At 41.5% G+C, this 122,500-nt stretch overlaps 1 protein-coding gene across 1 annotated transcript; it reads right to left on the bottom strand.

Moving 5' to 3' along the window:
* Window positions 1-24,572: 24,572 nt before the first annotated feature.
* On the bottom strand, window positions 24,573-68,551 carry LOC147448099 (GTP-binding nuclear protein Ran1B-like). Its single transcript, XM_086523964.1, has 9 exons — window positions 68,368-68,551; window positions 54,372-54,478; window positions 54,191-54,257; window positions 54,057-54,113; window positions 53,862-53,979; window positions 53,634-53,723; window positions 53,273-53,452; window positions 53,099-53,176; window positions 24,573-24,955 (listed from the first exon to the last, which is right to left on the bottom strand). Exons 1-9 carry the CDS (start codon window positions 68,549-68,551, stop codon window positions 24,883-24,885), a joined length of 954 nt encoding a protein of 317 aa, XP_086380090.1. The 3' UTR covers window positions 24,573-24,882.
* Window positions 68,552-122,500: the final 53,949 nt, after the last annotated feature.

Here is a 122,500-nt window from a genome sequence, read left to right as displayed (position 1 = left end):
CAAACTGTTAGCCTTGATTCGAGAGCCACCATGTCGTGTGTGCCTGAAATAAGCATTTCTCGCCATGTAATGAGACTTTTCCATCCCTTGGGTATTCCATATTGCCAAGTTCCCATACTTCTGTATAAAATATGGCAAATGATTGAAGATGATGTGTTGGATATGAAAACAGATTAGTTAGAATGTTTTACAGTCACATATTTGCACATAAGAGAGAAAGAAATACATGATAATACCATGTAGTGAGTAATCTGGGTGTCTGTCCATGCTGTCTTGAATGATTTTTTCAGAAGGTTGAGATTTTCCTTGAACTTGTTCATATCACCTTGTGACCAGTCATCTTTGTCGCACATCAAAAATAGGATGTCTATTGATCGCCAAACCTCAGCCTTCGCGTTACGAGTAGTTGGTTCGTGGTCTTTGACTGCAATATGTAGCTTTTTCCAGCTCTGATACTCTACCTTGCTAACTTAAGATGTGTTATATATTTTTCCATGTTTTGTTAGCTTTGGATCTCTTGTACCTTGGGGCTTAGATAAAAACCTCCGTGCCTTCACCCCACCGATGGATGGTTTGCATGGGACATCCTTCTCAGCAATTGATCTCTTTTCATCCCGCTGGATTTTCACATTGCCACCATGAAGCCCCATATCCGACAGTACCATTTCTAAGCACTGTAGGGCTACTTGTCATTCTACGGAGTTCTTAATCTTCCAAGCAAACCCGATGTATAAGTAGACCAATTTCTCCACAATTCTACAAAGGGCATGCATTGTACAAATGTGGACATTCACAAGTGGTATTTTCAAAACCGATCGAAAAGCAGGATCCTCAATGTGACGTGTTGGAGCTTTTCTCCACCACTTTGGGTCCATGACCTTTGCAGGCTCCATGCAGAACAAACACGGTGACTTTGCCATTGCACCCATTCCACAATTATACATGCACTTTAATGTTTTAAGGTCACCTGCAAGATGCCACTGAACTTGAAAGTCTCCCCTTTCATCTAGACGTAGTACCTCTCCCTGGTTAGTCTGTCGATCAATCACCTCCAGAATATTAGTTCGATGGAACACCCAATATAGAATCTCATGATCTTCTTTCTTTACCTGCAACACAAAATAAATGAGACTTAAGTAGATCTGAACATTTGAGCTTACTTGAGAATCTCGCTTACCTCAAACGCACCAACCCACCATATGTTAGATTCTGATTGAACACTAAAATATAAAGGATCATCACTGGGACACTTTGAGAGGGCTCTATTCATTAAAGTAATAGTAACACGCTCTAGCTTTTTCTCTTTAACAAGCTCACACTCATCCAGTTTTAACACAAAATGTAATAGCCCACGTGACTCTTCAAATGTGATGTTGTAAAACTCCACCATTCTCTTCTGTAGTATCCGCAGGTCCATAAAAATATTGTTGAACTCATCATATGCCATGTTTGCTCCATGGCCACTGTAAGTTGCTTTAATATGAAAGGGCTGTCCAAGATAGTCTCCCTGTGCCTCGTTAAGCTGAAGCCTCTCTTTCCAAACACTTGAGGCTGATGGTAGAAGTTTGGATTTTATACCCTTCCTAACAAAGATGGATGAGACAGACTTTTGAATAGCTAAATATCCTCTTTTGCTTACACCAAGTGAATCAAGTGTGCCTTGTATCTCTTTTGCAGGCACTGAGTTCTCTGAAATAAAGCGGTCCACTACATTTCGTTGTAGGACCTTAAACTTCTTGTCATGTACTATATCTGCTGCCAGGCTTCTACTTATAAGTGGCTTCAATCTCTTTCCTATATTGGCTTTGGGGTCAATGTTTTCCTTGTCAGGATAGATTGAATCTCTACATGAAGACAATGCATAAGTAAATAACAGAAAATTTGCTTCACTAACACTATTTAGGCACATGAAAACAATGCATAACAAGAAAAAACAAAAAGATAACTTAACTAAGACAATGTAGCCAACCAAGAAGCATCACCTTAATGCTCGGATTCTTTTCTTGAGACCTCCTGATGCAACCTGCAATGTTTCAAGATTGCGCAATTTCTTCTTTCGGATACGACCACCCAAGATGGTGTCCTTCATTTGACAACTTCGCACCTTTCCTTTCAGTTCTTGTACCTCTGTTTTATGTTGCAAAATGGTAACCTGATCTGTAGAATGTAAATGTGAAAGGCGAACAATCTCACATTGTTGAGCTTGGAGAATGCTCTTGTAAGTTTCAGCTTCTCTTGTAAGTGATTTACAATAATCCAGAAGGCCCTTTTCTCCATCACCAGCAAAGGTCAAGAAGCTTGTAGGATTGACAAACGGTGGAGACGCATTAGTTATTGGATTCTTAGGGTAGAGAGAGCCTCTTGTCCAGATATCTATGTGTTTAGCTCCTTGAGCTCTGAGCGTGTCTATGGAAGCGGGAGGTATATGTGTGTTTGTTTTACTGCGCTTAATCAATGGTTGGTACTCATTGTCCAAATCAATGTGAAGGTGATATTTGGCTCGTTTCTGGGTAACATTTGTGCCATTTGAGGAGTGCGCCATTAGCCAAATGTGCAGGTTTAATGGAAAGTGAATAGCGGCAGCGGATTCATCCCTCCATGTTAGCCTCATTCCCTCCATATTGACGAGGTTCATTCAATGCAACTGAAAAGAGGATTATCCCTCAATCATTACGAACGAATGTTCAGAAGAGTAAGGAATCTACTTAAAGTACACTTTTTGAACTTTTACCATGAAAGACCCACCTCTATTATTCGCCATATTTTCTAGAGAGAGAGTGCGAAAAATACATTTTCTTAGAAGGCCCTCCAAATGACCTCCGAAATTTCCTAATGCCACCACTATATTGTCGTGGATGAAGGGGTGGAATGTGGTTGAGGATCTTGATGAGTGAGTGAGGAGGAACATGTTTTCAAATGACAAGGACCAAGTATCTCAGCATGTAGTCATTCATTGGTTATTATAGAGTATGAGACCCCGGAGGATAGGGAACTAGTGCAGGGGTGTTGTCATTCATAATTACACATACAAGGTGGTTGATAGACCCACTTAGATTTTGTAACTTATCTATGGTTGAAATGATAATCAATCAATACCTCCTATTATTTTTGCCTTGAGTTGGCCAATGGTGAACAGTTTAGTCACTCTAATTTACGTGAAAATGTCACTTTATAATGTGTATTCTTGCTCTATTTGCAGTAGTGTAATGTTTGGAGTGTACTGTGACACCTTTCGTAAGTGTTTCTATTCATTTTGTTTGGTTGATGCATAGCAGTGCATTTTGTGTTGTATTAAAGTGGGATACCATGGTGTTTTGCATGATGGTAGCATATCCAATGACAAGTGGCATTTGGCATGCGACAGTGAAAATTAATAATGTCCGTCACAAAATAATTTTATTCCACTTTGCTCCTTCACTATTGAGATGAACCTAAACCCTAAACCCAAGACATGTGGCATGTACATATGAGGCAACTAGCTACTTGGTAGTTAGTTATTTGGTACTGATAGGTAGGAGCTAGCTACTAGGTAGCTAGCTCTAATGGTTTTGTGCAGCAACCAAGTGAGCTCTTGTTTGAGACTATATTGCATGATGGTAGTACCCCCAGGTGAACCCCACCTGTGTACCCATGACAAGTGGCATATGTTTCTCATTTCTCATACACATATGGCAATGAAGCCTTTGAGAACACTTGAAGATCCCTAATCAACTGGTAGCTGGCTAGTATTTAGCTGCTGGTAGTTAGCTCTAATACTATGAGTAGACACCATCTAATCCTTTTGTTCCAAAATGTACTGCAAAATGATAGAACAATAGCCAACTTTCTCCAAATTCCTTGAACCATAGTCTAACTTATTTAGAGTTTGCAAACATGACACTTTTGTGCCTTGGGAAAGCTTTGCGAGTGATTATGTGTAGATTGCAATGAGACTATAGATTTTGATATGTTTTCTACTACTCAATAAATAGTTTCTCTTTCCCAAACTTGGACCAAGTTGTGGTTCAAGAAATAGACTTAACCATTACAAACGACTTCATGGGATATTTGTCATAGTATGAACTCAAGCATAAGAACATCATGAAAACATTTCCTTGCACACTTGTATTTGATAGAAAACCACAAAATAGAGTTCATCATATAAATTAACTACTTATCAAAGGAGATGCTATTGTAAATAGATTCATATACATCATGGGACAAGCTAAACCATCCGCATCCAATTTTTTCCAAGGGAAAGTTGATAGCTCTCACAAGGTGGGAAAGCATGTACAACTCTAGATTCATGTGCAATAGCTTATATTCAAGGGAATCTTTTTTATGTTGTTGATACCAAACTTCCTTCACCACATAAGACTCTCTTGGGCATTCATTGTCCCATGCATCAACTACTAGAGACTCCAAGTAGGTCTTCTCTATTGTGCACTTCAACAGATAGAAGTCTGCAAGCTCTTTATTTTGAGACTCGGCCACAACAACAAAATTATTACCAATATGCAACTCATCACTTAAGGCATCATGGTTTCCTTCATAGTCTTGATCAGCTATTCTTTATTTTTAACAAATTTATTCGTGGGCTCAAGAAGAACATAATCCTATGATGCCACATGCTTTGAATTGGAGCACCTCCTCCATTTTCCTTGCAAACATGCTCCTAGATTTTAGAGCTTTCTATTTTGTTAGCAAACAGTCAGATATGCAATGAAAACTTTGTGCTTTAGGAACAACCTTTCAATCCCACTTTTTGCTTCAATCAACATCACCTATTTTGATCTCCCCAACACTCGTGAAACTAGCATTTCTTCTGATTGATACGATGCTTCAGTGCGTGTGGACATGGTCTCTCCCAAGAATGCCACCACTTGTGCTACACATTGTAGTTACTCATTTGGTTTTAGTTGCTCATGAGTGAGATGGTGTTTGATAACAGCCCTTGTCCCATTATGCTCACCTTTTCCATGACCTGACACTAAAAATTCCTAGTCATTTTAACTTGTATATGTATTGTACCTAGCAACAAAGAAAAATGGGAAGCTATGCCAAGTTGTTGTATCCATAATGGAGCATGAAACAATGCTAAACAAAAAGGATATCATGAGTCTTGTCATCTGAAATATAAAAGTGATAGTATTTTTGGACCTATTAGCAGATGAACCCAACAGGCACCCTCCTAGCCGCCTCTTCACAAAGCCATCAGTTTTATATCCTGTTATGTTTTTCGCGAAAGCCTTGTAACTAAGAGAAACTTTGATTATTGAGCCGAATGATTACTGAGCCATATCTGTGTAAAATTTGAGTTGTAATCTTTCTCCTGAGTTTTGAGCCTTGTATGCCAACCACTGGCGAAAAGATCCATAGGAATACAGTTCAATTTTTCTAGTTTGAACACAATCCTTTTGTATCATTATCTAAAGTTTTGGAGCTTTTGAGCATACGATTGAGAGAAGCTACTCTCAAGCACCTTGTAATTGATTTTTCTCAAGCTCTGATAATCCAAATTTACTTCCAACAACTGCATTGTGTTCCTTGTCTTGTGTTCTTTAAGTTAACTGTAATCATTCTCAATTTCATTGAAGTTCATGATGGCTTGTTTGCGAGCTAAATCTACTCTTTTGAGAGCATAAATGGTTGTTTTTTTATATTTTGACCATAGGAGAATGTTCCTAGACCATAGGGAGATCGTTTTGGATAGTTCTATTGTAGTTTTTAGGACCTTGATCATGATGGATTGTGATTTTGGTACCTTATTGAATTGCCACTAGACTTGGTAGGATAGTTTCCTTGGACCTGTTAGACCTCCTCCTAAAGGTTTGCTGCATTCTAACTTCATTTGAGTGTCGTGACAACCTAGAGCGATGACACAAGACATAGGCAGATTTCCTAAGTAGAAAGTGATAGATTCGTTAGTGCTATCGATAGCTTTGTTCCGTAGGTTCACTTCTTGAGATTGACACACTCAAAGAGTCTCAATGCCCCATCTGAATCCCTTCCCTAAGTATTGACAGTATTTTAGTGCCAGACCAGCTGTGCTATAGATGTCCATCGCGGCCACCCGCTAACAGGACCCCTGATGTAAGATGAACATGCATAATGTGGACAAATAATGTAAATTGATCATAATACAAATGCATTTTCTAGATCTTGTTTTTCTCTTTGAATGTGTGATTTGTTGCAAATCCCTCTATAGTAAATACCACAGTTTTTGGAAAAACTCAAATCTCTTTGAACTGCTCAGCTTGTCATTTGTTTACAAAGTTATGTTGGATATACTTCTCCACGATGTGATCCTTAAACATACCCAATAGTTTTTTTTGGTCATCTTCTTGAAAGAAAAGACTTTTCTCTTGTTTTCCTTACCTGCATTTGTGGTTGGAACCTCAACATCCTCAAATACCTTGATTTTCACAACGCATTCTGTCAGCCATTCTTCCCTGGAGCATAGTAGCACCTTTGTAGGTCCAAAGTCAAAGCAATTTCCCATCAAACATTTTAATTTGTGATAGCTTGCACCATCAAGCCTTTCACAAACATTTGATTCCCATAGTATGGTTATACTACTATAGGTTTTAGTACATGTTGTGTAGTTGTTAGCCTCACAGGTATTGCATTGGCAACTACACCTAGACAAACACAAGCCAAGAGAACCTTGCCTTATCGAGTTTAGAGCATCTCTAAGAAAGTACATTTGCACATGTGTTATGAACCAACATCTATCCTTCAATTTTTGGACAAAGTAGGGCTTCAGCTTTTCAAAATCTTGTTGACGAATCTTCACATCTGGATGACTCCTCTGAAATTGAAGGAAGAATTCTACCTGCAGAATTCACGCAATGCTTATTCCATCAACCCAAGAAAACTCTTTAGCAAAAATGCATGATCACACCAAATGTTTGACATATACCACCATGTGCGTGCAACCAGTACAAGCACCATCACTTAATTACATGCAAGCAATTTGCTTTGTAGATTTGAGATAATTCATAGGAACCTACCTAATAGGTAGGTATTTTATCAAACAAAAATATCTTTCTATTTCCCATCATGTATATACCTCACTTTAAAGCAAAACCTCATACAAATTTAACCCACCAAAGTCCAAACTACCATGAAGGTTCGCAGCAAGTAGCTACCAAAGAGGAGATATCTAACAAGTAGCCACATGATAGGCATGTAGTTGATGGCAAGTAGTTTAAAGGTAGCTACCAAGAGGAGCTATCTAAAAGGTAGCTACATGATAGGCATGTAGCTATTGGCAAAAATTTTAGAGGTAGCTACCTAAGAGGATCTATTTGACAGGTGGCTACCTGAGTGGTAGCTACATGTGAGGTAGCTACCTAGGTCCTATTGGATACCTACCTCACTTGAAAATAAAAAGTCTTATAAGTGAAATCCACCAATGTCCAGACTACCATCAAGGTTCACAGGTAGCTACCTAAGAGTAGTTATCTGATACAATAGACATCTACTTGATGACATGCAATTTACAGGGAGTTACCTCACAAGAGCTATCTAATGGGTGGCTACCTCTCACTACCTGATAGGTAGCCACAATAATAGGGAGCTATCTCCTAGCTAGCTGCATGAGAGGTAGCTAGCTATTTTGCACCTACCTCACTTTGAAATTATACCTCCTACAAGTGCAACGACCAAAGTCCAAACTACTATCAAGGTTCAGAGATAGCTACCTAAGAAGAGTTATTTGATGTATCTCTACCTAGCTACATGACAAGCATATATTTGATGACAAATAGTTTATAGGTAGCTAGTTAAGAGGAGCAATGTGAGAAGTGGATACCTGAGAGGCAGCTACATGATAGGCATCTACCTGATAACAGGGAGCTACCTCTGAGCTCACAACATGAGAGGTAGCTAGCTATCTTGTATCTTCTTTATTTTTAAATTAAACCTCCTATAAGTGCAACCAACAAAGTCCAAACGACTATGAAGGTTCACAGTAGCTACCTAAGAAGAGCTCTTTGATGAGTGACTACCCAGCTACATGACAAGAAATTGGCTGATGACAAACAATTTACAGGTAGCGAAGATAGAGCTATTTAGTCCGTATAAGAGCTCCGATTCTAGTGAGTCATCTATTGAAGGATCCTCAACCAGCTCCAACTCTTTGGACCTGATTAAAAAGACATATCCAAGAATAGGAAGAAGGGAGCCTAAACTATGAAGATTGAGGCATTGTCTAAGAAAATCTATGAATTCTCTAAGACCAGACCTTCAATAGGGAAAATAAAGACGGTGTGTACAAAATGTAAATCAATAGAACATGTTCTGTTGAATGCTGCTAGTGCACTTACTTCAAATCTTTTTGGCAACTTTGGAATAATTGTAAAATCGAATGCATCAATATAAGGAAGATAAAGATGTTTTCATGATAGCTTTAACCTCAGCTTTAACAAACCCACAACCAATCAAGTGAGAGAGGCTATCTAAGAACATCGATAATGGAGCCAATACTAGTAATATGGTTGGGAGAGGATGCTATCAAAAAAAAGGTACATGTAGACGTAGATCTAACTTTACCTGATGTAATACTTTGCAATGAAATGTCCTGATAATCTAAAAGCTGAAGTGGCCGAGGGAAAATTAGTAGAGCCAGGTCTAGTGCGCATGATATTAGGAGCATTGGCATTGTCATTGAGGAACTTATGATCGTTCCAATTAAGTGAAGAGGATCATAAGTGGGAGAATCAGATATTTATTTAGACAGCTAAGGGAAAGGCCAAAGAAGTGGATGAGTGTCATGAGCAAGGGGTGCTAGTGAATTTTTGAAGTTTCTATTAGTGTCTATACTTTCAGTATCATTTTCTCTTGCAAGTTGTATTGGGTGTAGGCTATGAATTTTCTGAAGTTTCTAATAGTGTATGTACTTCCAACATCATTTTTTCTTGCAAGTTCATAGTTAACTAAATCATTAAACAAATAATCTAAGACACGTGGTAAGGCTCGAAACAATTGAAGCAAAGGTGGTCTCTTATTGCCCTCCTACGTAACATGGCCTCTCAAGTATGAGAATGTGAAGATCTAGACTCGTCCTCTACTCGAGGTTTTATACTACCATTTGATATTTCAAGTTTAGTGGCCTTTTTTGCATCAAGAACATCTACAAGATTTATAAATCGCAAACTCTAGAGTCTAGTCTTCATAGGGTTGTGCAAGCCTGACATGAATCGTACCACTTTGAGACTTTGATTTCCTGAGTCATCCTCGCTGAAGCACTTGACAAGGATCAAGAAATATTGATAAAATGACTCTATGTCCCAAGTTCCCTCAGTACAATCAAGAAACTCATATGGTCATAGTGATATACCTTGTTTTGATAATTCTTCTTTAATTGAGCTTTAAGGTAATCCCAAGTTGTTGTGTTAGGGTTAACATGATTTTCATCACAATGGTCCTTTCACCAATGCTTGGCCATCTTTTCCAAATTTAAACTTTACAATAATGGTCGTATTCTTAGTAGATGAATGATATAAATCAAAGTAATGATCCACACTCTCAATACAATCCTAAAGAACCTTGCATACATCCTTGCCTTCTTTGCTAAAGTTTCCAATTTGTCTTTTGAAGGATAGCATCCATGTCATGATCAATGATAGTTGGTTGAGGTGTGATTGGGACATTGACAATAGCAGCCACTCCATTTCCTCTAGGAGGCATGATTAATTAATGTATCATGTCAAATTCACAAACTTATATTCAATAATCTATATGAAAAATTAAATGATTGATAATATTTTACATTCATCTTCCTATATACATCAAAAAAGGTGGACAGAAAGAAACATTTTAAGCCCTAATTTTCTAAAGAATGGGTAGTCATTTATGCCTAACCGAAAGACAAGATCTAGCTATAAGGCATCAAAAGTCAGTTACACTATTCTCAAAACCTCCTACCTTTTAATTGAAGTAATCAAAAGTCATTATTAACTTAAAAAAATATTTAAAAATTCTTAAAGCAATCATTTCTTGCTCCAATGAGCTCATTGTAACCCAATACCATGGAAATCCACACAAGAAAATAATTGAAGCAGGCATCACCAATCAATGTCGCTCATAAGTGTTCATGAATATAATATTCTTTTCCAAACAGCATGCATGAATGCGTGCATGATGCATTACTAACCCAACTTGTCATAATAACTAATATCTAATTCTCCTAAATGATTTTCTCATGTTAAACTGATCATTTAATAAGGGGAAGTGCCAGGGGAGAAAAAGCTAGAATATTGGTTAAGCTGGCAGACCGGCCACAGTAGGGATCCAAAAGGGGGGCCATATGCAAAAGAGCTATGTGCAACAATGGGCTCCAAATACCTTAGGGTTTAGCCCATTAAAACTTCCAAAATGCTAAGGTTCCAAAATTCAAAGGTTGTGTCCAATGGTCAAAAGCTTAGGAAATTGGATGCTTTTTGTGTGTCCCAAAAAGTCTTCCCAAGTCCTACAAAGGAGGGGGTGAGCCCAAGAAGTAGGGGATGAGAGAAAAACTCACAAACACACATACACACACACACACACACACACACACACACCACAAGCTCCCTTTACACAAAGGGAATGAGGGACACATGTCAGCTCCCTAGGCCAGATGCCCACAAGGTGTACTCAAATCCTATTGGATGGCCATGGAGGTGCACCAATGAGAATTAGGCTAGAGTAAATCTATTTTAACTAATTTAAAAACACTTAATAAAAGAACCAATAGAAATTAAGCTCTCTAGAATACTATTGGACAGTCTCCCAAGGGGTCCAATGAGCGTTTAGCAGCCCAATGGCTTGCCTGATTCCTATTGGCCAAGAGGAAAAGGGGTCCCATGAGAGTTTATTTAAATTAATTAATTAACTAAATCTCTCACAAAAGGGGAAAGGGGGACACATGTCAGAAGACTATCACTTATGTTACTTAACTTTCATTGGCTAAGCTGGGAGAGGTCCAATGAGGTGCTAGCAAGAGCAACTAGCAAGAGGGATCGACCAAGAGAGGGAGGGGGACTGATTTTTCAAAGGCAATTATTGACACACACTCACACAAAATCATGTGTAGAGTAAGAAGACTCTCTCTCTCTCTTCTCAAGCTTTAATGGAAAGCTTATCACCTACTCCAAGCTTGTGAGAAGGGAGGCCTACACCAACAACTCTTCAATTTGTGATGCAAATCCAACCAAGAGCCAAGCTTCAATGCATGCTCATCTCCTCTACCATGCTAATTACTAAGCTAACCTATGCTAATATGAGTGATTATGTGAGGAGATGTACATCTTTCTTGTAAGACTACTCCTTCTTCCTCTCAATCTACTCTCATACCCCGCTCGCTCTCACCATCTTCGAAGGTATGTGAGGTCTTGGGTCTGAGACCATGAGGGAATTGATGTTGTGTTTGATAAGTGTTTTGCTTAGTGCTTGAAGTTTCCATCTTCATTGCACTAGCTAGTATTGAAGGAACACAAAGAACTGTATTGTAAAATGTCTCTCTTGATGGGAGAAACCATAATACAAAGCCTTTTGGAGGGGGGACCGGCTCCATGCAAATCCGGTCCTCAACTATTGTCAATTTCTTAATTTCTCGCTCTTTTGAAGTATGTTCATGCTATCTAACTAGGTGTTATACTTTTTGTTGCTATCTCCACCCAAGCACTCTTGTTATTCTCAATAGGAATCTATTCTAATGAAATGCTCACTATGTTCATGCTATTTTCCGCTACACACAAGTTACTAGACCATTAAGTGTTACATTGGTATCAGAGCACAAGGTTTCTCTTTTCTTGCTCAAGAAGGGAGGTCCTCAAGCTAGCTATAAATGGTTGGTATTATGAATTGCATGTGAGTGAGTAGAATAGGGATTTTTCAGCCTTGCAGTGCACCTGCCTTTGTGCAGTTAACCAGGCATCACCATCGAGATCTATGGTCTTAATATTGGAGTCCTATGGGGCTTGCCTACGGCTTAACCACTATTGAGCTATTAGAAGCTTGACAGGAGCCGGTATTGTTTTGGTGTTGAACGACCCTCTCTTCTATTCCTTGCAACGAATGGTATTTGAGCCACGGGTACAGTAGCTTGAGTGCTTTTTCTAAAGGGGTAAAGAGGAGTAGCAACTAGGGCTTGAAGTGCCAAAGTACACCTAAAAAGTTTACACCTAAAAGTTGTTAGAATGGCTAACAATAGTAAAGAGAGTGAAATTAATGTTGATAACTTTGGTTTTGCTAATGAGCAGGCTACTAATGATGCCCCTATGCTTGTTAACTACCTTGTTTTTAGGCTTCAACAAGCCATGGGCAATCCATCCCTCCAAAGTGAAGTGCAATGGCAGCTTCGTGCTCATGGGATTCTCCAAGCTCCCCACCATGATGAGAGAGCACCTAGGAAGCCTCCTTGCGAGACTTCCAAAAGATACCTCACTCCGATTCGGGAAGAAGAAGAGGATCCATATGAAGGGCTCAAAAATTTGCTCCTTGATGATGCGTCTCCTTCTCAAAGGAGAATTCAAGAGCCCCCACCGAAGGAACAAGAAAGAAGTGAGTCTCATGTCACCTCGATGGAGGTGGCTCCATGAAGACGGCAGGCTAAACGATGTCCATCACCTCCTAAACGGAGAAGACCATCGCACACTTCTCCACACCATAATTCAAAGAGGGATGACAAAAATCAAGAGAAGAAAAAGGCAAAAAAGAGGACACCCTCTTCTCCATCTTCATCATCCTCTTCCTCTTATGAAAGTGATGGTGAAGACAAAGAAGATCAAGGCAACAAAAAGGCAAGAAAGAGGTCACCCTCTTCTCCATCTTCCTCAAATTCTTCATCTTCTGAAGAAAGTGATGGTGCAACCTTTGAATCATCAAAAAGAAGAGGCCATAGGAAATCCTATACCGCGTGGAAGAGGTCATCCAAGCTTAAGAAGTTCAAAGAGGGAGGGAAGAGCATCTCTTTCCTTACCTACGATGGCACCTTTGGTGCTATGGACAAAGTATTGGCCTTTATCCAACAGTTTGATGCGGTGTTTGGAGATGAAGGCTTCACAAATTACTCTAAGCTATGCCATGTAGCTATGCACGTTCAAAATGCCGCCAGACAATGGTGGTCTAGCCTACGGGGCAACGGTGAAGCTCCACGAACATGGAAGGCTTTAAGAGCTTCCATTATGAAGCAGTTTTTGGCCATCGATGCCAAAGACAAAGTACTCACCGAATGGCGAAGCTTGAAGCTCTCTCCCTACGAATCCATTCACATATATGTAGACAAGTTTTGGGACTTACAACTCAAAGCCACTGTCTTCAAGAAGTTGGACTTTGGAAAGCAAAAGCAACAATTTTGTGCTGGCTTAACTGAAGAAATGGCGGAGTATGTCAACTCCCAAAGGCAACGCACCATATCGGCGGTTATACACCATACTATGGTGGCTTCTCGAATCAATTTCCAAACGGGGGCTAAAAGAAATTATAAGACCACAAAAAACAAGGGTCCTAATGAGCCTAAGGAAAAGGACAATGTCCAGAAGTCTCCTAAGGGCAACTCCAACAAAGCTCAAGAGAAGGAAGTTTACAAAGGCAATAATAAACTCCCTCCTGAAGAGCTTGAGCGTTATCGCAAGGATAACCATTGTTTCAAGTGCGGTGAGAAAGGGCATGCGTACCACGCTTGTCCCCAAAAGAACACCCACCATGAGCCTCATAGAGCTACCTTGGTTGAAATCCAAGAGGAGGTAACTCACCACAAAGGATCTCTTCTATGCCATGCTTGGGGAAAGGTAAGAGAGCATGACGCTTTTATTCTCTTTGACCCTGGTTCTACTCACAATTTCATATCCACAGAATTGGCCACCAAGCTAGGCATACAAGCCTACCAGATGGGAGATGTCCTACCCGCAGACGGTGCTTTCAAGGGCAAGAAGCTTCAGTCACTCCCTTAATCGGGAAATTGAGGCTCCATGTCCAAAGCTATGTGGACAAAGAGGACTTCTTTATCTCTCCTCTCAATCATGAGAATGTAATCCGAGGGGCACCATGGTTTGATCACATGGTTGCCAATGTTAAATTCCCTAAAAGGAGAATCTCCTTTAGGTTCATGGAAAAAGATATATACATAGATGCTAAGGAAATGGGTAACACCATACCCATTGTACATATGCAACCTTTCAATAAGTCAATAAAGAGCTCTATTTCCATGTACATAATTTTTGTTAAAGACTCTCAAAATGAACCTAATGTTTTAGCAAAAGAAAATATACACAATCAAAAGGAATTAGAGTTATCCAATTTTCTCAAGGGGTTTCAAGATGTCTTTATTGACAACATCCCTTGTGAGCTACCTCCTAAAAGAGGCAATGATGACCATGCAATTGAACTTATTCCAGGAAGTTCACCACCTAACAAACCTCCTTATAGAGTTTCTCAAGCTCAACAAGAGGAGATTATGCGGCAAGTGCATGAGTTAGTTGAGAAGGGCATGGTTAGGCCTAGCTCATCTCCATTTTGCTCACCTGTGCTATTAGTGCAAAAGAAAGATGGCACATATCGTATGTGTGTCAACTATAGAGCACTAAATAGGATCACTATCAAGAATAGGTTTCCCGTTCCACGGGTAGAAGACCTATTTGATAAGCTACAAGGATCGACCTACTTCAGTAGGATTGACCTAAAAAGTGGCTATCATCAAATAAGGATAGTTGATCAAGACATTGTAAAGACCACATTTCGTATTACATTTGGTCTTTACGAATACATTGTCATGCCTTTTGGCATGACCAATGCACCAGCCACATTCAACCGCTCGATGGAGAAGCTGTTCAGGCCTCATCGAACCTTCACTGGAGTGTTCTTTGATGATATCATCATCTACTCTAATTCAAACACAAGAAACATCTCCAGGTAATATTTCAAGTTCTAAGAGAGAATACACTTTATGTTAATCGAAAGAAAAGTGAATTTTTCTTACAAGAGATTCAGTATTTAGGTCACATTATCTCAAGATGGCATCCAAATGGATCCATCAAAATTAGAGGTAATAAAAGGATGGCCTAAACCAAGGAATCTTCATGAACTAAGAAGCTTTATAGGTATGTGTGCATACTATAGACGCTTCATAGAAAAGTTCTCACTAATAGAAGAACCATTACATGACCTAAACAAGGAAAACGTTAGGTATACATGGTCTGCTAAGGAGAACAATGCTTTCGAAAAGCTTAAAGAAAAGCTTATCTCTCAACCTGTGCTTACACTACCGGATCTCTCAAAGCCATTTGAGGTCCAGTGTGATGCTTGTGGTGATTGCCTTCGAGCTGTTTTGCTGCAAGAAGGGCACGCTATAGCTTATGAAAGTCGAAGGCTCGACCTTGTTGAGCAAGTTCTAGGCATATATGAAAAGGAACTCCTCGCAGTTCAACATGCCTTAGACTCATGGAAGCACTATTTATTGGGAACTCCTTTCATTCTACGGACGGATCACCAAAGTCTTAAGTACTTCATGATGCAGACCAAGATCTCCGACAAACAAATGAGGTGGGAAATTTTTCTTTCGCAATTTCATTTTCATATTGCTCACATTGCTGGCAAGCATAATCAAGTAGCCGATGCACTCTCAAGACGACCGAGAGTGAATGCGATTTCCATAATTACTCACTATGATCTATCTTCTATGATAGATGAGTATGCTATTGATCCCGATTTTAGAGATGTGACTTCAGCCCTTGCATTAGGGAAGAAAGAGGAACCATTTACTTTACAACATGGTTATCTTCTCTATGGCAAGAGACAATGCGTTACTACCTCACTATGTGAGAAAGTAATGTATGAATCTCATGCTCCACCTTATGCAGGGCATAGAGGGATTCAATCTACCCTAAAAGGGATTGAAACATATTTCTATTGGCCTACCATGAAATCAAACATACAAGAGTATGTTTCTAAATGTGTGGTATGCCAAAAGACGAAGTTTGATAGAGGGAAGCAACCCGGTTTGCTTCAACCTTTGCCAATCCCTAATTCACTATGGGAGAGCATATCCATGGATTTTACCTTTGGATTGCCTAAGTCTATCCATGGGAATACGGGAATATGGACGATACTGGACAAGTTTAGTAAACAAGCTCATTATATACCTATCAAAAAGACTATCAAAGCCCATCAAGTGGCAACCCTCTTCATTTCACAAATCTTCAAGTACCATGGCTTGCCAATGTCAGTGTCGGATAGAGATCCTAGAATGACCAGTAAGTTTTGGAAGGGTCTCTTTGAGAATTTAGGAACAAGGCTAAACTTCTCTTCGGCCTATCACCCGCAAACGGATGGCCAAAGTGAAATAGCTAACCGAACAATCCTTGGATCTACTAAAAGCCTATGTAACGAAAGTAGATCAAAGATCCCAATGGGAGAAGTACTTACCCTTAGTGGAGTATGCCTACAATAACACTGTACATACTTCCACGAGAAAAGCACCTTTTGAGGTAATACAAGGAAGATCAAAAAGTCCCTTGCTACCTAAGGTACACGGGAAGATCTTCGCTCCAGATGAGTATAGCCGAGACCTACAAGAATCTTTCCAAAAGATTAATGATGCTATCTCTATCTCACAGCAAAGGCAAAAGGCTTCTGCTGACAAGCACAGAATAGTCCAATCCTTTTAAGAAAATGATTGGGTCCTACTCAAATTTCCCAAGGCTCGATTAAGGCACACAACGGGCAAGAATCCTACGGGACACCAAAAGTACTATGCTAGTTAGCAAAAAGGTACTATGGTCCTTTCCAGATTCTTCGGCCAATCAATGAGATGGCCTATCAACTCAAGTTGCCCAGCCATTGGCTCATACACAATGCTTTTCATGTGAGACTATTAAAGCCTTACAAAGGAGAGCCACCTCAAGAACCAACTATTGAAGACCCACCGGAGATCGAGGACCAAGAAGAGGTGTTGCAGTTTGAGTCCATTCTCCGACATGAAGACAAGGTACTAAGAGGCGGTAAGACTATCCGATGATATCTTATTAAGTTTAAGAATTATCCTTTTGAAGATGCTAGATGGATGCAAGGCATAGAATTAAAGGATAACCTAAACCTTGTCAATGCTTACAATGCTTCCCAAGAGTAAGAAAATGTACAAATGTTAAAAATCAACGAAGTTTTTTGTCTTATAAGACTCTCTTTTTCTTTATTGTGCGCAAAAATGAAGTACTATGCATGCTTAGATCAAGTTTACGGAGACGACGTCTCCTGAACACCAAGTAGAGCTTGTCACTCTAATATGGAAGATTGATAGGACTAATGTGCAGACATGCTTGCACTAGCTTAGGCTCTCAAGCACCAACAAATGGACTAGTCATCCATTTTAAAACGATGTCGTAGGGTAACATAGGAATCTTCTACCCACTAGGAAAAGGACTAATGAATATGCTTTAGCTTTCCTACCCCATAGTCGAGGACGACTATGATTTTCAAGAGAGAGGTAATGTCATAATAACTAATATCTAATTCTCCTAAATGATTTTCTCATGTTAAACTGATCATTTAATAACGAGAAGTGCCAGGGGAGAAAAAGCTAGAATATTGGTTAAGCTGGCAGATCGGCCACAATAGGGATCCAAAGGAGGGAAAATAGGGATCCAAAAGGGGGCCATCTGCAAAAGACCTATGTGCAACAATGGGCTCCAAAGACCTTAGGGTTCAACCCATTAAGACTTCCAAAATGCTAAGGTTCCAAAATTCAAAGGTTGTGTCCAATGGTCAAAAGCTTAGGAAACTGGATGCTTTTTGTATGTCCCAAAAAGTCTTCCCAAGTCCTACAAAGGAGGGGGCGAGCCCAAGAAGTAGGGGATGAGAGAGAAACTCACACACACACACACACACACACACACACACACACACACAAGCTCCCTTTACACAAAGGGAATGAGGGACACATGTCAACTCCCTAGGCCAGATGCCCACAAGGTGTACTCAAATCCTATTGGATGGCCATGGAGGTGGACCAATGAGAATTAGGCTAGAGTAAATCTGGTTAAATTATTTTGAAAACACTTAATAAAAGAACCAATAGGAATTAAGCTTTCTAGAAGACTATTGGACAGTCTCTCAAGGGGTCCAATGAGCATTCAACAGCCCAATGGCTTGCCTGATTCCTATTGGCCAAGAGGCCAATGAGAGTTTAGTTGAATTGATTAATTAACTAAAGCTCTCACGAAAGGGGAAAGGAGGACACATGTCAGAAGACTATCACTTATGCTACTTAACTTTTATTGGCTAAGCTGGGAGAGGTCCAATGAGGTGCTAGCAAGAGAAAATAGCAAGAGGGATCGACCAAGAGAGGGAGGGGGGCTGATTTCTCAAAGGCAATTATCCACACACTCACACAAGCTCATGTATAGAGTAAGAAGTCTCTCTCTCTCTCTTCTCAAGCTTTAATGGAAAGCTTATCACCTACTCCAAGCTTGTGAGAAGGGAGGCCTACACCAACAACTCTTGGCTTTGTGATGCAAATCCAACCAAGATCCAAGCTTCAATGCATGCTCATCTTCTCTACCATGCTAATTACTAAGCTAAGTTATGCCAATATGAGTGATTATGTAAGGAGATGTACATCTTTCTCGTAAGACTACTCCTTCTTCCTCTCAATCTACTCTCATACCCCGCTAGCTCTCACCATCTTGGAAGGTGTGTGAGGTCTTGGGTCTGAGACCGTGAGGGAATTGATGTTTGATAAGTTTTTTGCTTAGTGCTTGAAGTTTCCATCTTCATTGCACTAGCTAGTATTGAAGGAACACAAAGAATTGTATTGTAAAATGTCTCTCTTGATGGGAGAAACCATAATACAAAACCTTTTGGAGGGGGGACTGGCTCCATGCAAATCCAGTCCTCAATTGTTGTCAATTCCTTAATTTCTCTCTTTTTTGAAGTATTGTTCGTGCTATCTAACTAGGTGTTATACTTTTTTTTGCTATCTCCATCCAAGCACTCTTGTTATTCTCATTAGGAATCTATTCTAATGAAATGCTCACTATGTTCATGCTATTTTCCGCTACACAAAAGTTACTAGACCATTAAATGTTACACAACTAGTATGAGCTTCAAGCTACAATCATAACCTTAGGCTCTGATACCACATGAAAGATACCCCTCCCCAAGGGTCTATGCAAAAATTATACAATTCGTAGTTTTATATAATTTTAATATACATCAGAGTTACAAAAGTGTTTTCATGGGGAGAAGTTTTGACCGTGTGGCCTAACATGGAGTTTAAGCCATGAATCGAACTACATCCAGAGGTACCTAACAATTATTGTTGCCCATGAATATGTAGTATGATAGAAAGCGTACTCAAGAAAATGATCAAGTGGAAGTTGAATATATGTAGACACCGCATTGCATGAAGAGAGAGAGAGAGAGAGAGAGAGAGAGAGAGAGAGAAGAATGGAGAGTAATTTATAGAGTGCAGAAAGATATAGAAGAATGATAAAAAAGAATCTTTAAATGCTCTTTCTAAATGAAACATGCAACCCATGCATTAATGCAATAACAAAATTTGGGTATATCATAACTTCGAAACATAAATGACTAGTAGAAGCACCGGATCCTCTGTAGAGATCGACTAGTCCACCCGTCCACTTTTGCTTCTACTATGGATAGAGAGAATTTCTCTTCGCATGGAGCAAGGCAAAACACCTCCAATTATCTAAGCCAAATATAAACCGAAGCTGCTTTGCCTCCCTCCATAAATCCGAGCTCTGAAAGGAATCAAAAGACTAATAGATAGTAAAAAATTAACATCAACCATACCAACTTAAGCGCTACAACGCCTCTAAGGTGTCCAACATTGAGTGGCTAAGGCAAGATCCCCGATATGTTAGCCATGTAAGTCGTTCAACCTCTAACGTACTAACCGTGTATATGAGCCTAACAAAAAAGAAGACAATCTATGCAGCACCTCAATCCAGCAAAGCCCCAGATCATCGACCCTTTCATGTAAGTTTAAGTGATATAGGTGATCCTATATCACTTAAACTTAGTAATGAAAGGGTCCTTGTAATGACGCTATCATGAGAAACATAACGCATGAGTTCAATCAAAAATAGCATTTTCGCATTATGCACAATATAATATTTTCCAAGCAGTCAGATTGTACAAGGTGTCTACCCTTATACGTCACAATAAAACATCAAGACCACTTCAAAAACAAGTAAACCATAATCCAATTCCATCACATGGGTAAGCAATCCACTCTACTCAGGTTGATGCATATCGATCGTGCAAAACCACTTTAGCACATAACATGGTTGCAAATATTTCAACAACAAAATCACAACTATAATCCATGAGGGATCTCAGTCCTTCACCATAAACCATATTCCTTATTGAACGAACTTCCACACTTAGAGTTTTGACTATACCCATTATAACCAAATCGAGCCAATACACAAAGCCCTTAAAGAAAAATCTTTTATGAGTGAAATAATTCTAACGAGCAACTAAACATAACTTCAAAATACCGTTTCGATGATGTTTAAGTGGTACACCATGACTGCACCTCAACTTGCTTGCACATAGTGCTAGTTTTGACATAGAAAGATAGAAAGTAGTATACACATGCACATGAAACATCCACTTCCATCTATGAGCTTCCATACATCATATGATATTGCTACAAAAACCCAATCATGATGTAAACATCCCAACCACTTTGATCAAGCATAAACCATAACTTTACGTATATACAAGAAACAATACTTTTCTATTTTCGGATGCTTGTATGACATGCAAAAGAAAGTATTTGGCCTCAAAACCAATGCATCAAGATCAGTCCCATAACATAGAATAACAACTTATTACATCAATTCTCCCTTATGAGATTTTATGCGAAGAACTCTGACATGAAGAAAAAACCACTTTATCCATATTTATCCGCACGATTTGGATTGACTAACCATATACCCACATATAAGTTTATAAACATCAAACACTTGAAATCAACTCACCAAAACAAACCATAAAATATATATGAACCACTCATCAAACTCACGTATCCATATGTTACTCCCCCTAAGCAGCACATCTACACACATAGGTAAATATGTACAAGGCACCATTAATAATTCGCACATAGGAAGTGATCTTGGTGATTTAAATATATTTACCAGCAAGTTTATTTTAGGTTTTGATTTAGTTAAGTGGGTTCCTTCATCAGATGAATCTATATAGTGGTTTCCCAAGGAGCCTGGAGTCCAAAAATATTGAATGTGCATTGTTTAGCAAGTTGCATCTTAACCATAACTCTTTACTAGTGCGGAATGTTCACATGACACACAAAAGAGAAAATGTTTTGAATGATATGTTTAATCTCTCGTTGAAAGGGTTTGACCCGATTCATAGCAGTTTAGGATATACAACCAAAACAGTGCCGCTACAAGTGCATGACGTGATACAAAAACTCTTGTTATACACCTTGGACCATAAACACCCCGTATGCATGTATCATCGTGCTAAACACGACGAAGCAAATATGAAGTATCCTGGTACACATCCGACAAGCCCATACGTGCCTAGGTATACCAAAAATCAACCACCAAGAGGGTAGTTTCTCAAAAATGAAGTATAAAGAGAGATGATGGCTATGGAGTTTAAAGCTTCTTACAGTGATTGAGGTGACTATCGGTGGTCGGAGGCTTCTTGCTTTCCCATAAGAGAGGAGTACCTAGAGGTTTTTACCACAAAGTCGATGAAGAGCACGTATCTCTTGATAGGAGAAGAGAGTATAATAAGCAAGTAGAGAGAGAGTGTGCTTCTTCTTCTCGTGAATGATTTCTTGTGGAGATGGTGATGGAGAGCTTGCACCACTCCTTATAATACGTATGTACAGCCTTGCGGTAGTAGAGGCAACCATCAACACTAAAAATTCATTAGAATTGTTTCTTATATGTTAATTTTGCCAAGCTGGAGTGTGTCCTAAGCCGCCTCCTTCTCAGCCAGATATAATCCCATGCTTTTGGGGACTTTGCTAAAAACAAGCCTTAACTTTTGGAAGTAAACTCTCACTTCTTTCCCTTAAACATTTGCTGCTGCAAATTGATTAATTGAAACGATATCCCAGCAATTAATGGGACCGTAACCAAGCTATGCTCCACTTAAACACAATAGCTAAATTACAACTTTCCTATATTGTCCCGACATTTTCGGTGATGCTTTTTATAACATTACTGACGGTTTAATACCCAAATGGTGACAAATATATTATTTTTATATATGGATCATTTTAAAAAGCGGTTTTTTTAAATGCCAAAAAGCACGAACATTAAAAAATTAAAAAAATCTAAAATTGAACTACGGCTTTTCCTTTTTCATCTGAACAAAGAAATGGATTCGGTTTTTATTGAAAAACATCAAAAATTATGAAAAAAAAAATGTCATGAAAAGAGCTCGAAAAACAAAGTTTTACAAAATTGAATCATAACATCATCGAGAATCATAATCAAGGATCCAACCCTATATTTCACCACCAAAAAGAAGCATCAAAAAGCAAAGAAAACAAGAAAAACAAAAAATACCAAGAAAAGAATTCATATAACAAATGTTTACAAAATTGAATCATAGTTCCAAAGCCATAAATCAAGGATCCAACTGTGCTTTTCACAAAATAAAAAAGCATCGAAAATCACAAAAAACAAGAAAAAAGCTAAAGAGCATTTTTTTTCAAAATTGAATCAAACATTCATCTAATCTAATGAAACATGAACGAAACCAAAAATTTAGGAAGTGAACATAGGAACGTATTTTTTTCCGTTTTTAGAAGACCCGAAAATCAATGATCTTACAATATCGATGGGTCAGCATAGAGGGTCGCTTTTGATGATCTTACTCAAAACAAATAACATCCGCTTTACTCCTTATTTGAAGTCCCTTCACTTTGTCTATAGTGTCCTTCAGCTGTTGTGGATGAGTGGAATGAAAAAAGTTACACATGTTTGCTAAAAGTATACTTCTTGTTTAGTCCAATCCACATACATTATACTTTCTCATCCACGACCTTCCAAGAACCGTCCGATCTAGTTTTTTAACAAATAGGACATAAAACATATGCGATGTACTACAAGCATTAATGTTAACCTTGACTATTAGTGATACAACTACATACGTACTTTCTCCAAAGAAGGCTTCCCATTTGGTTAACAATTACTTTTTCGAAAGTTTCCAATGATTCGGAGTTGATGAAGTTAATCATGACAAACATGAAGTATATAGATGAACAAGGTTTTCATCTTCAAGTGCTGGTATTGTGACAAACTTAAACATCTTTAAGCAATGAAAGAGTCTCCCATGCATCCACATAAACAAAACAATAGAATTTACTTGCTTTGAATCTGTATTACAAGTTTCAAAGCCTATCAGTTGTTATCAGTGTCAAGACTTACAAACAGTATTAGATTAATTATTACTTCAAACTTTTAGAAGTTCAAAGTAAAGCTTTATTTTTTTGTCAAGATAACAGTGAGTATAAAGAGGAGTTTTCCGTATAAGATCATGTTTTCAAGGCAAACTATAATCAGCTTAACCCAAAAAGACGGACTGTCTACGTGCTGACGCTGACCCACAAACATCCCCGATGGGGTCATACTGCCATCTGAACATGATGGCGCACAAAGCGCATTGGCTTTTCCCCACAAGGCCATGCCATTTTTTTGCTGCTGAATTAGATTTGTAGTGCTACCCAGTCATTGACATGCTTATTCCTCCTGTTGTCAACCAGTTCTAGTGGCAGAATGAAGGGTGCATCAAAAGACTAGGCAAATGCATTTTGAAAGGAACTCTAGTATGCATGTTTGAAAGCTCTCAGGCAAGATATCTAGGAGTGGTCCAATGCACATTGACCTCAAACTTACTATTGTTGAAGAGTCCATCTAGGGTCAGCATACATGCATAGTGAACATCCACACAACTCTCTGCTTGACAAGTTCTGTTTGATAAATCTAGACAGGTCAACATTAATGAACGAGCTAAATAAGGATGCATATTACCCAAATGTTTTATGCATTAAGCATGCAATCAATGAATTTCATTGCCTAACTGCCTTATTAATATATTATTAGTACAATGCATGAACCTAAATGACTTAAATTTGTATACTTTGAATGAGTTGCAATGCCCAACTGATTTGTTAAGAATATGTTAACAAATGAAGCATTACCTACAAACACAAATGTTTCAAGTGATTTTTTGATGGTATATGAGGTTTTCTTTCAATAGCACCACACTTTTGAAGCAATAACACCGATTGGATCATGGATGTGCGAACAAGTTTTCGCCTTGCCAACCTAGCTATTTATGTTCTGCTTAAGTAGCCACTTAGTGTTGTCAGATAGATACACACATATACACAAAACTCCCATCTCAGATTAAACAGACATGGCATTCACCAGCATTACATGTAAAGCTGGCCATACAACCAGGCATACTACTGAACAAAGAATATCCCTTCCTCACTAGTATCCCTTCCTCACTTTCTAGAAATACAATTTCAAGACTACCATAATGACAAACACCATAGTTGCAAATCGAAGCAGAAATTTCACACATTACAAGCAAAAACCTGCTGCAAATGATATGCTTCCATAACAGAAACTCACTACATTACAACTTACGATCACCGGCAATACAGCGAAGGGAAGCAAATGTACACCTGTACGAGAAAAGTCTGTAAAAGCAGACCTCTCCCAAACACATTCCTGCACATCTATACAGAATTTGCAAATCACCTCATGAGATGCCTGAAAAGATCTTCCAGACTCAGAAATTATCATGCCTGTTTTTAAGAGAAAAATCTCTTTCAATTACACTTCATAAATGCAAATTATATCTCAGCCTTTAAAAGAGGACATGAACCCAATCCTGTATAAACAACTAGCTCTCAAAATCTGCATCATCATCATCAGGTAAAGGTTGAGCAGCAGCTGCGGCCAATTCAGCCTCGTACCTGTAACAGACCCCAGCTCCTCTTAAGTTCACAAATTCTTGAAAGACGCTCTCTCTCTCTCTCTCTCTCTCTCTCTCTCTCTCTCTCTCTCTCTCAAAAGAAAGGGGGCTGATTTCTGTTCCTTGAAAGAACACCCAAATGGTGCCGATTCTGAAAGCAAGCACATCCAACTTCTTGAAAGACTCTCTCTCTCTCTCTCTTCCCCCACCCCAAGCTGATTTTTCTGTTGCTTGAAAGAACACCCAAATGGTGCCAATTCTGAGAGCTGTTTACAAAGCAGGCCCGAAGGCAGCTAGCTGGAAACTGCAAAAACTGGATAAAACGAGCCAGATGAGAAACTGAAATGAAAAGCTCTCCTAAAGAGCATATGCCCACCAACTGGTACCATTTGACAACAAAAGGCAACGGATAAACAAAAGGGAGAGAGCAATCGATGACAAAGATGATGGATAAGAAATACCTGACATCACCAAGAGACTACAAGGGGAGGCCCCAAGGTGAGTAAAAAGTGCTGCACTAGAGCAGACATGGAGCTATCAACTAGTATAGAGACCATTCCACTTCTGTAAGGATTCTAGGTACTAATCCTTAATTAAGTACTTAAACTCATAATTAAGACTTAAGAAACTTGAATTGAACACAGGAACAAGACTCAAAAGACTCTGTGTTTGATTGATGATTGCTTGAAATTGAGTACAATAGGCTCCTTATATAGGAGACGAAGAGACACAAATGAAATGTCTCTTGGTGAAGAGACGTGACTTCAAACGTAAAGACACATCCTTTCGGCGAAGAGCTGCAACTATTGGGCGAAAAGTCGCAATCGTAGAGCGAAGGGGTGTGACCAATCGTCGAAGGAGTGTGGCTTTTGGCGAAGAGGAACATCTCTTGAGCAAAGGGTCGTGACCATCCAAGCGTAGGTATCTGCAACTACGAGTAGATGTATAGTTGTTAACATAGTCACAATCGTGACATTCCCTCCCTCTTTCAATAAAACCGAGGGTAGGTGTAGAAACTCCGGGAAGAAGGAAATGTATTGTTGTAGTGTTCCTGCATCCAAAGCTCTTTCCATTAAGTCCCACGTCACGGCACTATTATTGACCATGACTATTTTGCCAAACTGAGAACTGATCGTATCTGCAACTTGACAAGTGCCTTTGTCAAAGTTATTCGTAACTTCAAGCTTTTTCCAAAAAAAGATTGAATCTGTATCTGCTTCGAGTGAAATTATTGGTAAACTGACTTGAGTTTTCTGTTGAGTGATGACCACTGGTTGGAAATTTGTAAGGTATTCCATTGGTTTGTTTATAACAATAAGATCCTCCTGAAGGGATGTCATAAACTGAGACAGAGTAGTGTTTGGATGTATTTCCATCTGTAAAGCTTTATCTGTGGAACAAATTGTGTCCAACGATTCAGTTGCAGCGACTAAAGTCATGCTGCAAGAGTCTGTATCTGTTTTATCCTTTGCATCGTTGAAGGCAAGGAATGGAGTCTTCAACTTTGAAGAATTATCATTCACCACTGCATTTGGTATCTGTTTAGAAACAAAGACTGTATTCTGCAAGGACGGTGACAAGGCTAGTTTTTCCGCCTAGAACACGGCCAAAGAAGGGGTTATGTGCTTGTTCGTTGTCACACAAGAACTGGAATCTTATGAATCTTCAGCTTTCTCAGCGGGTATTAAGGCTTCCAATTGACAAGGGGGAGGTTGAGGAAGTTGTTGCCTCTTAGACCTCTGAAGGATCCTCTTGCACAAGGAAAGGATCAATAAATCAGTAATTGTACCACCATCAGACAAGAAAGACTTAAATGTAGGGCTTGGCTTGGGAGGGGGAACTTGTCCAACGTCGCAACATTCACGATCGAGTACTCGACCCTAGGGTCGGATATATGTGCCACTAAGTAAGCCCATCTTGATATCGATGATGATCCGTTGGAAGCTTCATATTGCTGCTTTTGTTGCTGATGATTCGAATAAGAAGTTGGTTGCTTAGTACTGTAACTTTTCCAAGAATATTCATGCTAAGACTTTTGCTGCTCGCACGAAGCTACTTTGTGTCTAGTTGTCTCTGAGAAACCATGCTTTGGGTGAGAAAATTTCGGTTCCGAAGGCTTATGTTTGAGTGGTTCTTTCTGGTCGACCACTGAAGCGTCGAAAGATGATGCATGTATTATCTGAGAAGTTGTTGTTTGACTCCGAGAAGGGGTTTGCATTTGCATCTGATCCAAGCGAGTGTGAATCGATGAGAGGCTTGATGAAATTGCTGCCATCTCCTTTTTGAAAACTGCTATCGGATCTTCAATGATATATTGTCGTCGCCGTCTTGTCTCCATCGCCGATTATGTAGCAATAGCTACTGGGAGAAGAGAGTGTGTTGAACCATTGTTGGGCTCTCCTTGTCTGCAAACCAGGGGCACAGATGATGATGAAGCCATTCTATACGCCATAGGTGGTCAATCGACAAGAGCAAAGGGTGGGGTTGGGGAAAATATTAAACCCACACAATGATGCTGAATTTTGTACGCTAGAAGGGCAGAATTCGTGGGTTTTTTTATTAAAATATAAACTAGCTGCCCAAATGAACCAATGGCCAAACTTGTTTAAAAATTTGGTCCTGCTCTTTTAGCTTGCCCAACCATCCTCCATGTGAAGTGTGCAATAGGCACCTACGTAGGAAAATCACCAACGAAAGGCAATCCCAAAGAGCACATAGACTTCAACGAACAAAACACCAACGAACAAAACACCAGCGATCAGCAATTCAGAAATCTGGACCGAAAAGGTGGATGCAGAAGGTGCAATCTCCAGCGAAGAGGTCTGAGAGGGTGCGATCTTCTACAGGGGGTGCGAGACTTTGGGCAGCCACCAGCGGGTAGAGCTGCCAAGAGGTGAGAGGGTGTGTCCCTTCACCAAGGGGTGTGTGCCCCTTCACCAAGGAAGGCAACACATGAAGAGGCATGTGCGGAACGAGCACCTGCTGCCGGGCCACGCCTATAGAGAATCAGCAAGCACGTGAGCCCAAGCTTCGGGTAAGAGATGCACGTCATCTTTCTGCAAGGTAATGTTTGCTTCAGGAGCGGGTGAGGTTAAGTACGCCGGCTAGTATCCATCAGGAAAGCCCACCTTTCTTCTGCTTCCATACAACTGCGGAAAGAGAGTATAGTGTAGCGGCGAGGGTGAGAGGCTCACAACCTTAGGGTCCCAAAAAAAAATTTGCTATGATACCACTATAAGAATTCTAGGTGCTAATCCTTAATTAAGTACTTAAACTCATGATTAAGACTTAAGAAACTTGAACTGAACTCAGAAACAAGACTCAGAAGATTCTGTGTTTGATTGATGACTGCTTGAAACCGAGTACAATAGGCTCCTTATATAGGAGACGAAGAGACCCAATGTCACGTAACATCCAACCCTAAATGTCCGTGGACAAGCTACAGCACGACAAGGGTTCAATCAGTCCAATCAATCTAGAATAGGAAGTGATCTGGCACTTTTATGAGTCTGTTCGTAGACCGTGCATGCCCAAACACTCAATGTAGATGCATATCCTCTGGTTGCACACAACATGATCATAAGCATTTCCATTAGAATCCTTCAAGGGAATTTTCCAATGCATTTAGCCTATTTTCCCTATTTTTGACAACTTCCACTTATTATTTTTAAGTGACTTTTGTTGGAAAGTAGGTAGGGCAAATTGAGTAAGTTTGTATATAAGCAAACTTAGGCTAGCACTGATTGGCAGAAGAGGCAGCAGGAGCACCTTGCTCAACAGGCAACTTCTCAGCAGAACCCATCAGAAGGCCTTGCGTTTTGTAGATTGCAGGACCTAGCGTTTTTTCCCATCAAGATCAGCCATCGATTTGCTTTGTAGATTCTGGCGACAGCAAGACCACAAGCCTAGCGTTTTGATCCCAGATCTTCACCGCAAGTATACCCCAGCACCTAGCGTATTTGGAGACCCAGCACCTAGCGTTTTTGGAGATCCAACCTAGCGTTTCTGCAACAAGGCATCATCGCCAAGCAAGTCCTAGCCCTTGGCGTTTTTGCAACAAGTAGTCACCGCAGCAGATCCTTATGCACAGCGTTTTCAGCATTAGTATCATCGCCGGCAAATCTGCAACATCAGCGTTTTCAGCCTTTGCCGTTGCCAACAGTCCCCCATGCCCTAGCGTTTTCTGCAGACTCTCAAGCCTAGCATTTTCTGCAGATTTCAAGCCTAGCGATTTCAACAAATAAGATTGCCATTTTCAGCAGTAGAAAGACCATCAGATTCAGCCCCAAGAAACTTCAGTTTTCAGCCTAAAACCTGCAGATTTTCAGCGACAAAGTCATCAGAAAACAGCCCCAAAATCAGCGTTTTTGGACTTGCCGCAGATAAAAGACTACAGATTTCAGCCCTTATGTCGATGTCGTCATCCCCGTCGTCGTCGTCGACATAACCTAGACTTGCATCAGTCTCATGCATACCATTAGTACCAATTTGTGCAGACCACTCTCACCAACGAGAATGGGGCCTTCGGAGGAGGGTTTTACAATGTTTCTGGTGTCGTATCTCTCTTCTCTCTCTATCTCTCAGTCTCATACACTTGCACGCACAATGTCCATTCACTTTGTTTGTGATCATAGCATCTCTCATTAGAACGGAAGGCTCTACCTTCCATAAGAACAAAAGGAACCTTGAGCACAGTTTGGAGCACTCATCTTGAGCAAAGCACAAACATTCATTCCACTGCACCTTACACACAAATGAAAAGACATGTCTCCTGGTGAAGAGACATGACTTCAGACATAAAGAGACATCCTTTTGGCGAAGAGCTGCAACCATTGGGCGAAGAGTCGCAATCGTAGAGCGAAGCGGTGTGACCAGTCGTCGAAGGAGTGTGGTTTTGGCGAAGAGGCACGTCTCTTGAGCGAAGGGTCGTGACCATCCAAGCGTAGGGGTCGTCCTTGGCATGGCACTTCGCATATCTACAACTAGAAGTAGATGTATTGTTGTTAACATAGTCACAATCGTGACAACTTCTTGAAGGTGCCTCCTAAAGACTAGAGCTGGGAAGGGAACTCCAAGAAGACAGTGAAGGAGGCTATCAACCACTATAGAGACCATTCCACTTCCTGAAGATGGCTTTTGAAGACTAGAGCTAGGGAGGGAGCTCCAAAAAGAGAGTGGCACAACTGCTAGTGTGGATTATTGGCTGAAGTTGCTTTTCAGGGTTAGTAGCAAATTACTCAATTGCTTTAGGGTCACCTTGACCTACAAATAAAAGGCTAGGCTCCCAGCTGTAGACAAATAGTGTGAGTGGGCTCACAAAATGATTGTAACCACAATGTTCATTAAATATAAACAAGGTAATGGGTCATGTTGGCATTCTAAAACAATCAAATATGCGGTCATTACATGAAATTGAAATTCGAGGATTTGCGAATCTATTTGAATGGTGGTGGATATGATTCTCAAGCATTTTGCTCGCATGTTTCCAGACATGCTAATGAATTCTAGAGCATCATCTAGTTGTGGTTGGCCACATTTTCGCCAAGTGCGAAAAGGCATGAGATTCTTATCTAGCTGAAAATCTAACTTTGCTTCCCTTGACAACTTATCTCCATTTTGACAAATGATGTCACACTTCATCCTTTCAGAAGATCCTTTTGTACTATCCTTCCTTGTTGTGGTTGTTTGGATGTCATATGAGGCTCTAAAACAATAAAATGAAAAGGACGTCGTATAAGCCTCTAAAATGAAGGATTCAGTGACAAACTAAAAACCAAAGAAAATCTCGATGTTGTATATATGCAAAGGTACTGTCCAAAATATAAAATTTCATATGTATGCCCATCACTTGTTCAGTAAGGCTTGCTTTAGAAACCCAAAAAAGATAGAACCATTAAGGGACGCCTATAGAGGGGATAGTGCTTCTGGAAGAGGAAACCCACTCCTCTGTCTTGACTCAAAAGTTTATATCAACTTCAATTTGTCACTTCAATTCGATTGTTTGCACTAATTCCCTTCCTATTCAATTGGCCAACCGTCAACGAATTTCACAGCATCCCAACTTGATACTTGCTTATTGATTGAGTAAAAGCACCAAGATGGCCAAATTTGCGGGTCCTCAGTGGTTCTCGATATACGTGTCTATTGTAAAATCCCACCCTATAGGCTCTCATAGGTCCTATCAAAAGCATTCACCCCAAAAGCATACAATCATGCTCTGAAAGCTAGGGGCGCGGAAAGCAGCCTACACATAGAAAACAAAGCAGGAACATTGACCATTAACACAACATTGACCAGCGAGGACAAGTAGGTAGACAACTACCGGTGCAAGCACAGTCTATCCTTGTTTAGAGATGGGTAGTGAGACACAGGTTGAAGGAGGGAGAGAGTTACAAGCTTGGACACTCCAAGCGAGAAATCAATCGCAACACACAAACAAAATCTGCAAATTATTGAACTTGAATAGAGAGAGTAGACACTATATAGCGAAATTCCATCCCCAATGCACTAGCCCCAAAGATTGGTGCCCCTTCCGATATTTCTTTATTATTACTTCATAAAGGTACAACTCCCTTAGAGATGTTTTGGGACCATTTTATTTTGAGCCTTTTGGCCACTTGGACAATATGAACATTGTACAAATAGTTCAAGTGGCCCAAAGGCCAATACATGAAGTATAATGTCTGTTCAGGCCCGAAATGGTGGACTAAAAATATACAAAAACTATATTTGCGAAGCTCCCAAGTAGAGATACGCGATAGAAACGGTCCGGAGGAGAACGGGAGTGACGTCTGAGCATTTACCCCCAACAACCTCCCACTTAAAGGCCCAGAGGGTCGCCTTTAAGCTATGTAACTCCCACTATCTGTAGGCAATGCTCATGTTGTGCCTTAGCGAGACCTTTGGTAAGAGCATCTGCAACGTTCTCATGTGTACTGATTTTAATCAATAAGACCAAACCATCATAAAGCATTTGTCTAATGAAGTAGTACTGCACATCTATGTGTTTGGTACGCACATGAAACACCGCATTCTTAGACAAAAAAAAAAACACTCTGGCCATCACATCCAAAAACAAGCGTGCCATCAGGTAGTCCAAGCTAATCATTTCAGCTTTTTACCGATTTGAGAAGTCACAAATGCATGAAGTTTTCCAAACGCAGCAAAGGCTTCATCCTTCCATAATTTTCTAGAACAATCATCTACAAAAGAAACAAAATATGAAGCACCCCCCAAAGACTTGGTAGGCATGCAACAAACATCAAATGCACAAGTTCAAGAAGACCTTGTTTGCGAGAGACACCAGGGTAATAAGAATTTCTCACTTCTTTTCAACATTGACAATCATTACAAAAGTCAAGGTTTGTTCCTTTGGCATCAATTCTATGCATAGAAGATGAGCTCATATGGCCCAATCTTTTGTGCCAAAGGTGCCAAAGCTCCAAGTGAGAATGAATCTGCGCAACAGCAATGAATTGGCCAGGCAAAGCCTTTCCATGTAAACAATACAGAGTACTTTTCTTAGTGCCTTTTACAACCACCTTCGGTCAGTTTCCATGAACCTTTTGCAAATACAGTGCTATAACCATGCATGTCCATTTGTCCAACAGAAAGTAGACTCTCTTTAATGCCAGGAACATATCTGACATCCTTCAAAACAAGTTCTTGGCCATCATTCAAGGCCAAATGCACAGTGCCAATACCATTGATAGAGCAAGCATGATCATTGCCCAAATAAATTTTGCCAAAGTTACCCGCATTGAATGTGGCAAAACACTCCTTGGTACGAGTTACATGAAAATAAGCACCCCAGTCTATAATCCATGTCTTTGACGAGGCATCATTCACTGTAAGCAATGCATCAATCACATCACCTTTAATGATCCTCATATCTTGTACATGGGAGTGTACATGCATCAGTAGTTACGAAGTAGTTGCGAAGTAGCACATAGAATATCGCCTGCATCTGACAACTCCTCAATGACAACACTGGAGGCCACATTGGCCTTCTCTTTTTCGTTTTTTTTTTTTTCAATTTTCTTGTGTGTCAGTCTTGGTCTCCTTTTTCTTCTTATCGCCTGCATTCTTTTTTCTTTCTTGCTTCTTCTTAAAATACCTGTAATCCGGCTTCTTGTGACCTTTCCTCCCGCAAATCACATCAGACTGCTTGCCTTTGCTTTTATTTCTTCTTCTCTGTCCATTACCTGTTTTCTTCTCAGATCTCCCCCTCTAGACAAGTTGGCAAATCCACTACTTTCACCACTGGCCTTTCTCCTAATCTCTTCGTTGAGTATGGAACCCTTTACACCATCAAACGTGAGGAATTATTTGACAATGAGACCACTAGAGTCTCTCAAGAATCAGGTAGTGTCCTCAACAAGAAAATAGCCTTCAGCTTGTCATCAAAAGGAGGTAGGCCAGAATCTTGCAACTATGAGAGAGTGCTTGTAAAAGAAGCGATATGCTCTGCTGCACTCTTAGACTCGTCGAGTTGCATGGTAGTCAACTTCCTCATCTGGTAGACAGAGTGTTATTCTCATAGGTTGCCTTCAACTTCTCCCATACATCATAAGCAATGGCAAGACCTTTCAAGTCCACAAGAATCTCGTTAGACACAACCATCTTAATGTAAGCAATGGCTTTCTTGTTCAGATTCACGCAAGTAGCATCCAACATATCATCAGGTTTCACCTGCCTCATCACAATATTTAAGGAATAGAATGCCCTACATTCTCTCTTTCCAAAGATCAAAACTTGTACCCTCGAATCTCTTTATTTAGAAGAGATTTTTACCATCAGAGGAGGTAGAGGCCATCCTTGCACCAAGGGATTATGAAATTCAAGAAAATTAATTTATGAAATTTATTACAGAATAAAAACTGAATTTCCAGCCAAATTGCAAGGTTTTTGCAAAACAAGTGTATCCCAATGTGCACAAAGGCGGGCTTAGAACCAAAGATGATGCATAAATTTGCAGTTTGGAGGGGGTTTTGGAACCCCATTTGGTGTTAGTCTCCTCTCTCTCTCTCTCTCATTCACTCACATAACCTTCACTCACAATATCATTCTCTTCTCTCTCTCTCTCTCTCTCTCTCTCTCTCTCTCTCTCTCTCTCTCTCTCTCTCTCTCTCTCTAGTCTTTGCACATCTCTCATGACGTAAAAGGAACTCGCTCGTGAAGAGAAAGGAACCTTGAGTGCGCATTGAGCACTCATCTTGAGCATTCGCCATCAATCACTTTCGCTACACATTACACCAAAAGATCTGATCCCCAAAAGCATTGCATAAAAACCGCTAGCCTCAGCCAATGCAAAATGCAAAAGCCCGTATAGTAATGCTACATCAACACGAGAACGTGATTTGCAAAAATTAAACCAAGTCTACGTTTTTTCCTGTTAGGGCTAAGGCCCCTGGGTTGAACTCTTCAAGTTGGTCTAGGTTAGAATTTCTTAACTTTAAACCCTTTAGTCCTCTCTGCCCATCTTTTAAGTTGGGCATGCCACGTCAGAGACAGACCTCCGAGGGAGAGGTTACCCGATCAGGATCGAAAGGGGGTCTTAAGACAACTAGACAAACGCATAGAGCATAAGAACCAATAGTTGGAAAGCAAGATTTTCTCTACCTAGAGAGAGAAATTTACTTAAGAGAGAGAATACCCACACTTTTGAGACAAAATCTGCCCGGTCTTGAGAGAGAGAGAGAGAGAGAGAGAGAGAACACAATGTTGATTAGAGACAGAGACAGGCATGTAGACAAGTACAAGTAGAGGCACACTTTATCCTTGTTTAGACAAGTTGGAGGAGGCAGAGCAACCCCCAGACACACCTCTTGGGAAGATCAAGAGGAGGTCTTAGAACAACTAGATACATAGTGCACGAGAACCAACATTTGAAGGTAGTTCAAGGTCAGGTAGTGAGACAGAGATTGGAGGAGGCAAAGCAACCCCCATACAAACCTCCTCGGGAGAGATTATTAGATCAAGATCAAGGGAGTCTTTGTGTCACCAGCGTGTGACTACTATCTATCCTTTTTGTCGATTTCTTTCTTATTATTTATTTACTTTCACTTTTTGGAAACACCCATCGAGAAATCTAATTGCCCTGCATTGCATAGCTAGTGTGGAACTGTCCAGAGGGAGTCCAGACCTGAGGGCAAGAGAGCACTAAGGTTGGACAAAGACTATGGTTAGCCAAAGTGGGGTCATTGACTAGCCAAAGTGGAATCCTTTGCTACAGAGGCTACATTTCAATTTTGGGTGTGGCTGCAGTGTACAAAGGGGGTCAGATGACCTAGAAAGATACAATGGCAACATCTCCTAAAATTTAGGGAACTGCTATTTTGGGACCTGAAAATGTGTTTGCGTCATTACCTCCGGAATGACAAGGGGAACATTTTCTTACTCTGCCGTGAATGTCAATTGGGCAATTGGTTGGGAGATTTTTAGGCGGCAAACCCGAAACGGGAAAATGCTTGTAAATGTGCCAAGTGGCACCTTCTGGTGCACTTTCCTTATGCAACAAGAAGTGGCGCTGAATTTAGGAGGAAGAGGGCTCATTTTTCAGTTTGGTCACAGGTTAAGAGCTATGGAGTGTTTCCTTTCCCTCCTATGTACAGTGCGGTGCCAGGAGTGATGCCCTGCACGCTGCGCACTGCTCTCTCTCTCCTCTATGGCAGTATGTTATGCACCTCCAGTGGGCTCTTCAATTGACCAATGTAGAGTTGTGTGGGTTCATGCGCGATTGCCGAGGCAAGAGCCTCTTGTACAAGTACTGGATTAGCTAGCGGCTAATCCCCCGCAGGTACGGGTGAATTCGGAGAGGTTTCACACCAGGAATCTCGTCCGATATTAAGGGCAAGTAGCCCTACAGGTGCGGGAGCAAAAAGAAAAGAAGTTGGAGAACAGTTACTATAGGAATTAGGAGTCTCTCCACTGAGAGGTAGGATTGGAAGTTGAGGACTTGCTAGGGATGCGACCGGCACGCGAAACGGAGCCCGAAACAGTAAATTACAGCCTGCTGTATTTTTGCAGGTTTAGGGTTTTGGCCCTAAACGGTCCCTAATACCCCCAGGAAGTTCAAGGACGCGAGGGGACTGCTGTACAGGTGATCTGGCGCATTCTCGGGGCCGAAGACAGAGAATTCAGCGTGCTGCACATTCTCGCCAGGTTTTGCAAAGTGCCCGCATGCGTCGGGAAAGTCATTCAATGCGTGGGAATACTAACTGTGAAGGATCCTAGTACACTTATGCTGCCGAAATCGGGCTGGAACAGTTGAAATTCGGCCGAGCTTGTGCGGGGCAGCTTGTAGGGAACCACAGCGTTTATTCCCTCTTGTTAACAATAAAGAAATACCAAAAGGGGCGCCTAAGTTAGGGGCCAATCTAGTGTCGATCTACTCATACAAGTGCAATCTAGCAGCCTGTATCCCTCTCCCCTTTGTTGTGTCTTGAAAGTACAGGTAAAGTGGGCGACAAATTAAATGGGTGAAAGCAAATAAGGTTTAAGTCTAAAGTCTACCGCCCTTTTTGAAGTTAGCAGGCCAGTTTCATGATTCCATCCCCGGGATTAAATAACTTTTTTCCATAGAAGTGAGCCTTGGTCAGGTTGGGCTTGTAGACACAGGGGATCATAGACCAGACACAGGGAATTGCAATTATGGCTGACAAACCAGATGATGTGACTGAAGAGGTTTCCTCTTCGCAGGGTCAACAGACACATGAAGTGGGTGAGTCTTCAAGACCACCATAGACGGATGATGATATATTCAGGACCCAATTGGCTACTGATGTGGCTATGTTCACACAAGTAATGCAGAACCCGAGGTTTTTAGCCTTTCTGCAACCTCCTCTTCCGTCTCAGCAAGTTGGGTCACTGGATCATATTCAAAATCCTGTTAAGGCTCGAGCACGGGTGATTCATACTGCACAGTCAATGGAAACACCTGTACACTTGACGGAGAACATGCAGTCTCCACAACCTATGCCTAAGGTGCAAGAACAGGTGGCTGAGATGCGAGTCTTTCAAGTTGTACCAGTTCAGCCAGCCACTTTTCAGCAGCCTATAGCTGGTTCTAATGGGCAAGGAAGCAACCTACAGGCTATGCAACAAGTCTTCCCACCACCATCAGTACACCCTGGCTATTTTGGAGGTGGATCGGTATTCCAGAGCATGGCTGGTCATGCATCTGGAAATCAGTTTTACACGCAAGGAACAGTGTTCAGGGGTGCTCAAACGATGATGCCTAACCCCATGTATGGTGTCACGGGCATGCTACCGGGGTTTCAAAGCACTCAGGGCCAATTTGGGATGCCACACGCAAATTTTGGTATGGCTGGAATTACAAATCAGCAGCCAAATATGGCATTCCCAAGTCAAGTTAATTGCGGTCAGGGAACACAAATAAACCCTAACAGTGTTCCCATGTTTCAGTCACTTCCATATGACAATTTAACGCCGCTGGAGAGGCCAACTCCGTACAAAGAAGGTGGCAAAGGTGTGACATTCACGACCTTTACAGGGTTTGATGACAGTAAGAAGGCTCTCTCATTCCTCCAGCAGTTTGACAAGGCCTATGCAGGGGGAAACTTTATAGAGGCTTCAAAGGTCCGCAAGGCAGCCACTTTCTTGACAGGGAATGTGGGACAATGGTGGACAACTTTATTGCTTCAAGGGCAAGCTCCGTCCACATGGATTTACTTCAAGCAGATTTTTGCAGCAGCATGGTTATCTGATGACTTTGAAGCAGATGTCATGACAGAATGGCACCAGCTTAATGCTGCTACTTGCAAGAATTTGGATGATTACAATCGGAAGTTTTGGAAAGCTCTACTTCCAGTAACTTCCTATAGGTTTGTGCCATTGACAGAACAGATTGAAAAATACTGTTGTGGCCTACCCAAAGGATTGAGAAAATACTGCACGAAGACCAAAGTCACTACTTTGACGCAGCTCATTGAGGTAGCAAACACTCGCAATGGTTTGCTCAAGGGAGAAGATTGTGAATTCAATACTGGCGTCAAGGAAGGATCAGCCAAGAAAAATTCAACGAAGAAGTATGTTCCCAAGGAGACTCCGAAAGTGACTCAGGAGCCAGCCAACGCAGGAAAAGACAAAGTTACGGCTCAATCAGAAAAGGGACCAGCAAAGAAATGGAAAAGACATTTTCCTCGCAAGTCGGAAGAGCAAAAGAAGGTCCTGAGGTCAGAGAACAAATTCTTTATCTGTGAGCAACCTGGCCACATTGCTTACAGCTATCCTACAACTGTCATTTTATCAAGGATACAATAATTGCTTCTATTAAAGGGTACATGTGTAACTGCATTCTTAAACTGACGGTTTGGGTATGCTCGAAAGTGTTACTAGGCCCAACGTGTACTATAAGACAGTGGCAAAATGTGTAGCTACCATTTTGTCATTGGAAAGTTAGTGACTCAAAGCAATGGCAAAGTGCGAAGCTACCACTATGTCATTGGGACACGGTTCACACGCAGGCAATACATGTGTCGACGAGGTGTTGAATACACCAGGGTTGACAATGAGCATGTATGTGTCGTACATGTGTCGACAGGTGTTGAATACATCAGTGTTGACTGTGAGCATATACGACATAGATGAAAACAAGGACGTTTGAGATTTCAAGAGGGGGTATGTCACCAGCGTGTGACTACTATCTATCCTTTTCGTTGATTTCTTTCTTATTATTTATTTACATTCACTTTTTGGAAACACCCCTCGGGAAATCTAACTGCCCTGCATTGCATAGCTAGTGTGGAACTGTCCAGAGGGAGTCCAGGCCTGAGGGCAAGAGAGCACTAAGGTTGGACAAAGACTATGGTTAGCCAAAGTGGGGTCATTGACTAGCCAAAGTGGAATCCTTTGCTACAGAGGCTACATTTCAATTTTGGGTGTGGCTGTAGTGTACAAAGGGGGTCAGATGACCTAGCAAGATACAATGGCAGCATCTCCTAAAATTTAGGGAACTGCTATTTTGGGACCTGAAAATGTGTTTGCGTCATTATCTCCGGAATGACAAGGGGAACATTTTCTTACTCTGCCGTGAAGTCAACTGGGCAACCGGTTGGGAGATTTTTAGGCGGCAACCCCGAAACGGGAAAATGCTTGTAAATGTGCCAAGTGGCACCTTCTGGTGCACTTTCCTCATGCAACAAGAAGTGGCGCTGAATTTAGGAGGAAGAGGGCTCATTTTTCAGTTTGGTCACAGGTTAAGAGCTATGGAGTGCTTCCTTTCCCTCCTATGTACAGTGCGGTGCCAGGAGTGATGCCCTGCACGCTGCACACTGCTCTCTCTCTCCTCTATGGCAGTATGTTATGCCCCTCTAGTGGGCTCTTCAATTGACCAATGTACAGTTGGTGTGGGTTCATGCGCGATTGCCGAAGCAAGAGCCTCTTGCACAGGTACTGGACTAGCTAGCGGCTAATCCCCCGCAGGTACAGGTGAATTCGGAGAGGTTTCACGCCAGAAATCTCGTCCGATTCAAAGGGCAAGTAGCCCTACAAGTGCGGGAGCTCGAGGACTTGCTAGGGATGCGACCGGCACGCGAAATGGAGCCCGAAACAGTAAATTACAACCTGCTGTGTATTTTTGCAGGTTTAGGGTTTTGGCCCTAAACGGTCCCTAATACCCCCAGGAGGTTCGGGGACGTGAGGGGACCGTTGTACAGGTGATCTGGTGCATTTTCGGGGCCGAAGATAGAGAATTCAGCGTGCTGTAGATTCTCGCCAGGTTTTGCAAAGTGCCCGTATGCGTCGGGAAAGTCATTCAATGCGTGGGAATTTTTTTACTTTTTACTTTTTTGGGCTAGAGCCGGCAAGCCAGCAAGGAACTGCCTTTGCTTCGCGTGCACACAAACGAGTCAAAGACAAATTACCTTGCGGACTTGCCGACAAAGGGAAAAGCGCTTCCATGCCGTATCGTGGCATGTCAACGGGGAATGGAAGCAAGTTTCCCCCTCGGGGGAGTAAAAAGTCTTTTCATGCCATGTTAGTCAGTCCATGTTCCCTTGTTAGTCACGCCACCCGGGGGTAACGTCGGGAAATCACCAAACGAATTCAGTGATGCATTTAAGGACCAAGGCTGAGAGAGAGGGACAAACCCTTGTAACTCATAGACCGTACTGAATCTTGCCCAGGTACTCCAGGATTTTCGCCTGGTAGAAAAAGGCCCCCGTCCAGCGGATGTCCGGTAGGACTGCCATACCCAAGGTGGGCGTCGGCTCAAAGGAGGCATCCCGATCCGGCCAACCATGGTCACCAAGGCCCGCTCGGAAAGCCCCAGGACCATGTTAGGCGGGACCGCACCGTACGCAATAACTACAAGCCCTACGAGCTTTCAACACCCTCACGGGCCAGAGCATTGTAGTATCGCGGTACGGCCCCGCAGAGGAATGCTGCAACGTTATCCGCATAGGCACTCCTCAGCTGCGGTCCACGACGACCATTATGGGCCCCACGGGGGACAACCCATCCTGGCAATCGCTTTCCGCTAATCTCCCCTCCCAGGAGTAACACTTCGGTATCTTCACCGCTCGGATTGTTTAACAGCCGTCTAGCATGTTCCAAACAGGGTCGTATTGAGCTTCTGAGATTGTCCAGCTCAGGGCACTGTACCAACAAGTGCGTAAGTGACCTTGAACCTTCTTCCATTCCGCATAACGGGCAAGTCCTCGACTGTGCCCGTTCAATCTTATCCTTAAGCCTTAAGCCATCCACTCTTGCTAGTAACAAGACTTTCTCCTCCATCCCACCGGGGTTCTTCCCAATGCTCTGCCTATAGAGGTATCCACGCGTGTCCTCATACTTCCTCTCGATATAAGGATCAAGGGAGACACATTGATGTGAGTGTTCCCAGAGCTTCCAGCTCTCCTGTCTTGCGGTTTCGACAGAAGCGCCGTTGATATACCTCTGCCCCCAAAACTTTGTCCTTTTACACCAGGTCCACTTCTTGAATTGGTTCCATTCTGGTATATTATTAACCAAATCTGCAATCCAAGTCTTTAGACCTGCGTACTTAGTAAAAGCTCGTACCCTCTGTCCGGCACAGTAAGCTGGTACGGGGGGGAGCCCTAACTCCCGGTGAAGAGTTGCTGCTGCCACAGAACTCGACTTCGCGGCCTTACCGACTACCCACCTCATTCCAGTTGCTATAAGCGTCTCTAATGGGTTCAACTTCCTCATGTCATGTGAGCCCATAATCTCCGCTCCATAAGTCGCCACTGGGAAGACGCACGCCTTGAGAAAGGCCAACCTTGACCACATCGGAATTTTCTTAGAGCATAGAAGGTGTTTATGGGCATATAAAGACTTACGTGCGCTCTCAATCCTATCTTTAAGGATAGTATCGATCGAGACTTCGCTGTCTATTAAGATGCCCAAGTATCTATATTCCGAAGCTACCTGAATCTCCTCAGGTCCGATGTGGGGTTTGAAGGCAATAAGTTCCTCAAGGTCCCCGTTGAACACGGTCGCCTGGCATTTCTTTATGCCGAACTTCATCCCCCACTTCTCCGCCCAACTATGCAATCTATCTAAACTAGCCTGCAACTCCTCCTTAGACTCCGCAAATAAAACTAAATCATCTGCAAAAAGCAGGCCCTGGATCTTCAGGAGTAGGCCTGGAATAGCCACCCCAAGGTCAGTCGCACTCTCATCCAAGATGTCATTAATGAATATGTTAAAGAGAGTAGGCGACGCGGGACACCCTTGACGCACGCCACGGGCGATTTGGACCTCCTCACTCAACTTCGCTCCCACCCGCACTCTGACCTTGGAAGATTGGTACAAGGCTCGAAAGAAATTCAAGCAGCGACCTCCAATCCCTATGGCCTCCATCTTTAAAAAGAGCGCCTCGTGTGGCACTGTATCGTACGCCTTTTCAAAGTCAATATATGCCGCAAACGTCGGTTTCTTAACAACCTTTCGTCTGAGCACAATCTCTTTCAAGGCAATCACTTGTGCCACACACTCCTCCTGAGTCCGAAATCCGGCTTGACCACGCAAGAAGAAGTTTCTTTCCTCAAGTTTCACTGAGATCCTATTGATCACACGTGAGGTCAAGAGCTTCAGAGAGATTGGAATCAGAGAAATCCCTCTGTAGTTGTCCGGATTAGAAAGATCACCCTTCTTCGGGATATACACCACTACCGAGGTAGATGATGCCTCCGGCAACTTCCCTGAATCAAACCAAGTACATAGCAGTTTGAAGACTGCTCTTCCCATGTCTGTATTTGGTTTAAATCGATCCGATCTAGTTCCCTTGTCTTGCATAAGGATCTTGAAAAATTCAGGGGGAATGGCATCTATCCCAGCTGCTTTATGCCGCTTGATCTTGCGGCATACCTCTCGAACTTCAGTCCATTTAATAGAGTCATTGATGTCCTCTATTCTAGGCCAAAGTCGCACAGCATGGTTTTGCCAGTGTTCTGGGTCCTTGCTGTGTCCGGAGGGATCGGCGAAGACGCGAGAAGCATGATCCTTCCAAATGTCTCGGATCTTCTCTTCGTCCGCCTGCAGCTCGCCGTTCTGGTCTCTTAGGGGTTGAGCGGGCCCTCCTTTTCTGCTCCCCCCTAGAACAGCTTTCATATGCTTCCACCAAGCATACCATTCCTTGCGTCTTGCCAATTCGACGCTCTTGAGCATGAATCGTTTGAGAGCCTCTCTCTCGCTTCTCTTCGTTTCAGCTCGCGCCTCCTTTCGGCATTCAACAAACTTCCTCCACGCCCTATCTTCCCTAGAGGAATCACTCTCTGCATCCCGCAGAGACTTCCACGCTTCCCGTCTTCGATTGATGGATCTCCGGGCTCTCGGGTCTAGCCTAAAGCCTCTATTAGGCCTCTTGGGGGGCCTTACGGAGAACGCACCAACATCTCGAGAGACTCTTTCAGCTGCCTCCTCAAAGCTCTTCGACTGACGGTTCACCGCCGCCTGCGTGATTTCCCCCTCCTCCGCTGCTTCTGGTAGGGAATCCCAGAAGTTGTGGTGTAAAAAGAGTTGAGCCGCTGGCTCAATTCTAGTCGCATCAATGGAGGGGGGGGGTGGTGGGGGAATATTGACTGTGAAGGATCCTAGTACAGTTAGGCTACCGAAATTGGGCTGGAACAGTTGAAATTCAGCCGAGCTTGTGCGGGGCAGCTTGTAGGGAACCACGACGTTTATTCCCTCTTGTTAACAATAAAGAAATACCGAAAGGGGCGCCCAAGTTAGGGGCCAATCTGGTGTCGGTCTACTCATACAGGTGCAATCTAGCAGCCTGTATCCCCCTCCCCTTTGTTGTGTCTTGAAAGTACAAGTAAAGTGGGCGACAAATTAAATGGGTGAAAGCAAATAAGGTTTAAGTCTAAAGTCTACCGCCCTTTTTGAAGTTAACAGGCCGGTTTCACTTTGACCAACTAAACACACAGACATGAGAACCAATAGTTGGAGGTAGTTCAAGATCAGTCCAAGGTGTCTCAAGATAGGCTAGTTCAAGATCAGTCTAAGGTCCCTCAAGATAGGCTAGTTCAAGTTCAGTCTAAGGTGTCTCAAAATCTCCTCAATTTGCAAAGGAGTTTAACTATTCAATAGGTTTTGCATCACTAGCAGATATCCCAGTAACTGAGATTTACAAAGGAGTTTAACTATTCAGTAGGTTTTGTATCACTAGCAGATATCCCAATAACTAAGATTTCGCCTACCTGGTTCTTCGCGGTTGATCCATGGAGATTTCCACATGTATCTTTGAGGAGTAAACCACTTTGTGTTGACATTTTCTTGCAGTTGTCAGGGGGCCGTCAGATTCTCCTTGGTCTAGAGAGAGCGCAGACAATCACATTCAAAGTGCAGGTTTTACATAAAGGGTTTCTATTGGATGAGAGGCTATTTATGATACCATACAAGAGCGGACGATGTTTGAGGCCAACTACTTTATGGACATCAGACTGTTTGTAAAGTTGTTTGAGAGGTGGGCAAATTGGTTTGGTTAGAGAGAGAGAGAGAGAGAGAGAGAGAGATGCATCTTCATACCTTCCCTTGGCTTTTGTGGTGGACGACTCCTCAATCCCTCTGGCTCTCTTACAGTATAGCTATGACAACATATCTTTATCTTTTGATCTATCCAGTGGTCCGTTTTGGGATTTGTCCCCATGATCTCATTGTATATCTTCCCATATCTTTTGTATTGTATATCTTCCCATATCTTTTGTATATGGACCTAAGGTTGATTTTCATGAACACTTTTTGCGAGAGAGAGAGAGAGAGAGAGAGAGAGAGAGAGAGAGAGAGAGAACAAATTCTAAACTGAAAACGTTTTTAAAATCCCAAGATTTTAGAGAGAAAGTTGCACTTTTTTGGACGAAGAGAACTGCTCTGTACAAAGAAAGCGATAAAACTCACGATTAAAGAATTAAATAGCACGGAGGAGAGAGAACCTAGAGAGAGAGAGAGAGAGAGAGCAACAAATAGAAAGCTTACTATGACTCGAAGATCGGCTTGAACCACCTTTCATAAAAGAAAAAGTCTCTGACTAGATACAATGATCAGTTGCATCTCCGGTCTTGTCGCAATAAGCCTAACCCTAGAACCCGTCACATATTGCCCTCTAAAATCAAAGCAATTGTCCTCTATTGGCGGTATTAGCAAAAGAATGAGAAAACCCAAAATTAAGTGAAAGAAAAAATAACACACACCCATCAAAGATATGTACAGTGTATGCTCGTATGCAAGCTTGCAAGCACCAACTCTAGTACTATGTGTGGTGGCAATTCATAGAATGAAGCTAGCTAGAGTGAAACCGGCCCATAGGACGGTAGACTTTGGCTTTCACCCAAAACTTTACATTACTTTAATACACATAGAAACTTTGCAAAAGAAACCTGTAACAGAGCCCCAAAACTCGCCCTGAACAAATCCAAGGACTTAAACCTCTGTTTTCAGCCCGAAAACAGCAATTACAGCTCGTTATATTTACTGGTTTTTACCTTGTTTTCAACCCTCAACAGTCCCGGAACTATCCTCTAACAGTGGGACATTGTTCCCAATGCTTCTGGCATCCATACGGTTGCAAAACAGTCCAAAAACAGCACATAATGAACGTTGAAAATGCACCTGTAAGATGAAGTTCTCACGCTCATTGGTGCCTGCATTTGGAGTAGCCATTAACTACTCCTGCTCCTGTTCAAAGACGCTCTTGCCTCAGCACAGAAGCATAAGACCACACGACTGTACATAGGTCAAATGAAGAGCCCTCTTGTGGGGCATCACGTTACTGCACGTGGGGGGGGGGGGGGGGGGGGGGGGGGGGGGCGAGAGAGAGAGCAGTGTAGAATGTGTAGGACATCATTTCTTGCACTACACTGTATATGAGAGCAAAAGCTTGCACACAATAGCTCTTAACATGTGATAGGTTCTCAATGAAGCATCCCCCCAGCATAAATCGAGTGCCCCCTCTTCTGCGCTTGATCTGTAATGCATCTATGAACCAATAGATGCAAAAGGGAAGAGTTCCATGGCTGCCAAAACTTGCGTATCGCTGAAAATGCAGCAAAACAGCCCTGTAAACACGCGTCTGATGCCTTCCAATGCTGAAAATGAGCTCCTTGGTCCTAGGTAAAGTCATGGGAAGCTCAAAAATGCAGAGAAATGATTGAAATTCAGAATTATCAGCCTCCCATACTGCTCCAAAAAGTCAGAAAGTCAGTTACGAGTTCTGTTCTCCTAGACTTGGTAAATTGGCCAAAAAGTGTCACTTGACACTCATGCATGCAATTTCCCCGCATTGGGCTTCCCGCTTAAAAATCTCTCAACTGGTGCGTCAATTGACTTTGCAGCAAAGTACTAAAATGTTCCTCTTGTCATTTTGAAGCTAATGACGCGAACAAATTTCGTAGCCCAAAATAGCAATTCCCTAAATTTTAGGAAATGCTTCCATTGGACTCTCACTGGTCATCTAATCATCTTTCACCACTGAGATGACGTCCAAAAATGCAATGTAGCCCAGTTCTTGGGTGTTTTTCTCTGGGTGACCCCACCTTGTCATTGTACCTCCATTGAGTTAGTTTCCTAATATCCACCAACTTATTAAGTGTGGCGATGGGACCTAAATGACTTTGAACTGAGCCTAAACACCTTTTTACTATTGGAATTCTAATGCCGACCAACTTCTCGTCTGCGAGTGAAACTACTGTTTCAACCATACTAGCCATACAATGTCCGACCATTTGCAACTTCAAAAAGAGAGTCCCAACAATTAAACAAAAATCATTAGAAAGAAACCAATAACTCGAGTTAGCAATTGCCACGTCCTGGTGAAATACCACCCTCTTAAAATCGCAAACCTCCTCGATTGCGTGCCATATATACATGCCATAGATGATTTAGTGCGGTAAGCATCCTTTTATCATCGCATGTATCCGCAAGAAAGTCAAAACATGTGTACAAACGACTTAATGAGACCTTTATACTTTTGTCAAACAATGTACACTGCTATTGCACTGAATCCATGAGTACATTTGATGTACTCGTTCTATCATTACCTCTCCTTTGCACACGTTGTGTTGGGACATACATAGGTTGTAGCCCAAAGACCTCAAGGTAAAACTGCATACATTTGGTGACTCTGACAGTTCATGCTCTTCCATCCGCTTTGCATCCATAGGTGAATAGTTCTTGAACTTCACCAAATAGCGTCTTGCAATCTCTCCCTTAACTTTTTACATGTGCAAGAGGCTCTTGCCTTAGCAAACGAGCATAATTCCACAACACTGTAGCGTACTACCCACGACCAAGTAAGCTCAAATTTCAAGATGATTATTTACCAATGTGTCAAAGAATCCAAGCAATCGCCTCAGAGAATCGGCGAGCAACGTGCCACCTGGCAAACCCACATCACTCCTGCAGGAGGTCTAGTGGCCAGTCTACCACTGTGAGACCTCTCCCTATCTCATCTTGGTTCATACTTGCAAACCCTAAAAACGCAGCAGAAAATCAGCCCTAATTTGACGACTTTTTGGCAGAGCGAACACTGAAAAGGTTTATAGGAACATGAGGAATTTCCTGTGTGTCCTGTAAAGAAGAACCCTCTTCCATAATGCCAGTCCCTTTGTCGGCCATAGTGTAATTCCAAGCTCCTATACTGTGTCTTCACCAAACCAACCGAGGTTCACTTCTTGAGGAAAAAGAAATTCAATCCCCACAACGCAACCATGAAACCGGCCCGTAGGGTGGTAGACTTTGGCTTTCACCCGAAACTTTACTTTACTTTAATACACATAGAAACTTTGCAGAAAGAACCTATAACGAGAATTAACACTTCAAAGCACACACGGCTCGAAAGCTAGAATGCTCCGAGCAGATGCCGACAGCCTGTAGGCTCCAAAAATTCGCGACCCTTTTGGTATTTCTTTATTCCTTTAGAGGGTAAAGTTACAAAACTAGAGTCCTAGGGATCTTCACCTGTATCCAACTAGATCACACCTGTTCTGGCAAAATTTCAGCAAGATAATGTAACAAACTGCTGACGTGTCAAAGCCTAAAGAATGGAGCCAACTTACAGATGATGTGGCTGCCCGAGAGAAGAAACCCTAACCCTAATTTTTGCCAGAAACCCTATTTGCTGAAACCCTAATTCTGGAAACCCTAACCCTAAAACTTGCAAACCCTAATTCTGGAAACCCTAACCCTAAAACCTGCAAACCCTAATTCTAGAAACCCTAAGAAGAACAAGCAACAAAAGAAGAAGTCCTACCAACTTATGGGAACCCCATCTGATGGGGCCCCAAGTGACATAAAGGCATTAAAAATAAAGCAGAACACACTCAAAAGACTTTACACATCAAAATATGATGATGTGGCACCTGTACGGACGTCCCGGAATTCGCGGCGGATTTTTAGGGAAATCCCGAAATTTTAGGAAAGTGATTTTTTGGGGTCAGCTTTTCATATTTGATGCTTTTAGGCTTTGGGCCTTTAAATATGAGCCTTGGGTGCCCTCTCTTGCACTTTTTAGCGTGCAGATTGCAGAGCAGGTACTCCTCGACTGTTGTACTTTGCGACTCAGCAGTAATATAAAGAAATACCGAAAGGGGCGCCAAGGTTTGGGGCCAATACTCTCTGGGGTGGAATTCCGCCACTCCGTGTCACGTCGTCTCTCTCTCTCTCTCTCTCTCTCTCTCTCTCTCTCTCTCTCTCTCTCTCTCTCTCTCTCTCTCTCTCTCTCTCTCTCTCTCTCTCAGTTCAGTTGTTATTGAAGTCCTAAAAGTCTGTTCAGTCTGTTCTTTTCTATTGGCACGTGGTGCCCGTCTTGTGACAATGGTATCAGAGCATCAGGCGTGTGCTTTTCTGAAAGCATACCGGTCCTACAAAAGAGCAGACAGAGCTATTGGAATTGAATTATATTTGAGGTATCAACCACTCCCACCCTTACTTCATCGCGCATCAAGCGCGCTCCCGTCTTCACCGCTCTTACAGGGCATAAGCATATTAAGATCACTTGCAACAGAAGGATCCAAATTTATTTCAAATCACTGTTTTTCTCAGTAGCAGTGCCATGCAGATGTTGATGTCTACAGCTACCAAGCAGCATACTCCAAGTACTTGGCAAGCTTTCAAGAAAAAAAATAAAATTTGCCCGAAGTTATATGGTTTCTGACATCTTCCTTCGGAGTGCAACTTCTGGCAGAATGGGGTATCCTGAAATGCTTGCCATGGAAACCCTAGTAGATTATATCTTGAAATTTCTTGATATCTCTCAGTAGCTGTCTCTTCTCGAGCTGATAACCTTGGAGGTTCGGTGTGATTGCTATCTCTTGGGACTACCATCGCCGCCAAAGAAACATTGTCTGTCTAAGAGTTGATGGACCATGTTGTGCTTGGCTACGACCTTATGGAATGAACCTAACCCAAATTTTTGGTGCAGGTTTCAGGATGGAAAGTCAGTCGACTTTTTGAGCTCGAATGATGTCCAGATTGCTTTTTAAGTTTGAGTTCAGTTTGATATTGTTTGGTGATCCTGTTTGGAATTTGTTTGAAATGGATGGTATCTGTTTTGAACCTGTTTTGGTGCCGATTTGAATTGTTTGACTCTGGTTTGATACTGGTTTCAATGATTGGGGATTTTACTCCCGGGTGGAGAAGTGAGAAATTATGTTTGAGAATGCTTGTTCATACTCATGGCCCGATCCCTTGTGGTTATTTACGGGGGGAGTATTGAATGATTGAAAAGTGATGTGTTTACTCATGGCCCGGACCCTTGTGGTTATTTGCAGGGGGAGTATTGAATGATTGAAAAGTGTTGCTTTTACTCATGGCCCGGACCCTTGTGGTTATTTACGGGGGGAGTATTGTTGTTGTTACTCATGGCCCGGACCCTTGTGGTTATTTACAGGGGGAGTATTAAGAAGTCTGAGCAATGGTTACTCTCAGCACCTCCAAACAACGCAGGCTGCGGTCTGGGGGGCGTTTGGTTGTAAAAGGCCTCTATATCTCATGGCCCGGACCTTTTTAGGTTATTTGCGGGAGGAGTGATGAGGGAGTCGTTGAACAGCTCATGGCCCGGGCCTGGATGGTTATTTGCGGGGGGAGTGTTCATCGGCGGCTTAGTGTTTCTATGTCTTGTAACATGCATATGTGAGCATTTGTGTTGCATTGTGATGTGCCAACCACTGAATATTCCTAATTGGATGAGATTGCCTGGGGATGTAATTTTAGTGCATCAAGACACCTGTGGAAGATCAATACGGTCTGGGTGTGATGGCTAATTTTACTACGCCGGAATATCAAGACTTTCGATCTGGACGAAAGGAGAAGCTAACTCCTTGATCAAAACAGCCGATCGGAGCAGCTAACTCCTTGATCAAAAGAGCAGAAAGGAGAAGCTAACTCCTTAATAAAAAGAGCAAACTGATTGTTCCTCGGAATGACCATCGAAAATTTTTGAGCTAACTTGAGTTGTTTTGCAGATATGTTGTAATCGCAGACGATTACTCTCTTTCAAGAAGGGGAGATGTAACAAACTGCTGACGTGTCAAAGTCTAAAGAATGGAGCCAACTTACAGATGATATGGCTGTCCGAGAGCAGAAACCCTAACCCTAATTTTTGCCAGAAACCCTCATTCTGAAAACCCTAACCCTAAAACTTACAAACCCTAATTTTGGAAACCCTAACCCTAAAACCTGCAAACCCTAATTCTAGAAACCCTAAGAAGAACAAGCAACAAAAGAAGAAGTCCTACCAACTTATGGGGACCCCGTCCGATGGGGCCCCAAGTGACATAAAGGCATTAAAAATAAAGCAGAACACACTCAAAAGACTTTACACATCAAAATATGATGATGTGGCACCTGTACGAACGTCCCGGAATTCGCGGCGGATTTTTAGGGAAATCCCGAAATTTTAGAAAAGTGATTTTTTGGGGTCAGCTTTTCATATTTGATGCTTTTAGGCTTTGGGCCTTTAAATATGAGCCTTGGGGGCCCTCTCTTGCACTTTTTAGCGCGCAGATTGCAGAGCAGGTGCTCCCCGACTGTTGTACTTTGCGAATCAGCAGTAATATAAAGAAATACCGAAAGGGGCGCCAAGGTTTGGTGCCAATACTCTCTGGGGTGGAATTCCGCCACTCCGTGTTGCGTCGTCTCTCTCTCTCTCTCTCTCTCTCTCTCTCTCTCTCTCTCAGTTCAATTGTTATTGAAGTGCTAAAAGTCTGTTCAGTCTGTTCTTTTCTATTGGCACGTGGTGCCCGTCTTGTGACAGATAAAGGCCCCAAAACTCGCCCTGAACAAATCCCCTTGCTGAAACTCACATCCGAGGACTTAAACCCTCTGTTTTCAGCCCAAAACCAGCAATTACAGCTCGCTGTATTTACTGGTTTTTACCATGTTTTAGGCCCTAAACAGTCTCGGAACTGTCCTCTAACAGTGGGGGCACTATTCCCAATGCTTCTCGCATCCATACGGCTCAAAAACAATCCAAAAACAGCGCATAACGAGCGCTGAAAATGCACTTATAAGATGAGGTTATCACCCTCACCGGTGCCTGCTTTTAGAGTACTCATGTTCTTGCTCAAAGAGGCTCTTGCCTCGGCACGGAAGCATAAGACCACACAACTGTACGTAGGTCAAATGAAGAGCCCTCTTGTGGGATATCACGTTACTACTGGTAGGAGAGAGAGAGCAGTGTAGAGTGTGCAAGACATCACTTCTTGCACAACATTGTACATGAGAGGGAAAGCTTGCACACAATAGCTCTTAACATGTGACAGGTTCTCAATGAAGCATCCCCCAGCATAAATCGAGCGCCCCCTCTTTTGCGCTTGACTTGTAATGCATCTGTGAACAAATAGATGCAAAAGGGAAGAGTTCCATGGCTGCCAAAACCTGCGTATCGTTGAAAACACAGCAAAACAGCCCTGTAAACAAACATCTGATGCCTTCCAATGCTGAAAATGGGCTCCTTAGTCCTAGGTAAAGACGTAGGAAGCTCAAAATTGCAGAGAAATGGCTGATAATCAGAGTTTTCAACCTCAAAAACTGCTCCAGAAAAACAGATACGAGTTCTGTTCTCCAAGACTTGGTAAATTGGCCAAAAAGTGCCACTTGACACTCATGCATGCAATTTTCTCGCATTGGGCTTCCCGCTTAAAAATCTCTCAATCGGTGCATCAATTGACTTTGCAGTAGAGTAATAAAATGTTCCTCTTGTCATTCTGGAGCTAATGACGCGAGCAGATTTCATGGCCCAAAATAGAAGTTCCCTAAATTTTAGGAAATGCTTCCATTGGACTCTCATTGGTCATCTGACCAATCTTTCACCACTAGGACCACGTCCAAAAATGCAATGTAGCCGAGTTCTTGGGTGATTTTCTTTGGGTGACCCCACCTTGTCACTGTGCCTCCATTGAGTTAGTTTCCTAGTAAAACCAACTTATTAAGTGTGGCAAGGGGACCTAAATGATTTTGAACTGAGCCTAGACACCTTTTTACTAGTGGAATTCTGGCAACGATCAACTTCTTGTTTGCGGGTGATATTGAATACATACTCTACAAGGGTCGAACTACTGTTTCACAGTGGCCATACAATGTCCGACCATTTGCAACTTCAAAAAGAGGATCCCAAAACTTAAACAAAAATCATCACAAAGAAACTAATAACTCGAGTTAGCAATTGCCACGTCCTTGTGACATACCATCCTCTTAAATTCGCAAACCTCAAACCTCCTCGATTGTTGCCATATATACATGCATAGATGATTTACTGTGGTAAGCATCCTTTTATCATCGCATGTATCGCAAAGAAAGACTATCAAAACATGTGTACAAATGACTTATTGAGACTTTCATACTTTTGTCAAACAATGTACACTGCTATTGCAATGAATCCATGAGTACCTTTGATATGCTAGTTCTATCATTACCCCTCCTTCGCACCGTTGTGTTGGGACATACGTAGGTTGTAACCCAAAGGCCTCAAGGTAAAGTTGCAATACATTTGGTGACTCTTGACAGTTCATTCTTTTCCATCCACTTTGCATCCATAGGTGGATAGTTCTTGAACTTCACCAAATAGCATCTTGCAACATGTACCTTAACTTTTTACCTGTGCAAGAGGCTCTTGCCTCTGCAAACGAGCACAATTCCACAACACTGTAGCGTACTACCCAAGACCAAGTAAGCTCAAATTTCAAGATGATTTACCAATGTGTCAAAGAATCCAAGCAATCGCCTCAGAGAATCGGCGAGCAGCGTGCCACCTGGGTCTGAAAAGTCTTCCACAACCAAAATCCATCTTTCAGAGTAGTCATTCACCCAAAGCCATATCGTCCAGTGCACAGTATATCCTTGAATCTGTACACCATCAAGGCCTTAGGCCACATCTTTGGAAGCGATATTCATCTAAAGCCATTTGGGGAGCCACCGAATTCAGCATCCATCTCATAGTATGCCAAAAGCCGTATGTGTGTGTGTGTGTGTGTGAGTGAGTGAGAGAGAGAGAGAGAGAGAGTATGCATGTGTGTACAGGGGATGCACAATTGTACATGCACTACTATAGATTTGATCTCGAATATACATGCAATAGTACATAAATCGCTACTCATAATCAATTGAGCCATATAAAAAACATAGATACTATCAAAAAATAAGAGAATCTATCAGTAATACTTACTGTGCTTGTGCAGCAAGATCAATTTGCACCTCAGGAGGAGCCAACGCAGGAGACTCAACAAAATGAAGGTTTGGATCTCTAAGGGCAAAACATTTCAAAAAATTATCATCGTCAATTCAATATTACACAAAAAAAAAAAAAACAAGTGAGAATCGGCTTAAATAACACACTCACCCAGCTAGTTTTCTCGCAAGATAAAGAAAAGGCTTTTCAAAATTGTAATTGCTCTTTGCCGAAATCTCGTAATACTGGAGGTTCTTTTTTCTGTGAAAGGTAACCTGCTTAGCTTTTACTTGCCTGTTCTTCACATCCACCTTGTTACCGCAAAGAACAATTGGAATGTTCTCGCAAACCCTGCAAGAAATAAATGGTTTGTAGATAATATCAGAGAAATAAAATGGCATACAGCTCAAATCAAACAATGAGGATTTACACGGAAACTTGAAAAGGAAGTAAAATGTAGGCTTCTACAGATAGCCCTTTCCTTGCAATAGAAGACTTTACATTACAGCTAGAAAAATACAAATATGCTTGCCTGCAAAGATCTCTATGCCACGTGGGAACATTCTTGTAAGTCAACCGGGAGGTTACATCAAACATAATAATGGCACACTGACCATGGATGCTGCCCAAAAAAAAACAGAATACTTAGCTCTCAACTAACATGTGTGAGTCTAAACAAAAAACAACAATGAGGACGACAATGAAACAAAAACTATGACGAGACCACTCAGCAACTGAATAAGCAAAGATTAAGCCGTACTAGTAGCCATCACGAAGTCCCCCAAACTTCTCTTGCCCAGCTGTATCCCAGCATAAGTAGCGAATTTTCCCGCAGTTTGTGAAGAAGTCTAAAGGATGCACCTCCACGCCAATGGTAGCTGAAACATCAACATGTTAATCCCATAACAGGCAAAGCAAGCCACAGCTGCCACCAAAGACAACTTCAGCTACATACGCTCATATCTCTTTTCAAATTCTCCAGTCAAGTGGCGCTTGACAAATGTAGTTTTCCCTGCAGTATTGATATTCAGAGGAGTGAGCTAAAAAACATGGGGTCAATTCATTCCTAACATATTGACAATTACACACCTGTCCCTCCATCACCCACAATAACTAGCTTAAAACTAGGGCAGTCTGCTTGCTGAACAGGAATAGCCTGCAGAAATGAACGACGACCACCATCACAAAAGCACACCAAACTGAAGCTTCTCCAATATGCATAGTAAACAGCAAGAATGAACCCCCTTTGGCAAAATCAAATCAACCATACTCTGTGATAGGCCCTCAGTTTCAGCAGTTTGATGTTAATTACATAGTACACAAAAATCCAGTGCGCGTATGTTGGCAAACTGTATGTAGCTCGAGACAGCTCTGCACCTGAGTTACATAAGCACACTAAAGGCCATCGCACAAAATTTGTTTCACACATAAGCACCATGGAAAAGACCAGTAATGAATGAGCACTGAAGCATCACAAAGAGACTCACCTTCTCTGGATGCACATGTATCATACAACAAAGACGCAGCTTTCTTATGTTTTTCCTGTGAGCTATAATATTGCTCTCTTAACTTGCCCATGGACAGTGGTGTCCATATCCAGAACAAACTCATCTGCTCGGATATCTTATCGGTGGAAGCAAAGGCTTACCCTAAAGTATCTCGAAGGGTGCCTTCCCCGCAGATGAATGTACGGTATTCTTATGCGCGTACTCAACAAGAAGCAAATACTTTTCCCGGTTAGAATGTATGTTCGACACATAGGATTTCAACATATCCAATACTACGAAATTAACGATCTCAGTCTACCCATCCATTTGTGGATGATATGCAGGACAAGAATTCAACTTCGTGCCAAGGTGCATCCCATGATGCTTTGCTAGAAAAACCCTAGCCATATGATCTGCATTTATTGCTTTCTTGACTAGAATAAAGTGAGCTTGCTTGCTAAATCTGTTCAGAATGATCCAAATCGCATCATTTCTAGTCTGAGTCTTAGGGAGATCCATAAAAAAATCCATGGCAATACTCTCCCAACGTTGATCAGGCACAGGTAAAGGTTGGAGTAACTCAGGCATCTCATGTCGATCATACTTGACTTTTCGGCAAACCAAGCATTCCCTGACACACTGATCGATGTCTGCTTCACGCCTTTGCCAAAAGAAGTATATTTCCAATGCTAAGGTCGTAGGGAGAATACCCCAATGACCTGCATAAGGCGAAGCATGTGCTTCATCCACGTTTTTCTTCTTCAATGGAACCACGCAAATTGTTTGGTGGTGGTAGAGGTAACCATCCTGAATTGAAGAGAAGTCTAGGCCGTTTGGGTACAAATCCGGAAATGATTTTAATTCCTAGTGATGTTCAGAAATGATTGCTTTCACACTTGGCCATCGAAACAGTGCGTCTATAGCCACGTTCTCACTCCCAACCGTATGAAGGATCTAGAAGGGAAACATAGACAAAAAATTTTATATCGGTGTCACAAACTGTTGACATGTCAGGCCACTAAAGAACGGAGCCAACTTGCAAGTGAAGAAGCAAAAGTAGGAGAAGAAGTTTCACCAAAGTCTTGTTGAGTAGCCTATTTTTATAGAAGAATTCCCACCAACTTATGGACCCCGTCCAATGGGGCCTAAGTGACCTAAAGAGATTAAATAAAGCCGAGCCCACACACACACACACACACACACAAACACTCAATTGCGTGGAACCATGATGATGTGGCAGCTATACGAACAACCCGAAATTTGCGCTGACATGCTGACGTGGCAGACAATACGAAATTCCGTGTTTTACGTTGCAGTTGCTAACATGGTAGCTATATGTATTTCCGTATTTGCGCTGGTAACTTTTTAGCTTTTGGGCCAGATGCTTTTAGAGTTTCATGCTATTCATGTAACTGATTTTCAAGGCCAAGGGCCTTTAAATATGAGCCAAGGGCTCATTCTCTGGCATGCTTCTTGGAGAAAGTGCAGAGTCTCGACTACCGGCCTTGTACCGAGTTTAAGCGATATAAAGAAATACCGAGAGGGGTGCCAAGGTTTGGGGCCAATGCTCTCTTCAGGTTGAACTCTGCCACTCCCCATCTCGTGTCGCCTATCTCTTTTAGTTTAATTGTTAGTTGAAGTGCTTAAAGTTGCTAAGTCTGTTCTTTTCCATTCGCACGTGGTGACCGTCCCCGTTACAGTGGTATCAGAGCATCAAGCGTGTGCTTTTCTGAAAGCATATCAATCCTACCAACAAGGAGACAGAGCAAGATGGAGCTTCCAAGCTTTACATACAATTTTATTAAAGAATCTTCGTGTCCCGACCTCGTACTTATGGATTCCGGACTTATTAGGCACTCCTACCCTTAATTCATCACGCATCGGGGACGCGCTCCCGTCTTCATGGCTCTATCTTACAGGGCATAAGCCATAAAGATCACTTGCAAGAACAGGGTCGAGGATTTCTCAAGCCGCTGTTTTTCTCAGAGGCAATGCCATGCAGTGGTGGATGTCTATAGCTACCAAGCCGCACACTCCAAGGACTTGGCAAGCTTTCAAGAAAATCTTTGCGCGAAGTTATATACCTTCAGATATCTTTCTTCAAGGTATAGCTTTTGGCAGTGTGATTGGACTATCATCACCGCCGAACACTATCTGTCGAGGCTTATTTCAACTATTCAAGAGCTTATGGGCCATGTTGCGGTCGGCTACAAATTTATGGAAGAAATCTAACCCAAATTTTGGCACAGGTTTCAAGATGGAAAGCCAATCGTATTTTCAAGCTCGATTGATGTTAAGATTGCTTTTTAAGTTTGAAATTGTTTGTGAAATTGTTGGTGATCCTGTTTGATGAATCTGTCTTGGTTCCAATTTGAGTTGTTTGACTCTGGTTTTAATACTGGTTTCAATGATTGGTGATTTTGCTCCCGAGTAGAGTAGGGATGAGAAATGATATACCTAGATGAATCCAGGCTAAGCCTAGATTCACCTTTAAAAGGAAAGTGCAAGGTATAGACCCATGGTAGTCACCCACAAGACAATATAACCATCAGCTTCATCATGCATAGTATTGACTAAATACCACGACATCCCCACTAACGTCGTTAGTGCCCAATAGTGGGTGTAGAACTAGGTACTAACATATGCTCCCAAACACAACACACACGACACCCACACACACGAGCATACATCAACACAATGTTCAACGTACTGAGTTTCTGTCATGACTCTGGAGATCAAGGGATGAGAAATGATGTCTGAGAATGCTTGCACATACTCATGGCCCACACCCTTGTGGTTATTTGCAGGGGGAATATTGAATGTTGAAAAGTGTTGTTTTTAGTATTTACTCATGGCCCGAACCCTTGAAGTTATTTACGAGGGGAGTATTGTTGTTGTTACTCATGGCCCGAACCTAGGTAGTTATTTACGGGGGAGTAATAAGAAGTCTGAGCAGTGGTTACTCTCAGCACCTCCAAACAATGCAGGCTACGGTCTAGGGAGCGTTTGGTTGTAAAAGGCCTTTATATCTCACAGCCAGAACCTTTGTAGGTTATTTGTGGGAGAAGTGATGAGGGAATCATTGAACAGCTCGTGGCCAGTGGCCTGGACCTCGATGGTTATTTGCGAGAGGAGTGTTCATCGGGGACTTTATGTTTCTACGTCTTGTAAGATACATATGTGAGCATTTGTGTTGCATTGTGATGCGCCAACCACTGAATATTCCTTATTGGATGAGATTTTTATGAGAAGCCAACAACCCAGGATATCAAGAGCTCTAATCTGGAATGAGACTCCTTACTAGATGATATTTTTCTAGGAAGCGAACGACCCAAGATATCAAGAGCTCCTATCTGGAATAAGACTCCTTATTGGATGAGATTTTTTTGAGAAGCCAACAACCCAGGATATCAAGAACTCCAATCTAGATTGAGAAAACTGATTGTCGCTCGGATTGTTCCTCAAAATGTCTCTCGGAATGACCCTCCGAGATTTAACTTGAGTTGTTTTGCAGATATGCGATATGCTCTAATCGCGGACAATTACTTTCTTTTACGAAGGGGGGATGGCACAAACTGCTGACGTGTCAAGCCATTGAAGAACGGAGCCAACCTGCAAATCCAGGTCGAGGAGCCTAAATGTCACATGACACATCCAACCCTATGTGTCCGTGGACAAGCTACAGCACGACAAGGGTTCAATCAGTCCAATCAGTCTAGATTTAGAAGTGATCTGGCACTTTTGTGAGTCTACTCGCAGACCGTGCATGCCCCGTCACTTAGTGTAGATGCATATCCTCTGGTTGCACACAGCATGATCATAAGCATTCCCATCAGAATCCTTCAAGGGAATTTTCCAGTGCATTTAGCCTATTTTACCTATTTTTGACATTTTTCACTTACTATTTTTAAGTGACTTTGCTTCGAAAGTAGCTAGGGCAAATTGAGTAAGTTAATATATAAGCAAACCAGAGTTAGCACTAAATGGCAGAGGAGGCAGCAAGAGCACAAGCTCCACAGGCAACTTCTCAACAAGAACCCCCTTGGTGGCATTTTCCCTCCAAGCAAGACTCAGCACCTAGCATTTTCTTCATCTGCATCAGCCTAGCGTTTTCATCATGAAGACCTTCACAGCAAGAAGTCCCAGACCTAATGTTTCCAGATGGCAGCCCTAGCGTTTTGCACACCAGATCGCCCCCCCTTTCTGGCTGGCATTTTTCAGCAGTAAAGCCTCATCGAACCAGCGTTTTCAGCCATCTATAGCAGCCCTTAAGAACCTCAGTTTTCAGCCCTAAACCTGCAGATTTTCAGCGACAAAGATCAACAGACTCAGCCCCAAAACCAACTTTTCGGATTGTAGCAGAATTCAGCCCAAAGCGTTTTAAACAACAGATAAAAGGTTGCAGATTTCAGCCCTTGGGTCGGTTTCGTCATCCCTGTCGTCAACACCGACATAACCTAGACTTGCATCAGTCACATGCATTCAGTTTCTACCAGTTTGTGCAATCATAAGTAGACCACTCTCGTCGACGAGAGTGGGGCCTTCGGAGGAGGGTTTTACGATCTAGTGTCGTATCTCTCTTCTCTCTCTCTATCTCTCAATCTCATACACTTGCACGCACAGTGTTCATTCACTTTGTTTGTGATCATAACACTCTCTCATTAAGAACGGAAGGCTCTCCCTTCCATAAGAACAAAAGGAACCTTGAGCATAGTTCGGAGCACTCATCTTGAGCAAAGCGCAAACAATCATTCCGCTGCACCTTACATTGGTATCAGAGCTTTGGCAGTGTTCTATATCACTCAAGGAAAGAACCACAAGAATCACAAGAATTTGTTTTGCTTGTTGAGGTCGCACGAACCAAGTTCGCTTGGGCGTGTCGATTCCTAATCGTGTTTTTGAAGAGTGACAGGAATCCCAAGAAAGAAGGGCTTGTCCAGCCTCCCCTTGTGTCTCTTTTCACTCATTGAGAGCGGACCATGCACTTAGCGGCCGGCCAATCGACGTGAGATGGGAAAAAGCAACCTTGGTGTGAGAGCAAGGCCACCAAGAGGTGCGCCGCGGAAAAGAGTAGAACTGGGTGAAGAGAAGATCCTTCTCAAACACAGATTGCAAACGAAAGAAAACCCTCAAGAACCTCCATAACCTCAAGAACCAAGACCCCAAGAACCTAAGTTCCTCGTGAACTCAAGAACCCAAGAACTCAAGACCCCCAAGAACCCAAGTTCCTCGTGAACTTAAGAACCCAAGACCACAAGAACCCATGACTTCAGTGGATGGTTATCACTCGAAGCGGAATGGATACTTCGCTTGGAGGTGATGAGCATGAGAGAGGCGAAGAAAAATTTTCCCCACCGGGAGGTTTTTCCGACCCTCCCCCTTCCCCATCTACGTCAAGGATTGCGCTAACTCTTATGGAGGAGTTGGACCAAGAAAGAGAAGCAAAAAGAAAGGCGTACGAAGAAGAAAAGGCAACCATAGACGAAGAAGAAATGGCAACCATAGAGCGTCAATACGACTTGGAAGAAAAAGAAAGTCAAGCAAGATTTGATCGCCAGCACAAAGCAAGAATGCAAGAGATGTTGCGACTCTTTTCTCAAGTGCAGGCACAAATGCAAGAGATTCAAGAAAAGGAGACTCTCTCAGTCTCTTCTTCTCCAAAGCATGATACTCAGGATTTGTATGATAATTTGAATGATAATGATGAGCATGATGATTTGGATGCCAATGACAAGCATGATGATTTTCATGAAGATGATGTGATTGTTCACAAGGATGATGTGTTAGTGGATGCTTTTTCTAGCGAAGCTAACCTCGTTGCAGATTCGATCAATCACAAAGAATCGATCTTGGCTTTCAAGTCGAGGTCCACAGATCCCCCACAAGAAGATTCGATAGATCCCGAAGAACCGATCCTGGCTCTCGAGCCTAGGTCTAAAGAACCCTCACAGGAAGTATTATGTGTTCACATGATTGATACGCATGCATTGTTCGAGTATTTCATTCGTGATCGTTTCCTGTATTTTAGTCAGCATCTTTATGTGGTCCCTTTTATTAGCCATGACATATTGTACGTTGAGCACGTTCCACTCATGAATGAGCACGGATGTATGAGGATTTCTCATGAAAAGTTGAAAAGTATGTATGTAAGGAAGTGACATTCCATGTCTCTTCCTTGGCATGACACATTTGTAGAAAGAGCACATGAAAGTATGAGCACAAGCATGGGCATTTCCGTTGTGAATTGCCACAGTTGATTGCTTTCGATCAGAAGAGAAAGATTCGACCTCATTGTTTGCGTGTGTGTGGTGAACGGTTTGGCACTCCGTCTATTTGTTCATCTACATTGCATGCACAGTCTTTGAGGAAGACAACATTTTTTCCACTCACTTTACATGGAATGGGTATGTTCATGGTTTTGTGTTGGAAGAATTTTCAGCCATGGAGATTCTTGAAGAAGGAAGAAGCATGACTCTAGACGAATCCCATCAAAATCCATCAGAATCCTTCAGGGGAATTTTCCAGTGCATTTAGCCTATTTTTGACATTTTTCACTTATTATTTTTAAGTGACTTTTGTTGGAAAGTAGGTAGGGCAAATTGAGTAAGTTAATATATAAGCAAACTAAAGTTAGCACTAATTGGCAGAAGAGGCAGCAGAAGCACAAGCTCAACAGGCAACTTCTCAACAAGAACCCCTTGGTGGCGTTTTCCCTCCAAGCAAGACTCAGCACCTAGCGTTTTCTTCATCTGCATCAGCCTAGCGTTTTCATCATAAAGACCTTCACCGCAAGAAGTCCCAGAACCTAGCGTTTCCAGATGGCAACCCTATGAGTTTTGCACACTAGATCGCCCCCCCTTTCTGGCTGGCGTTTTTCAGCAGTAAAGCCTCGTCGAACCAACGTTTTCAGCCATCTATAGCAGCGATTTTCAGCCCTTAAGAACCTCACTTTTCAGCCCTAAAACCTGTAGATTTTCAGCGACAAAGATCAACAGACTCAACCCCAAAACCAACGTTTTTGGATTGTAGCAGAATTCAGCCCATAGCGTTTTGGACAGCAGATAAAAGGTTGCAAATTTCAGCCCTTAGGTCGGGTTTCGTCATCATCGTCATTATCATCGACATAGCCTATACTTGCATCAGTCACATGCATTCAGTTTGTACCAGTTTGTGCAATCATAAGTAGACCACTCTCGCCGACGAGAGTGGGGCCTTCGGAGGAGGGTTTTACAACGTCTCTGGTGTCATATCTCTCTTCTCTCTCTCTATCTCTCAGTCTCATACACTTGCACGCATAGTGTCCATTCACTTTGTTTGTGATCATAACACTCTCTCATTAAGAACGGAAGGCTCTCCCTACCATAAGAACAAAAGGAACCTTGAGCACAGTTCGGAGCACTCATCTTGAGCAAAGCGCAAACAATCATTCCACTGCACCTTACACTAAACCCTAAGTGAAGAAGTAGAAGCAACAGAAGAAGTTTTACCAAAGTCTTGCCGAGTGGCCTATTTTTAAAGAAGAGTTCCCAGCAACTTATGGGACCTAAGTGACCTAAAGGGATTAAATAAAGCGGAGCCCATGCACACACACTCAATTGCATGGAGCCATGATGACAATCAATTGTACAGACAGCCCGAAATTTGCACTAACATGCTAACGTGGCAAACAATACGGAATTCTGCGTTTAACGTTGTCGGTGCTGACATGGCTACTGTACGGATTTTTGTAATTTGCACTAGCAACTTTGTAGCTTTTGGGACAGATGCTTTAGAGTTTAATGCTTTTCATGTAACTGCCTTTCAAGGCCAAAGGTCTCTATATATGAGCCAAGGGCTCATTCTCTTGCATGCTTCCTAGAGAAGGAGCAAAGTCTCGAGTACCAGCTTTGTATCGAGTTCAAGCAATATAAAGAAATAGCGGAAGGGACGACAACGTTTGGGGCCATGCTCTCTTGGGGTGGAACTCCCCGTCTCGTGTCGTCTATCTCTTTCAGTTCAATTGTTATTTGAAGTGCTTAAAGTCGCTCAGTCTGTTCTTTTCCGTTGGCACGTCGTGCCCGTCCTCGTTACAATCGAAAAAGTTAGCACAAAAATGAGGTAGTTGATATAACATACGCACCAAAGATAAAAAGAATTAGCACAATATCAACTGGTCGTAACTCGAACGAAACTTCACAATGTAAAGTCCGAATGTCCACCATACGACTAAAAAATATACCTAGATGAATCAAGGATAAGCCTAGATTCAACCTTAAAGCAAAGAGCAAGAAAAAGACCCATGGTAGTCACCCACAAGACAACATAACCATCAGCTCCATCATGCATAGCATTGACTAAATACCACCACATCCCCACTAACTTCGTCAATGTGCAATAGTGGATGTAGCACTAAGTACTAACATATGCTCCATACCATATACCTTCATAAGTTCAGAATAGTCTGAACTCACAAATCATAAGAGGGAATAAAGCACTCATAAAACTATAAAAGCAAGGGACTCAAAAAAAAAAAAAAGAGAAAAAAAAACACTTTTTTTGCTATGAAACAAAACTAGATAAAATAGAAGATTATTAACTTAAAAATGTTTTCAGAAAAGGCATGCGCAAAATAAGTTGATGTAGCTTACTTGGCTAAAACTTAAAAGAAGTACTCAACTTTAAACAAAAAAGGATAAGGCATCTTAAAAACTTAATCCTAGAAATCAAACTTCACACAACTTCTGAAGGAACAAATTCTTAATTCTTAACGCAAGCTAAATGCGGAATCGAAAAATGAATACTACTACAAACCTACAAAGAAAAGGCTGCAAATAACCAAAGAAGTACAAAATCCAAACTTGACAAAATCTCACCTCAACTTCGCTGCTTGTCAAGACAGGAAGAATAAGATTATCACCTTTATCATGCATAGCTTGGAAAACAGCTATGACATCCCTACTCACGTCGTCAGTGCCCAAGAGTAAGTGCAAGTTTGTCTAGAGCTCATTCATGCTTTGAACGTACTCTACACAACCAATGAGCTGAGTTTCTATCCCCTCCGGAGGTGATGGGCATACTCAACCATGATTAAGGCTAACATTTGTCAAGCTAGAGTAAAAATACTAGAAGCGCTAGAGATCAAAACAACAAAATAGTGTGTTACTAAGTGTCACGAGGACGTGGCAGTTATTAACCATGTCACAGAGATGTGGCAACTGCTAACCTTGGTTGTTGGTTTCTTTCCAATGGGGTTTATTTTATTTGTTTAAGACCCTCTTCTTGAAGTAGCAAACGGTCGGACATTGTATGGCCAATGTGAACGGTAGATTCACCCGCAGACGGGAAGTGGTCGGCACTGGAATTCGTATGGTAAGAGGATGTCTAGGCTCAGAGCAAGATCATATAGGTCCCCCCATCGCACTTCGCAAGTTGGTGGATGCTAGGAAGTGAACTCAATTAAGGCGTAAAGTCAAGGTGGGATTTCCAACAAAAAGTATGCGACAGTTGGGCCACATTGCATTTTTGGATGCGGTCCCAATGAGGATAGATGGTCAGAAGACCAGTGGGAGCCCAACGGAAGCATCTCCTAAAATTTAGGGAACTGCTATTTTGGGCCGTGAAATGTGTTCGCGTCATTACCTTCGGTATGACTAGGGAAACACTTTATAACTCTGCCGCGAAGTCAACTGACGCGTCGGTTGGGATATTTTTAAGCGGCGAACCCGAAACGGGAAAATGCTTGTAAATGTGCCAAGTGTCACATTTTCAGGGACTTGCCTCTTCCAAAAAAATGGGCGCTGATTTTTAAGCTGGGAGAAGCCTCATTTGCAACCTGTCACAGGTTAAGAGCTATGGAGTGCTTTCTTTCCCTCTCATGTACAGTGTGGTGCTAGGAGTGATGCCCTGCACACTACACACTGCTCTCTCTCTCCCCTACGTGCAGTTATGTGATGCCCCACAAGAGGGCTACTCATTTGACTGATGTACAGTTGTGTGGGTTCATGCTTTTGTGCTGAGGCAAGAGCCTCCTTGAGCAGGAACAGGGGTAGCTAACTGCTGCTCCAAAGCAGGCACTGGTGAGGGTCATAACCTCACCGTACAGGTGCAAAATCAGCGCTGTGTATGCGCTGTAAATTCACTGTTTTTCAGCCATACGGACGCCAGGATCATTGGGAATCGTGCCCCACTGGCAAAGGACAGTTAGGGGACTGTTTGGGGCTGAAAACAGGGCAAAAACCAGTAAATACAGCGTGCTGAATTTACTGTTTTTGGACAGGAATCAGAGGGTATACGCCAGTGCAAGCGAGTTCCAGCAGGGGAATTGGTTTCGCGCAAGTTTTGGGGCTGTTATGCTCCCGAAATTTGGCCAAATCAAATGGTATCTAGGTGGATACACGTGAAGGATTCCCAGGACCTTACCTTGTAATTTACCCTCCTAAAGAATAAAGAAATACCGAAAGGGGCGCCAATTTTGGGGCCTACAGGTTGTCGGCGTCTACTCGGAGCATTCTAGCTTCCGAGCCGTGTGTGAGTTGAAGTGTTAATTCCCATTACAGGTTCTCTTTGCAAAGTGCTCTGTGTGTGTGTATAAAGTAAAGAATTTCGGGTGAAAGCCAACACCTACCGCCCTACGGGCCGGTTACACTAAGTGAAACAATAAGCGGGCTTTTAAGCTCTCCACTTTTATTGAATTTACTATTGATTATCTTGAACATTCCAAAGGAAGAAACACTAAAAATAAACTTACTACGATACAAAAATGAACGAACGTTTTTCATAATTCTTTTGAATGAGTATCCTTTCTCAACGAGTAAAGAAATAAGATGGCACGATTGACCAACAAAAGCAAAGTTACTAGAATAAAGACAAGAAAATCTAAATAACTGAGAGCAAATGACACCGTATTTAGCTAAAAGAGAAATGTTCAAAGAAATGTGAGGTATACAGATGATATGTAGATTGGCATATTCTAGTTCAAAACGCTTATCATAGATATCTACTTCTAATCCCAAGGGAATCTGAAAAACCTTATCTAAAAAGGCACAATGATCACTATTTGTGGTACAACTAAGTTCACAAAACTCCTTAGGATAAATTCCTCGCCACAAATTGGTGACGGGACAGAGACATTTCTGCGACGGAATTCTGCGATTTTCGTTGGTTGTTTTTTGCGCTGGCAGCTTTTGAGATTATTGCTTTCTTTTGGGGCTTTGCTTTTAGCATCCCTTGTAAATTGTTTAAAAGAATTCTCAGAGCATCTGGACACAGAGTCTGAGAGCGAGCACACGCGGGCTCGATTGTACTTTGGATAAAGATTAATATAAAAATAAATACCGAAAGGGACGCCAATCTTTGGGGCCAATATCTCTTGACACGGAACTATGCCAAACCGTATCGTCTCTCTTGTGAACTGTGAAATAATTTGAAGTGAATCTCTGTTGTGTCACGGTAGAATCTTAACTTGGGGTGTCCGCAAAGGTCCCTTGAGAGTCGTACATTGCAATGATTAATAACAAAGAAATACCGAAAGGGCCCCCAGAGCCAATAAGACTAACAAGGAACTATGTTGGGCTCTCTCTCTCTCTCTCTCTCTCTCTCTCTCTCTCTCTCTCTCTCTCTCTCTCTCTCTCTCTCTCTCTCTCTCTCTCTCTCTCTAAGTTCAGTGATTTTGAAGTTTCTGTTCGTGTGTTGCTATTAATTTCTCGCTTGGAGTGTCCAAGCCTATTGCGCTAAGGACTGAGAAACTTTATGCTAAGGATTCTAAGTGCGAATTCTTCTAAAAAGAACTTCTGTATTTGGGTCTATCATTACTCGCGATGTAATTTGCGTCGACCCTAAAAAACTGGATAAAGAGTAAAAATGGACATTCTAATGAATACACGAAGTAACTTCCTTTTCAGGCTTTACATAATTCTTTCCCAGATGAAGTAAAGTCTTTTTTAGGCTTTACATGATTCTTTCTCAGATTTATCAAGAATTATTCTAAAGTTGTTGCTCCACTTACGCAACTATTAAAAGGAGGGGTGAAAGGACCGAAGACTTCAGGTTCTCACCGTAAAGGTAATCTCCCTATTGTCCAGAATCAATGTCTCAACAAGAGCTTTCGGACACTAAATGTCACAAATTGCTGACGTGTCAAGCCACTGAAGAACAGAGTCAACCTACAGATCCCAACGGAGGAGGCTAAACCCTAGGTGAAGAAGTAGTAGCAACAAAAGTTTTGCCAACTTGCAAAGTTTTCCCGAGAGGACTAAAACAATTTCAACAACTAGTCATTTAAAATTAGACTAAATCAGGTGTGCACGTGGTACTTCCTGCAACCAAGCCAGCTCTGATACCATGAAACGAACAAGCGGAGTGGATCTCCTGGCTACATAACACGACCACCCAGAGAGGATCTCCCGACTACACGAAACGAACACGTGGAGAACATCTCTTGACTACACAGACCGCCTATAGACACGCGTCGGACAAACCACCCGACCATAGCCACTATCCCATAGCACCCCCGTGCTCAGGCCGGCGCCGGAGAACGTAGACATGCACCTATAAGACAAAGCGTCCCATTCCAACCGGCCTCACCTCGAGGAGGTGACCTCGTGCACTCCTAGCCTCATGGGCTAACCACTAGCACTTTGCAAGTGGAGGTTGATAACTACAAGTGAGGCCTTGGCCTCCCTTTTAAAATGGTGGCCTGCCACACTGGCCAGGTTCACACTACGTCCGCCCGGACACTGGATGCCTATCTTGACAACGTCTTAGGCCGGATTCCCGCTCTTGTGAGTGGTTTGCACCAAGCCAACCAAAAGGTTTTTAGGATAGTGGAGCTGCATTAAAATTTTTACTTTTTTTTTTAGCGAAGATAAGAAGAAAGTCTTGCAAATCCTACACTAGTCTCCCAACATCTATGCCTTATGGAACTACGCTGAAGAATCAAAGATCTCTCGAGCTGCAAAATTTCTCAAAGATAAAGCTATACAGCATTCGCTACTCAACCGCATGCTCCAAGGATTTGGCAGGCTTTCAAGAACTACATGAACTCCCTCTTCGAAGTCGAGATTTTGTCTAAATGGGAAACTTAAAAATCTTGCCACGAAAACCATGGAAGACTACAACCAAAGGATCCTTGATGTTTACCTTCGGTGTCTTTATTCAAGCTGATTCCCTTGAAGGACCAATGTGAGCGCTATACAATTGGACTGCCATCACCATTACGGAAATATTGTCTCCCTAAACAAGTATCAACAATGCAAGAACTTCTGGACCATGCTGCAATCAAATACAAGCTTATGAAAGGGAGGTTAGAGTTCTACAAAAGATCTATACGTCGTCAAAAGTTCAAAAAATTTTGAACTCACGAATTATAAGAGGGAATAAAGCTCATAAAACTATAAAAGCAAGGGGAGAAAAGAAAATGAAAAAAAAAATGACTTTATTTGCTACAAAACAAAACTAGATAAACAAAACATTGTTAATTAAAAAATGTTTTTAGAAAGGACATGCGCAAAATAAGTTGACATAGCTTACTTGACTAAAACTTAAAACAAGTACTCAACTTTAAACAAAAAAGGATAAGGCATCTTAAAAACTTAATCCTAGAAATCAAACTTCACACAACAACTTCTGAAGGAACAAATTCTTAATTCTTAACGCAAGCTAAATGCGGAATCGAAAAATGAATACTACTACAAACCTACAAAGAAAAGGCTGCAAATAACCAAAGAAGTACAAAGATCCAAACTTGACATTATGTGACATCAACTTCGTTGCTTGTGCAAACAAGAAGAATAAGACTATCACCTTTATCATGCATAGCTTGGACAACAGCTATGATATCCCTACTCACGTTGTCAATGCCCAAGACTAGGTGCAGGTTTGTATAGAGCTCATTCATGCTTTGAACGTACTCTACAAAACCAACGAGCTGAGTTTCTATCACCCTCCGCAGGTGATGGACATACTCTACCATGATAAAAGCTAGCATTTGTCAAGCTAGAGTAAAAGTACTAGAAGCGCTAGAGATCAAAACAACAAAAAAGTGTGTTACTAAGCCAAACAATAAGTAAACTTTTAAGCTCTCCACTTTTATTGAATCTACTACTAATTATCTTGAACATTTCAAAGGAAGAAACATTAAAAATAAACTTACTGCGATGCAAAAATGAACAAACATTTTTCATGATTCTTTTGAATGAGTATCCTTTCTCAACAAGTAAAGAATAAGATGGCACAATTGAACAACAAAAGCGGATTTACTAGAACAAAGATGAGAAAATCTAAATAGTTGAGAGCAAATGACACCGTACTTAGCTAAAAGAGAAACGTTCGAAGAAATGTGAGGTATACAAATGATATTTAGATTGACATATTTTGGTTTCAGGGCACTTATCATGGATATCTACTTTTAATCCCAAGAGAGTCTAAAAAATCTTAATGTCTAATAAGACACAACAATCACCCGCCGACTAACAATCACAATCCTCAATCGTAACGAACAAATTCCTAGATTCTCGTGAAAGCCCTACACAAAGACCTCGTATGACACTACAAAAACAAGAAACTCTATTACGAGAAGAAGGATATTTTGGATATTTTCAATATAATTATCCCCAAAAGAGCAAATAGACCCTCAAAGCATCTCCTGCTCAGACACGAGATAGAACCTAAGGACCACCTCCGGCTACAAGAACTCAAGCTGTGTCTTGTGACGTGGCATAACCCTAACACACACACACTCTTGCAAGGGAAATTGCAACCAAATGATGATGTGGCTGGCTCTACGGTAGCCATGGAAATGGCGGAGACAGGTGGCAATTGTACGGACGCCCGCAAATTGCAGCGGATTTTCCGACAGCTTTTGCGTGGGCAATTAACGGAAGCTTTTGGGCATTGCTTTTGGCTACGCAATGGGCGAGAGAGAGAGAGAGAGAGAGAGAGAGAGAGAGAGAGAGAGAGAGAGAGAGAGAGAGAGAGCTTTTTATTGCCTTGCTTTATTCTCTCATGAGAAAGAGAGCCAGTGAGAGAGAGAGAGAGAGAGAGAGAGAGAGAGAGAGAGAGAGAGAGAAAACAAGCTTTTGAGTTTACCAGCTTTTCGGGCTTTGCTTTTAGCATCCCTTGTACTCTTTAAATATGCAGATAGGCTCTCATAACTCAGAGCATCTGGACGCAGAGTCTGAGTGTGAGCGCAAGCCTGCACTCTTGTACTTTGAGCACGGATTAATACAAAAAGAAATACCGAAAGGGGCGCCATACTTTGGGGCCAATATCTCTAGGCATGCAGCTCCGCCAGGCCAGTGTCGAACCAATTGTAAACTGTGAACTGTTTTGAAGTGTTAATTTGTGTTGTCGCAGTAGATTCTCAACTTGGAGTGTCCAAGTCTGTTAGAATGCAAAGCGCGGACGATTTCTCTCCTACAGGAAATCTGATCCTTTTACACGGCACCTATGGCTTTAGGCAAAGATCAGTCGACTTCCTCTGCATCCGGCGATGCGGGAAGAGATCACAACGAAGATTCTGGCGAGTATGGCCCGCCTCGGCCTACTCAGGCGGAGCTCAAAGAGATGGCGCGTCGACGATTGATCTGCAATGCAACAAAGATGATGCTCAATTTTGTGAAGGACCCAAAATTTGCAAAATATATGAGCGAGACCTCTTTCGATGAGGTGCACACACAATGGTGGAAGACCACAGAGCCATCCCTCAAACCGGCTCTCAAGAAACATCCTACGCCCAGGATGTACACAGAGCAAGAATTGGAAGAGGTAATTGATGCACGAATTGCTCAGCTTTTCGACGCACAGAACAAAGCTAAAAAGCACAACAAAAAGCGAAAGAAAGGCGTTGACTTCTCGAGTTATTTGGGTCGTCAGTCGACGTTTGAATCGTCAAGAAAGCAGAAGAAGCATGTTCGGTTTGAAAGAGTACCGAGATCTTCTTCTTCTTCTGACAGTTCTCCTAGCTCATCTGACTCGAGCGAAGAAGACAAAAAAAGGCAAAAAGCAAAGCAAAAAGCAAAGCTTCGGAAAGGGCAAGAAAAAGGCAAAGAAGCCTAAATCTTGCCCCGTGCTTGACAATTCTACAAAGTACTCGTCTTCAGATAGTTCGAACTCTGATGAGAGTAGCTTTTATGCAAAGAAGAAGAATTTTTATAAAGCCAACCAGTATGATTTAAGGAAGGTGGACAGTCAATTTAATTTGACACGTTTTCTAGTTATAGTTATAGAGATGCTTCGAAGGCTTTGTCTTTTATACAGCAGTTTGACATCGCTTTCTCAAGAGGGCATTACTCAGAGCACTCTAAGATTCGGAGAGCTGCCTCTTACTTTAAGGGGAATGCTCGAACTTGGTGGTCCACGCTTCTATTAAACAAGACAACGCCAGTTAAATGGCTGAAATTCAAAAGGCTTTTTATTTCTTCTTGGCTGACTCGAGTATAAACGCGACATACGAACTGCTTGGAACCATCTTCGGATAACCAAGAAGGATACAGTGGACACTTATTGCGAGAGATTCTGGAGCTCTTTTCTACCCGCCTCTTCATTTAAGAAGATCTCGTTCAAGGAACAGATCGAGCGGTTTACCTTGGGTCTTCCTACAGAGATCCGAGATCATTGCTTAGCACAAAAGTCAGCTTCCATTCAGGAGTTGATGAGTCATGCAAAACGGGGTTTTGTCATTCACTGTGGCAGTCTAACCTACCTCACAGATGAGATCGTGACGCAAAGAGCCAAACAGACTTCGAAAAATGAAAGTAGAAAGAGAAAGAGCAACTCAAAACAGAAAGAAAAGGATGCACGACCAAACTTACTCCTCAAGAAAGGGCTCGCTACATAAAGGAGGGGAAGTGCTTTGGATGCAGGGAAACTGGGCACATCTCTGCGAAATGCCCTAAGAAAGCACAGAAAGAACAAAACGACAAGGACGATGAAAGGCCTGAGAGTTCGAGAGCAGTTGAGGACCGTGGAAGAAAAGGCAAGACGAAAACAGGACTGGTTCCAAATTACATGGGTACCGATCCCAGCACGATGGACGAGAGTACAGAACTTTGCCGAGTTTGGGGCAAAGTGAATTTGCAAAACGCCCTAACCTTCTTTGATGGAGGAGCCAAGGCCAACTTCATTTCACCAAAATTGGCGACGCGGCTCGAGATCACTCCCGATTGGATGGGACCACTTGCAGAGGCAATTCTAGCGGCACTCGACAGGGACGTAGCCATAACACCTGTCATTGGCAAACTTCGGTCGCATTGTCAGGGGTATTTGGGGCATGAGGACTTTTACATAAGCCTTTGGAAGGTTGTGATGTCCTCTTGGGAATTCCCTGGTACCGCAAGAACAACGCAGTAGTCGACAATCGGGCGAGAAAAGCGACTTTGACAACAGAGAAGGGCAGAACTATTGTACTCAATGTAAAACTTAAGGGCGAGTCTGTCCCTATAGTATCGGCTTCGACCATGTCTAAATTAATGAAATCCAGTCTCTTTGTTTACTTGATCTTTTTGAAAGAGTTGGGTGAGGAGGATAGGACAAATATGTTTGAACTTGATAAAGAACGCCAAAATTTTCTCCACGCTCATGCCGATTGCTTCTCAAAGGGCCTGCCAAGCGAGTTACCACCCGCTCGTCCTGAAGATCATACCATTGATCTAATACCTGGAAGCATACCACCGAACAGGCCACCTTACCGTGTGAGCCGAGCCCAGAACGAAGAGATTATGAACCAAGTGAAAGACCTCTTGGAAAAGGGTCTTGTCCAACCTAGTACTTCACCGTGCTGCTCTCCTGTGTTGTTGGTTTTGAAGAAAGACGGATCTTGGAGAAATAGAGCTCTCAACAAAATCACCATCAAGAACAAATTTCCGATTTCTAGAATCGATGATATACTTAACCGACTTCAAGAATCCTCGTACTTCAACAAGATCAACTTGAAAGTGGATATCATCAGATCCGAATCAGACCGGGAGATGTCTACAAGGCAACCTTTCGGACGACTTTTGGATTATTTGAGTTTTTGGTGATGCCTTTTGGCTTAACCAATGCTCCTGCGACATTTAACCGGATGATGGACAGGATTTCGAGAGTACAGACTATTCGGTGGCACTTTCTTTGACGACATCATTGCTTTCTCCGAGGATGAGGCAGAACATAGAGTACATCTACTTCAAGTCTTTCAGGCATTACGAGATCACAAGTTAGTGATTAATGCGAAGAAAAGTGAATTTTTCTACCAGAGATACACTTTTTGGGACACATTGCGTCAACAGCTAGAGTGCAGATGGATCCGGCCAAGATAGAGACTATCCGTGATTGGCCCGAGTTGAAGAATGTCCATGAAGTTAGAAGCTTCGTGGGATTGTGTTCGTACCGTACTACAGGAGGCGGTTCATTAGAAAGTTTGCAGAGGTTTCTTCCCCTTTGAATATCTTGACACACAAAGGAGTCCTTTTCTCGTGGGGACCCACAGATAAAGAGAAATTGACTACAGGACCAGATTTGACTTTGTCGGACTTGCAGAAGTCATTTGAAGTATATTGTGATGCTTGTGGTCGTAGTCTAGGAGCGGTCTTAATGCAAGAAGGCCATGTCATTGCTTACGAGAGCCGATTGTCCTCAAGGCCGGAATTGACAGCAAAGATTTATGAGAAAGAGCTTTTGGCGGTTATCCATGCTCTTACTCAGTGGCGGCACTACCTACTCGGAGCGGATTTTACTATCTTCACAGACCATCAGAGTTTACGCTACTTCTTGTCACAGAAGCAACTATCAGAAAAGCAGATGCGGTGGGCGAACATCTTGTCACAGTTTCACTTCCAAATTGTCCATGTGTAGGGACAGAAGAATTTGGTGGCAAATGCTTTGTCTCGGAAGCCGTTGGTTCTCGCTATTTCCGCAATACACCATAGGAGCTTCGAGGATATGGTCGATCACTATGCAACAGATACACATTTTGCAGACATTTTCACACGAATACAAGATGGCAAGACAGTAGCGGGATATTTCATTCGGGATGGTTACTTGATGAGGAAAACCATATTGTGCGTTACACAGCCGTTGTGGGAAAAGGTTATGACTGAATGCCACTGTCCACCGTTTACGGGTCACCGCGGCATTGCTACCACCTTGAAAGGGGTCGAGAGAGATTTCTTTTGGCCGAGACTCAAGAAGGATGTGAACGACTTTGTGCGCAATTGCTTGGTATGCCAGAAGGTCAAGTTTGACAGGCATAAAGCACAAGGATTGTTACAGCCTTTGCCCATACCCACCCGTCCATGGGAAAGTATTGCAATGGATTTCATTTTTGATCTCTCGAGAACACAGAGTGATCACGATGGTATCTAGACTATTATTGACAGATTTAGCAAGCAAGCTCATTTCATTCCAGTGAAAAAAACAGTTAAGCCAAATCACTTAGCGAGATTGTTTATGGCCCAGATCCTTAGATTACATGGCATGCATGAGACCATTGTCTCCGACAGGGACCCCAGATTTATGAGTTTGTTTTGGAAGACAATTTGGGAGAACACTAGCACGCGGTTGCAATTCTCGTCATCTTTCCACCCGCAGACTAATGGGCAATCTGAGATTGCCAATTCAATGGTTTTAGATTTATTGAAGTATTATATCTCAGATTAGAAGACTCAATGGGAAAAGTATCTACCTTTGGTGGAATTTACCTTCGACGAGGAAGGCGTCATTTGAGATTATTGAAGGTGCTTCCTGTCCAAAAACAGTAAATTCAGCACGCTGTATTTACTGGTTTTTGCCCTGTTTTCAGCCCCAAACAGTCCCCTAATTGTCCTTTGCCAATGGGGCACGATTCCCAATGATCCTAGTGTCCGTATGGCTGAAAAACAGTAAATATACAGCGCATACACAGCGCTGATTTTGCACCTGTATGGTGAGGTTATGACCCTCACCAGTGCCTGCTTTGCAGCAGCAACTAGCTACCCCTGTTCCTGCTCAAGGAGGCTCTTGCCTCAGCACAAAAGCATGAGCCCACACAACTGTACATCAATCAAATGAGTAGCCCTCTTGTGGGGCATCACATAACTGCACGTAGGGGAGAGAGAGAGCAGTGTGTAGTATGCAGGGCATCACTCTTGGCACCACACTGTACATGAGAGGGAAAGGAAGCACTCCATAGCTCTTAACCTGTGGCAAAAACTGAAATGAGGCCTCTCCCAGCATAAAAATCAGCGCCCATTTTTCTGCAAGAGGAAAGTTCACGAAAATGTGACACTTGGCACATTTTCAAGCATTTTCCCGTTTCGGGTTTGCCGCTTAAAAATATCCCAACCGACGCGTCAGTTGACTTCACGGCAGAGTTATAAAATGTTCCCCTAGTCATACCGGAGGTAATGACGCGAACACATTTCATGGCCCAAAATAGCAGTTCCCTAAATTTTAGGAGATGCTTTCATTGGGCTCCCACTGGTCTTCTGACCATCTATCCTCATTGGGACCGCATCCAAAAATGCAATGTGGCCCAACTGTCGGATACTTTTTGTTGGTAGTCCCACCTTGACTTTACGCCTTAATTGAGTTCACTTCCTAGTATCCACCAACTTGCTAAGTGCGACGGGGGGACCTATATGATCTTGCTCTGAGCCTAGACATCCTCTTACCATACGAATTCCAGTGCCGACCACTTCCCGTCTGCGGGTGAATCTACCGTTCACATTGGCCATACAATGTCCGACCGTTTGCTACTTCAAAAAGAGGGTCTCAAAACAAATAAAATAAACTCCATTGGAAAGAAACCAACAACCAAGGTTAGCAGATGCCACATCTCTGTGACATGGTTAATAACTGCCACGTCCTCGTGACAGTTCCACCCTTCCTAGGCACAAAAGATAAGATTTTTGAAGTTGATGAGTATACGCGCGACTTAGACACGGCTTTTGCCAAAGTCCGCGAGGCTTTGAAGAAATCTCAAGAAAGACAAAAAAAGGTAGCAGATCACCACCGTCGCGATTTGAAATTGGAGGATTATTGGGTGCTCTTACGTTTTGAGAAGGCACGCCTGAGAAAGAAAAAGGGAAAGGAGAGGCTTTTTCCAAAGCTTAGTATACGATACTACGGACCTTTTGAAATCTCCGAAAAGATCAATGATGTCTCCTTCCGACTGAAATTGCCTCACACTTGGAGGATTCACAATGCATTTCATGTGAGTCTCTTGAAACATTTTAAAGGTGATGTGCCCGAAGATGGGAAACCTGATGAGCAACCGAAGGGAGGAAAACAAGGAGATCCTTGTTCCTAAACAGATATTGGCACATAAGGACAAAAAGAATAAGGGTAAAGTCAGAAGACAGTTCTTGGTTAAATTCAAGAACTATCCTGCATTGGATGCCAAGTGGATGGAGGAGAAGGAGGAGGAGGACCTAGCAGATACTCCTCAGATTGTGAAACTTTACCTTGAAGCTTTTGGGTTAGCATGGTCTACTCCAAATGAAACCCCGAATTCAACTTGGCCGGATATCTGGTGCAGTGGGTTGCACAAGAGGGGAGTTACTCCGCTCCTTTGTCAACAGATGCCTCGATTTTTGAATACTAAAGTCATTGATGTCTCTTTGAGCTTCAGGAATACTGAGAGCTACCAATATTCAGTTGTACGACTTTATGAAATGAAATTCCTGAATATGAAACTGATTTGTTCTTGACTTGTTTTTAAGTGGAGGAACTGATAAACGAAATGACTACAACATTTTGGTCTAAATGATCTCGAATAGACATGGTTGCAATAGGGGTTAGTCAATCAGGCATCTATGAGGTCTTGAGATGCGATTGCTAATTGCATTGCCGATAAATCATGGTCTAAGATCTGAATGAATGTTGAATGTGATTTGTCATGTTATAACCTGTGATGTCAAGTGATGTCCTGTGATGTGACTGTCAATTGGTACATGTGCTAGATGTGTGTTACTAGTGCGTCGATACTAACAGTCAGCGTTTGCTAAGACAGTTTATGGCCTCTGTCTGTTTTGCAGGCGTAATCGAGGGCGATTACAATGATTTCAAGAGAGGGGTATGTCACAACTCTGTGACGTGGCATAACCGTATAACTCACACTCTCTCTTGCAAGGGGAAATTGCAGCCGAATGCTGACGTGTTGGTTGTACGATAGCCCCGGAAATGGCGGACACACGTGGCAGCTATACGGACACCCGCAAATTGGGGCGGATTTTCCAACAGCTTTTGCGTGGGCAATTAACGGCAGCTTTTGGGCATTGCTTTTGGCTACGCAATGGGCAAGAGAGAGAGAGAGAGAGAGAGAGAGAGAGAGAGAGAGAGAGAGAGAGAGAGAGAGCTTTTTATTGCCTTGCTTTATTCTCTTATGAAAAAGAGAGCCAGTGTGTGTGTGTGTGTGTGTGTGTGTGTGAGAGAGAGAGAGAGAGAGAGAGAGAGAGAGAGAGAGAGAGAGAGAACAAGCTTTTGAGTTTACCAACTTTTGGGGCTTTGCTTTTTGCATCCCTTGTACTCTTTAAATATACACGTAGGCTCTCATAACTCAAGAGCATTTGGACGCAGAGTCTTGAGTGTGAGCGCCTGCCTGCACTCTTGTACTTTGAACACAAATTAATACAAAAAGAAATACCGAAAGGGGCGCCAGACTTTGGGGTCAATATCTATAGGCACGGAACTCCGTCAGGCCAGTGTCGAATCAATTGTGAACTGTGAACTCTTTTGAAGTGTTTATTTGTGTTGTCGCAGTAGATCTCGACTTGTAGTGTCGAAGTCTGTTACAAGCTGTGATTGGACTTGTTCTTGACACTTATAGAAAGTTTCAATAAATTGTACAAAGCCTACGAAAAAATCAACGCCTTCAAAGCACTTATCTTCTCTGCCTCGAAAGCCAGAGAGAATTTTATCCATCCAAACTTCTTGAAGCAGAGGGACTTCCAAGGGACTTCAAGTATGACCAAGTTGCTGGAGAAATAAAAGCCGAGTTAGCCATAGGGCAAACGCAAAAGGTTTTTTCCCTCATTGGTTCCCTTTCAGTCACTATCCAAGGGTACCAAGGAAAGGCAGACTTCCACATTATGACGTTAAGCAATTACGACGCTCTCCTAGGCATGTCTTAGCAAGACAAGAATGACATGAGTATCCAACCGTGCCATCACTTTGATACAAAAAAACAAGCCAACCGTCTTTAAAGTTCAATTGTCATAAAGAGAAAACCCTGAATGAATTTTACAAATGCTTCGTAATAGCTACTTTTAAACTTTGTTGAAAACACTATTTGAAATTAGTTTGCAATAAATTTATTTAGTTTGAACTTGTATTGGTACCAAGTTGAGATTGCTTGATTCAGGTTTTGATGTTGGTTTCAATACTCTTGGATACTCATGGCTCATGCTTTCCTGGGAGGAGTATTCAATGATTGAAAGTGGTGCTTTACTCATGATTGGACCTTGTTGGTTACTTGCGAGAGGACTTATTGAAAAGAACATTGGCTTTCGTTTGAGAAGTATTTACTCTTCGAACCTCCAAGCGAGGCAGGTTACGATCTGGGAAGCGTTTGGTCGTAAAAGGCCTCTATATCTCATGGCCCGAACCTTTTTAGGTTATTTGCAAGAAGAGTGATGAGGGAGTTCTTGAATAGCTCATGGCCCAGACTTGGATGGCTATTTACAGGGAAAGTGTTTATCAGTGACTGCATGTTTTCTGTGTCTTGTAACATGCATATCTAAGCATCAATGTTGCATCGTGATGTGCCATTCATTAAATATTCCTAATAGTATGAGATTGCCTCCGTGTAATTTTAGTGCATCAGTAGACCTGCTACACATCAACGCGGTCTGGGTGTGATGGCTTATTTTGCTACACCAGGATATCAAGAGCTCCAATCTAGAATGAGAAGACTAAATGACCCTCAGAATGATCCTTCGATATTTTGTTGATCTAGCTTGAGTTGTTTTGTAGACATAATCGCAGACAAAAACTCTTTTTTTAAGAAGGGGGATGTCACAAACTGCTGACGTGTGCAGACATTGACAACCCAGAGGGTTAGGACTCCCAAGCCGTAACCCTAGCCGACTTGCAAATCCAGACCAAGAGACAAACCCTAGCAGAAGCAAAAGAATTTACCAACTTCCACATTCTCGTCGAGTGGCCCAATTATTAAAATGGATTAAGATATAAAACCCCAACCTATGGAATCCCAACCAGTGGTGCCTAAAATAGCAGCCACACACCCCACAACTTACTTTAAAAAAGATGACATGGCAAGCTGTACAGACAGGCCACATTTCTCGATGACATGCTTTTGTGGCAGCTATGGATTTTCCATCATTTTTGTTGACAACTTTGGATGCTAGCTTTTGAAACCATTGCTTTTAGACTTGATGTTTTTCATGTATCTGCTTGGAATGGCCAAGGGCCTTTATATATGTACTCCAGGCTCACTCTCTCGCATGCTCACTTTCTGACATTCTCCCCACCAGAGATGCATAGCAAAATCGCCACTGTTGTGCCTCATTAGTGTGATCTAGGAGCACCACAGTTTGGGACCGCAGTTTGGCCAGAGCACTCAGGGGTGAAACTACGCCATTCCATGTCTCGAGTGAAGTGTCCCTTTCAATTTTTTTGAAGAATCTAAAATTTGTTCAAATTTATTCTTTTTCATTTACATGTGGAGTCGTCTTTACAGGACACATTGTTGAACTTTTCAAAATTCTAGGCCTATAGATCTCATACTTAGCTTCGAATTAACATGGCCAGTCCTATGTTCATGAAGTAACCAATTGGCAGTTGGCTCCCTAGAAGTATCGATTATTCGTTAACTTGTCGTATCGTCAAGGTAGAAGAAATTGCTTTATTTGGAAATGAGAAACCTCTCCTTACGCTTCTTCCTTCTAAGGCTTTCTCAAATCAAGCACCCTATCACCTTCCTTCCTTCAACCAAGGACAACATTTTCATAGCATATTATTTTGAACAAGATCTTGATTCTACTTGTTCAAAGGTAAAGGAGGCTCTCAAGAACAACATAAGAGAGCAGCAAACCACAGAACCTATCAACCACCCTCAATAATCCCAAATGATAACTTCCTCAATGAAGTGTGAACAATGTTGTATAAGGAAATTCCACCAATGATATATATTTCTCCTATTGAAACTTCCTTTCATAGACATAGCACTTCAACAAGTCTAGAACCTGTAACAGACACATTCCAAGTTGAGAATCTACCACGACACCACAAAAATTCACTTCAAAACAATTCACAGTTCACAATTGATTCGACACTGGCCCGACGGAGTTCCGTATCTAGAGATACTAGCCCCAAAAACTGGCGCCCCCTTCGGTATTTCTTTTTGTATTAATCTATTGCAAAAGTACGAGTGTCACCAACGAGAGCGCATAACAATATAAAATACATTCGGATAAATAGGATTTATCACTTATTACTGAAGCCAGAGGATATAGAGAGAAATAAATAGAGAGAGAGAGAGAGATAGAGAGTGAGAAGATCGACACAATACTGGGGACCAGAAGATGGGTTGGTCCCCCCTCGTAATAGTATCTTTATTACTTAGGAGAAGTCTATACAAGCACTTGAACCGAACGTATTACCACGTTCGTTCTAGAATAAGACTTGATGGTTCCCGGAAGCCTCAGCTTCCGATTCCTAGGGCAAAACCCTATTCCAAGGAACTTCCGTTCCTTATTCCAATTCCTCGAGAATCAAGGTTCTCGCCTCTGGATCTCACCTTCCAGACTCAGGGCATGGCATCCCTGCAACTCTTTTCGGATACGAAGTCCTTACTTGGGAATCCCAACTTCCGGATCACAACTTGAGAGACTACCTCTCTCCGATCCGTGGATCTACTTCCCAAACTCGGGTACGAAACCCTTGGGCTGATCTGGCTCTAGTTCCTCAGAGCGCTTTTCTCCTGCAGAGGCTCATACCTTCCTCTGCTCCTACTCCCTCACTAAGAGGTACTACACCTGCAAACAAATACTCAGAGTTCATAGCATGGAACTCGTTACCTTCAAAGTCTCGACCCTCGAAACGCAACTCCGTTCTCGAAAAGCAATTCCTCGGAAGAGATCTCTCCATAGAAAATCCTCTCTTCCAATCCTACACGCAAAAGAGGTGTGTTCTCGGGTTCCTTCTTGTAAATCAGCCCCGTATACGACGTTTATGGGCTGAAAACAGAGAAAAACAGTAACTTGTCGCGATGGAAACACACTTCGTAGGCACTTCTTCGCGAGGGAACTCGTGCACTAGGGCTTGGCGATATCCAGTATACTAGGGGCAGCCATGGGCATCACCGGCAACGTCTTCTTTACGGCTGAAATCTGCAACAGCATCTCCTCCTTGCAAAGATTGGTCCTCCCCTCTGAGTGAGGACATGTGACACTTTTATAGCTCCTAGCCACGGGTACGAATAGCTCCTCACGTAGAGATCGCGGCGGTTTTTTTTTTTTTCTTTTTTTTTTTCTTTTTGTTTCTGTTCTGCCAGAAAAAGAGAGAGAGAAAACGCTAGCTGATCTGTTGCCTTGTTTATCAAATAGCTGCCCACTTATTAAGTGGACGGTCGACGTATTTTAAAAAATAGTCTGAACCTGCCCAAAAACTCAATAAAACCTTATAAGTTAAAAACAATGCTTTCAAAGCACTTCCCAGGCGTCCCTGGATGCAATCACATGCACAGTTGCAATGCAAACATAGACTTCCTCGCGGGCAAGCAACTGCTTTCCCGAAAAGCAATCCCGCTTTCTCAAAAAGCATCTGTTTTTCCTCAAAGTTTCCTTTGAACCTATCTTCATTCAAGTGCTTGCTTTTTCCTTGTGCACAATTCTAACACAGATCGGAATTTCCTCTCGACTATGGATATTCTCTTTCCAATGCACCCGTCGCCCACCTTGTGACGCATCAGGAATACCCATCACCTAGTCCTTTCCTACCGAACTTACGGTACAATCTCCTTCACGATGCTCTATGTCACCCATTCTATGACGCGTCAGAGATCTCCGTTCCCGGATGGTCGGATACTTCTTTCCGATGCTCCCTGTCACCCATCCGATGTGACGCATCAGAAGCACTCGTTCCAGGTGGCCTTACAGATATTCCCTTTCACAGTGCTCCTGTCATTACTTTGAATGACGCACTAGGAATACTCCGTACTCGGATGTCTCCAGTGAGAAAAACCCTCTCACTTAAAATTCCAATAATTCATTTAGAATGATTTTTCCTTGATGTTCCAAGCGAGAAAACCCTCTCACTTATAATCCAATAATTCGTTTAGAATTCTTTTTCTGTTAAATAAAGCCAATTTAGCAACAACAAGCGAGTGGGAGGCTCTCACTCTCAGACTCTGCGTCCAGATGCCGGAGGCCTACCCACTTATTTAAAGAGTTTACAAGGGATCCCAAAAGTTGAAAATCAAAAACCTAGCCAACTAAAGTAAAAGCTCTCTGTCTCTCACAAGCTCTCTCTCTCTCTCTTGAGAGAGAATAAAGCAAAGCAAAAGAGCTCTCTCTCTCTTTCCAATTGCGTAGATTTAAAGCAAAGCTGCTAATGGATTTCCGTGAAAAGCGCCGCAAAAAGCGAACGTCCGTACAATCTGCCACGTGTCTACATTTCCACATTTCGTGGGCCTGTCCGTACGATGCAGCCATGTCATCATCAGCGGGTTTTCCGAGGGCTGTCCATGTAGGGAGGGTGTGTGTGTACAGGGCAACCACATCACCAGTTTGTGACATGAACCACTCAGTTTACCGATTAAGTGAAGAGGTAAACTTGAGCATCGGGCCAACGATTCCACACTCTACTCCAAGACAAATTGATAAATCAAAGGTCTGACGCGATAAACGTCGACATCCCATGCAACCAAAAGATGTGCAAGCCAAATGGTAAGCTTAAAGTATAAGAATCTCCTTGGTTTCTTCTCTTCAGATTGCTCCTCTGGATTCCTATCCTCCAGCATCTAACCCTTGCAGATACTCACATAGGAAGCAATGTGAATCCTAGCAACTTCAATCGAAAGCAAAATCTTCAACACTCATTCCATCAGATGTCCTCTTTAAGGACCGCAACAAAGATCGTCATTTCTAGATGAGCTATGTCTTTGACAGTCTTTGACAAGCATTAACCTTCAAAGGAAGCTTTGACGAGACAAAAACCAGTAACTACCCTACATGCCTACAAACTAGTTGAATCTCACAGCTTAGCTCAGCCAAGAAGGAAGCCCTCTCACTAGATCTAAGTGGAAGACCTAGGAGAGATACCTCCAAAAATCCAAGAAGATTCACATGAACATGAATACATTCTCGCTAGCGTTTTTAATGTACAATGCACATGCACAACTTCACAAACTCATAACAAATAGCTTAACAAAATCAATCAATAATTTATGAGTGTACATGGAGGCACAAAAGGGAAATCTAAATGCAAAAGAACCTATAAAATTACCAGGGCCAGATACCTTACAAATCACTTTGAGATACCTTACAAATTACCAAAGTGCAAGCAGAGGGAAGAGCCGCAATCACAATCACTGGAGTGTCAAGAAATATAAACTCCACAATCCATTAAAAAAAAGAATCTATCAGCAATAATTGCTTGAGCTACAAGACAAACGATGAGTGATTCAAGCAAGCATACTTGCCTAATCATAGAGCGAGACCATATCAGGTAATAACAATTCGCACACTCAGAAACGCAACATCTGAAACAAGAAAAATAACAAAAACCGCACATTTGGCAATGCATGAAAGCCAGCGCTGTTACGGGTGTTTTAAGAAGCATGAGTTGCTCTGCTACTCGGCCTTCTAACCAGCACAAAGAACAACCGACTTCTGAAGGGCAACTTGCACAAATTGAAAAAAACTATGATCAAGTTTTGAAGCGTTTTACATCTCAGGCTTCAACACAAATCTAAAGCAACATGAGCAAGAGCTTGCTGAGCAGGAAACAAGTCATCCTCCGCTTCATCATATTGATGATCATTATCACGATGCACAGAAGTGCATTGCTTCTAATAATCTAGATCCCACGCAGTTCAGGCAGTGGGCAAGAACAGCGAAAGAAGTCATGCATAACACAATCGTTTACCTTTCACGGAAAAGTTCTCTCTCTCTCTCTCTCTCTCTCTCTCTCTCTCTCTCTCTCTCTCTGTGTTTGAGTGTGAATGCGCGCGCGCGAGGAGACGCTTACCATTTCAGAATGAGCAAAACGAGGATCTTCGCTGAGAGATTGCACACACATACACACTGAAAGGGTTAGCGGCAAACGCCCACGCACGGCTTATGAGCTAGCCCGCAGGACAGCAGTCGGTCAGCAGCATAGCTTTGCAAGCACGCTCCAATAGAGTCATACCACGTGTCATCCTAAAGATTTTTTTTTGGGGGTCTTTCCACAAAACTGTCACATTTGCCCGACACTGTAGATAATAGAAGGGAAAATTACCAAAATACCCCTCTAATTTGTGGAAATACTCTTCAAATTTCAAAAATTTCCAAAATACCCCCAATATTTTGTCATAATTTCCCAAAATACCCCCGGTTGTGAGATTAAATTTTTTCAAAGATTAAAGAATTTGTACCTTTCATAAGAAGACTGATTGTCTATCAATACAAGATAGTAAAACTAGAATTTGAGTAGGTTATGTAGGCTTTGGAGATGAATTGCTTCGTTATTTTTAGATATAATTGCCCTTTTTTGCGAGGTAATTTGTGAAAAATTACATGCTAAGCGCTCAAAAACAAATCTTGATTGTCAGAAAAGAATAAAGGAATGATAAGCTTGAATAATTCAACCAAGATAGAAACAAGGGTATTTTGGGAAGTTTTGAAATTTGAAGGGTATTTTGGGAATTTCCACAAATTAGAGGGGTATTTTGGTAATTTTCCCATGATAGAAAGTCATAGCACAAAGAACTGTTGTAGGTGTCAAGAGAACTAAGAATTAGGGAAATCTATGCATGTTCTCTCTCTCTCTCTCTCTCTCTCTCTCTCTCTCTCTCTCTCTCTCTCTCTCTCTCTCTCTCTCTCTCTCAAAGTCTGTTTTCAACAGTTACGAAGGTCAAGAGTTGTTCAAGAAAGGTGTTTTCGGGCCAGGGGGAGGGGGGGGGGGACGCGATTCATGATGAGATTGGTAGTGGGGGAGGGAGGGGCCTTGAGAGGAGGAGACTCAAAGGAAGGGGGGATAAGAGGGGAATCTAACGAAGTATTGAATAGTTTTATTTCTTCTAAAGGATGCTACAAGCTTGCTAAAGGATTCAAATCTCTACCAACCATGGTACACAATTGTAGGTGGCAAGTTTGGAAGAAAAGTATGGCCCAAGTGTTTTAGGCATGGAAGAAAAGTATGGCCCGGGCATATTCAGCCAAAAGACTACATATGAAGGGAGGCCTACTACAAGACTTATAACGATGTGGATGACTCTACCACCTCCTCTATGTTCATCTACTAATATTTTGCTTTTGGGCTCTCTCTCTCTCTCTCTGGAAAGGTTGTTTTCAAATGCAAGGCTTGTGCCATCAGAAGGAAGGCCCCTTTGGACCAATGGGTGGCTTGGTAACTCTTCAAGGTGCTACCACTTGGTTATGAATACAATTAGCATCCTAGTGAAATGATGGAAGGTTAGCGGTCCCTTAGAAATCTACTCAGTTTTGTTCTACATAGGTGTAGTTGTCTCCATGTCCAAACATATGCTAGGTCTGCTCTAGATATCGATGCCATTTTACCTACCAATTGTTGTATCCCATTTGAGTCTAGTGTATTTTATGCTCATGGACATTTGTCATTAAGGCTTAGAGATTTGTATGAGTCATTGGGATGTATGTGGGTCTACTAATCCTAGCCCCCCCTTACAATCATTTTCCCTCTTTGTATCCTTATGATGTCCTAGGTTATTCCTGCTTTAACCAAAAACAAAATTTCACATGAAAGCCTTCGCACATGCATGTGACAACTCACCGAAGCAACAATAATTTTTTTATGTGGCTCGAATATTGCCGCAGATGCATAAATGTAGGGATTAGTATGTAGTTGGACGCTCCAGTTCTAAAAATTATGGTGTGAAGTGAAAGGGAGAGAAAGCAAGCTATCTACTCCACACCAAAAAAAAATAAAAATGGGCAGTAACTTCCTTACTACGAGGCTTCCTTGCAACCAAGCTTCATGTGCGCACCATTTGTTGAGGTGGGCCATGGCACAATGTGAAGCATGAGAGCCTTGCAACCAATTGCCTTCCCATTGGAGTGTAGGTTTCTTTGTCTCTCTACGATTTGCATTTCATGGCAAGTGCCCAAGAAGCATATTTGGTGTGTGTGTGTGTGTGTGTGTGTGTGTGTGTGTTGGGGGGGGGGGGGGGGAGGCAACATGCCTTTCACTCTTTCTATGTCATTGGCTCGTCTAACAATGCATCATAAAAAACAATCAATCATTACTTCCTATTTGTGCACAAGCACGACACTTTTTTTCCTTGTCCTCCACCTCGCATGTAATGTTAGGTGCTGCAACAACATATAGTGTGAGAGCACTTTTAGGGCTTGATTCTTTTTATGTTTTTTGCTCATCTAAGTATGTGTAGGGTGGTTGCCATTTGGTTATCTAGGGAAGTTGTCCACATCATTAGATTGGACCTTTGTTGTCCAATTCATGTTGTTAATGGTTAGATAGCCTATCCTCGACACCAAGATTCATTAAAATTGGAAGCCCGAAAGCTTCTTTAGTTGACAAACAAGTAGGTAGCATTGGGTCATCTTTCGTAGTTATTAGGATGGTATGGTAGTAGGTTTCAATATCGTAATTAATGATCAATTATGTCTCTTGAGATTACATAGTGCCTGGACAAGCCTATGTATGCCTCCACGCCCTATTTGGATAGACTCCCTATGTATTTGTTAAGTGTGAGCTTTGTTGCACCTTGTGTGTGTGTGTGTGTGTGTGTGTGTGTGTGTGTGTGTGTGTGTGTGTGTGTGTGTGTGTGTGTGTGTGTGTGTGTGTGTGTGAACAACCTCTACTTATGTAGAAGCTTATGGGGACAAAGCCATGGGAAGCCCATATGAAACTATATGAGTGGCTTCTATGCCTAGTCAACAATCTTATTTTAAAAATAAGCCTATACCATATCTACCTTGTTATCTTACATGTAATGTCACCCATTGTGAGTGTGAATGCCTAGCTCAGGGTATAAAAGGAGCTTATGTGCAAACTTCTCAGTAACCTAATAAACCGATTTTTGTGTCAAATTTTGCCTCTTTTACATTGAGTTACTAATGTGTTAATTGGTCTCCCTAATTAATTTAATTATGCACCCTATCATGAATGGTACAATACCACCATAGCCATTGATTCCATCAATGGGGTATGATTTTGTAACATTTAATGGCCTAATAACTTATGTGTAGCGGAAATTAGCATGAACATAGTGGGCATTTCATTAGAATAGATTCCTAACGAGAATTACAAGAGTGCTTGGGTGGAGAGAGCAACAAAAAGCATAACACCTAGTTAGATAGCATCAACAATACTTTCAAAAGAGAGAGAAATTAAGCTATTGACAACAGTTGAGGACCGGATTTGCATGTAGCCGGTCCCCCCTCCAAAAGGCTTTGTATTATGGTTTCTCCCATCAAGAGAGACATTGTACAATACAATTCTTTGTGTTCCTCAAAGACTAGCTAGTGCAATGAAGATGGAAGCTTCATGCACTAAGCAAAACACTTAACAAGCACAACTTGAATTATCCCCGTTCTCAGACCCAAGACCTCACACACCTTCGAAGAGGGTGAGAGCTAGCAGGGTATGAGAGTAGATTGAGAGGAAGAAGGAGTATCTTACGAGAAAGATGTACATCTCCTCACATAATCACTCATATTAGCATAGCTTAGCTTAGTAATTAGCTTGGTAGAGGAGATGAGCATGCATTGAAGCTTGGCTCTTGGTTGGATTTGCATCCACATGCCAAGAGAGTGTTGAGGTAGGCTTCTATCTCACAAGCTTGGAGTAGGTGATGAGTTCTCCATTAAAGCTTGGGAAGAGATAGTCTTCTCTTTCTTCACACTTGAGATTGTGTGAGTGTGTGTGTGATAATGCCAAGCAAAAATCAGCCCCCCCTCTCTCTTGGGCGAGCCCACTTGCTATTTGCTCTTCCTGCAGCCTCATTGGCCCTCCCCAAGTCAAGCCAATTACAATTAAGCAGCATAAGTGATAGCCTTCTGACATGTGTCCCCCTTTCCCCTTTTGTGAGAGCTTGAGGTAATTAAATAATTAAATTAAACTCTCATTGGACCCCTTTGCCTCCTGACCAATGGGAATCAGGTAAGCCATGGGGCTCCTGAATGCTCGTTGGACCCTTTGGGAGACTGCCCAATAGTCTTCTAGGAGACTTAATTCTTATTGGTTTCTTTTATTAAATGTTTTTAAATTAATTAAACTAGATTTACTCTAGCTTAATTCTCATTGGTCCACTTCAAGGGTCATCCAATAGGAATTGGGCACACCTTGTGGACATTTGGGCTAGGGAGCTGACATGTGTCCCTAATTCCCTTTGTGTAAAGGGGCTTGTGTGTGTGTGTGTGTGTGTGTGGCTTTCTCTCTCATCCCCTAGAAGAAGGGCTCGCCCCCTCCCACGTAGGAATGTGCATTGACTTTGGAGAGCACACAAAGCATCCAATGCCCCCTAAGCTTTAACCCTTTGGACACAACCTTTGAATTTTGGAACCTTAGCATTTTGGAAGTCTTAATGGGCTGAACCTTAGGGTCTTTTTAGCCCATTGTTGCACATGGCTCTTTTGCAGATGGCCCCCCCTTTGGATCCCTATTTTCCCTCCTTTGGATCCCTACTGTGGCCGGTCTGCTAGCTTAACCAATATTCTAGCTTTTTCTCCCCTGGCACTTCCCCACATTAAATGATCAGTTTAATATGAGAAAATCATTTAGGAGAATTAGATATTGATTATTATGACATTACCTCTCTCTTGAAATCATAGTCGTCCTCGACTATGGTGTAGAGAAGATAAAGAATATTCATGAGTCCTTTTCTTAGCGGGTAGAGGATCCCTATGTTACCCTACGACATCATTCCATAATGGATGACTAGTCCATTTGGCGCTTGAGAGCCTGAGGCTGCCGCAAGCATGTCTGCACATCAGTTCTATCAGTCTTCCGTAGTAGAGTGACAAGCTCTACTTGGTGTTTGGGAGACGTTGTCTCCACAAACTTGATCTAAGCATGCATACTACTTCATTTTTGTGCACAAATTATAAAAAAAAGAGTCTTATAAGACAAAACTTTGTTCATTTTTTTAAACATTTTGTACATTGCTTACTCTTGGGAAGCATTGTAAGCATTGACAAGGTTTAGGTTATCCTTTAATTGTATGCCTTGCATCCATCTAGCATCTTCAAAAGGATAATTCTTAAACTTAATAAGATATCGTCGGATAGTTTTACCACCTCTTAGTACCTTGTCTTCATGTCGGAGAATGGACTCGGGCTGCAGCACCTCCTCTTGGTCCTCGATCTCCGGTGGGTCTTCAATAGTTGGTTCTTGAGGTGGCTCTCCTTTGTAAGGCTTTAATAGGCTCACATGGAAAGCATTGTGTATGAGCCAATGATTGGGAAACTTGAGTTGATAGGCCATCTCATTGATTGGCCTAAGAATTTGAAAGGGACCATAGTACCTTTTTGCTAGTTTAGCATAGTACTTTTGGTGGCCCGTAGGATTCTTGCCCGTCGTGTGCCTTAATCGAGCCTTTGGAAATTTTAACAAGACCCAATCGTTTTCTTTAAAGGCTTGGGCTCTTCTGTGCTTGTCAGCAGCAGCCTTTTGCCTTTGCTGTGAGATAGAGATAGCATCCTTAATCTTTTAAAAAGATTCTTGTAGGTCTCGGCTATACTCATCTGCAGCGAAGATCTTCCCATGTACCTTAAGTAGCAAGGGACTTTTGATCTTCCCTCAATTACCTCGAAAGGTGCTTTTCCCGTGGAAGTATGTACAGTGTTATTGTAAGCATACTCCACTAAGGGTAAGTACTTCTCCCATTGGGATCTTTGATCTACTTCCGTTACATAGGCTTTTAGTAGATCGAGAATTGTTAGGTTAGCTATTTCACTTTGGCCATCCGTTTGTGGATGATAGGCCGAAGAGAAGTTTAGCCTTGTACCTAAATTCTCAAAGAGACCCTTCCAGAAATTACTGGTCATTCTAGGATCTCTATCTGACACTATGGACATTGGCAAGCCATGGTACTTGAAAATTTGTGAAATGAAGAGGGTTGCCATTTGATGGGCTTTGATAGTCTTTTTGACAGGTATAAAATGAGCTTGTTTACTGAACATGTCTAGTATCATCCATATTCCCGTATTCCCATGGATAGACTTAGGCAATCCAAAGATAAAATCCATGGATATGCTCTCCCATGGTGAATTAGGGATTGGCAAGGGTTGAAGCAATCCAAGTTGCTTCCCTCTATCAAATTTTGTCTTTTGGCATACCACACATTTGGAAACATACTCTTGTATGTTCACTTTCATGGTAGGCCAATAGAAATATGTTTTTATTCCCTTTAAGGTAGACTGAATGCCTCTATGGCCCGCATAAGGTGGAGCATGAGATTCATACATTACTTTCTCACGTAGTGAGCTAGTAACTCATAGTCTATTGCCATAGAGAAGATAACCATCTTGTAAAGTGAATGGTTCTTCTTTCTTCCCTAATGCCAAGGCTGAAATCACATCTCTAAAGTCGGGATCAATAGCGTACTCATCTATCATTGAAGATAGATCATTGTGAGTTGCTATGGAAACCGCATTCACTCTCGGGCGTCTTGAGAGTGCATAGGCTACTTGATTGTGCTTGCCAGCAATGTGAGCAATATGAAAATGAAATTGTGAAAGGAAATTTGCCCACCTCATTTGTTTGTCGGAGAGCTTGGTCTGCGTCATGAAGTACTTAAGACTTTGGTGATCCGTTCGCAGAATGAAAGGAGTCCCCAATAAATAGTGCTTCCATGAGTCTAAGGCATGTAGAACTGCAAGGAGTTCCTTTTCGTATATGCATAGAGCTTGCTCAACAGGGTCGAGCCTTCGACTCTCATAGCCTATGGCGTGCCGTTCTTGGAGCAAAACAGCTCCAAGGCAATCACCACAAGCATCACATTGGACCTCAAATGGTTTTGAGAGACCCGGTAGTGTAAGCACAGGTTGAGAGATAAGCTTTTCTTTAAGCTTTTCGAAAGCATTGTTCTCCTTAGCAGACCATGTATACCTAACGCTTTTCTTTGTTAGGTCATGTAATGGTCCCGCAATTTGTGAGAACTTTTCTATGAAGCGTCTATAGTATGCACACATACATATAAAGCTTCTTAGTTCATGAAGATTCCTTGGTTTAGGCCATCCTTTTATTACCTCTAAGTTGGATGGATCCATTTGGATGCCATCTTGAGAGATAATGTGACCTAAATACTGAATCTCTTGCAAGAAAAATTCACTTTTCTTTCGATTAACATAAAGTTTATTCTCTCTTAAAACTTGAAATATTAACTGGAGATGTTGCTTGTGTTCCTCGAATGAATTAGAGTAGATGATAATATCATCAAAGAACACTCCAGTGAAGGTTCGATGAGGCCTGAACAGCTTCTCCATCAAGCGGTTGAATGTGGTTGGTGCATTGGTCATGCCAAAAGGCATGACAATGTATTCGTAAAGACCAAATGTAGTACGAAATGCGGTCTTTACAATGTCTTGATCAACTATCCTTATTTGATGATAGCCACTTTTTAGGTTAATCCTACTGAAGTAGGTCGATCCTTGTAGCTTATCAAATAGGTCTTCTACCCGTGGAACGGGAAACCTATTCTTGATAGTGATACTATTTAGTGCTCTATAGTTGACACACATACGATATGTGCCATCTTTCTTTTGCACTAATAGCACAGGTGAGCAAAATGGAGATGAGCTAGGCCTAACCATGCCCTTCTCAACTAACTCATGCACTTGCCGCATAATCTCCTCTTGTTGAGCTTGAGAAACTCTATAAGGAGGTTTGTTAGGCGGTGAACTTCCTGGAAGAAGTTCAATTGCATGGTCATCATTACCTCGTTTAGGAGGTAGCTCACAAGGATGTCGTCAATAAAAACATCATTAAACCCCTTGAGAAAATTGGATAACTCTAATTCCTTTTGGTTGCTTTTATTTTCTTTTGCTAAAGCATTAGGTTCATTTTTAGAATCTTTAACAAAAATCATGTACACGGAAATAGAGCTCTTTATTGACTTGTTGAAAGCTGGTGTATGTACAATGGGGATGGTGTTACCCATTTCCTTAGCATCTATATACATGTCTTTTTCCCTGAACTTACAGGAGATTCTCCTTTCAGGAAATTTAACATCAGCAGCAAGGCGGTCAAACCATGGTGCCCCTAGGAATACATCCTCATGCTTGAGAGGAGAGATAAAGAAGTCCTCTTTGTCCACATAGCCTTGGACATGAAGCCTCAATTTCCCGATTAAGGGAGTGATTGAAGCTTCTTGCCCCTTGAAGGCACTGTCTGCGGGTAGGATATCTCCCATCTTGTAGGATTGTATGCCTAGCTTGGTGGCCAACTCTATAGGTATAAAATTGTGAGTAGAACCAGGGTCAAAGAGAATAAAAGCATCATGTTCTCTTACCTTTCCCCAAGCATGGCATAGAGGAGATCCTTTGTGAGTTGTTTGGTGAGTCTCCTCCTCTTGGATTTCAACCAAGGAAGCTCTAGGAGGATCTTGGCGGTTGTTCTTTTGGGGACAAGCACAGTACGCATGCCCTTGTTCGTCGCACTTGAAACACCGGTTATCCTTGCGATAACGCTCAAGCTCTTCAGGAGAGAGTTTGTTCTCACCTTTGTAAACTCCCTTCTCTTTAGCTTTGTTGGAGTTGCCCTTAGGAGACTTTTGGACATTGTCCTTCCCCTTAGGCTCATTGGAACCCTTGTTTTCCGGGGGCTTATTATTTCTTTTAACCCCCGTTTGGAAATTGATTCTACAGGCCACCATAGTATGGTGTATTACCGCCGATATGGTACGTGGCCTTTGGGAGTTGACATACTCCGCCATTTCTTCGATTAAGCCCGCACAAAACTGTTGCTTTTGATCTCCAAAATCCAACTTTTTGAAGACAGTGGATTTGAGTTGTAAGTCCCAAAACTTGTCTACATATTTGTGGATGGATTCATTGGGAGAGAGCTTTAAGGTTCGCCATTCGGTGAGTACTTTGTCTTTGGCATCGGTGGCCAAAAACTGCTTCATAATGGAAGCTCTTAAAGCCTTCCATGTTCGTGGAGCTTCACCGTTGGCTCGTAGGCTAGACCACCATTGTCTGGCGGACTTTTGAAAGTGCATAGCTACATGGCGTAGCTTAGAGGACTCCGTGAAGCCCTCATCTCCAAACGCCGCATCGAATTGTTGGATGAAGGCCAAGACTTTGTCCGTAGCACCAAAGGTACCATCATAGGTAAGGAAAGAGATGCTCTTCCCTCCCTCTTTGAATTTCTTCAGCTTGGACGACCTCTTCCATGCGGCATAGGATTTCCTATGGCCTCTTCTTTTTGATGGTTCAAAGGTTGCACCATCACTTTCTTCAGAAGGTGAAGAATTTGAAGAAGGTGGAGAAGAGGGTGACCTCTTTCTCGCCTTTTTCTTCTCTTGCTTTTTATCATCCCTCTTTGAATTGTGGTGAGGATAAGAATATGATGGTCTTCTCCGCTTTGGTGGTGATGGAGAGCGTTTAGCCTGCCGTCTTCGTGGAGCCATCTCCGTCGAGGTGGCAGGAGACTCGCTTCTTTCTCGTTCCTTCGGTGGAGGCTCTTGAGTTCTCCTTTGGGAAGGAGATGCATCATCAAGAAGTAAATTCTTGAGCCCTTCGTATGGATTATCTTCTTCTTCCCGAATCGGAGAGAGACCTCTTTTGGTAGTCTCACAAGGAGGCTTCCTAGGTGTTCTCTCGTCATGGTGATGAGCTTGGAGAATCCGGTGAGCACGGAGTTGCCGTTGCACTTCACTTTGGAGAGATGGATTGACCATGGCTTGTTGAAGCCTAGAAACAAGATAGTTAACAAGCATTGAAGCATCATTAGTAGCTTGCTCATGAGCAAAATCAAAGTTATCAACAATAATATCACTCTCTTTACTATTGTCAGCCATTCTAACAACTTTTAGGTGTAAACTTTTTAGGTGTACTTTGGCACTTCAAGCCCTAGTTGCTACTCCTCTTTACCCCTTTAGAAAAAGCACTCAAGCTACTGTACCCGTGGCTCGAATACCATTAATTGCAAGGAATAGAAGAGAGGGTCCTTCAACACCAAAACAGCACCGGCTCCTGTCAAGCTTCTAATAGCTCAATAGTGGTTAAGCCGTAGGCAAGCCCCGTAGGACTCCACTATTAAGACCATAGCTCTCGACGGTGATGCCCCGTTAATTGCACAAAGGCAGGTGCACTGCAAGGTTGAAAAATCCCTATTCTACTTACTCACAAGCAATTAATAATACCAACCATTTGTAGCTAGCTTGAGGACCTCCCTTCTTGAGCAAGAAAAGAGAAACCTTGTGCTCTGATACCAATGTAACATTTAATGGCCTAATAACTTATGTGTAGCGGAAATTAGCATGAACATAGTGGGCATTTCATTAGATATAGATTCCTAATGAGAATTACAAGAGTGCTTGGGTGGAGAGAGCAACAAAAAGCATAACACCTAGTTAGATAGCATCAACAATACTTTCAAAAGAGAGAGAAATTAAGCTATTGACAACAGTTGAGGACTGGATTTGCATGTAGCCGGTCCCCCCTCCAAAAGGCTTTGTATTATGGTTTCTCCCATCAAGAGAGACATTGTACAATACAATTCTTTGTGTTCCTTCAAGACTAGCTAGTGCAATGAAGATGGAAGCTTCATGCACTATGCAAAACACTTAACAAACACAACTTGAATTATCCCCGTTCTCAGACCCAAGACCTCACACACCTTCGAAGATGGTGAGAGCTAGCAGGGTATGAGAGTAGATTGAGAGGAAGGAGTATCTTACGAGAAAGATGCACATCTCCTCACATAATCACTCATATTAGCATAGCTTAGCTTAGTAATTAGCTTGGTAGAGGAGATGAGCATGCATTGAAGCTTGGCTCTTGGTTGGATTTGCATCCACATGCCAAGAGAGTGTTGAGGTAGGCTTCTATCTCACAAGCTTGGAGTAGGTGACGAGTTCTCCATTAAAGCTTGGGAAGAGATAGTCTTCTCTTTCTTCACACTTGAGATTGTGTGAGTGTGTGTGTGATAATGCCAAGCAAAAATCAGCCCCCCCTCTCTCTTGGGTGAGCCCCCTTGCTATTTGCTCTTCCTACAGCCTCATTGGCCCTCCCCAAGTCAAGCCAATTACAATTAAGCAGCATAAGTGATAGCCTTCTGACATGTGTCCCCCTTTTCCCTTTCGTGAGAGCTTGAGGTAATTAAATAATTAAACTAAACTCTCATTGGACCCCTTTGCCTCCTGGCCAATAGGAATCAGGCAAGCCATGGGGCTCCTGAATGCTCATTGGACCCTTTGGGAGACTGCCCAATAGTCTTCTAGGAGACTTAATTATTATTGGTTTCTTTTATTAAATGTTTTTAAATTAATTAAACTAGATTTACTCTAGCTTAATTCTCATTGGTCCACTTCAAGGGTCATCCAATAGGAATTGGACACACCTTGTGGGCATCTGGGCTAGGGAGCTGACATGTGTCCCTAATTCCCTTTCTGTAAAGGGGCTTGTGTGTGTGTGTGTGTGTGTGTGTGGCTTTCTCTCTCATCCCCTAGAAGAAGGGATCACCCCCTCCCATGTAGGAATGTGCATTGACTTTGGAGAGCACACAAAGCATCCAATTCCCCCTAAGCTTTAACCCTTTGGACACAACCTTTGAATTTTGGAACCTTAGCATTTTGGAAGTCTTAATGGGCTGAACCTTAGGGTCTTTTTAGCCCATTGTTGCACATGGCTCTTTTGCATATGGCCCCCCCTTTGGATCCCTATTTTCCCTCCTTTGGATCCCTATTGTGGCCGGTCTGCTAGCTTAACCAATATTCTAGCTTTTTCTCCCTTGGCACTTCCCCACATTAAATGATCAGTTTAATATGAGAAAATCATTTAGGAGAATTAGATATTGATTATTATGACAGATTCCATCAAGGGGTATCATAGCCCTAGTAGGCCCTAATCTTTAAGTTACAATGAATTATAACTTGCAATGATAATTCTTGTAACATTTTCACTAAATAATAAGGATATCAATGATGAAGACATTCAAGACAATCAAAATTAAACATTGACATAGCGTTGAGCGGACTTTTACATTATAATGAGAAATTACAAGAACATGTAATAACAAATGATAATATATCAAGCACTTAGTTAACTATCTCGCTCAACAAAGGCTTCTAACTTCACAAAAATTAGTAGCTTTATTTAGCCCATTTATCACCTTTAGTATTGGCTTCCTCTCAAAGGCATCCAATTACGCAAATCTCAGGTATCCATGCCGAGAGAGAGAGAGAGAGAGAGAGAGAGAGAGAGAGAGAGAGAGAGAGATCACGCTCAGAAAGTAAGTATATAACCATGATTATGTGACCTAAACAAGAAGCTTTGAAAGTTAATAAAACTTCTTTGTCATGTCAATAGATTATCTGCTTAAAGTAAGGGTAAGGACAAAATTAGAGAGAGAGAGAGAGAGAGAGAGAGAGAGAGAGAGAGAGAGAGAGAGAGAGAGAGAGAGAGAGATGAAGCTTGGAGAAATATTTTCAATTAGTCTAAGCATGCTCTGAGATCTGAGCATGCTCTGCATGCACACAAACATTCCCTGAAGGGATGTGCAAATGCGGTGCATATGCGGAGAGGGAGGAGGAGAGAGATAGAGAGAACACACAAAGTGGGGCGGAGCAGAGTGGCCTAAAGCAGTACTTAGTCCTTATTTTTCTATGTATATAAATAATAAGTGAGTGGGTTAGTGGTGGCCGACACTAGACGTCCGTCGTGGGGCAAGTACTTACCACCTTTATCCTAATAACCTCCCACTTAAAGACGAATGGTGCAAATAAGTAGGTCCTACTAGCTAAAATACTAGTATGTACAAGAAAATAGGTGAGAGACTCTCTTAACCTATGCTCACTGGCTCACTCACTTGATCTACGTGCAGCCGTATTGGCTCCAGCGATAGGCGAGCATGCATATCCATGCTAGAGCCTGCATGCAAATCTCGTAGACATCTTTGTATGGTATACATAGCTCTACAATGCATCATGCTAGCATCAATCATTATACGACTGTCAATCCTACTGCAAATGCTATCACTACGACTGCTAAGTCAGGCCTTGGTACCTACAAATCAACCCAAATTGTTACGAGACTGGGCACCCTCTTGTTGCATGTGGTTAACTGCAATTGGAATAGTTGGCTTAATGGTTAAATATGTGTTGTCTATTATGGCTCATTTGTAAATAGGACAGTGAGAACCCACCCTAAGAGGGTCATGCAATAACTAGTGTGTACCACTCATTACTTTAAGTGGAACTAAAGTGTAAAAGAGGGGTCTTTAATTTTGGCACCAATAATAAATCAAATATCAAATACCAACTCCACAAGAGAGGTGTTGTGGAGTTTGGGGCTATGATATTAGGTCTTTCTTGTGTAGATGCTCTCAATTTTCCATCTCTCTTCTCTTAAGCAATTATGTGTTTGTTGTGTACTCCTTAATTAAGTCTACATCTTCTCTTCCACGTTCTTACACCCTCTTACAGCATGTCTCTGTCAATTCTATGCTTTTAGTGTGTGTGTGTGTGTGTGTGTGTGTGTGTGTGCGTGTGCGCGCTTGGAAATTGGGAAAAGAGGTCGATAGGTTGATGGTGATGTTTGTGAGCAATTGTTGAAGTGTTCTAAGCAACCGGTCTTCCCCCTTTCTCCCAACAGTGGTATCAGAGCAACAGGTTCGAGGAAATTGGCAATCAAATTACGATTCGACAAATCGACAAATGACAACTTAAATCTGCTTAACGACATCGAGTTTCGGTATGGCCAACTTAAATTTCAATTGATGGTTAATTCTTGCGGACTGTGAAGATGGAATAGCAAGAATCGACATGGCGAAAGGGATTCGAAGATTTTGAAGAAGAACTTCGAAGCGGAGGTATTGGCCATTGAAGTGGAAGAGCAAGGACAAAAATAAATAAATTAAGAAGCTTGTCTAAGTGGTGGTATAGATTCGATATTTGACATCGGACTTGAGAAGAAGGAGTTACGGCAATGGGGTATAGAGATTCCAAAGATCTTCCCAAAGACATCACAAAACTCTCTTGCTCAATAGCTATCATAAAATATAATATCTAGCTTTACCAAATGATTTTCTCATATTAAACTGATCACTTAATATGGGAAGATAAAAGGGGAACAAGAGTTAGTATATATATATGTGCTTCTAGACCTATCTCAACAAGGGACCAAAAGGAGAAATGGTTCCATCTCAATAGGGGTCCAAAAGGAGACGGTCTACCAAAGAGCAATTCGCAATAAGTGCATCTAGATTTACCTTAGCAAGGGACCAAGAGAGGAGATGGTTACATCTCAAAAGGGGTCCAAACGGAGGTAGACTATCAAAGAGCAATGTGCATCTAATGGAGCTTAAAAGACCTTAGGGTTAGCTTCATTAAAGACCTCCAAAAGTTAGTGTTAAAAAGTCTTTTGACCTTACGCAAGCTAGGGCTAACCTCGAGGTGGGAATCGTACCCAAGCATGAGATGCTAAGATGCTTAAAGTGGTTGTGGGAACCTTGTCCAAAGCTTGAGGTGGTTTTTATGCTTAAATGACTAAGGTTTTTGAAATGTTAAATTCAAAGATAGATTCTCAAGAGGCATGAACTTCCATGGTTGATTGAATAAGGCTTGAAGTATTCAATTCAAAACAAATAACTTAAGAAGCATAAGAGATACATGTTCAAACGATCCTCCACATGTGACCCGCTATTGGTTAGGCTTTAAAGGGGTCCAATTAGAATTTAGATACATAAAAATAAATAATTAAATTCTTTCTCTCAAAGAGGAAAAAGAGGACACATGTCCAAATGAAATAATAAAATAATACGAGAGAGAGAGAGAGAGAGAGAGAGAGAGAGAGAGAGAGAGAGAGAGAGAGAGGGAGGCGTGGACAAGCATGAGAGGGGGGGTATACTCTCCCACACACACACACACATTCTCTCATTATGTGGAGTGCAAAATGCAAGAGTTCCATCTACATCAACACTCTTGGCTATGGAATGCAAATCCAACCAAGAGCCATGCTTCAATGCTTAAGCTTGCCATCTTCTTCATCTTCATTATTATGCTATTATGCTATGCTAAGCAAGAAGAGTGATAATAAATGAGGAACTATTTCTTTCTCCTATGGAATGTTTCTTCTTCCTCTTCCCTACCCTCATTCTCCGCTAGCTCTCTCCACCTTCGAAGGTGTTTGAGGCCATGGGACTGAGGCTTGGGATAGTTAATGCTTTTTGCAAAGTTTATATTAAGTTCGTGATGCATGAAGCTTTCCATCTTCATAGCATCACCAAGGTCACAAGGAACACAAAGATTGTATTGTAACAAAATCTCTCTTGATGGTAGAATCTATAATACAAACGCCTTTTGGAGGGGGGACTAGCTGCAAGTAAATCCGGTCCTCAACTATTGTCATGTTCTCTAATATTCTCTCTCTTGCAAAAGTATTGTTCATGCCAAGTTAATTAAGTACTATGTCTATGTTGCTACCATCAATTAAGTTCACCCTCTATGTTCTCAAAGTGATCTCACAAAAATGCTCACCTTAATTCTCTTAATTCCGCTATCCTCAAAGTTCATAGGCCATTCCCATTACATTGGTATCATAGCATTTGGTTTCTCTTTTCTTGCTTAAGAAGAGAGGTCCTTAAGTAGCATATTAATGGTTGATTTTGTTAATTATATTAGGGTAAGTGGGACTGGGATCTATTATCGGTTTTGTTGAGCCCACTATGTGGGATATGGTGCACACTCGGGAGCTTTGGTCTTAATAATGGGGTCTTTTTAAACTTCCCTATGGCTTTACCATTATTGAGCCATAAGAAGTTCAAAAGGAGCTATCCCTCAGCAATTTTGCTATGTTAGACCACCCCACTACTCTCTATAATTAACCAATTTGAGCCGTGAGTGTAGATACTTAAGTGCTTATCTTCAAAGGCTAAGAGGAGTAGCAACTAAGGTTTTGAGTTGCCAAAGAATACACTAAGTAAACACATAAGTATAATTAGCATGGCTGACAATAACCAAGAGAGTAGAATGAACATTGATAACTTTGATTTTACACATGAAGGTGCTAATGATGATGCCCCCATGTTAATCAATTATTCTGTTACTAGGTTGCATCAAGCTATGGGCAACCCTACGTTGCAAGCCAAAGTTACCCAACAACTTTGTGCTTATGGGATTTCCCTTCCTCTCCAAGAGGAGAGAGAGTTTAGGAGGTCTTTTGATGAGACTCCCAAAAGAAGACTCTCTCCCATACAAGAGGAGGAATCCAAAGAACAAGAAAGTAATGAATCCCTAAGTTCCTCTGAAGATGTGGCTCTATGAAGACAGCGGTTTAGACGATCGCCAACTCCTCCCATGAGGAAACGGTCAACCCATAGTCCTTCTCCTCGTCATTCCGAAAGGGAAGAGAGGAAACAAAGGAAAAAAAAGGCAAGAAAGAGGCCACCCTCTTCTCCTTCTTCTTCACCTTCCTTCTCTTCGAAAGTAATGATTATTCTCCTAGAGAATACAAGAGGAGAGGACATTGCAAAACTTACCGTGCATGGGCGAAGGTCCCAAAAGCTTAAGAAATTCAAAGGGGGAGGAAAGAGTATCTCTTTTCTCACCTATGATGGCACCTTTGGTGCCACCAACAAAGTATTGGCCTTCATCCAACAATTTGATGAGACCTTTGGAAACAAGGGCTTCACGGAGTCCTCCAAGCTATACCATGTAGCTATGCACTTCTAGAAATCTACTCGTCAATGGTGGGCTAGCCTTCATGATGGCAATCTCGAGGCCCCAAAGACATGGAAAACTCTATGAGTTTTTATCATGAAACAATTCCTTGCAAACGATGCAAAGGACAAAGTGCTTACCAAATGGCGGAGTTTGAAGCTACTCTTCAACGACTCTATCTACAAATATGTAAACAAGTTTTGGGGTTTACATCTCAAAGCTACAATCTTTCAAAGGATAGACTTTGTTAAACAAAAGCAACAATTTTGTGTGGTATTACCTGAAGAAATGGTCGAGTATGTCAACTCACAACGGCCTCGCACTATGACCGAAGCCATCCACCACACTATGGTTGCTTCAAGGATCAATCTCCAACAAGGGGTGAGAAAAAATTTCAAGCCCATGGAAAACAAGGATCAAAATGAATCTAAAGGGAAGAGCAATGCTCAAAACTCTTCCCAAGGCAACACCAGCACCAACAACAACAAGGCCAAGGAGAAAGGATCTTACAAAGGTAAAAAACAAGCTCTCTCCCAAATAATTAGAGGCCTTTCGTAAAGACCATAAATGCTTTTAAGTGTGGGGAGCAAGGACATGGTTATCGTTCTTGCCCCAAAAGAAATCTTTGCAATGACACTCCTAGAGCTTCCATGGTTGAAGCTCCAAAAGAGGATACTCATTGCAATGGCTCATTCCTCTCCTATGCTTGGGGGAAAGTAAGGGAGCATGATGCCTTAATCTTGTTTGACCCTGGCTCTACTCACAATTTCATATCAACGGAGTTGGCCACCAAGTTGGGCATTCAAGGTTTTGAGATGGGAGATACTATAACTGCTGACACAACTTTCAAGGGATAGCAAGCCTCTGTTAATCCCTTGATTGGGAAGTTGAGGATTCATGTCCAAAACTACGTTGAAAAAGAAGACTTTTTTAAAAAAATCTCTCCTCTCCAACATGAGGATGTTATCCTAGGGGCACCATGGTTCAATCGCATGGCTGCCACATGAAGCTCTCTAAAAGGAAAATCTACTTCACCTACAGGAAAAAGAGCATGTACATAGATGCTAACGAGTCGGGGAATACCATATCCCTGGTAAATACGCTTGCTTTTGATAAGTTGATGAAAAACTCTATTTTTAAATATATAATTTTTGTTAGAGAATCTGTAAATGATTCTAATGTTTTCACAAGTAGCAATAAAGGGAATCAAGAGGAATTAGAGTTGTCTAGTTTCCTAAATGGATTCCAAGATGTTTTCAATAATGACATCCCTAGTGAGCTACCTCCAAAACAAGGGGATGATGAGACCATGCATGTGAGCTTCTACTAGGAAGCTCACCTCCTAATAAACCTCCTTATTGAGTTTCACAAGCTCAACAAAAGGAGATCATGAGGCAATTGCATGAATTGGTGGAAAAAGGGATGGTGAGGCCTAGCTCCTCTCTATTCTGTTCACCCAGTACTTTTAGTGCAAAAGAAAGATGACACATATCACGTGTGTAGACATTAGAGCACTAAATACGATCACTGACAAATGCTCCAGCTGCATTCAAACTTATGATGGAAAAAAATCTTCAGGCCACTCAATTTCTCTTGATGAATACAAGTGACATCTCCAGGTAATCTTTCAAGTTGTGATAGAGAATACGCTTTTCATTAATCAAAAGAAAAGTGAATTTTTCCTACAAGAGATTCAATATTTAGGTCACATTATCTATCAAGATGGTATATTTATGAATCCATCAAAGTTGGAGGTAATAAAAGCATGGCCTAATCCAAGGAATCTACATGAGCTAAGAAGCTTTATTGGTATGTGTGCATACTAAAGACGCTTCATATCAAAATTCTCTCAAATAGCAGGACCATTGCATGTCTTAACAAGGAAGAATGTTAAGTACTCATGGACTGCTAAAGAACAAAATGCTTTTGACAATCTCAAAGAGAAGCTTAACTCTCAACTAGTCCTTATGTTTTCGGATCTCTCAAAGCCATTTGAGGTCCAATGTGATGCTTGTGGTGATGGCCTTGGAGCAGTTTTGCTTCAAGAAGGGCATGCCATAGCATATGAGAGCCGAAGACACAATGTCGATGAATGGGTCTTGGGCATATACAAAAAAGAGCTTTTAGCTGTTCTACATGCCCTAGACACATGGAAGTACTATCTCTTCGGGGCTCCATATATCCTACGAATGGATCACAAAGTGTCTGGTACTTCATGACGAAAACAAAGCTTTCCGACAAACAAATGAGGTGGTCAAATTTTCTTTCGCAATTTAAATTTCATATTGCTCACATTACTGGCAAGCACAATCAAGTGGTCGATGCACTTTCACAACAGCCAAGGGTAAATGTGGTGTCTTTAGCAACTCACAATGATCTATCTTTTATGATAGATGAGTATGCTACTGACCAAGACTTTAAGTAGGTAATTACAGCCTTTGTATTAGGGAAGAAAAAAAGAACCATTTACCTTGAAGGATGATTATCTTCCAAATGGCAATAGGCTATGTTTTACTCACCCATACAATAAGAAAGTCATGTATGAATCCCATGCTTCTCCTTATATGGACAAAGAAGATTTCATAATCTACTCTTTGAGGAGTAGAAATGTATTTATGTTGGTCTACCATAAAAAGTAAACATACAAGAGTATGTTTCAAAATGCATGGTGTATCAAAATTTGAAATTTGATCGAGGGAAGTAAATTGGACTGTTTCAATCGACAGGCTTAGCAAGAAAACACACTCTATGCCTGTCAAAAAGACTATTAAGGCACATCAAACGGTAACCCTCTCTAGGTCTCAAATTTTCAAGTATCATGGCTTGCCAACATCCATAGTGTCGGACAAAGATCCTAGAATGACCAGTAATTTCTAGAAGGTCTCTTTGAAAATCTAGGAAATAGATTAAATTTCTCTTTTGGCCTATCATGACGACCGAAGTAAAATAACTAATCTAACGATTCTTGAATCTACTAAAAGCCTATGTCATGGAAGTAGATCAGCGTTCTCAATGAGAGAAGTACCTGCCTCTTATAGAGTATGCGTACAATGACATTGTACATACTTCTATGGAGAAAGCACCTTTTGAAGTTAAAGAGGGAAGATCCAAAAGTCCCCTACTACTTAAGGTATATGGGAAGATCTTCATTGCTGATGAATATAGCCGAGATTTACAAGAATCTTTTCCAAAGAGTAAAAAGGGTTATATCCATCTTACTGCAAAGGCAAAATGGGTTGCTGCTAATAAGCATAGAAGAGCCTTAGCCTCTAAGAAAAATGATTGGGTCTTGCTAAAGTTTCTCAAGGCTCATCTAAGGCATACTACGGGTAAGATTCTTACGGGCCATCAAGAGTATTATGCTAAACTAGCAAAAAGATACTATGGTCCATTTTAAATCCTTAAGCCAGTTAATGAGATGGCTTATCAATTAAAGTTGCCCAACCATTGGCTCATTCACAAAATCATGTGAGCCTACTCAAGCCTTACAAAGGAGAGCCACAAAAAGAACCAATAATGGAGGACCCGCTAGAGATCGAAGATCAAGAAGAGGTGTTGCAGCCCGAATCGATTCTTCAACACACAAAGACAAGGTACTAAGAAATGATAAGATATCCAATAATATCTGACTGGATCCGAACTAAAAATTGAATACGCAAAAAAACAGGAATTTGACATTACACAAGGCATCAATCCTCTTCTTCTCCTTCATTCCATACGTTCAAAACATTACAATCATCAAGAAATAACCCTTTTTGATATGGATGGTTTTTTCCCTTTCACACTACAAATCCTGACTACTTGCTGAAAAACTACAAACATTGAAGTGAAATTTTAAAACTACTCCTATTTTGGGTTTAACACCTGGCACAGCCCGATGGTAGAAAGTTTTTCCTAGCAAAAACTTTCAACTCGATTCCCACAAATCCCTTGTTCAAAAAGCTTAGTGCTAATAACTATATAGAGTACAAAGTGAAGTCCCTGGAACTTAATCCAAGATTCACAAACTACACACTACATAATCACTAAAACACTGCCCATTGTCCCCCAAAGGATTGCATTGATATCCCAATTTGTGCACCACCTCACCATCAAGAGTGATTTACAAACGCACCATTTATTGGCAACATGCGAAGGCTGGGAACCCATCAAGTAAATCATCATCAATGAGAGCTCATACAAAACAAACTTGTAGAACCAATGTTCTATGATCAAGATTTTACTCCACCAAAAATTAGTAAAAATATACCAATTCAGGTTGAGGATCCTTTGCATCCTTGTGTTGGAATTAGGGTTGCAGGAAGACACTCACAGCTTGGAGAAGATGAAGGAAGCTCAAGGCACACAATAGAGAGTATAGTACTTAGTGTGCAACGCAAAAGATAGATAGCCCTAGAATGATGGGCGTATATACAATGCACGGGGGAAAAACCACTTAGTTAGGGAAAAAATGCCCCAGCGGTTCTAAGTGTGTTCTTCACACACATCACTACCACATGTATATGGTAACAAATCCCCCCTGGAGTGATGTGGTGAACGAGAGCTGGCACATGAGTAAAGAGAAGTGCCATGCCCTAAGGACATGATCAGTCCACAAAGGGGAGTAAGTCCAAAGCTTCGCGAAAAGCTTTAAACTTCTTCCAAGACAATGCCTTTGTGAAAAGATCTGCAAGGTTGCTGATCTCTCTTGCTGAGAGCCCTCTCCCTGACATAGTGGTAATGCACCTCAATGTGCTTTGTGCGAGCAAGAAAAACTAAGTTCCTTGCAACTGCCAATGCGCTCTGACTGTTATTGTAGATAGTGTTGGTAGTATCCTGTCCAACACCCAAATCAGTCAGATCCATACACACTCAACCGTAGCTATGAAGATTGCCTTGTACTCAGCCTCACAACTAGAAGTGGCCATAGTAGGTTGCTTCTTGCTCAACCATGATATACATGAACTGCCAAGCATGAAACAAAAACCACTTGTGGACACTCGCATGTCAAAACAACAAGCCCAATTTGAGTCCGAAAAAGCATGTAAGTCTGGCGGCAATGATCCCCCCTTGGGATAAAACAAGCCAAGATGTAAAGTGCCACTTAAATAGCGGAAAATCCTCTTGATAACCTACCAATTCTTAGACCTTGGGCTATGCATAAATCTGTTGACTTGTGAGACTACAAACTAAATATCCGGCCTCGAGTTGCATACATAAATGCGGCATCCAACAACATTTTGATAAAGAGTGACATCTGTAGGATCACCAACATCATGAAGACTCAATTTTAAACCTGTTTCCATGGGAATGGCAATAGGTTTACAATCCTCAAGTCCAAACTTACACAACAATGTCTCTATGTAACTTTTTTGACTCGAGGAAATACCACCATCACACTGCTTAAATTGTATACCCAAGTAATGATGCAACAACCCCAAATCTTTCATCTTGATAGTAGCATTCAAATCAGACTCAAATTCACCAATATATCTCTCATTTGGTCCAATGATCAACAAATCATCTACATAAAGAAGACAATGAGAAGTACATCACTCTCACGCTTTACATATAATGTGCTTTCTGTTGGACTGTTACGAAAGCCTCGTTTGACCAAATGAGTGTCAGCCTTCTCATACCAAACACGATGAGATTGCTTGAACCCATACAAAGCTTTGTCATATTTGCACACCTTATCCTCTTGTCCTTTCTTGACAAAACCGCGAGGCTGCGTTACATAAACTTCCTCAAATATGTCACCATTGAAGAAAGCAATAACAATGTCTGATTTGTCATAAAATATAATATCTAACTTTACCAAATGATTTTCTCATATTAAATTGATCACTTAATATGGGAAGATAAAAGGGGAACAAGAGTTAGTATATATAAATGTGCTTCTAGACCTATCTCAATAGGGGACCGAAAGGAGAAATGGTTGCATCTCAATAGGGTTCCAAAAGGAGACGGTCTATGAAAGAGCAATGTGCAATAAGTGCTTCTAGATTTACCTCAGCAAAAGTGACCAAGAAGAGAGATGGTTACATCTCAAAAGGGGTCTATACGAAGGTAGTCTATCAAAGAGCAACATGCATCTAATGGAGCTTAAAAGACCTTAGGGTTAGCTTCATTAAAGACCTCCAAAAGTTAGTGTTAAAAAGTCCTTTGACTTTATGCAAGCTAGGGTTAACCTTGAGGTGGGAATCGTACCCAAGCATGAGGTGCTTAGACGCTTAAAGTGGTTGTGGGAACCTTGCCAAGTTTGAGGTGATTTTTATGCTTAAATGACTAAGGTTTTTGAAATGTTAAATTCAAAGATAAATTCTCAAGAGGCATGAAACGCCCATGCTTGATTGACTAAGATTTGAAGTATTCAATTCAAAACAAATGACTTAAGAAGTGTAAAAGACACATGCTTGCTTGATTGATTAAGTCCTTGAAGTATTCCATTCAACCAAATGACTTAATAAGCACAAAAGACACATGTTTAAATGATCCTCCACATGTGGTCCTCATGATGTGCCTGAATGCGATTGGTTAGGTTTTAAAGGGATCCAATGAGAATTTAGATACATAAAATAAATAATTAAGTTCTTTCTCTCAAAGAGAAAAAAGAGGACACATGTCCAAATGAAATAATAAAATAATATGAGAGAGAGAGAGAGAGAGAGAGAGAGAGAGAGAGAGAGAGGTGTGGACCAAGCATGAGAGGGGGGGTATACTCTCCCACACACACACACACACACACACACACACACACACACACACACACACACACACACACACACACACACACACATTCTCTCATTGTGTGGAGTGCAAAATGCAAGAGCTCCATCTCCTTTTCCAAGTTTGTTGAGGAGAAGTGGAGAGCTTACACCAACACTCTTGGCTATGAAATGCAAATCCAACCAAGAGCCATGCTTCAATGCTTAAGCTTGCTATCTTCTTCATCTTCATTATTATGCTATTATGCTATGCTAAGCAAGAAGAGTGATGATAAGTGAGGAACTATTTCTTTTTCCTATGGAATGTTTCTCCTTCCTCTTCCCTACCCTCATTCCCCGCTAGCTCTCTCCACCTTCAACGGTGTTTGCGGCCTTGGGACTGAGGCTTGGGATAGTTAATGCTTTTTGCAAAGTTTATGTTAAGCTCGTGATGCATGAAGCTTTCCATCTTCATAGCATCACCAAGGTCACAAGGAACACAAATATTGTATTGTAATAACATCACTCTTGAAGGGAGAATCTATAATATGAACACCTTTTGGAGGGGGGACGGGCTCAAAGTAAATCCAGTCCTCAACTATTGTCATGTTCTCTAATACTCTCTCTCTTGCAAAAGGTATTGTTCATGCCAAGTTAATTAAGTACTATGTTTATGTTGCTACCATCAATTAAGTTCACCCTCCATGTTCTCAAAGTAATCTCACAAAAATGGTCACTCTAATTCTCTTAATTCCGCTATTCTCACAGTTTACATGCCATTTCCATTACATTGGTATCAGAGCATTTGGTTTCTCTTTTTCTTGCTTAAGAAGAGAGGTCCTTAAGTATCCTATTAATGGTTGATTTTGTTAATTATATTAGGGTAGGTGGGACTAGGATTTATTATCGGTTTTGTTGAGCCCACTATGTGGGATATGGTGCACACCTCGGGAGCTTTAATGGTGTTAAGAATGGAGTCTTATTATACTTGCCTATGGATTTACTATTATTGAGCCATAAGAAGTCCAAAAGGAGCTATCCCTCGGCAACTTCGCTATGTTAGACCCACTCCAGTACTCTCTATAATTAACCAATTTGAGCCGTGGGTGTGGATACTTCAGTGCCTATTTTCAAAGGCTAAGAGGAGTAGCAACTAATTTTTGAATTGCCAAAGCATACACTAAGTAAACATATAAGTTTAATTAACATGGCTGACAATAACCAAGAGATTAGAATGAACATTGATAACTTTGATGTTGCACATGAAGGTGCTAATGATGATGCCCCCATGTTTATTAATTATCTTGTTACTAGGTTGCAACAAGCTATGGGCAACCCCGCTTTGCAAGCCGAAGTTACTCAAAAACTTTGTGCTTATGGGATTATCTTTCCTCTCCAAGAGGAGAGAGAGCTTAGGAGGCCTCTTGATGAGACCCCCTAAAGAAGACTCTCTCCCATACGAGAGGAAGAATCCAAAGATCAAGAAAGTAATGTATCCCTAAGTTCCTCCAAAGATGTGGTTCCACAAAGAAGGCAAACTAAACGATTGCCAACTCCTCCCAAGAGGAAATGGTTAACCCATAGTCCTTCTCTTTGTCACTCCAAAAGGGAAGAGAGGAAACAAAGGAAGAAAAGGGCAAGAAAGAGGTCACCCTCTTCTCCTTCTTCTTCACCTTCCTCCTCTACCGATGAAAGCTATGGCTATTCTCCTAGGAATACAAGAGGGGAGGACATCGCAAATCTTACCCTGCATGGCAAAGGTCACAAAAGCTAAAGAAGTTCAAAGAGGGAGGAAAGAGTATCTCTTTTCTCACCTATGATGGCACCTTTGGTGCCACAGACAAAGTAATGGCCTTTATCCAACAATTTGATGCGGCCTTTGGAGACGAGGGCTTCATGGAATCTCCAAGTTACTCCATGTAGCTATGCACTCCAAGAAATCTACTCGTTAATGGTTAGCTAGCCTTCATGGCAATGACGAGGCCCCAAAGACATGGAAAACTCTACGAGTTTCCTTCATGAAGCAATTCTTTGCAAGTGATGCAAAGGACAAAGTGCTTACCAATTGGCGGAGTTTAAAGCTACTCTTCAACAACTCTATCCACAAATATGTAAACAAGTTTTGGGATTTACATCTCAAAGGTACAATCTTTCAAAGGATAGACTTCGCCAAACAAAAGCAACAATTTTGTGCGAGATTGCCTAAAGAAATGGCCGAGTATGTCAACTCAGAACGGCCTAGCACTATCACTGAGTCATCCACCACACTATGGTTGCTTCAAGGATCAATTTCCAACAAGGGGCAAGAAAAAATTTCAAGCCCATGGAAAACAAGCATCAAAATGAAGCTAAGGGAACAACAATGCTCAAAACTCTTCCCAAGGCAACACAAACACCAACAACAACAAGGCCAAGAAGAAAGGAGCTTACAAAGGTAAAAATAAGCTCTCTCATAAAGAATTGGAGGCCTTTTGTAAAGACCATAAATTCTTTAAGTGTGGGGAGCAAAGACATGTTTATCGTTCTTGTCCCAAAAGAAATGTACGCATTGATTGGGAAGTTGAGGCTTCAAAGTAAGGGAGCATGATGCCCTTATTCTCTTTGACCTGACTCTACTCACAACTTCATATCAACGGAGTTGGCCACTAAGTTGGGCATTCAAGCTTTTGAGATGGAAGATAATGTAATTGCTGACACAACTTTCAAGGGATAGCAAGCCTCTGTTACTCCCTTGATTGGGAAGTTGAGGCTTCATGTCCAAAGCTACGTCAACAAAGAAGATTAAAATAAAAATAAAAATCTCTCCTCTTCAACATGAGGATGTTATCCTAGGGGCACCATGGTTCAATCACATGGTTGCCAAAACATGAAGTCCCTTGAAAGGGGAATCTAATTCACCTACATGGAAAAGAGCATGTACATAGATGCTAATGATTTGGGGAACACCATATCCCTGGTAAATACGCTTGCTTGTGATAAGTCAATAAAAAGCTCTATTTTTGCGTATATGATTTTTGTTAGAGAATCTGTAAATGATTCTAAATGTTTTCACAAGTAGAAATAAAGGGAATCAAGAGGACTTAGAGTTGTCTAATTTCCTAAATAGATTCCAAGATGTTTTCATTAATGACATCCCTAATGAGCTACCTCCAAAACGAGGGGATGATGACCATGCAATAGAGCTTCTACTAGGAAGCTCACCGCCTAATAAACCTCCTTATTGAGTTTCATAAGCTTAACAAGAGGAGATCATGAGGCAAGTGCATGAATTTGTGGAAAAGGAGATGTTGAGGCCTAGCTCCTCTCCATTCTGTTCACCAATACTTTTAGTGCAAAAGAAAGATGGCACATATCAAATGTGTTCGACTATAGAGCACTAAATAGGATCACTAAAAAAAAAAAGATTTCCCGTGCTGCGGGTAGAAGGTCTATCTGATAAGTTATCGGTTTTGGCATGACAAATGCTCCAACTGCATTCAAACTCACGATGGACAAAAATCTTAAGGCCACTCAAATTCTCTTGAGGAGTACAAGTGACACCTCCAAGTAATCTTTCAAGTTGTGAGAGAGAGGAAGCTTTTCATTAATCAAAAGAAAAGTGAATTATTCCTACAAGAGATTCAATATTTAGGTCACATTATCTCTCAAGATGGTATCTGTATGGATCCATCAAAGTTGGAGGTAATAAAAGCATGGCTTAATCCAAGGAATCTACATGAGCTAAGAAGCTTTATTGGTATGTGTGCATACTATAGACGCTTCATAGAAAAATTCTATCAAATAGCAAGACCATTACATGAATTAACAAAGAAGAACGTTAAGTACTCATGGATTGCTAAAGAACGAAATGCTTTTGACAAGCTCAAAGAGAAGCTTATCTCCCAACCAATCCTCATGCTTCCGGATCTGTCAAAGCCATTTGAGGTCCAATGTGATGCTTGTGGTGTTTTCCTTGGAGCAATCTTGCTTCAAGAAGTGCATGCCATAGAATATGAGAGTCGAAGGCTCAATGCCAATGAACGTTTCTTGGGCATTTACGAAAAAGAGCTATTAGCTGTTCTAAATGCCCTAGACACATGGAAGCACTATCTCTTGGGGGCTCCATTCATCCTATAAATGGATCACAAAGCCTCAAGAACTGCATGACGTGAACCAAGCTCTCCGACAAACAAATGAGGTGGGCAAATTTTCTTTCACAATTTATATTTCATATTGCTCACATTGCTGGCAAGCACAATCAAGTGGTAAAATGCACTTTCACAACGGCCAAGGGTAAATGTGGTGTCTATAGCAACTCACAATGATCTATCTTTTATGACAGATGAGTATGCTAATGACCAAGACTTTCAGTAGGTGATTACAGCTTTTGCATTAGGGAAGAAAAAAAGAACCATTCACCTTGAATGATGGTTATCTTCCAAACGGCAATAGGCTATGTGTTACTCACCAATAAAATAAGAAAGTCAAGTATGAATCCCATGCTTCTCCTTATGTGGGGCAAAGAGGGATTCCATAATCTACTCTTTGAGGAGTAGAAATGTATTTATGTTGGTCTACCATAAAAAGTAAACATACAAGAGTATGTTTCAAAATTCGTGGTATACCAAAAATTAAAATTTGATCGATCCTTTTTAAATTCTTAAGCCAATCAATGAGATGTCTTATCAATTAAAGTTTCCCAACCATTGGCTCATTCACAATGTTAACCGTGTGACCCTACTCAAGCCTTACAAAGGAGAGCCACAAAAAGAACCAATAATGGAGGACCCACTAGAGATCGAAGATCAAGAAGAGGTGTTGCAGCCTGAATAGATTCTTTGACACACGAAGACAAGGTAGTAAGAAACGATAAGATTATCCAATGATATCTTGTTAAGTTTAAGAATTATCCTTTTAAAGATGCTAGATGGATAAGGAACCTAGCTTAAGGATAATATGAACCTTGTCAATGATTACAATGCTATACTGGAGTAAGAAAATAAAAATGCATTTCAAATGAACAATGTTTTTGTCTTACGAGACTCATTCTCTTTCTTTTATTGTGCACAAAATTTAAGAAGTATGCATGCTTAGGATCATGTTTGTGGTGACGACGTCTCCCAAACACCAAGTAGAACTCGTCACTCTAATTTGGAAGTATGATATGGACTAAAGAGTAGACATGCTTGCGAAAGCTAAGTCTCCTGAGCACCAAATGGATTAGTCATCCATTCTGGAATGATGTCGTAGGGTAAAAAGGGATCCTCTACCCACTAAGAAACATGGACTAATGACTAGGCTTTATCTTCTCTACCTCATAGTCAAGGACGACTATGATTTCAAGAGAGAGGTAATGTTATAAAACAAAATATCTAACTTTACCAAATGATTTTCTCATATTAAACTGATCACTTAATATGGGAAGATAAAAGGGGAACAAGAGTTAGTATATATATATGTGCTTCTAGACCTATCTCAACAGGGGACCGAAAGGAGAAATGGTTGCATCTCAATAGGGGTCCAAAAGGAGACGGTCTACCAAAGAGCAATGTGCAATAAGTGCTTCTAGATTTACCTCAGCAAGGGACCAAGAGGATAAATGGTTACAAGGGACCAAGAGGATAAATGGTTACATCTCAAAAAGGGTCCAAATAGAGGTAGTATATCAAAAATCAATGTGCATCTAATGGAGCTTAAAAGACCTTCGGGTTAGCTTCATTAATGACCTCCAAAAGTTAGTGTTAAAAAGTCCTTTGACTTTACGCAAGCTACGGCTAACCTCAAGGTGGGAATCGTACACAAGCATGAGGTGCTAAGACACTTAAAGTGGTTGTGGGAACCTTTTCCAAAGCTTGAGGTGATTTTTATGCTTAAATGGCTAAGGTTTTTGAAATGTTAAATTCAAGATAAGTTCTCAAGAGGCATGAACATCCATGCATGATTGAATAAGATTTGAAGTATTTAATTCAAAACAAATAACTTAAGAAGCATAAAAGACACATGCTTGCTTGATTGACAAGTCCTTGAAGTATTCCATTCAACTAAATGACTTAATAAGCACAAAAGACACATGTTCAAATGATCCTCGACATGTGGCCTTCATGATGTGCTTGAATGCTATTGGTTAGGTTTTAAAGGGGTCCAATGAGAATTTAATAAATAATTGTCTTTCTCTCAAAGAGGAAAAGGAGGACACATGTCCAAATGAAATAATAAAATAATACGAGAGAGAGAGAGAGAGAGAGAGAGAGAGAGAGAGAGAGAGAGAGAGAGAGAGAGAGAGAGAGAGAGAGAGAGATACTCTCCCACACACACACACACACACACACATTCTCTCATTGTGTGAGTGCAAAATGCAAGAGCTCCGTCTCCTTTTCCAAGTTTGTTGAGAAGTGGAGATACTACACCAACACTCTTGGCTATGGAATGCAAACCCAACCAAGAACCATGCTTCAATGCTTAAGCTTGCCATCTTCTTCATCTTCATTACTATTCTATTATGCTATGCTAAGTAAGAAGAGTGATGATAAGTGAGGAACTATTTGTTTCTTCTATGGAATGTTTCTTCTTCCTCTTCCCTACCCCCATTCCCCGCTAGCTCTCTCCACCTTCGAAGGTGTTTGAGGCCTTGGGACCGAGGCTTGGAATAGTTAATGCTTTTTGCAAAGTTTATGTTAAGCTCATGATGCATGAAGCTTTCCATCTTCATAGCATCACCAAGGAACATAGATTGAATTGTAACAAAGTCTCTCTTGAAGGGAGAATTTATGATACAAACGCCTTTGGAGGGGGGACGGGCTCAAAGTAAATCCAGTCCTCAACTATTGTCATGTTCTCTAATACTCTCTCTCTTGCAAAAGTATTGTTCATGCCAAGTTGATTAAGTACTATGTGTATGTTGCTACCATCAATTAAGTTCACCCTCCATGTTCTCAAAGTAATCTCACAAAAATGCTCACTCTAATTCTCTTAATTCCCCTATTCTCAAAGTTTATAGGCCGTTTCCATTACATGATTGATGTACATCCCAACCAAAATGAGCTGCCAATGTACATAGAAAATGCACAGTAGTCATACGACAAGTGGGAGCAAAAGTCTCTTCATAATCTATGCCTTTCTATTGTGCATAACCCTTTGCAACAAGTTGAGCCTTATAGCGATCAATCTCACCATCCGGCTTGCATTTTAACTTGTAAACCCACTTCGTACCAATGGCCTTTTTGCCAAGAGGCAGATCACATAAAGTCCATGTGTCATTTTCTATAAGTGCATCATATTCTGATTGCATGGTAGCCATCCATTTTTTTGAATTCTGTGCTTCATCAAAAGATAGAGGTTCCTTAACATCATGTAAGCTAGACACAACCAAAGCATAACAATTTGATGCATAAGATGCATGGCAAGAGCCAGAACAAGTGTAACTAGACAAAGGTGCATCGGATTTACTATCACGCAATGTATGCACCAGCCATTTTGGCATACCTCTAGCATGCTCATTTTCAACCCTTTCTTCATCAAGTACATCATGTACATCTGCATCAGTAATAGGCTGATTTGTAACATTTTTAGAAACCCCCATAGGCTTTAGATTTGCCTCATTGGAATTTACATTCTAACTTCCACCACTGAAAAGAGGCAACTAAGTGTCATAAATTTCCTGTGAGCTGACATTACTGTCTCTAGTACATGACAACAAGGGCTGAACAGGATCTTCCACAAATACAACATCCCGTGAGACCAAGATATGCTTTGTTTTTGGATGATACAACTTATAACCTTTGCTTTCAACACTATAACCAACAAAAATACATTTGACAGTCTTATCATCCAATTTTTTGTATTGTATTTGTGGCACCAAAGCATATGCCAAACAACCAAAAACACGCATGTGATCAATAGAAGGCTTTCTATCATGCCATGCTTCATATGGAGTAATAGACTGCAAATATTTTGTAGGACATAAGTGGCACACATGATGGCCTCAAGACAAAAAGAATGCGGTAAAGCTTGAGTTTTGACCATACATCGTGCCATTTCTAAGTGACCTGTTTTTCCTCTCAGCAACACCATTTTGTTGAGGTGTATAAGGCACTGTACATTGGTGTTTTATCGCACGACTAGCTAGAAATACATTAAATTCATGAGACATATACTCTCCCCCTCGATCGAACGGAGGGTGCCCATAGTACATTTTGTGACATTTTCAGCCATAGCCAGAAATTGTTTGAAGCATATAAATACTTCGAACTTCGCTTTAAACAAAAATACCCATGCATGCCTGGAGTAATCATCAATGAAAGTCACAAAGTAAAGATAATTGCCCAAGGACGGAGTTTGCATGGGGCCGTAAACATCACTATGCACAATCTGCAACTTGCATGTGGCCCTAACCGATCCATCCTTTGGAAACTTTGAACACTGCATCTTACCCAAAATAAAGCCTTCACAAACATGTTTGACAGGTGCTTCAAGAGGCGGCAAAGAAGCAACCATATTAAATTTCTGCAAACACAGCAAATTGGCAAAAGTTAGATAACCAAAACGTGCATGCCAAAGTTTTTAATATGAAATAGCCTTTGAATCCACAACTACATTTGCAAAATTCTTCCCACACTTGTCATACAAAGTGAGCTTAAAATTCCAGATGCAACAATTTCATCACCAAAACTGAGATCATGTATTGTACACTTGTCATCCACAAATTTGACTACAAGACCAAGTCTAGCAAGTGCAAATACAGACAAAAGATTATTCTTGATCCCAGGTACATAAAGTGCATCAACAAGTATGAAATGACTACCATTTGCATCAGTAAGCACAATCTTTCGAACTCCCTACTGGATAAGAGACATTGTTGGCACAAGTAACTGAATTTCCATGAGGGACAGACTCAAGAGAGGTGAAGGGATCATGATGTGAGCAACTGGCATGCATGCATCATGGACATCAAGATTATAGGTATACTCTGCACTAAAAGCCCATTCTCTATCAACATCAACATCACATTTCATTTCATAGAAGACTCAACAATAGCTGCATTTGTACTGGAACCAGTATTTGCATTGGAATCACCCTCTTTCTTCTTTGCCTCTTTGCCCTTCAACTTAGGACACTGCTTGATCAACCGATCATTAACTTTACAATAATGGCAACGCATCTTCTTTTTGCCCTTATCACTAGAATTTCCAAACGAATTGTTGCCAGTAGAAGCATTAGGAACATGTGATTTTCCACCCACAGAAGAACCATAAGAAGTGATTGCATTACAGTTACCACCTTTTCTTTGAGCAGCAATAAAAGCCTTTTTAGCTGCACGCTGTCTAGTCTTATTTTATTTGGAAAGCGACTCTTGCAACAGCAATGTGCATAATGCATCAAACTTGACAACTTCAGGATTTCCTTGGGTCACAAGTCTCCAAGTACTAGAAAAGGTCTAGTAAGAGTCTGGCAAGGCATGAAGAACAGTCTACACAAGGGAATTGTCAGAAATGACTTTATGTGCAAAAATAAGCTACTCATTGATATCCTTGACACTAGCAAGGAAAGTGTCCACATCATATTCCTCATGCATAATCTTTGACTCCAGCTCTTTATGTAGCAATGCAATTTTTGCCTCATTGCGGCTTGCATAAAGACCAACTAGAATATCCCAAGCCTGTTTTGTAGATTTTGTTGAACAAATGTGAGGAGTAATGGTGCGCTTCACACACAATGCAATCAACACATGAGCCTGTGCATCCTTTACATCCCAACGAGCTTGTTTTGTCATAAGCAAAACAACTCTAACAACAACAATCCTTGCAGCAAGACCTACGACATCCTCAACATTGCCTACATCCTTAGAACCAAGATGTACATCAATGCCCTGCACAATATTCCAGATGCCCTTCGACACAAGAACATGTTGCATCATATAAGCCCACATAGGGTAATTGTCCCCATCCAATCTATCCTCAGTAGCAAACATCTTGAACACCTGTGTTGTTGTCATCCACGGTAAATGTTGCACCTGATATGAAAAATTCCTGAAAAGAGGAGAAATGAAGCGAGAACAATACGTGCTATATAGCACAAATCGTAGAAGACTGTAAGGACCTGTTATGTAGAAAACAACACTGACAAAACTTTTACACAAAATGACAAAATAGCATGTGCAGTACTGCCTGTAGTTGAAACGGAGGTTGAAATGAGCCTGAGTAAAAAATTTGAGCAGATTGAGCTCTTTGAGAAGACCCAAAACTTTTGTTGACCTGTAAACGCTCGCCAAAGCTCACAAAAATCGGAGAAAGTGAGCACGCGTGTACTGTAGATGATGGCGACTAATAAGCTCGGGAGGATGCAACCTGCTCTGATACCAATTGTTGGAATTAGGGTTGCAGGAAAACACACACAGCTTGGAGAAGGTGAAGAAAGCTCAAGGTACACAACAGAGAGTATATTACTTAGTGTTCAATGGAAAAGATAGATAGCCCTAGAATGATGGGAGTATATACAATGCACGGAGGGAAAAACCTCCTAGTGAGGGAAAAGATGTCCCAACAGTCCTAAGTGTGTTCAAACACATCACTACAACCTTTTCATGATCTTCTTGACTCATTTTAGGGCAAAAAGAACCAAATTGGTCTTTGCTTCTTGCATCCCACTTCAGTCCCTTTTACAAAGCAATAAACTCTCCTCTTCTTCAAGTAATTTTAGGTCTTTAGGTCCATTTTCATAGGTATACATTCAAGTACAAATTCAATTCCCAATTCAGGTTCAAGTTCAGGTTCAAATTTTGGTTCAGGTTCATGTTCAATTTTAGATTCCCAAAAACGATTGAAGAAATATTCAAGATAGGATGCAAACTTTGCAACCATTAGATACTTCCTTTTGAGCATCTCCAACATCTTTGCATGTAGATAAAACACTTCAAAACCTGAATTAGACTCAGTATGCCAAAACAATTGATTATCCTGAAAATTTTGATTCAGGAAACACCAAAATTGATCTGCTTCTTCATCAAACTGATCTGATTCAAAGCTTGAAAATGACAGATTGAAATCTTCTTCACACATTAAAAACACCACCAAGATGACTTGCTCACATTTTCCCCAAAAATAGAAAGAAATCCACTTTCTAGCCGCAAAACAGTCTAATCACTGATATCTTCTTAAAATAGAAAACTTTTCACTTGTGCTCCCTGAAAAACTTCCCTTATGTCATCAAGCATGAAGACATAAAACCAATGAGATATAAGAATATCAACACCATCTCCTCCATCAGCAACATCACATAGAAATGTAGAACCATCTTCAGGAAAACCTATTTCACCATCATCAAGAACTTGCAAAAGGCTTGCATAATCATCAGTCAAAACCATCTCCTTGGTATCAACAAAACCATTGACATTAAGAACATGACCACATAAGGAATACAAATCTTCAAGAATACCATCAGGAAACTCAACTTCCTTGGAAAAAGATGCACTTCCAATCTCCTTGACTGAACTCGTAAAAGCACCATCATAAAAATCACTCACACTACAAAATCATCATTCAAGACACCTTCCATAACATCAAGGTTTGAAGAAGAATCCACATTCACAATTCGGTAAGTTGAAGATTCAAATCCTCAATTTGATTATTTTTGTACAAAACAACTTTCTCAGAGCATCAATAACTTCACAACAGAAATATGCAAATCGGCTTCAGCTTGCTGAGGAAACTCCACCATTAATGATGCCTTCTCTTCTTGAAGTTGACTGATTTTGGAAACTGCTTCATTTGCCACAACCATACTTGAATACCCCTCATTCTCCAATTCCAATGAGAGATTGTTGATCATATCTGCTTGAGAAGCAACAAGACTTTGAAATTCAACAAATTCACGTACATAACTTCTTTGCAAATCAGTACTCTCAGGATCAAGGACCTTCGTTATGGAACTTTGTAAATCAAGAACCTTCAACATCAAAACTTGCAATTGAGGGACCTGTAATTCAAGATCCTTGTCTTCACAATTTGAATAACTCATATCCACTTTTGAAGATTGGATTTCAATCTTCAAGACTCCAAAAAAAACTTCTTCATTAACATAAACACCTTTCGGAATGTCACTTGTGGGATACCCCTCATTAAGATACATCAAAAACTGGTTCATCAGGTCATCCTCATCATTAGCACACATTATGTCTTTATCTATCTTCATCTCTTTCACTTCATTACACTGTAATCTGATGTGTCCTTGAATTTCAACCTCTTCAAGATTGATGTGCAATGTTGAAACATGGGTTTGTATGGGATATTGGTGGCTTCTTTGACTCACCCCCACTTGGATTCCCTTCTTCTCAATCACCAATTCTTCTTTTGGGTAACTTACCTTCTCTTCCTGCAAAGAGGTGAGTGTTTTTGATGTGAGGTTTGGGGATAGCTGGCATTCCTCTTGACTCCTTTGGCTCATGAGATACTCCTGGCTTCCTCCTTCTTCCTCCATCATCTGTTCCACTCCTTCTACCTTGCTTTGAACAATATCTTCTTCTTGAACCAACTCCTTCTCTTCAACAATTTGTGTATCTAGAACTTTAATCTCATATTCAAGAACATCAAAGTCAGTTTTGAAACATTCAAGTGTTGAAAAATCAGATTCAGGCTTTGGGAAAATTTAGGTTTTGAAACTGCAGGTGCTTGAAAAGGGGGTATTTAACATTTGAGAGTTTTTCAAGTTTTTTTTGACAATTTTAGTAATCTTTAGAGTTTTTTTAATCAAACATGTGTCATAGCATAAAGTATCTATTTAATATAATTTTCAATCATCATAAGACTCCATATATGTGTGGTTGATGGAGAGAGAAAATATAAATTCTATAGAGATAGTATTTATGCGCGTTACCATTGGAAGAAGAGATCATAAATCTTTGAGAGAGAGAGAGTGGCTTCTCTTCTAAAATCTTTATAGAGAGAAAGTAAAATTCTAGAGTAGTATATCACTACGCAGAGAGAGAGAGAGAGAGAGAGAGAGAGAGAGAGAGAGAGAGAGAGAGAGAGAGAGAGAGAGAGAGAGAGAGAGAGAGACTGAGAGGGCATAATGACGTGAAAATGTAAACCAAAAAAATCACCATTTCACAACTTGTAGATGGCGTAGGCAGTTTCACTAGGTGGGAACTAGCTCCTGGGAAGCCGAGCAGCAGATTATTCAGTAATTACCATGACGATTACCACAGTAACTCCAAGAGGCTATAAATAGGACCCATTACATTGTAATCGGGTTGGCAATTGTTGGCTGTACTTTTGGGTTGTTTTATCTTTTGACTTCCTACTCTTAGTTGTGTGGTTGTAGTCTTGAAGCTGTTCCTAAGCTACATTATTCCCACTTGTACTTTTACTATGTAATTCCTAATATAGTAGTCGAGTATATTCCAGCCAGATATGCTTTGTATCCATTCCTTTTGAATCTGAATTTGAATTTGAATTTGAATCTGAACACTAATTCCAGTCGTTCAGTTTGTCTATTTCTCATCAGATGTACTCCAGTTCATGTAACTGTTCTAGTTCAGTTTCTATGTTTTCCTCCATGTTCTACTAATTAACTAATGAATCACCAGTAGCTGTAAACTCTAACACTGGAATCAGCTATCTAAAGAGATCAGCTCCAATTCCACAACTCATGACATTAGAGTCAAATATGCTCGTAGTGCATGCCATCAGAGTCAAATAAGCCACATCATATATACATGCGATAAAGTAAAAAATCATGCCAAATAGAGACAATACTATTTTCAGAGTTAAATAATCCACAGTATATATAAATGCGATAAAGTCAAAAATCATGCCAAATAGAGACAATACTATTTTTCCCAAGCTTGAGCTTTTTGAAACAACGTAAGTTTGAGGATGTAAGTACATTCGCTAAACTACCACAGGATAAGACCAAAATTAGAGTACAAAAAAGGAATAGTCGCCATAAATGTAATGGTCACTCTAAAAGGCAAGTAATTTTCTCCCAAATAGCTTGCAAGTTGCTCCTGTCTTTTGCTTGAAATTTGAAATCCTGTGTTGCATAAACAATGTTTTTTCAAGATAAATAATCACAAGAGAAATAAACCAAAATAAATGTAAAAAAACACTTTAATATCATATAACAATATTCTAGTTTAGTGAAGATGCATACCAAACCACCTGTAATCAAATAGAGGGAGAAATCCTCCTTGGTTGTCCAAGAATAAAGGCAATGTCCATTGATGAGAGGTGTGGCTGATGAATAATCATGTGCTTCTTAGGTTCAAGTCCGAGCACTTTTGTGTACACATAGTACATATCTTTGTATGTCGAAAAGGATTTGTTGGTATTCTCTCGCTGTTGAAAATCCGAACACGTGCATGTTGGACTCTCTTTTATATGAATCTCATAACTATTTTCAGTGGGAACTCGGAAAACTACATGCTCTTGAGACCTTTTCATTTCATCCAAAAATATAACTGTCATACTATTACATGCTTTCAATTTCTTCATGGCCTGTTTAGAGATTCCATGCCTCCACTTTTTCTTCCTCGAGCTGCCACCACATTCTTCGCAGTCGCCACCCGGAGGTTGTGGATTTACCATTGAATTCTCTGTCCTAAATCCACTCTGATGCAGCGCTACAAGTTTCTGTGTGGAGATATCTGTCCCTCTTGCTACTGGCCAAACATTCGGAGCAAGAAGTAAATCTTTGACGTGTCTTTTGATTGATCGAGTATGCAAAACATCATGATTACAAAACCATAACCATTGCTCCATTGTTTTACCCTTCAACATTCTTTCGGACCATATACATGGAGCAACAAGACCAACTGAGCAACTATGCAAGATATTGTCACAATTTTTTCTCCCTACTATTCCAAAACATTTTCTTTGACTTTGAATGGGCATTCTCTTGAGGGCCCACTGAATGCGTGGCACATCACTCTCAAACACATTGTTTCTTTGAGATGACAAAGGTGTGGTTGTTTCTTTTTGAGATCCAATATCCAATTTGCAACGGAATGTTAGAAATACCTGGTCCTTGGGTATCCAACCTAATTTTTTTGGGTCGACCCCGATGGTTTCGTTGCTTAGATTCCATTACATATTCCGGCCGATGGGAGCTACTTGTTAATGTTCTGCCTCTCTTTTTGCGTTGTATTGTTTCTTTGTCTCCATGCAAAATTGGCTGCACATACATTGGAGTCCCTGCAACAACCTCGTGTAATAGATGGGCCACGTTGGTTGGAGTTGGAGTTTATTGAGATTCAACTCGAGAAAGCAAGGTCTCCACT

The sequence above is a fragment of the Adiantum capillus-veneris genome, chromosome 11, assembly GCF_014529385.1.
Source record: "Adiantum capillus-veneris isolate H3 chromosome 11, ASM1452938v2, whole genome shotgun sequence".
In the NCBI taxonomy this organism is placed as follows: Eukaryota; Viridiplantae; Streptophyta; class Polypodiopsida; order Polypodiales; family Pteridaceae; genus Adiantum; species Adiantum capillus-veneris.
Note: the sequence above shows the minus strand (reverse complement) of the source record. Positions and strands in the feature narration are given on the sequence as shown.

Bases quoted from the DNA above. Each gene is read 5' to 3' on its own strand.
- LOC147448099 (XM_086523964.1), bottom strand. From the start codon at position 68,551: ATGCTAGCTTTTATCATGGTAGAGTATGTCCATCACCTGCGGAGGGTG. The intron at 53,980-54,056 runs GTATGTAGCTGA...TTGATGTTTCAG, and splicing joins ATTTGAAAAGAGATATGAGC to CTACCATTGGCGTGGAGGTG. The intron at 53,724-53,861 runs GTACGGCTTAAT...TTTTTTGGGCAG, and splicing joins GGACTTCGTGATGGCTACTA to CATCCATGGTCAGTGTGCCA.